A 144179-nucleotide genomic window follows, 5' to 3' on the forward strand; every position below is an offset into this window, starting at 1 on the left:
CTCAGTAATAGCGCCACCACTCTCCTCAGCCCACGCACTATTCCCCTTCTCAGCACGCACGCAGACTGATGGGATGGCGCGCAGCCCGATGTGACATCATGCAGCCTGATGGGACGGTGTGCAGCATGTTGGACGCGGCGCTAGTGATGAGGGAGATGGTGAGCAGACTGAGTAGAGTGATGGTGACACTAGTTTTGAGGAGATGGCACACATGCCCACTGGGAGGGCTCTGTGTGCCCCTTATGGCACACGTGCCATAGGTTCGCCACCACTGATATAGAGTAATACAGATACTGTGAATTATACACAGTATACCAGGACAGGAGAAGTGGTACTGTGCAGTGTATATACACAGAATAATACAGGTCCTGAGGATTAAACCCTGTATACAGGACAGGAGAAGTGGTACTGTACAGTGTATATACACAGAATAATACTGATACTGGGGATTACACCCTGTATATAGGACAGGAGAAGTGCTACTGTACAGTGTTTATATATAGAATATAATAGAGACGCTGCTGTAATGCAGTTGCCTGGGTGCAACGCACAGAGTTCTCAAGGCGGAAACAGTCAGGGGTTGTTATATTGGTATTTTTATACAGCAATAACTTCTAAACAATTAGGGTTAGTAGATATGCAATTTAGCAATATATGGGATCACAACAGGTTGCAAACAAGCTAGAAAGTCTCTCAGTACTTAACATTAGTGGTGTGCCCAGTATTGGGAGTCACCACATGAGTTACTTATCACTTTTAGCTTTGGCCCTAGCGGGGTCACTGGGTTTTCCCGCAGGAAGCCGGCTACTGTGCCCGCTATTAAGATCAATAAATATTCACTGCTCTCCACTCCTATAGTCCCGGCGTGGGGAGCAGTGAGTATTCTGGCAGCTGTGCTCTTCTTGTGGGCAGCGCATGATGTCACTGCCATGTGCTGCTTGCAAGCATAAATCAGCAGCTGGCATCAGAACAAGACACTGCAAGGAAGCGCAGGGAAGATAAATAGAATTTTTTTTAATGTTTTTCTGATAGGGGCCATGCATACCAGGATGGGGATGGGTTCCATGGATACCAGGATGGGAATGAGGGGACCACGCATACCAGGAAAAGGATGAGGGGGCCATGCATGTCAAGATAGAGATGAGGAGACCATGCACACCAGGATAGGGATGAGGGGGCCATGTGTACCAGGATAGGGATGAGACAATGCATACCAGGATGAGGATGGTCGCCATGAATACAAGGATAGGGATGGAGATGAGTGCCATGCATACTAGGATGGAGATGAGGGGGCCATGATTACCAGGATAGGGATGAGGAGGCCATGCTTACCAGGATAGGGATGAGGAGGCCATGCTTACCAGGATAGGGATGAGGAGGCCATGCTTACCAGGATAGGGATGAGGAGGCCATGCATACCAGGATAGGGATGAGGAGCCATGCAGACCAGGATAAAGATGAGGGTGCCACGCATACCAGGATAGGGATGAGGGGGCCATGCATACCAGGACAGGGATGGGGCAATGCATGCTAAGATAGGGATGAGGAGGCCATGCATACCACAATAGGGATAAGGGGGCAATACATACTAGGATAGGGATGAGGAGACCATGCATACCAGAAAAAAAGAATGCTATCACTAACAATGTCACTTTGTCCTTCAAAGAATGCAGCCCCCCAAATTCATTTTTTTTTATATGTGGCCCATATACCCAGCCAAGTGTAAGACCCCTGCTCAAGATCCATTTGCACCCTTCAAAGTTTAGTCTATTGACTTTCGACTCATCTCTCCAAATCAGCCGTTTTCAATCTTTTACTGTTCATTTTTTGAACTTTTCTGCAAACTCGAGTCAACGCTTCTTATGACGATATTGAAGTCAAAGCCATTCCAGACTTGTGTAACGTGCTTGCATGGACATCTGTGATCTCACTATTACGAAGCATACAAGCTACCTCCATCATCGTGTTTGTTGCACCAGAACTGATAGATGTTTTGATAAGCGACTTGTTGACTCCGATATTTTGCCTGGACCTCCAACTCTTAGCTTTTAAATGGATGAACGGACTTCTTTTCCTATTCTTCAAACTGTCATGGCATGATGCACTTTGGCAATTTTCTTGGCCAAGAGACCGCTATTGTAGCACCATCATCCTTGCAGGCCACTGCAAGGATGTCAACTTAATCACCATCCCGGCCACGCATCGATGTCTCCTGTCTCTTCTACGGCTCTCCATGGTCTGTGCATGCCTGTCACATCCTCTGCCACGTGCTTAGGGCGCGGATGCTCCTTGTCTCTTAAAAAGACAGCGCGCACGATCTAAGGTGTTCCCAGTCAATAGCTGGGAGACACTTACTACTTAAGGCACCTCCACCTATTGGGAGGTGCCTGAGCAACAATTGTGTTAGTTACTTTACTTGCCTGTTGTTAGGTCCTCTTGTCCGTTTTGTCTGACCTTGATTCAGTGTGGTCTAACCTATATCCTGCTTTCATACCTGACCTGTTTGCTATCCAGTGCCACAAAGTCTGTAGCAGTGCCATTAACCATCCTGTCTGATACTTAGAGCTGCACAGTCTGTATCAGGACCAGTGACCATCCTGTCTGCTGCACAGAGCCGCAACAGTTCGTACCAGTACCCATAGCCTTTTTGTTCTCTATCCAGAGCCGTACAATCTGAATCTGCATCAGTGGCCATCCTATCCTATCTGGGACACTTTATCCAAACCAACTTCTGTAACTCTTGAGGTTGGCTGCTACTGTTCCGGACATTGCACTGGAGTGGTAGCAGTCAGCTACCTGCCCCACAAGCCTGACTTCACCATAAGAGGCTCCAGTGAAAACCAGGTAGCTGCTTAGTTATGCCCCTCCACGGTAAGCCCACCTCGTAGCACAATGGGTCCATGATCCACAAGCCTTCCATCTATCAATGAGCTGGATGATGCTGTTTCTTTTTTCTTGGGAAATCTTCATCATGCCTGCTCCAGGATTCAAAACAGTGACCTTTCGCTTAGGAATCAACCTAATATCTCAACCTTGGTGAGATATCGAGCCTAAGGCTATATGCACACGTGGATTTGACTGTGGAATTTTCTATGCAGATTCTGCATTTCTTGGCAGAAACGCAGGTCAGAATCTGAGCTTTTTTTTGTGGATTTGCTGCAGATTTTGTGCGAATTTCTTCATTTTTTTACCCCTGCGGATTTCTATTATGGAATGGGTGCAGAAATCTGCTGCATTTTCCGTGCAGATTTTTCCGCACAATTAGCACAGCATTTTTTTCCCATTGATTTACATTGTACTGTAAATCACTTGCGGATCTGCAGCGTTTCTGCGTGGAAAAAAACGCTGCAGTTCTGCGGCAAACCTGCAACGTGTGCACATACCCTGAAAGTCAAACGTTCAAAACATTGTTACCCTTTTGCTTGTCAGTGTATTGCAATCTAATGCAACAAATCAAAACACAATTCTTTGGTCTCATGCTCTTTGATTCAGGGAGAATTAATTTCCCTTAAAGAAAATATGTGAGTAGAATTTCACCCCCAAACTATTTATATGCTTATGTAGCACTTTGAAAGACAAGTCCAGAAATACATTTGCATGGTCAGTCTGTTCCTGTGTAACTGAGAAATCTACATTTAACTTGGAATTCAAATGAGGCTCAAGAGCTATTTGTAGATTTGAAGCCTCTGTCACTCCAGCTCTATTACCCTCCCAGCACTGCCTCCTTCTTCTTGACTGACAGCCTATATGCTGTGTGCCTTTAGACACATAAGCTATCAGTCAGGCAGGAGGAGGCAACTCGGGGCAGAGAATAGAGCTGGAGTGACAGAGGCTTCAGATCTAGCACACTTCTTCAGCCTAATTTGCATATAAATTCAAAAGCTGATTTCTCAGTAATGGAGGAATGGACTGGCCATGTAAAGGTATTGCTGGACTTGTCTTTGGAAGATCTATATGTGCAAATAAATAGCTTGGGGTATAAAATCCTGCTGACAGATTCTGTTTAAGGATTAGCATGCAGGGAAACTCTCATTCTACCTGCTGGACTCATAACACTGGGAACCACTTGTTCTAGATCATCTCTTCCAAAGTAGACTTCAACCTCAAGTGCACCACTGTAATCAGGCTCTGGTGCATGGTGCACGGTAATCCATTCACTTTGTAGACTCACGCCAAACTTCATCTCTCTCCTCTAAAATATTGCAGTACACCATATTGGAACGAACACCAGCACTGGGTATTGCAGAGGGCGCCATCCACACAAAAGCTAGCCCAAGCTTTGGTTTTATTTCTCATGTATGACCTACGGTTATGTTGTGTGAATTGAGTATGTTGTAGCTCATTTTAGCAGTTACCTTTGCCACATTAATAAGAGTGTGATCGCAGTGGGATCCAATTTTCTCAGATGAGGAGAGAATGGAAAAAAATTCTCCATCTTCTCCATTCTTTCAGCCCGTAAAAATAGGACTGCACTCAGATGTCATCCAAGTGCAGTCCGATGGTTTCCATAGACTCACTAATTTGCATGGCCAAGTACGATCTGAATTTTGGATGCAAATCATGCACGCTGTGATTTTTTTTTTTCTCTCAGAGAGATTCTGTCTAAGGAAGAAATTGGATGTGCACGGCCCCATAAAAGCGCGATTCGATGTTTTGCCAGATGGAACTTGGACCAAATGATATATATTATAGGTATGCATAGAGTAAAAGAGACCTGTGATAACAAAATCAGTTACAAAAATATGGCAAAAAAAGAAACAAAATCGCGACCAGTATTAGCATATTGTCAGTCGTCGACCGCGGTAAAGTGGATTTTGAAAAGTTTGATCGTCTCCGTCAATCATGCATTAACATTTATCGAGGATCATTACCAATCCCACTTATAGACGTAGAGAAGTATAAACAGTCAATGCTTCTGATTTTTACAACGATCTAAAGGAATTTCCATAGTAAAATGGTTCCCATGGTAGTAAAATATCTGCAACCGCTTTTTGGAACACTTGTCAGATCAAGGTTTTGGAAGGGCGGGGGCATAATCGTTATGTCTTAAAGTGAACTGCAGTCATTTTACCACCAGGCGCAGCCTTTGCCTATACTTCATCCACTTCTTTCCCCTTGTTACTAAATCCTTCCCTGAGTTCCTATGGCCCACAAGAGCCCCCCAGAATCTCCTTAATCAGCATCTAGCTTGGCTGCTGTCACAGCAAGAAAATTGATAGGATCTGCATTGCAGATGAATCACTAGAGCCAGATTAGCTGCTGATGCTGAGGCGTCCGCTCCAGCTCCGCTGCTCTCTGCAATTTCCTTTGTCTTCCACTGTCTGCATCTATGTATAGATAGTCAGACACATTCACAGGCTGGTGCCAGACAGACACAAACCGGTTGACAGACAGGCCCGCTTCTGATACAACAGCGCCATCTAGAGATAAAATACGATTATGACGTGTCACGCCGCTTATTCACGAGTTACCTTTGAGAATAAAATTACGAGAAATATCAAATGAAAAATAACGAGCATTAAAAATAACGGATGGAGATACATTGATGACATCTTTTTTTCACCGCTTGTTCAAGTTAATTTTAAAATAATAATATAATAAGTCCGGGTGTGGAGCTTAAAGCAAGGTCATTTGGTGGTCACACGACAGCTTCCTGCGGAGATAGAGCCCTGAATGAAAGCGACATGGTTATTTAGATACAATTGGGAGATAGTTAACAAATGACCACTGTAGCACAGTGATAGCATTTGGTTTGCAACCAACACACAAAATAGTGACTTTATTCCGGGCTCGTTATTCCTCTCGGGATGTCACACCACTTAGGATACAATAAAGGCAATGTGTCATTGAATGCTCCGTAGAATTCAGAAATTATTCCACCGCCGCTCCCCTATCAATGCCTTGTAGATGGAGATCTATGTTCTAGGCAATAAAATGTGTTCTTGGAGCAAAAGGGATAGAAACAATGCGAATTGGACACTTTGATCTTAATACAATTATCTAAATTCAAGAGGAACTGAGTCAATACAAGGGGAACTGCGACTATCCATCGACAGGAAAACAGAATTCTGACTAGTGAAAATTGGTTTTTTAAGCTTTTGAGTAGTTGGATAATAAAAATTTATACGATTAAGGTAATTTTAAAGTGAATGTTCAAAAACGAATAACAAAACAGCTGACATGTGCTGGGAAAGATATGGGCTCACCGCCGGAGGCCACATCAAAGGGAGACACGACATGGGCAGTACATGTACGGTGCATGTCGTAAAGGGTTAAGTCTGAATTCAACCTACAACTTAACATGTAGAAAGGCAAAAACCCTAGAGGCAGGTTCTAATTGCCTCATATTAGGGGAGAAATTCCTTCCCGACTTTACATACAGTAATCAGACTAATTCACTGAATCATAGCCTCACCACAGAATGTAGAAACAAATAACCGTAGTATTATATGTTTCAAGAAAAGCATACATGATCTCCTTGACCTATTTTAGTAAATTGACCTTTACAACATTGTGTGGCAGAGAATTACATAATCTCACTGCTCTTACAGTAAAAAATCCATAAATATACTGGATATATAAATGTTTAATGGGGTTTGATGTATACTTTGGTGTATTGATAAACAGCAAACTTCATTTTAGTGACCAATGCCAGGCAGCTGCTGCCAAGGTAAATAAAATCATTGGCTGCATTAAAGAGAACCTGTCACCAGAAAAAGCGCTATTAACCTGCAGATATGGGGTTAATCTGCCGGTTAATAGCGTTACCAACCTGCCCGTCACCTGCACTTAACCGAACGCTACAGGGAGAAAATTAATTTTAATTAATATTAATTAATTTTATTCTTTCCGGCAGCGTTCAGTTTAAGTCTCCAAAGTATTTTTCAGACACTGTTTTACCATTATATAATTGTAAGCTTTATTTCCTTGGCCCAAGTGCATGACCTCATATTTGTCTACATTTCTAAGCCCCAATTTCCAACTTACATAGATCCCTTTCTAATATTAAATTTTCCTCCACTGTGTTATTTTCCTTTCAGAGCTTAGTATCATTTGAAAAATATTGAAATTATACTCTGTATGCCTCCTACAAGGTCATTAATACATTTATTGAAAAAAGAGGGCCCAGTACTGACCCTTGCAGTACCCCAATTGTGACTCAGAGTGTATTCCGTTAATAAAGAAGCCCTTCCATGAACTATTTTCCCCCCAAATCTATAATCTATGTGTATGCACTGTAGTGTCAGTGTGTTAATATAATCACCTTCTGTCATCTTCTCCATTATCCAGCTCCATTCCGATTCTCTTTTGAGTGATGTCACCACTCTTCAGACTTTCCAGATTACTATGTGCTCTATGTGTGAGATGGAAATCTCTTTTACAATGTAACCTATGGTGCCTCCCTCTGACACCCCATAGGCTTATGTTGTAAGAGCCACTTCTGAGTCACAGTGTGACCTCAAGAGTATGCAGAGCAGTGTCGTCACTCAGAAGAGGACTGGAGTGGTGCTGGATACCAAAGAAGACAGTGGTAGGTATGTATATTAACACACTGACACTACAGTATATGCAGATGTACACAGGTTTTGGTTGAAAACAAGTTCCTGGGAAGGATTCATTAACCCCTTTCCGACATCGGGCGTACATTTACGCCAATGTTGGACTCCCTCTCTTTGATGTGGGCTCTGGTGGTGAGCCTACATCTTTCCCACGACATGTCAGCTGTTTTGAACAGTTGACATGTGACTTGTGCCCGCAATAGTTAAATGCCACTGTCAAACTCTGACAGTGGCATTTAACATGCGCTTCCGGCAATCGCACCAGAAATCCACCCACCGGTGACCTGCATCACGTGATCGCGGGTCACCGGTGTGTTGGCATAACAACCAAAGGTCTCCTGGAGACCTCTATGGTTGTTAGTGCCGGCTTGCTGAGAGTGCCACCCAGTGGTCGGAATTCATAGCAACTGAGTAATCCTGCTATATAGAGGCGATCTGATCATCGCCTTTATGTAGCAGAGCCAATCGGGTTACGGTAGCTTCTAGTCTCCCATGGAAACTATTGAAGCATGCCAAAAGTAAAAAAAAAATGTTTTTAAAAATATTTAAAAAAAAATAAAAGTTCAAATCACCCCCTTTTCGCCCCATTCAAAATAAAACAATAAAAATATCAAACATGCACATATTTGGTGTCATTGTGTTCAGAATTGCCTGATCTATCAATAAAAAAAGGATTAACCTGATCGCTAAGCGGCGTAGGGAGAAAAAAAGTAAAAACCCCAGAATTACTTTTTTTGGTCGCCACAACATTGCATTAAAATGCAGTAACGGGCGATCAAAAACATCAGCTCGACACGCAAAAAATAAGCACTCATTCAACCCGAGATCATGAAAAATGGAGATGCTACAGGTATAGAAAAATGGCGCAATTTTATTTTTTTTTTACAAAGTTTGAAATTTTTTTCACCACTTAGATAAAAAAGAACCTAGACATGTTTGGTTTCTATGAATCGTGATGACCTGGAGAATCATAATGGCAGGCCAGTTTTAGCATTTAGTGAACCTAGTTAAAAAAAGCAAACAAAAAAACAAATGTGGGATTGCACATTTTTTGCAATTTCACCGCACTTGGAATTTTTTCCCGTTTTTTAGTACATGACATGGCAAAACCAATAGTGCTGTTCAAAGGTAGAACTCATCCCGCAAAAAATAAGCCCTCACATGGCCAAATTGATGGAAAATAAAAAAGTTATGGCTCTGGGAAGAAGGGGAGCGAAAATTGAAAACCCAAAACGGCTCCGGGGGTTAAAGACTCTGTTTCTTATGATTAAATCAGGTTGTAACCAAATTACACAAATTTTCCCCAATCCCATTATTCTTATTTTATGTACCACCCTTTTATGTTGCACTGAATCAAATGGCTTTGAAAAGTCCTGTTATGCAACATCAATGGCCTTACCCTTGTCCAGTCTGGAACTTACCTCCTCAGCTGTGTGTTCGGCCCCATGTTTCTGTGGGTTTACCCTGGGATCTCCCATTTCCTCCCAGACTCCAGAAACATACTGATAGGGAACTCAGATTGTGAGCCCCAATGGGGACAGTGATGATAATGTTGGTAAAGCGCTATGGAATATAATGGCTCTATGTAAGTGACTAAAATAAATGTATACCTAAATAAAATGTTGTAGAGCTTTTCATTTATAGATGTATTAAGGCTGTTTTTTTACACTTGCCGTGGTTTTTTTTTTTCGGCCAATTTATGCTGCCCCAATGCATTTCTATGGGGCCGCAAAAGCGGGCCACAAAAATTAGTAGGAGCGCCGTACGCCATAAGGCTGTGAGAGCCGTATTTATGGCCGTGAAGAAATATCGAGCTTGCTCGATATATTTCACGGCTTAAGGATACGGCCTCCATTGTAAATCAATGGGGCTGCAAAAACGACGGAAGGTTGTTTTTGCGGTGCGCCGTCACTTCCGCTTTTGCGGACCCCTGTTTTTTTCCCAATACTTTTGCTATAGTATTGGGAACCTGGAAAACGGCGATCCGCAAGTTTTTTGATGTCCATTATTGCGGCAGACCTTGAAAATTGCAGTAAAACGGCCCGCAAAAAAGACCCGCAATAAAGGGCCGTAAAAAACACAGTATGTGTAAAAGAAGCCTAAGAGCGTGTAAAACCAAGGAACTTTGTAATTTTCTTCTTATTACAAAACTTCTGCTTTCTCAAAAACAGAGATTTTTAATTCTTCAGTGTCTTTGTCTCATTGCCATGGTTATTGGCCACCTCAGAGGCGGCCATTCTTCTTGGCAAGAAGCACTCTCTTGCAATCTGGTCCACTTCAGTGTCCCTGTGCCTCTCCCATTCCGCAGAGGTAAAGCCTCAAAGATGCACCGGTGTTGAACTTATTATAGGTGTGACTTGGTGAAATCAGGACATTTCAGTATCAACATAAAAAGGGCTAATACTTATTTCAATGTGCACGGATGCCAAGGCAGTTACGGGTTTATAAAATGTATAAAGATATAAGATAGATAATAGATAGATGATAGATAGATAATAGAAAGATAGATCATAGATAGATAGATAGATAGATAGATAGATAGATAGATAGATAGATAGATAGATAGATATTAGGTGGATAGATAGATAGATAGATAGATAGATAGATAGATAGATAGATAGATAGATAGATAGATAGATAGATAGATAGTCCTATGATAGGTTTGATCGTACTTTTCCAATGTCTCTTACCACTGCTACCACGGTAGAGGATCTTCCACACTTTCTCGGTTTTCGCTTCCATTGCTGGAGGCTAACTTCTGCCGCATGAAATAATAAGTGAGCTGTCATTTATTCATAAGACGTTCTATTCTTCAGAGCTGAAACTGTAAAATAAAAAGTGAAGAGATAAAATATCTGATAACTGTTCTTCCACTGTGAGTAAGAGGCAGATAATAAAATAAAAAGAAAAACTGTCTGAGGGGAGAACCTGCAGGTTTGTTGTCCTTCTTTAGATGTATGGTGGCAGGATGGTGACACTGCTGGAGTCCCGGTGAGGATCTGCATGATATTAATTTCTGTTGACTTTATATTGCCAACATATTTTGCAGCGATGTACGTGTAGTCCCTGCCCACAATGAGGTACACACGAGAGACAATTTCATAGGAAGCCAAGTATGTTTTTGGAATATGGGTATAAATGTAGATGTTGGTACTTGGTTTGATTTAAACCAAGGAGCCCAATGCTGCAAAGCAAAAGAGCTCAGCTCTGATTACCTGTATATCCTTCCGATAGCTTGGATGAGAACTGAGGAATGCAGGCCATATTTTGATTGTCGTTCCCCATCATTTATGGTAGTGAAGCGCCCGCTAGGGCCTAGGGGTACTTGGAACCGGGCCAGTTCTTAAGGGGATGTGTCACGGTGGCAGTGACCCGGTCCGTGGCCCTGGGCGTCCAATAAAGGGGAAAAGTATATGGGAAATAAAGTTTAGGGTAGTGTTCGTGACGCCACCTGTGATATTTGGTCAGAGATGACCGATGCGGCTTAAATGGGTCCTCTGGGGTGATGGTTCTGTAGCAGGGATGGTATGACTTCCCCAGGTGAAGCTTTGTCCCAGTGTAATAGGCAAGGATGACAGACGGTGTAGTGCCAGAAAGAATTAGAGGACACAAGGTTGCAGTCTCTTTATCTTTTACTGGTAGTAATCAGCCACAGTCCAGGGTACGGATCACAGGAGATGGTGCGGTCTGGCCAGCATGGAAGCGATTCAGAGATCTCCCTGGGGTTGGAAGCCTTCCTTACTGCGCTGTGTTGTAGTTCCTTGCTGCCTACAGCTTCACACAAGGTCTTCACTTTCTCTGTCCCCTGAGGTAGGACACTACCCGCATGGCACCCAACTCAAGCCTTTTTACAGGTGTCTCTAGGATGACTCTGGGCTCTATGTGCTGCTGTGCCTTCAGGTGTGTTGGTGGACAGGCGACTTGCAATCTGCTGTCCACCGGCTTATGCTGTGGGGCATACAGTTACCCCCACAACCTCGGTCTTCCAGCCATCGGTTTCTTGCGCTTCAGCGTGGAGGAAGCTCAGTCGCAGCTCCCCTCCAGCTCTTCACTTCCCCTTTGCTCCTTCCTCCTTCACACTCTCTACAAACTGTTCTGTTCCTCTCTTTCCTTTCCAGGAGCTGCAGAACCACGGGTCTGCAGGGCCCCAGCTTTCCTCACAGGAGCTGCAGATCCTCACTTCTGCACGGCCCCACTCTTTTCCTGACTGACCTACTAACTGTTCCTCCAGTCAGAATATATAGGGAATCCACCCACAAACTGGATCAGAGCTCCCCCTTCTGGCCTGGAGTCAGAAGAGTGTTGTATGTATGTGTTACCTGTTTAAGGGATCTTTCCTCGCTTCCAGGCAAGGCAATACCACTGTGACAACCGAACTCCTGGGGTGGACTCGTCTTTTTCTCTCTCAAACCGTTATCACTTGGGGATCCCTTTTGCTCCTTTCCTCCTACATTAACATGAAATCCATTTGTCATCTGACCACTGCTGTCAGTCACTGAGTACATTGTTCTTGTGCTGTACTTACAAAGAGACCAGTGATTAGTGGCAGCGGTCAGCTGTCTGTTGGATGATCTAAACCTGCAATTTGGAAGCCTTCTATTTCCACATGACATTTTTTCTAGTAAACTATAAAGAGGTCGTCCCCTACTTTAATAGTTATTCTTAATGTGCTCAGGGTAGAGTAATAAATTAAAAAGCATTTCCTATGTTTGTAGAATGGTCTCGCTGTCACGTCCTCGGTAATGTTTCCCCCGTCTGTCTCCTGGCATCAATATCTGGAATTCTGTGCTGGTGTCCTAGTCATGCAATATGTGAAGACTGCAGTTGATCATTGACTATAGATTGGCTGCAGGGGCAATATTACTATGCCTGCTGGAGGTTGATGCTAAGAGAATGGCAGATGACACAATACAGAAGGAAGAAGAAGGTATCTGGTCCAGGAGTTGAGTATAAGGATTTTTCTTATTTACAGTATATCCCTACCCTAAGCTCATTAAAGTGGTTGTCCAGCTCCTTCTAAACAGCTAAACTGACCATCATAAAATAAACAATAAACTACTTACCACCTAGATTAGCTCTTTTCATGGATCAGAAGAGATCTCTGCAGTGGCATAGCTAGAGTCCAATGGGCCCTGTGCAAAATTTGGACCAGGGCTCCTACCGGCATGTTGGTAAAATGTATGGGTCCCCTTAAGTGTTGTAGAACCTACAAAAACATGCATAATCGCCCACCATATAATAATTTCTCCTGCCATGTCTCCTTCCTGTAAAAATGTCCCCCATCCTAGTCCTTTTCTGTAATAATATCCCCCGTCCTGGCCTCTTCCAGTAATAATGTCTCTCTCCTGACCCTTTCCAAAATTAATGTCCCACGTTCTGGGCCTCTTCCTGTATTAATGCCCACCCATCCTATAATAATGTACCGTCCTGGTATAATGTCACCCATCCTGTGACCTTTCTTGGCAAAATGTCCCCCATACTGGGTTCCTTACTGATATAATGTCTCCCATCCCTGGCCACTTCCTGGTATAAAGTCCTCCTTCCTAGGCCTCTTCCAGTGATAATGTCCACCTCCTGGAACCTTCCAGTATGACCCCTCCTTGAACCTTCCAGTAATAATGTCCCCCACCTGGAAACTTGTAGTAATAATGTCCCCCTCCTGGCTTTTTGTTGCAATTATTCCCCTCTCCATCCTGGGCCCCATCCTATAACAATGCCCCACTTCATGTGCCGCTTCCTGCTACATAGCCCCCTATCATTTATTCTTACCTTCCCCAACCCCCATGATATGCGGTGCAGAGGCCAGCAGCAGACTTTATTGAGCCAGCACAAGCATTGCATGACGCCATTGCCATGTGCCATCCATGACGGGCAGGCTGAGGTCAGCTGCCAGCCTCTGATTAGCTGGCCGAGAGTATTGAGGTGCAGGGATCCAGCGGGTCTCTGCGCTGCAATGCATTTTAGATGAGTGTGCATCCGAGGATGCACATCCAGGTGGAATAGGCGTTGGCATCGGTGGGCCCCCCTTCCACATGGGCCTAGTCACAGTCACACACTCTGCAACCACGATCATTGCCTCCCTGCCTCCCCACCAAATATAATGAAGGCTGCAGCCAATCAGTGGCTACTGACTGGCTGCAGTGGTCATATGATATGTCATTTGAAAGCAGGTAGACACAGCCATGTGATTGGAAGAACAATGCTAGTCCGGAAGGTATGATTTTTTTTTTTTTTAATGGACAGTTTAGCTAATAGCCATTTGTGGACAGCCCCTTTAAGAATCACTTTTAAATCAGGTGATATCTCCTTTAAAGTGAATGTTTGCTTTTAGAATTAATAATTTTTAAACTTTCTTTAACAAAATTCAGAGCCTTGTGGTTTTACTGTATAGTTAAGGTATTTCAGTAATAAGGTTTCTCCATAATTTCAAAATAATCCAACATTGTAAAATCATATAATATTCAACCTAATAAAGAAAAAAAAATGCGCTCCCCAATTTTAGAAGGCAGGTGTGTGCCGGAGCAGATGTCGTATAAATTCAATGATTTTGTGCCTCTCCACCTGTTCAGCTGCACTATGACAAATGGACCATTGATCCAAAACTTTCTGAATCAAGGTCTCATATTTACAAGGTGCTTGTTGGCAATCTGAGCCGGCGAATGACTCTCCGTCCGTATATACGGCATATACTGCCCCTAATATCTTGTAGAAAGTTTTTAGTGACTAGAAATGTATAAATAGTTCTCTTTGGAGAATTTAATCAGATTCATTCATAGCAGGTATTACCATATAATGAGGACTTAAAAGGGCTTTTATAACTAGGTAAAACAAGCTTAACGGGACTGTTCAGGACTTATATATTAATGACCGATTTTACGATAAGTCATCAATATCAGATAAGTGAGGATCCAACACATGGCACCCTCACCAATACAGCAGCTTGAAATACTCTGTGTACAGAGCCGGATCGGCACATCTCTGTACACTGTGTAGTGCCGTTCTTGGTACTGCAGCTCCTATTGAAGTGATTGTGATCTGAGCTAGTACCGGAGACCAGCCATTGCACAGTGTGCGGAGCTGTGCTGTTCCAGCTCTTAACACTTTGTCCATCAGTTTGCAGAAGTAGCTGATTTCTGGGGATTTGAGGTGTCAGACCCCCACTAATCACTGTATAAGTTCTGCACAACTCCTTTATTAAAGGGGACATCTCGTGTTCCTATCATCAGAAGCTGAAGATTTACAGTTCAGGCCAGTGGCATGGATGAGCCGCTTACACGAATTGTGCACTCTAGCATGAAGCAAGCAGAAGCGCTTTTTTCATACATGCAGTTTAAAGAGCTATAAAAAAAAGTTTCTTTTTCAAATATTCAAGTAATTTTTCCATTTTTTTGTCATACAATCATGGCCGAAAGTGTAGGCACCCTTGAAACTGTTCCAGAAAATGAAGTATTTCTCCCAGAAAATTATTGCAATTACACATGTTTTGTTATACATGTTTATTTCCTTTGTGTGTTTTGGAACAACACAAAAAAACAGAGAGGAAAAAAAAGGCAAATTGGACATTATTTCACACACAGCCCCCCAAATGGTCTGGATAAAATTGTTGGTATCTTTCCAAAATTGTGGGAAAAAACTTTGTTTCAAGCATGTGATGCTCGTTCAAACTCACCCCTAGCAAGTAACAGTTGTGGGCAATATGAAAATCACACCTGAATGATAAAAGTGGAGACATTAACTCAATCTTTGCATTGTGCGTTTGTGTGTGCCAAACTAAAAATGGAGAACAGAAGTAGAAGAAAACTGAGGACTTGAGAACCAAAATTATTGAACAATATCAACACCAGACCCAGACCTGCGACACCCATCGGACTGGACCGCACAGGACAGCCACCCCGGATGAGTATAATAAAACGTATTATTCTTCACTTGCAGGTGGGATCGGGGGCTTATCTACAGCATTATAGAATGTTGTAGATAAGCCCTGAAAGGCAGTGGCCGCATCTCATAGTGGCAAAATCTGCTGACAGTTTCCCTTTAACCCATTGTCAAGAGGAAGATGAGAGACACCAGACCCAACAATGCAGACGAGCTGAAAGCTGCTATCAAAGCAGCCTGGGCTTCCATAACCCCTCAGCAGTGCCACAGGCTGATCGTCTCCATGCCACGCTGGGTTGATGCAGTAATTGATGCAAAAGTATCCCCCGACCAAGTATTGAGTGCATTTACTGAACATACATTTCAGTAAGCCAACATTTCGGATTTTAAAATCATTTTTCAAGCTGGTGTTATAAAGTAATATAATTTACTGAGATAATGACTTTGGGGTTTTCATTGGCTGTAAGCCATAATCATCAACATTAACAGAAATAAACACTTGAAAATAGATCACTCTGTGTGTAATGACTCGATAAATGAGTATCACTTTTTGTATTGTAGAACTGAAATAAATTAACTTTTTGATAATATTCTAATTTTGCGAGATGCACCTGTTTCTATCTATCTTGTAAATAAAATATGGCAGCTCTCCAATAATCCGGTGCAAAGAGTAAAGTGCTGAAAGACTGAGCTTGTGCTCTTGACGCAAGTACATAAAAATGCGACATTGTCACTACAGAAATGTACTAGGTTGAGATGTATCACAGACCCCTATTAAAGGAGATGGGCCCTCAATAGACCTTTCTCCATCCCTCCTAACCAAAAGGCCACAGCAAGGGTCAGGAATTGGTGACCTCCCCTCTCCAAATCTTAGTGAGAGATGGTCTTGCTTCCAGCATCCACCTAGGCTCCTACCCCACTGGAACTAATAGCTGAGTTGCCAACCATCCAGAAATTCTTTGACAGTCCATAAGATAGGACACATTTTTCTTTGTCCGTTAAAAAAAAATGTGATGTGTCCGTGATTTTTTTTTAAGCTTTATAGATTTTTGACTGCAGTTATCAGCCTTTTACAGTCCACAGTGAATGCAGCTAATGTCTTCATAAAGTATTTATAGGCTGTAGACATACAGTGCTCAGCCTAAATGAGTACAACCCTTTCAAAAGTCAATTTTAATCAATAACTCACCAAACACACAAACAATTTCAAAAATTTCATAAAACGTTTTTTAACCCATAACAGGAAACTAATTTTAATAATGTAAGTTTCGTTACAAAATCTTCAGTTTTACTCAAATTAGTGCAAAAATTAGTACACCCCACATTAAAAACTACTGCATTTAGTATTTTGTATGATCTCCATGATTTTTAAGGACAGCAGCAAGTCTTCTAGGCATGTAGCTAGCAAGCTGGTGACATATTGCAAGATCTCTCTTTTTTCCATTCTTCAAGGACGACCTCTTTTAGAGTATAGAGTCCCAGTAGTCTTCATATTTTTCAGCATCAGCCCTGGCAAATTTAGGCTGGCTTTTTTGTGCATGCGCTTTAGGAGGGGCTTCTTTCATGGACACCTAAACATTAGTGATGAGCGAACGCGCTCAGTGATACTTGGATATCACATGAGTATTTGGGTGCTCGGCACTCGCCAAGCATTGGCTGATGCTTGGCTTGAACACTTGAATCCCAGCCCTGCATATATGGCACCTATTACACAGCCAATAAACATACGGGGATTTCCTGCCAGTCATTGTAATGCCGTAGCCATCTTGGTAGTGGCATATCTGTGATTGGCTGGTCGCATGACCTCATCAGAGATTATAAAAGGTTTGGCGGCACCACGCTCGGCACACTGACGCTATTGCACAGCTCAGGGACAGTTTTGATTAGAGGGAGAGAGTAGTTGTCCAGACCTGTGTGCAGTTTTAGAAATCATAGTCTTCTAGTGGTGATACTTTGATGAGCAATCATACTAAAAATCCTTCTTAGGGCTAATCTTGTGCTTTGCTGTTTCTATGCGATCAGACCAGGAAGGTGGGCGGACTGCAAAGTATGGCCTACGAGAACTGTTTAAAAGATCTGGGAATGTTTAGCTTACAAAAGAGAAGGCTAAGAGGAGACTTAATAGCGGTCTACAAATATCTGAAAGGATGTCACAGTGTAAAGGGATCGTCATTATTCTCATTTGCACATGGAAACACGAGAAGCAATGGGATGAAACTGAAAGTGAGAAGATACAGATTAGATATGAAAAAAAAAACTATTTGACAGTTAGGGTGATCAATGAGTAGAACAGGCTGCCACGAGAGGTGGTGAGTTCACCTTCAATGGAAGTCTTCAAACAGAGGCTGGACAGACATCCGTCTGAGATGGTTTAGTGAATCCTTCGTTGAGCAGGGGGTTGGACACGATGACCATGGAGGTCCCTTCCAACTCTAATATTTTATGATTCTATTCTGCATTTAGCCTAGGAACAGCTGCTGGCGCAGGTAGAGTGGCCGAATACATCCTCTAGGCAGGGCTTAGGGCTTTCCAGGTGGCCAAAATATATAAATATTAAATATAAATATATAGCTAGTGGGTGAAATAAGTATTTGAGCCCTTGCTGATTTTTTAAGATTGACCACTGACAGACATGAACAGTCTATAAATTTAAGGGTAGGTTAATTTTTAACACTGAGAGATAGAATATCAAAAATAAAATCTAGAAAATCACATTATATAAATTATATACTGTACAGACCAAAAGTGTGGACACACCTTCTCATTTAAAGATTTTTCTGTATTTTCATGACTATGAAAATTGTACATTCACACTGAAGGCATCAAAACTATGAGCTAACACATGTGGAATTATATACTTAACCAAAAAGTGTGAAAACTGAAATTATGTCTTATATTCTAGGTTCTTCAAAGTAGCCACCTTTTGCTTTGATGACTGCTTTGCACACTCTTGGCATTCTTTTGATGAGCTTCAAGAGGTAGTCACCGGGAATGGACTTCCAACAATCTTGAAGGAGTTCCCAGAGATGCTTAGCACTTGTTGGCCCTTTTGCCTTCACTCTGCGGTCCAGCTCACCCCAAACCATCTCAATTGGGTTCAGGTCTGGTGACTGTGGAGGCCAGGTCATCTGGCGTAGCACCCCATCACTCTCCTTCTTGGTCAAATAGCCCTTACACAGCCTGGAGGTGTGTTTGGGGTCATTGTCCTGTTGAAAAATAAATGATGGTCCAACTAAACGCAAACCGGATGGAATAGCATGCCGCTGCAAGATGCTGTGGTAGCCATGCTGGTTCAGTATGCCTTCAATTTTGAATAAATCCCCAACAGTGTCACCAGCAAAGCACCATCACACCTCCTCCTCCATGCTTCATGGTGGAAACCAGGCATGTAGAGTCCATCCGTTCACCTTTTTTGCGTCGCACAAAGACTCGATGGTTGGAACCAAAGATCTCAAATTTGGACTCATCAGACCAAAGCACAGATTTCCACTAGTCTAATGTCCATTCCTTGTGTTCTTTAGCCCAAACAAGTATCTTCTGCTTGTTGCCTGTCCTTAGCAGTGGTTTCCTAGCAGCTATTTTACCATGAAGGCCTGCTGCACAAAGTCTCCTCTTAACAGTTGTAGAGATGTATCTGCTGCTAGAACTCTGTGTGGCATTCACCTGGTCTCTAATCTGAGCTGCTGTTAACCCTAGAACGCATACCTGGGGCCTCGCAGGCCTGCCAGGTTACTTGTTTTCTATTTTCTGTAAAAGTACTTTAGTTAGAATTTTGAAAATCTAGGTAATCCTCAGGTATATAGTTGTTAGTAATTTCCAGTTATTCATATATTTTTATGTTACAGGCATTTCAGTATAACAACCTTTTTCTGGGACTACCCCATATTCACGCACCTGGGGCCTTTTAGGCCTGTACTAGGTTTACATGTGATACTCAGTCTTTTTGTCTGTATTGTTGCTGGGGAAGAACTTTTATGACTCTGCTATTGCTGGGAAGAGTGTGGATTCTGCATGACAACATAAAAATAAGAAAAATAAGAAAAATAAGAAAAAAAAAAGTAAAAATATTACAATGGATAATTACTTTACCAATTTTGAAATGGCCAACTTTTTGCTTCAAAAGCAACTTACACTTGTTGGTACTATGAGGCCAAACCGCCGCAAAATTCCTCCAATCATGAAGCACAATGCACAGCGAACAATCTACGAGAGTGTATTCGGTTTCTGCAATCAAGCAACAATGTGATGTGATGATCCGATGTGGAATACGCTTTCTGGAACATCCAGAGCAAAGAGAAAAAAAAAGAAAGCGCTGCTATATTTGTACAGCAAAGAAGGAAAGAAAATCGGAGCGTTTCTGTTCTACTTGCAGACAAAATGTATGCAAGGAACATTCAGATGAAAAAATAATATGCGAGAATTGTCGGGGGAATATGTAAAGTTACAAATAAATATTCCTGCACCAAGTTTGCTACAACCAAAAAATGTTTTCATAAAAAAATTGCATATAGAATGCCTATATTTGGTGTGCCCATTTACTTACTTTTTTGTTGTTTTATGCACATAATTATGTTTTGAAATATACACATCTTAGGCTGTGTTTCCAGTAGCGCTGGGGTTCGCTTGCTTTAAGCAGGCACTCGGTAAGCCACCTCCCTCCCAGCAGGACCCGGATGCCGTGGCCATTTTGGATCCGGGGCCTGCAGGGATAGGAGGTAAGAGACCCTCGGAGCAACGCGATCACATCGCGTTGCTCCGGGGGTCTCAGGGAAGCACGCAGGGAGCCCCCTCCCTGCGCGATGCTTCCCAGTACCGCCGGCACACCGCGATCATGTTTGATCGCGGTCTGCCGGGGGTTAATGTGACCGCTCCTGGCACATAGTGCCGGATGTCAGCTGCGATAGTCAGCTGACACCCGGCCGCGATCGGCCGCGATCGGCCGCGCTCTCCCCGTGAGCGCGGCCGATCGCGCTGGACGTACTATCCCGTCGGTGGTCATATAGGCCCACCCCTCCTCGACGGGATAGTATGTCCATTGTCAGAAAGGGGTTAATAAACATCCACCTGATGAAGACAGATCCTCCGTTGAAACGCCTTGTGGTTTAACCCCATCTCTCGTCTGTGTCTCTTTCCTGCGCTCCTAAGACCGTTTTTCATTGTCTCATTGCTCCCATCCTCCATTGGAGGTTCTCGGCTGGAGCTGCGGTGGAGACCTGACATCCTGTCCACCCCTGGGCTGCTTCCTAAGCACTCCTATGACCGCTCATCACTGACTGACTCTAATTCTTGCCGTAGGCACTACGTACATTCCCATAATTGCGGCTATTGATGAGGGAGGGAAGCCAAATTTTATTAGTTTCTTGTAGGAATAGCCAGTCCACCCTGTCGAATGCTTTTTCAGCATCTATACTCATTAATGCTAACGGGATATTTCGTAGCTTTGCATATTTCATTAAGTGTAGAATCTTGTAAGTATTATCTTTCCCCTCTCTCCCTTTCACAAATCCAGTGCTAAAGCATGTCAATGTGAAATATATGAATAGCAATATGGCTTTTGAATATTAGGAAAAAATGAATGAGACGCTTTGCACAAAATTTGACCAAATGTCTGCCCATCAACCAAAGTCAAGGTGTTTTTCTTTTTTTCCTATGTTAGCTTACTGACCGTGCACTCCGCCCTTCACCATGTGATTTTAATTTCTACAGGTTCCTATCTACCCATAAATGCAGGCATTACTGAGAGAGGTGTCAACATTCACCCAGGAATTCAGACATCAGCCTAAGGCCAGGGTCATACTTGCAAGTGTAATGCAAGAAACTCACACGAGTCTCTCGCATCAATACCCGGCACTCGAGACCAGAGTGTGCGGCTGCATGTATTTCTATGCAGCTGAATGCTCCGGTCTGAACCGGTGGTGGTAGTGCCATGTACTGTTGCGAGAGACTCGTGCGAGTTTCTCGCAATGCACTCTCAAGTGTAACCCCGGCCTAAGAGGTGTTCATACTGGTTAGGGACCCATTAGTTACCTGAGACCACCTTGATGTTGGTTGATGGGCTGACATTATTTGGCCAAATTTTGTGCAAAAAGTTTCATTCATTTTTTTTTTTTCCTAATTTTAAAAAGCCGTATTGTTATTCATATTTCATTGATTGACAATGAATTTCACATGATGTTATGCAAATGAAATAGACAACAGTTGGAAATTATTGGCAATTATCAAGACACTCTCAATAAAGGAGTGGTTCTGCAGGTGGGGACCACAGACCACATCTCAGTACCAATGCTTTCTGGCTGATGTTTTGGTTACTTTTGAATGTTGGTTGTGCTGTCACACTTGTGGTAGCATGAGACGGACTCTACAACTCGCACAAGTGGCTCAGGTAGTGCTGCTCATCCAGAATGGCACATCAATGGGAGCTGTGGCAAGAAGGTTTGCTGTGTCTGTCAGTGTAGTGGCTAGAATAGCAAAAAACTCAGCACTCAGACTTATCTTAATCAGATAAAGTGTTTAAATGGTGTCCATGGTAAGTAACACCATTAAAACACTTTATCTGATTAAGTTAAGTCTGAGTGCCGAGTTGTTTGCTATTATTCATGGTATTGGAACCTACTCTGGCACCTCTCTAACGGCTGTGCACGCATTTATTCTTATATAGTGTAGTGGCTAGGCCAGGAGACGTGGAGGGGGCCGTAGGAGGGCAACAACCCAGCAGCAGGACCGCTACCTCCGCATTTGTGCAAGGAGGAACAGGAGGAGCACTGCCAGAGCCCTGTAAAATGACCTCCAGCAGGCCCGACATCCACAGATTGGGGTTGTGCTCACAGTCCAACACTGTTCAGGACGTTTGGCATTTGCCACAGAATTCCAGGATTGGCAATTTCTCTACTGGCGCCCCGTGCTCTTCACAGATGAAAGCAGGTTCACACTGAGCACATGTGACAGACGTGACATAGTCCGGAGATGCTGTGGAGAGCGATCTGCTGCCTGCAACATCCTTCAGCATGACCGGTTTGGCAGTGGGTCAGTAATGGTATGGGGTGGCATTTCTTTGGAGGGCCGCACAGCCCTCCATGTGCTCGCCAGAGGTAGCCTGACTGCCATTAGGTACCGAGATGAGATCCTCAGACTCCTTGTGAGACCATATGCCGGTGCGGTTAGCCCTGGGTTCTTCCTGATGCAGGACAATGCCAGACCTCATGTGGCTGGAGTGTGTTAGCAGTTCCTGCAAGATGAAGGCGTTGAAGCTATGGACTGGCCCGCCCGTTCCTCAGACCTGAATCCGATTGAGCACATCTGGAACATCATGTCTTGCTTCATCCCCCAATGTCACGTTGCACCACAGACTTTCCAGGAGTTGGCGGATGCTTTAGTCCAGGTCTGGGAGGCGATCCCTCAGGAGACCATCCGCCTCCTCATCCAGAGCATGCCCAGTAGGCAGGTCATACAGGCACGTGGAGGCCACACACACTACTGAGCATCTTTTCCTTGTCATGAGGCATTTCCACTGAAGTTGGATCAGCCTATAATTTGATTTTCCACTTTGATTTTGAGCATCATTCCAAATTCAGACCTCCATGGGATATTAATTTTGATTTACATAGTTACATAGTTATTAAGGTTGAAGGAAGACTATAAGTCCATCTAGTTCAACCCATAGCCTAACCTAACATGCCCTAACTAGTGTTGAGCATTCCAATACCGCAAGTATCGGGTATCGGCCGATACTTAGCGGTATCGGAATTCCGATACCGAGATCCGATACTTGCCGCGTATCGGATACCGGAATTGGAAGTTCCCAGGATTCAAACTGCACAAATTTGTGCGAAATCAGCCAATGAGAATGATTCCAAGTGTGGGCACATCCTGTTCAGCATGGAGGGCATGAAACTACTGGCAAGGCTGTGATTGGCTGCTGAAATGATGTCATGATGCAGTTTAAAAGTCGCTGGCGCCATTTTGCGCTCACTCTGCTGTGAATTCAGTTAGTGACAGGACGCTGTTTGCTGACTGAGGGCCAGTTTAGAGATAGCGATTTGCTTCTTTGTGCTTTTCAAAGGCTAATTTAGCAACCGCTGTGTTCACCTACTAATCACCTTGCTTTTGCCTTGTAGCGCTGTTTTCACAGCGATCTGCAAGGTCTGTGTGTGTGTGTGTGTGAGTGCAGCCCACTCTCTAGTCTGAGTGCAGCCATAGGCCATCCATAGCTGGTTGTATTCAGTTCAGGGAGGGTGGTTCATTGCCTCATACTGTTCTTTTTTTTTTTTTTTCAAGTAGTGTAGTCTGCTGCTCATTTTTTCAAAAAATTCCTATTAGTGTCTTTCCACCCGTCTCCAGCTAACTTGTGGAAAAACACTACATAGGATAACGTAGAGGAGGGTTTTTGGGCCTTGCAGCGCCGTTTACGGCTGTCTGCACGGTCTCCGTGTGACTGCAGCTTGCCCTGTAGTCTGTGAGCAGCCATAGCCTGGTTGTCTCCAGCTCAGGGTTCTTCACTGCGTCATACCGTAAAATCAATTTTCCTTTTGTTTTAAGTAGTGCAGGCTGCTGCACATTTTTTCAAAAAATTCCTATTAGTGTCTTTCCACCCGTCTCCAGCTAACTTGTGGAAAAACACTACATAGGATAACGTAGAGGAGGGTTTTTTGGCCTTGCAGCGCCATTTACGGCTGTCTGCACGGTCTCCGTGTGACTGCAGCTCGCCCTGTAGTCTGTGAGCAGCCATAGCCTGGTTGTCTCCAGCTCAGGGTTCTTCACTGCGTCATACCGTAAAATCAATTTTCCTTTTGTTTTAAGTAGTGCAGGCTGCTGCACATTTTTTCAAAAAATTCCTATTAGTGTCTTTCCACCCGTCTCCAGCTAACTTGTGGAAAAACACTACATAGGATAACGTAGAGGAGGGTTTTTGGGCCTTGCAGCGCCGTTTACGGCTGTCTGCACGGTCTCCGTGTGACTGCAGCTCTCTCTGTTGTCAGTTCAGCCCCCCAAAAATAAATAAATAATAAAGTTCACCAAACACACCAGTGACACCACTTTACATTTGTGTAGGCCACATTAGCTCATATTAAAGTCTAGTCCACACTTTAGAAAATTAGTGTTTCTTATACCTGTTAGGAGTTGTTCAGGAATAAGCACACAAAGCCGTTAGTACTTTTCTGCTTATCTTTATCAGTCAACCAAGATGAAGAAGGCAGTGAGTAAGGCACGTGGGCATGGGCGCGGAGCAGGGAGAGGACGTGGGGATTCTGTGCCTGCTGCGGGCACCGGTGACTCATCAGCACCCACTTTCACCAGGGAACAGTCCTTCATGCGCAGCTTTGTCGCAGAGCGCCGTACACCGCTGCTGCGTGAAGAATAAATTGAAGCCATTGTCGGATGGATGGCAGCTAATGCATCAACTTCAATTAGTGCCACATCCTCTCAGACACAGAGCACTGGAGAGCAGCCATCTATCTCTTCACCACCTGCCAAATTGCCCAGGCAGACAGAGATCCCAGGACAGGAGCCGTCTCTACTTCTGTTCTCTTAATCTCTTGGCTTGGAAACAGGGGGCCAGCCAAGCAGCATTGGAGAAATGGAAGAAGAGGCAGGGTGCAGTGATGCCCAACCGCTTTTTCTCTCTTCCTCTGTAGAGGCGGGTGGGCCAGTGCCTCCGGTCACCACATCGCAGGACGCATCCACTGATGACACTCAGGTGCCACTTTCTGGTGCGTGCTCTGCTGCTGAGACTACCCAGGAGGAGCAGTTGGGGGCAGAGGGTAGTGTAGATGATGAGGTCCTTGACCCATCTTGGCGTGAGGGACAGGAAGGTGGTGGGAGCAGCTCTGAGGAAGAGATTCCCCGTACGGCCCAAAGAGGGAGAGGGAGGGGGAAGACTGCGGATCCTGCAGCCTCCGCTTTGGCACCCGTTAGGAGCATGTCTCTTCCAAAAGCCAAAAGGGCGCTCCCAAGACTTGCAGTGCCTGGTCCTTTTTTGACACAGTTGCAGATGACATTTGCTATGTCAAATGCAAGGTGTGTCATCACAAAGTCAAAAGAGGTCGAAATGTCAGCAACCTCAATACCTCCAACATGTGGAAACATGTGCGCACCAGGCACGTGGCGGAGTTAGAAAGACACACTGAAGAGCTAGGCCAACCAACAGCGGCAGCTACCACCACTTCAGCTCATGTTGCCTCTTCCTCCAGCTCACACGCAGCTGGTTCGGCTTCCTCCCAGGATCGCCGTGGAAGAACCTCTGGCCCTGTTGTCCAGAGACCCACTGTAATTCCACCCGCAGCACCACTTTCCCAGTCATCCACACACTCCCAGCCCAGTGTACAGCCATCGGTAGTACAGGCATGGGAGAAAAGGTGGCCTTTCTCGTCAAACCACCCACGAGCACAGGCTCTGACTGCAGGCATTGCCAAACTTCTGTCACTGGAAATGCTGTCATTCAGGCTGGTGGAGACTGACAGCTTCCGTGACTTGATGTCATTGGCAGTCCCACAGTACAATGTGCCCAGCCGCTTTTACTTCAGCAGGCAAGCCGTCCCTGCCCTGCACAAGCATGTGGAGGGACACATAAAACACGCGCTACTGAATGCCGTCAGTAGCAAGGTCCACCTCACCACCGATGCGTGGACCAGTCAACATGGACAGGGGCGATACCTTTCCCTCACTGCCCATTGGGTTAATGTCGTTGAGCCGGGTACAGATCATGTGAGTGGCGCAGGACGTGTCCTGCCCACTCCAAGGATTGCAGGAATCCATTCTGTACGCATTGACTCCTCCTCTTACACCAGTTCCTCTGAATCATCGCTGCAGGAGCCGTCACAGTCCACCTCCACATGGACCCGTGATGAACGTTTACCTGTTACGACCGACACGAGCACAGCCGTGGCCAAACGTCAACAGGCCGTCTTGAAATTAATTTCTTTGGGGAATCGAAGCCACACAGCGCAGGAGCTCTGGAATGCCATCAAGCAGGAGAGCGATGTGTGGTTTGTGCCAGCGAATCTCCAGCCAGGCATGGTAGTGTGTGATAATGGCCGAAATCTGGTGGCAGCTCTGGGCCTCGGCAACCTCACTCACATCCCATGTCTGGCACATGTGCTCAATTTGGTCGTGCAGAGTTTTTTGAGGGACTATCCGGATCTTGATGCACTGCTGCACAAGGTCCGCCTGGAGTGTGCTCACTTGCGGCGTTCCAGCACGGCAAAAGCGCGCATTGCGGCTCTGCAGCGCCGACACCGCCTGCCGGAACATCGCATCATATGTGACCTACCTACCAGGTGGAATTCCACGTTACATATGTTGGAGCGGTTGTGTGAGCAGCAGCAAGCTGTAATGGAGTACCAGCTGCATCAGGCGCAAAGAAGTCGCACTCAGCGCCGTTCAGACTTCACAACCACAGAGTGGGCCACTATGAATGACGTCTGCCAGGTTTTGCGTCCCTTCGATTATTCCACGCGGATGGCGAGTGCAGATGATGCACTAGTCAGCATGACTGTCCCCCTTATCTGCCTGCTTGAAAAATCACTGCAAGCGCTAAGGGATGATGTTGTGGAAGAGGTGGAGGATGAGGATTCACCATTTCCATCATCTTCTGGACAGTCAGCGCCACGTGGTTCCTCACAAACGCATAGGCAGGGGACAGTTTGTGAGGAGGATGAGGAGGAGTCAATGGAGGAGGAAGACATCCGTCCAGAGGAGGGAGTTACACAATTGTCCAGTAGTCAGTGTGTACAGCGAGGGTGGGGTGATGACGAGCGGGCAGAGATCACGCCTCCAGCAGGGGATAGCGTTCCTTGGGCAGTTGGCAGTCTGCAGCACATGGTGGATTACATGCTGCAGTGCCTGAGAAACGACTGCCGCATCGCCCACATTCTCAACATGTCTGATTATTGGGTGTTCACCCTCCTCGATCCTCGCTACCGGGACAACGTAGAAAGCCTCATCACACCGTTGAACCGGGAGCGAAAAATGCGGGAGTACCAAGACACACTTGTGAATTCCATCATCTTCTCCATTCCAAGTGAGAGAAGTGCTGCTAGTGCATTACAAAGCTGCTCAGTGCGTCCAGGCAGTGGTGGAGGCTCTGCACAAAGAGGGAGCAGAAGCAGTGCCTCTGCCCAAGGCAAGACCAGTATGGCCCAACTGTGGCACAGTTTTCTGTGCCCGCCACAAAAGTCTACACCATCACAGACGGCTCCAGTCAGCAGGAGGCAACGGTTCCGTCAGATGGTGACAGACTACATGTCTTGCCCTCTTGCTGTACTCCCAGACGGCTCTTCCCCTTTCAAGTTTTGGGTCTCAAAGCTGGATACATGGCCAGAGCTAAGCCAGTATGCATTGGAGGTGCTGTCTTGCCCTGCGGCTAGTGTATTATCGGAACGCGTCTTTAGTGCTGCAGGTGGTGTACTAACTGACCGTCGCATGCGACTATCCTCCGATAACGTTGACCGGCTTACTTTCCTGAAAATGAACAAGGCCTGGATCTCGCAGGAATTTGCCACTCCTCTTCCTGATTAAATAATTAGGTGACTGTCTACGTTATCCAGGTCTCCTGTTGTGTTCATCTTTCTACCACCTGAACTTAAATTCCTGGGCTCCAACACCGCCAGTTGAGGCTCTGAAGTGCCGTCTGCACAGTCAAAACATACGACCCAGTGTTATTGGGTTTCAGTAACGTCAGCTGATCCCCAGCTGTGTAGCCGGCAATGTGTCCTGCGACCGCCACGCTGACACAACAACTGAAATGTAAGGGAACCTGTCCCCCTCCCCCCCAAGGCGTTTGTTACTGAAAGAGCCACCTTGTGCAGCAGTAATGCTGCACAAGGAAAAGGTAGCTATTTTTGTTTAGCTCCTTGCACACGCAGAACTTAACACTTATAAAATGTGTCCACTGATACCGTAAAACCGTCCCGGAGGTGGGACTTTCCTTCGTAATATGACGCAGCACAGCTGTCATTCCTACCCCCTTGGCGCCGTGCCCCGGCTCCTCAGCGTTGTTTGATTATGTCCCGGAGCCTGCGCTGTTATGTTATCCCTTGGCCAGGCACCAGTGGCGTACACACCATGTATGCGACGGGTGCCGCCGCATCCGGGCCCCACGGCCGGGGGGGCCCGGTGCTGCCCGGCCCCATGGTGTGTACGCCACCTATTTTTTTTTTTTTTTTGTGTTAATCTTTTTTTGCTCGGGTCGGGGACCAGTCGTCCCGGGGGGGGGGGGGGGGGCGCGCGCGGCGAGGCGACAGGGCTTTGCTGTCGGGCCCTGTCGGAGATGAGCGTGTGGGGAAGCAGGAAGCTTCCCCACGGTGCTGCGCTGCAGTTGGAGGGGGAAGGTCACATAGGGGGCGCGGTGATCTCATTTCCGAGCGACCGGAAGTGACGTCACCGTGCACCCTTTGCGACCGACGGCTGCTCGCTCCTGGACTCCTCACATACCGTGTTTCCCCGAAAGTAGGACCCCCCCGAAAGTAAGACAGGGTGGGGGTTACGGGGGGGTCCTTCAATGTAAGGCCTCCCCCGAATGTAAGGCAGGGTTGGGGGGCCGCTGTGAAATGTGATGTCTTCACTGGTATCCATGGTAAACATCGGGTTACTAAGCGCAGGGCCGCGCTTAGTAACCCGATATTTACCATGGATACCATGGTAAAAGTAAAAAAAAAAAACACTACATACTCACCGTCTGTTGTCCGTCACGTCCCCTGGAGCTTGCCGTAGTGACTGTCTCAGCGACGTCCGGCCGTAAAGCAGAGTCCAGCGGTGAACCTGCAGTAACAGCGGTTCACCGCTGGGCACCGCTGTTACGGCCGGCCGGCGCTGAGACAGTCAGTGCGGCAAGCGCCGAGGGACATGAAGGACGACAGAAGGTGCGTATGTAGCGTTTTTTTTTTTACATGGAGAGAGCTGTCTGTGCGAGCCCCCGACTCTGCAGCCGGCCCCTCTACAGTGAGAGCCCCCGACACCACAGCCGGCCCATCTACTGTGAGAGACCCTGACTCTGCAGCCGGCCCATCTACTGTGCAAGCCCCCTACACCGCAGCCAGCCCCTCTACCGTGCGAGACCCTGACTCCACATCCGGCCCCTCTAGAGAGCGAGCACCAACAATGTATACAAGGAGGCCTGGAGGTCTTCCCTAATAAATATACCATGATGGGGGAGTGTGGAGCCAGGAAGGAGCGCTTCCCTAATACGGAGCAGCCAGTGTCGCACTAGTGGGGTCTTTACCTCACTGAGGATCAGCATCTTAGGGCGATGGAGACAAGTACGGCCGCTCCATACAGGCCACGTGCACCAGGGGCCACAGCTGTGTGGTGCAGGCACTTTTCCCATGTGGGGCCCCATAGTGCAGCCATGCCAGGAGCAGAGAGAGGGGCACAGTGCACCAATGCCTGCAGACCCATATGGGAGCAGTGATCTCCTGCAGGCAGACTACAAGCCCCAGCACAGCTCAGTGTGTTTTTTCTTCCTCCCCTTTCTTTCCCTTCTCCCCCGTCCTCGTTCCGGTCGGCCCATTTCCTTGGGTCTGGGTATCTCCATGGAGACTTCTTATACTTCCGGCGTCTATTCCTCCCTCTATGCGATCAGCGCGCATTTCCTCACTTCCGCCTCCTGCATGGCGGCAACCCAGCTGTATACACTCCGGATGATGATTGGTCCGTATATATGGTATGTAGGTTCTTACCACCACTACACTCACTTCCCCTGACGAAGCCGCTGCAGTTACCTTCGGCTAATGTAAGACCTCCCCCGAAAGTAAGACAGGGTGGCACTTATTGGGGTAAAATTAATGTAAGACAGGGTCTTACTTTCGGGGAAACACGGTATAATGTACGCTGCTTATACTGGTGTCTACTGGGGTGTCCTCACATATAATGTACGCTGCTTATACTGGTGTATACTGGGGTGTCCTCACATATAATGTACGCTGCTTATACTGGTGTATACTGGGGTGTCCTCACATGTCAAACAGGCACAGCACTTTACATTCACATATAATGTACGCTGCTTATACTGGTGTCTACTGGGGTGTCCTCACATGTACACATATAATGTACACTGCTTATACTGGTGTCTACTGGTGTGTCCTCACATGTACACATATAATGTACGCTGCTTATACTGGTGTCTACTGGTGTGTCCTCACATGTACACATATAATGTACGCTGCTTATACTGGTGTCTACTGGTGTGTCCTCACATGTACACATATAATGTACACTGCTTATACTGGTGTATACTGGTGTGTCCTCACATGTACACATATAATGTACGCTGCTTATTCTGGTGTATCCTCAAATATACACAAATGTATCATACTAAAGTGAATAAATGTTTAGGATCACACTGTATTGGGGATGGCAAATAATAATAGTTTCACTTTTTTAGGTTGAATTCATTTTATCTATTACTGCAATGCAATGCTGCTTTCTCCTGCAATGCTGCTTTCTGGTAAGTCTATTTTTTATTGCCTTCGCCATATAAATTAGTAATTGGGGGGTGTGGCTGTGGAGAGGGTGTGGCTGTGGAGGGGGTGTGGCTGTGGAGGGGGCGTGGCTTAACATGCAAATTTTCGCCGCGCTACGCGCGCCACCTGTTCCCCTCCCTTCTTCGGGGGGGGGGGCCCTTTGCTCAATTTTGCTATGGGGCCCTGTGAAATCTATGTACGCCCCTGCCAGGCACACTTAGCGCTGCCCCTCTTCTGACATCATTTGGTGTCAGGCTGACTGCGCCTGTGCGGCCGCGCTGTCCGAGAGCCCGCCTCGCATTGTCTTCTGATTTAATCCCACTGGGCGCCTGAGATCCATGGACATGCGCAGTGCATATCTGAACCTCCACCTCTCACTCATCTCCCTATGCCTTCTTCAGACTGTGCGGTGTCAGCTGATCCCTAATAGCATGCCACGGCCGTGACACCGCACAGTCTGAAGAAGCCATAGGGAGGGGAGTGAGAGGCGAGGATATGCACTGCTCATGCCCATGGATCACCGGTCCGCAGAGTGATTACATTAGATGACACAGCGAGGCGGGATCTTGGCCAGCGCGGCCGCACAGGCGCAGCCAGCCCGACACCAAATGATGTCAGAAGACGGGCAGCGCAAAATGTGTGCATGGCCAAAAGCTAACATAACAGCGCAGGATCCGGGACAGATTCAAACAACGCTCAGGAGGCGGCGCACGGCGCCAAGGGGGTAAGAATGACGGCTGGGCTGCGTCACATGACAAAGGAAAGTTCCACCAACCGGACGGTTTAACGGTGTGAGGGGACACATTTCAAAAGTGTCAAGTTCAGCGTTTGCAAGGACCATAATTAAAAGAGCTACGTTTACCTTTTCCAGCATTAGTGCTGTACAAGATGGCTCTTTCAGCTACAAACGCCTGGGGGGGGGGTTAAAGGTTCCCTTTCAACTTGCTCCAGTGTAGGCTTCGGCCTACACTCTGCTCCTCCTGCTGACCCTGGGCTCTAACAACGCCAGTTGGGGCCCAGATGTGCTAGCTGCACAGAGACAAAAACCCCAGCCAATGTATCAGTGGGGTTCAGCACCGCCAGCTGTTCCCCTGCTGTGTAGCCGGCATCGTGTCCTGCAACAGCCACGCAGACACAAAGCTGCCACCAGTGCAGGCTTCGGCCTACACTCCGCTCCCTCTACTCCTCCTGCTGACCCTGGGCTCTAACAACGCCAGTTGGGGCCCAGAAGTGCTGGCTGCACAGAGCCAAACACCTCGCCAATGTGTCAGTGGGGTTCAGCACCACCAGCTGTTCCCCTGCTGTGTAGCCGGCAACATGTCCTGCAAACGCCACGCAGACACAAGAACTGAAATTGAAGGGAACCTGTCCCCCTCCCCCCAGGCGTTTGGATGTATAACAGCCACCTTGTACAGCAGTAATGCTGCATTTGTACAAGGTGGCTCATTAAGTTACTCTCCTTGCACACGCCGAACGAAACACGTCTAAAATGTGTCCCCCGAGACCATTAAACCGTCCCTGAGGTGTGACTTTCCTTTGTAATGTCACACTGCAACCCCCTTGGTAGCGCTGCCCGTCTTCTGGCATCATTGTTTGGCTGGCTGCGCCTCTGCTGCCGCCCTGACCCACACAACGCCCCTCGGTGTCTTATTTATTTTGACTGCGAGGGTGTGATTGACGGGCATAAGCAGTGCATATCTTCGCCAGGCTGTCACTCAGCTCCTTCCGCCTTCTTCAGACTGTGCGGCTTCATGGCCGCGGCATGCGATAAGGGATCAGCTGACGCCGCACAGTCTGTAGCAGGTGTAAGGACACGAGCGAGAGGCGAACATATGTACTGCGCCAGGCCATGAATCCCAGCCCCGCAGTGTGAAACACTGTAAAGACACTGCGGGGCTGGGATTCATGGGCATCGCGAACCGCACCAGCCGACATGAAATGATGTCAGAAGACGGGCAGCGCATGGCCAAGGGATAACGCAACAACGCAGACTCCTGTACAGCAAAATGCGATGCTCAGGAGGCCGCGCCAAGCACCAAGGTGGTATTTTTGCCAGCTGTGCTGCGTCTCATTACGAAGGGAACTCCCGCCTCCAAGACAGATTGACTGTATAAGGGCCAAAATGTTGTACGTGTTTCCTTCAGCTTGTGCAAGGAACAAAATTAAAAGAGCAACCTTTGACTTGTGCAGCACTACTGCTGCATAAGGCGTGGCTCTTCTAGTTTGTAACACCTGAGGGGGGGTTAAAGGTTACCTTTAAAATTGGTTCAATTAGGCTTCGGCCTACACTCTGCTCCCCCTGCAGAGCCTGGGCTCTAACACCGCCAGTTGGTGCCCCGAAGTGCTGGCTGCACAGAGAAAAACACCTCGCCAATGTGTCAGTGGGGTTCAGCACTGCAAGCTGTTCCCCTGCTGTGTAGCCGGCAACGTGTCCTGCAACAGCCACGCAGACACAAAGCTGCCGCCAGTGCAGGCTTCGGCCTACACTCTGCTCCCTCTCCTCCTCCTGCTGACCCTGGGCTCTAACACCGCCAGTTGGTGCCCGGTACTGCTAGCTGCACAGAGAAATACACCAGCCAATGTGTCAGTGGGGTTCAGCACCGCCTGCTGTTCCCCTGCTGTGTAGCCGGCATCGTGTCCTGCAACAGCCACGCAGACACAAGAACTGAAATTGAAGGGAACCTGTCCCCCCTCCCCCAGGCGTTTGTATGTTTTACAGCCACCTTGTACAGCGGTAATGCTGCATGTGTGCAAGGTGGCTCATAAACTTATTCTCCTTGCACATGTGGAACTGAACACGTCAAAAATGTGTCCTCTGTGACCATTTAACCGTCCCGGAGGTGTGACTTTCCTTTGTAATGACACGCTGCAACCCCCTTGGTAGCGCTGCCCGTCTTCTGGCATCATTGTTTGGCTGGCTGCGCCTCTGCGGCCACCCTGACCCACACAACGCCCCTCGGTGTCTTATTTGTTTTGACTGCGAGGGTGTGATTGAGGGGCATAAGCAGTGCATATCTTCGCCAGGCTGTCACTCAGCTCCTTCCGCCTTCTTCAGACTGTGCGGCTTCATGGCCGCAGCATGCGATAAGGGATCAGCTGACGCCGCACAGTCTGTAGCAGGTGTAAGGACACGAGCGAGAGGCGAACATATGTACTGCGCCAGGCCATGAATCCCAGCCCTGCAGTGTGAAACACTGTAAAGACACTGCGGGGCTGGGATTCATGGGCATCGCGAACCGCACCAGCCGACATGAAATGATGTCAGAAGACGGGCAGCGCATGGCCAAGGGATAACGCAACAACGCAGACTCCTGTACAGCAAAATGCGATGCTCAGGAGGCCACGCCAAGCACCAAAGTGGTATTTTTGCCAGCTGTGCTGCGTCTCATTACGAAGGGAACTCCCGCCTCCAAGACAGATTGACTGTATAAGGGCCAAAATGTTGTACGTGTTTCCTTCAGCTTGTGCAAGGAACAAAATTAAAAGAGCAACCTTTGACTTGTGCAGCACTACTGCTGCATAAGGCGTGGCTCTTCTAGTTTGTAACACCTGAGGGGGGGTTAAAGGTTACCTTTAAAATTGGTTCAATTAGGCTTCGGCCTACACTCTGCTCCCCCTGCAGAGCCTGGGCTCTAACACCACCAGTTGGTGCCCCTAAGTGCTGGCTGCACAGAGAAAAACACCTCGCCAATGTGTCAGTGGGGTTCAGCACCGCCAGCTGTTCCCCTGCTGTGTAGCCGGCAACGTGTCCTGCAACAGCCACGCAGACACAAAGCTGCCGCCAGTGCAGGCTTCGGCCTACACTCTGCTCCCTCTCCTCCTCCTGCTGACCCTGGGCTCTAACACTGCCAGTTGGTGCCCGGTACTGCTAGCTGCACAGAGAAATACACCAGCCAATGTGTCAGTGGGGTTCAGCACCGCCTGCTGTTCCCCTGCTGTGTAGCCGGCATCGTGTCCTGCAACAGCCACGCAGACACAAAAACTGAAATTGAAGGGAACCTGTCCCCCCTCCCCCAGGCGTTTGTATGTTTTACAGCCACCTTGTACAGCGGTAATGCTGCATGTGTGCAAGGTGGCTCATAAACTTATTCTCCTTGCACATGTGGAACTGAACACGTCAAAAATGTGTCCTCTGTGACCATTTAACCGTCCCAGAGGTGTGACTTTCCCTTGTAATGACACGCTGCAACCCCCTTGGTAGCGCTGCCCGTCTTCTGGCATCATTGTTTGGCTGGCTGCGCCTCTGCGGCCACCCTGACCCACACAACGCCCCTCGGTGTCTTATTTGTTTTGACTGCGAGGGTGTGATTGACGGGCATAAGCAGTGCATATCTTCGCCAGGCTGTCACTCAGCTCCTTCCGCCTTCTTCAGATTGTGCGGCTTCATGGCCGCGGCATGCGATAAGGGATCAGCTGACGCCGCACAGTCTGTAGCAGGTGTAAGGACACGAGCGAGAGGCGAACATATGTACTGCGCCAGGCCATGAATCCCAGCCCCGCAGTGTGAAACACTGTAAAGACACTGCGGGGCTGTGATTCATGGGCATCGCGAACCGCACCAGCCGACATGAAATGATGTCAGAAGACGGGCAGCGCATGGCCAAGGGATAACGCAACAACGCAGACTCCTGTACAGCAAAATGCGATGCTCAGGAGGCCGCGCCAAGCACCAAGGTGGTATTTTTGCCAGCTGTGCTGCGTCTCATTACGAAGGGAACTCCCGCCTCCAAGACAGATTGACTGTATAAGGGCCAAAATGTTATACGTGTTTCCTTCAGCTTGTGCAAGGAACAAAATTAAAAGAGCAACCTTTGACTTGTGCAGCACTACTGCTGCATAAGGCGTGGCTCTTCTAGTTTGTAACACCTGAGGGGGGGGTAAAGGTTACCTTTAAAATTGGTTCAATTAGGCTTCGGCCTACACTCTGCTCCCCCTGCAGAGCCTGGGCTCTAACACCGCCAGTTTGTGCCCGGTACTGCTAGCTGCACAGAGAAAAACACCAGCCAATGTGTCAGTGGGGTTCAGCACCGCCAGCTGGTCCCCTGCTGTGTAGCCGGCATCGTGTCCTGCAACAGCCACGCAGACACAAAGCTGCCGCCAGTGCAGGCTTCGGCCTACACTCTGCTCCCCCTGCTGACCCTTTGCTCCAACACCGCTAGTTGGGGCTCTAGGAAGACAAGCTTGAATAGGTCCCCATCCTGGTTCCAGCACCGTCAGCTGTTTCAGGGCAGAGCCTTTGGCTTAGGTGCCTCCCTCTGGGTATCCGAGTTCCACCAACGTCAGGTGGTCCTTGGTAGTGCTTTCAGGCACGGGTACCTCCTGCTTAGTAACCGGGTTCCAGTAATGTCAGCTGGTCCTCGGTAGTTCCATTGGCTCTTGGACCTTCGGCTACCCATCCGGGTTCCAGTACCGTCAGCTGGTTCTCGGCAGTGTCATTTGCTCTTGTACCTTCTGCTCCCCATCCTGGTTCCAGTACCGTCAGCTGGTTCCGGGCAGAGCCTTTGGCTTAGGTGCCTCCCTCTGGGTATCTGAGTTCCACCAACGTCAGGTGGTCCTTGGTAGTGCTTTCAGGCACGGGTACCTCCTGCTTAGTAACCGGGTTCCAGTAATGTCAGCTGGTCCTCGGTAGTTCCATTGGCTCTTGGACCTTCGGCTACCCATCCGGGTTCCAGTACCGTCAGCTGGTTCTCGGCAGTGTCATTTGCTCTTGTACCTTCTGCTCCCCATCCTGGTTCCAGTACCGTCAGCTGGTTCCGGGCAGAGCCTTTGGCTTAGGTGCCTCCCTCTGGGTATCTGAGTTCCACCAACGTCAGGTGGTCCTTGGTAGTGTTGAGCGATACCGTCCGATACTTGAAAGTATCGGTATCGGAAAGTATCGGCCGATACCGGCAAAGTATCGGATCCAATCCGATACCGATACCCGATACCAATACAAGTCAATGGGACTCAAGTATCGGACGGTATTCCTGATGGTTCCCAGGGTCTGAAGGAGAGGAAACTCTCCTTCAGGCCCTGGGATCCATATAAATGTGTAAAAGAAAGAATTAAAATAAAAAATATCGCTATCCTCACCTCTCCGACGCAGCCTGCACCTCAGCGAGGGAACCGGCAGCGTTGTTTGTTTAAAATTCGCGCTTTTACTTGGTTACGTGAAGTCTCGGCTTGTGATTGGTCAGGGCGGCCATGTTGCCGGGACGCGGACCAATCACAGCAAGCCGTGACGAAATTACGTCACGGCTTGCTGTGATTGGTCCGCGTCCCGGCAACATGGCCGCCATTAACCAATCACAAGCCGGGACGTCACGGGAGGCTGGACACGCGCCCATTTTAAAAAGCGCGCGTGTCCAGCCTCCAGTGACATCCCGGCTTATGATTGGTCACGGCGCCATGTTGCCGGGACGCGGACCAATCACAGCAAGCCGTGACGAAATTACGTCACGGCTTGCTGTGATTGGTCCGCGTCCCGGCAACATGGCCGCCATTAACCAATCACAAGCCGTGACGTCACGGGAGGCTGGACACGCGCGCTTTTTAAAATGGGCGCGTGTCCAGCCTCCCGTGACGTCCCGGCTTGTGATTGGTTGCGCCGCGGTCAACCAATCACAAGCCGGGAGGCTGGACACGCGCGCATTTTAAAATTTTAAAATGGGCGCGTGTCCAGCCTCCCGGCTTGTGATTGGTTGACCGCGGCGCAACCAATCACAAGCCGGGACGTCACGGGAGGCTGGACACGCGCCCATTTTAAAAAGCGCGCGTGTCCAGCCTCCCGTGACGTCACGGCTTGTGATTGGTTAATGGCGGCCATGTTGCCGGGACGCGGACCAATCACAAAGCCGGGACGTAATTTTAAAATCCTTAAGGACCTGAAATTACGTCACGGCTTGCTGTGATTGGTTGCGTCTCCCATGTGACTGCGACGCAACCAATCACAACGCCGGAACGTAATTTTAAAATCCTGAAGGACCTGAAATTACGTCACGGCTTGCTGTGATTGGTTGCGTCCCGGTCACATGGGCGGCACGCAACCAATCACAAGCCGGGACTCACGTAAAGGAAAGAAAAGCGCGAATTTTAAACAAAGAACGCTGCCGCTTCCCTCGGTAAGGTGCAGGCTGCGTCGGAGAGGTGAGTATAGCAATATTTTTTATTTTAATTCTCTCTTTTACACATTTTTACATTAATGTTGTTTCGATACCGATACCCGATATCACAAAAATATCGGATCTCGGTATCGGAATTCCGATACAGCAAGTATCGGCCGATACCCGATACTTGCAGTATCGGAATGCTCAACACTAGTCCTTGGTAGTGCTTTCAGCACGGGTACCTCCTGCTTAGTAACCGGGTTCCAGTAACGTCAGCTGGTCCTCGGTAGTTCCATTGGCTCTTGGACCTTCAGCTACCCATCTGGGTTCCAGTACCCTCAGCTGGTTCTCAGCAGTGTCTTTTGCTCTTGTACCTTCTGCTCCCCATCCTGGTTCCAGTACCGTCAGCTGGTTCTGGGCAGAGCCTTTGGCTTAGGTGCCTCCCTCTGGGTATCTGAGTTCCACCAACTTCAGGTGGTCCTTAGTAGTGCTTTCAGCACGGGTACCTCCTGCTTAGTAACCGGGTTCCAGTAACGTCAGCTGGTCCTCGGTAGTTCCATTGGCTCTTGGACCTTCGGGTAGCCATCCGAGTTCCAGTTCCATCAGCTGTTTCTCGGCATTTTCTCAGCCTACTTGTACCTTCTGCTACATTTCCAAGTTCAAGACCCTAAAGATGACGACCCGGAAGACCACCCCTAAGATGACGACGACACCAGAGACGACAACCACTGAGATGACGACGACCCTGGAGACGATGACCCTGAAGACGACCCCGATGACGACGACCCCGGAGACGACGACCCTGGAGACGACGACGACCTGGAAGACCGAGAAGCAGAAGAACAAGAGGCTGCAGAACAAAGAGCAGAAGAACATTAAGCATAAGACTAAATATCAGAGCAAAAGATATTTTCTAAATTATAAGCAGAAGGAGACTAAGCAGTGTATGGGGGTGAGTCTGTTCCTCCTCGTGGTGCCCCTGGATAAAGCCTGATGCTGCAGGCCAAACTGAACGCGGACAAATGTAACTGTTTTGTGACAGGCAGAACGGAAGGTGTAATCTTCAAACTTTCATAGATAACAACTACGGGAATGCCTGTCACAAATAAGAATATGATGAAGAAGTTGAATATGAAGAAGATAATAGTAAAATAAAAAGAATATGAACAATGTAACAAAAAAAATAATAGGTAGAAGATGAAGAAGAAGATGAATAAGGTGAAGAAGTTGATGTCAAAGAAGCTGATGATGAGGATAATGAAGAAGAAAGTGTGGGAGAAGTAAAAAAGAAGGTGAAGGGCGTGGAAGTAGTGAAACATCAATATCTGACAAAATAAAAAAAAAATTAACATAGTCAAAATCTTTCTAACGCCGAACGTCATAAAAAACAAAACAAAATCCTGCTATTCTATTAGATTGGGCTAAACCTCTGTGCCTTTAATGTCTCCGCCACGTCCCCCAATACATCCTACATTATTCTTAGTTGTTTTCCTTCATGTAGAATGAACCTACAAGTTAAGAAAGGGTTTATTTTAATTCAGATATTTTCGTCCCATTGACTTGCATTGGGATCGGGTATCGGTATCGGATTAGATCCGATACTTTGACGGTATCGGCCGATACTTTCCGATACCGATACTTTCCGATATCGGAAAGTATCGCTCAACACTAGCCCTAACATGTTGATCCAGAGGAAGGCAAAAAAACCCATGTGGTAAGAGTAAGCTCCACCATGGGGATAAAAATTCCTTCCCGACCCCACATACGGCAATCAGACTAGTTCCCTGGATCAACGCCCTATCAAGGAATCTAGTGTATATACCCTGTAACATTATACTTTTCCAGAAAGGCATCCAGTCCCCTCTTAAATTTAAGTAATGAATCACTCATTACAACATCATACGGCAGAGAGTTCCATAGTCTCACTGCTCTTACAGTAAAGAATCCGCGTCTGTTATTATGCTTAAACCTTTTTTCCTCCAGACGTAGAGGATGCCCCCTTGTCCCTGTCACCGGTCTATGATTAAAAAGATCATCAGAAAGGTCTTTGTACTGTCCCCTCATATATTTATACATTAACATAAGATCACCCCTTAGCCTTCGTTTTTCCAAACTAAATAGCCCCAAGTGTAATAACCTATCTTGGTATTGCAGACCCCCCAGTCCTCTAATAACCTTGGTCGCTCTTCTCTGCACCCGCTCTAGTTCAGCTATGTCTTTCTTATACACCGGAGACCAGAACTGTGCACAGTATTCTAAGTGTGGTCGCACTAGTGACTTGTATAGAGGTAAAATTTTGTTCTCCTCATGAGCATCTATGCCTCTTTTAATACATCCCATTATTTTATTTGCCTTTGTAGCAGCTGCCTGACACTGGCCACTGAATATGAGTTTGTAATCCACCCATACACCCAGGTCCTTTTCATTGACAGTTTTACCCAGAGTTTTAGAATTAAGCACATAGTTATACATCTTATTACTTCTACCCAAGTGCATGACTGTTATGATCCTTAGTGGTTGAGGATCACAAATTACTCCAGCTAAGTAACATACATAGGACAAGCTCTAGGGAGGTGGCAAACTGGACTGACCGCAAATCTGAACCTATCCAAACACACTAGAAGTAGCCGGTGAACGTGTCTAAAAATCCTAGATGTCGCAAGCCAGCCTGAGGAACTAACTACCCTTAGAGAGAAAGAAAGACCTCTCTTGCCTCCAGAGAAATAATCCCCAAAGATATAGAAGCCCCCAACATATAATAACGGTGAGGTAAGAGGAAGGCACATACACAGGGGTGAAAACAGATTTAGCAAATGAGGCCCACTAATACTAGATAGCAGAAAATAGTAAAGGGGTCTGTGCGGTCAGTAAAAAACCCTTACAAAATATCCACACTGAGATTTCAAGAACCCCCGCACCAAATAACGGTGTGGGGGGGAGAAACTCAGTCCCCTAGAGCAACCAGCAAGCGAGGAAATCACATTCTAGCGAGCTGGACTAAAAACATAATAAATGCTGATAATCAAAAAATGATCAAACAAAAACTTAGCTTGTCTTGGAGAGACTGGGAGCAAGGTAGTCACAAGGAATCTGAAGAGCACTGAATACATTGAGAGCAGGCAAGGAACTGAGTATCCAGGTGAGCTAAATAAGAAACCAACCAAGGATAACGAACCAGCTGATGCTGCCAACCTGCAGAAAGACAACACTACACAGTACCTCTTGTGACCACTAGAGGGAGCCCAAAAACAGAGTTCACAACAGTACCCCCCCTTGAGGAGGGGTCACCGAACCCTCATCAAGACCCCCAGGGCGATCAGGACGAGCCGCGTGGAAGGCACGAACCAAATCGGCCGCATGAACATCAGAGGCGACAACCCAGGAATTATCCTCCTGACCATAGCCCTTCCACTTCACCAAATACTGAAGCCTCCGTCTAGAGATACGAGAATCCAAAATCTTCTCCACCACGTACTCCAATTCGCCCTCGACCAGCAACGGAGCAGGAGGCTCAACAGAAGGAACCACAGGTACCACATACCTCCGCAACAAAGACTTATGGAACACATTATGAATGGCAAACGATGCTGGGAGATCCAAACGAAAAGACACCGGGTTAAGGATTTCCAAGATCTTATAAGGACCGATGAAGCGAGGCTTGAATTTAGGAGAGGAGACCTTCATAGGAACATACCGAGAAGACAGCCACACCAAATCCCCAACACGAAGTCGGGAACCCACACCGCGGCGGCGGTTGGCAAAGTGCTGAGCCTTCTCGTGACAACCTCAAATTGTCCACCACATGGTTCCAAATCTGCTGCAACCTATCCACCACAGAATCCACCCCAGGACAGTCAGAAGGCTCAACCTGACCCGAGGAAAAACGAGGATGGAAACCAGAATTGCAGAAAAAAGGCGAAACCAAAGTAGCAGAACTAGCCCGATTATTAAGGGCAAACTCGGCCAATGGCAAAAAAGTCACCCAATCATCCTGATCAGCAGAAACAAAACATCTCAAATAAGTTTCCAACGTCTGATTAGTTCGCTCGGTTTGGCCATTAGTCTGAGGATGGAAGGCCGACGAAAAAGACAAATCAATGCCCATCTTAGCACAAAAAGTCCGCCAAAACCTGGACACAAACTGGGATCCTCTATCAGATACAATATTTTCAGGAATGCCGTGCAAGCGAACCACATTCTGAAAAAATAGAGGAACCAAATCGGAGGAAGAAGGCAACTTAGGCAAGGGCACCAAATGAACCATCTTGGAAAAACGTTCACACACCACCCAGATGACAGTCATTATCTGAGATACCGGAAGATCCGAAATAAAATCCATGGAAATGTGCGTCCAAGGCCTTTTCGGAATAGGCAAAGGCAAAAGCAAACCGCTGGCACGAGAACAGCAAGGCTTAGCCCGAGCACAAATCCCACAAGACTGCAAAAAGGAACGCACATCCCGCGACAAGGAAGGCCACCAGAAGGACCTAGCCACCAAATCTCTGGTACCAAAAATCCCAGGATGACCCGCCAACACCAAAGAATGAACCTCGGAAATAACTCTGCTGGTCCATCTATCCGGGACAAACAGTCTCTCTGGTGGACAACGGTCAGGTCTATCCGCCTGAAATTTCTGCAGCACTCGTCGCAAATCTGGGGAAATGGCAGACAAAATCACTCCCTCTCTGAGGATACCAGCCGGCTCAGAAACTCCCGGAGAGTCAGGCACAAAACTCCTAGAAAGTGCATCAGCTTTCACGTTCTTCGAACCAGGCAAATATGAGACCACGAAGTTGAAACGGGAGAAAAACAACGACCAACGAGCCTGTCTAGGATTCAGGCACTTGGCAGATTCAAGGTAAATCAGATTTTTGTGATCAGTCAAGACCACCACACGATGTTTAGCTCCTTCGAGCCAATGTCGCCACTCCTCAAATGCCCACTTCATAGCCAACAACTCCCGATTACCAACATCATAATTCCGCTCGGCAGGCGAAAACTTTCTTGAAAAGAAAGCACATGGTTTCATCACAGAGCCATCAGAGCTTCTCTGCGACAAAACAGCCCCTGCTCCAATCTCAGAAGCATCAACCTCGACCTGGAAGGGGAGAGAGACATCTGGCTGACATAAGATTGGAGCTGAAGAAAACCGGTGCTTCAGCTCCCGAAAGGCCTCCACGGCCGCAGGAGACCAATTAGTCACATCAGAACCCTTCTTGGTCAAATCCGTCAAAGGTTTAACCACGCTAGAAAAATTAGCGATGAAACGACGGTAAAAATTTGCAAAACCCAAGAACTTCTGAAGACTCTTAACAGACGTGGGCTGAGTCCAGTCATGAATAGCCTGGACCTTGACTGGGTCCATCTCCACAGTAGAAGGAGAAAAAATAAAACCCAAAAAGGAGACCTTCTGTACTCCGAAGAGGCATTTTGAGCCCTTCACAAATAAAGCATTAGCACGCAGGACCTGAAACACCATCCTGACCTGCTTCACATGGGACTCCCAATCATCAGAAAAGACCAAAATGTCATCCAGATAAACAATCATAAATTTATCCAGATATTCTCGGAAGATGTCATGCATGAAAGACTGAAACACAGAAGAAGCATTAGAGAGTCCAAAAGGCATCACCAAGTACTCAAAATGGCCTTCAGGCGTATTAAATGCTGTTTTCCATTCATCTCCCTGCTTAATGCGCACAAGGTTATACGCACCACGGAGATCTATCTTGGTGAACCAACTGGCACCCTTAATCCGAGCAAACAAATCAGACAATAGTGGTAAAGGATACTGAAATTTGACTGTGATTTTATTCAGAAGACGATAATCTATACAAGGTCTCAAAGAACTGTCCTTCTTGGCCACAAAAAAAAATCCTGCACCAAGAGGGGAAGAGGATGGGCGAATATGTCCCTTCTCCAAAGACTCCTTTATATAACTCCGCATCGCGGCATGCTCTGGTATAGACAGATTAAAAAGTCGTCCCTTAGGGAATTTACTACCAGAAATTAAATTTATAGCACAGTCACAATCCCTATGAGGAGGCAGGGCACTGGACCTGGGTTCATCAAATACATCCTGGTAGTCAGACAAAAACTCAGGGACCTCAGAAGGAGTGGAAGAAGCAATAGACACCAACGGAGCATCGCCATGAATTCCCTGACAACCCCAACTTGACACAGACATAGCTTTCCAATCTAAAACTGGATTATGAGCCTGCAGCCATGGCAGACCCAAAACGACAACATCATGCAAATTATGCAGAACAAGAAAGCGAATCACCTCCTGATGTATGGGAGTCATGCACATGGTCATTTGCGTCCAATACTGAGGCTTATTCTCAGCCAATGGCGTAGCATCAATTCCCCTCAGAGGAATATCTCTTTGTGAATGTTTTTCCCAGCAATATGCGCTCCTGAAGGATGATGATGGAACTCGATATTCTGATTCAAAGATGATTTTTATTTCAAACTAAAATACAACCGGTTTCGACTTCTTAGAGTCTTCCTCAGGTATAATGTCATGCATACCAATGGTGACAGGTTTAGCGATTTTGTTTAGAGCATGCTGAGATAACATGAGTAGAATCACCACAGTAAAAGCACAACCCATTTTGATGTCTATGACTTTGTCGCTCAATTCTGGTCAGAGTTCGGTCACATTGCATAGACTCAGGTCTCTGTTCAGAAAACACCGCCAAAGGATGAGCAGATTTGCGCTCCCACAAACGCCGATCAACACGAATGGCTAAAGCCATAGAATCACTCAGACTTGTAGGGGTGGGAAACCCCACCATAACATTCTTAACGGCCTCAGAAAGACCTTCTCTGAAATTTGCAGCCAGGGCACACTCATTCCATTGAGTAAGCACCGACCATTTCCGAAATTTTTGACAATACACCTCTGCTTCATCCTGACCTTGAGAGATAGCCAGCAACGCTTTTTCTGCCTGATTCTCAAGATTAGGCTCCTCATAAAGCAATCCAAAAGCCAGAAAAAATGCATCTACATTAAGCAATGCAGGATCTCCTGGCGCCAAAGAGAAAGCCCAATCTTGAGGGTCGCCACGCAACAAGGAGATAACAATTTTAACTTGCTGAGCGGAATCACCAGAGGAACGAGGTCTCAGAGATAGAAATAACTTACAATTATTCTTAAAGTTTAGAAACCTAGATCTATCACCAGAAAACAACTCCGGAATGGGTATCTTTGGTTCTGACATACGGCTATGAATAAGAAAATCCTGAATACTTTGCACCCGTGCAGTCAGATGATCCACACTAGAAGTCAGAGTCTGAACATTCATGTCTGCAGCTGAGATCAAACCCACCCAGAGTTCAAGGGGATGAAAGAAGCTAAACAGACTGCAACAAAGGAAAAGCGGGAGGAAAAAAAAAAAAAAATGAACTCAGGTCTTCTTTTTATCCCACTTCTGCGATGCATTAAACACTTTTGAGGCCTGCTCTACTGTTATGATCCTTAGTGGTTGAGGATCACAAATTACTCCAGCTAAGTAACATACATAGGACAAGCTCTAGGGAGGTGGCAAACTGGACTGACCGCAAATCTGAACCTATCCAAACACACTAGAAGTAGCCGGTGAACGTGTCTAAAAATCCTAGACGTCTCGAGCCAGCCTGAGGAACTAACTACCCCTAGAGAGAAAGAAAGAGAGAAATAATCCCCAAAGATATAGAAGCCCCCAACATATAATAACGGTGAGGTAAGAGGAAGGCACATACACAGGGGTGAAAACAGATTTAGCAAATGAGGCCCACTAATACTAGATAGCAGAAAATAGTAAAGGGGTCTGTGCGGTCAGTAAAAAACCCTTACAAAATATCCACACTGAGATTTCAAGAACCCCCGCACCAACTAACGGTGTGGGGGGGAGAACCTCAGTCCCCTAGAGCAACCAGCAAGCGAGGAAATCACATTTTAGCGAGCTGGACTAAAAACATAATAAATGCTGATAATCAAAAAATGATCAAACAAAAACTTAGCTTGTCTTGGAGAGACTGGGAGCAAGGTAGTCACAAGGAATCTGAAGAGCACTGAATACATTGAGAGCAGGCAAGGAACTGAGTATCCAGGTGAGCTAAATAAGAAACCAACCAAGGATAACGAACCAGCTGATGCTGCCAACCTGCAGAAAGACAACACTACACAGTACCGCTTGTGACCACTAGAGGGAGCCCAAAAACAGAGTTCACAACACATGACCTTACATTTATCCCCATTAAAGCTCATTTGCCATTTATCAGCCCAAGCTTCTAGTTTACATAAATCATCCATAATACAAAATTGTCCTCCTCTGTATTGATTACCCTGCAGAGTTTAGTGTCATCTGCAAATATTGAAATTCTACTCTGAATGCCCACTACAAGGTCATTAATAAATATGTTAAAAAGAAGAGGGCCCAATACTGACCCCTGTGGTACCCCACTACTAACCGCGACCCATTCCGAGTGTGCTCCATTAATAACCACCCTTTGTTTCCTATCCCTGAGCCAGCTCTCAACCCACTTGCACATATTTTCCCCTATCCCCATTATTCTCATTTTATGTATCAACCTTTTGTGTGGCACCGTATCAAAAGCTTTTGAAAAGTCCATATACACTACATCCACTGGGCTCCCTTGATCCAGTCCGGAACTTACCTCTTCATAGAAGCTGATCAAATTAGTCTGACATGAACGGTCCCTAGTAAACCCGTGCTGATACTGGGTCATGAGGTTATTCCTCTTCAGATATTCCAGTATAGCATCCCTTAGAATGCCCTCCAGGATTTTACCCACAGTAGAGGTTAAGCTTACTGGCCTATAATTTCCGAGTTCAGTTTTTGTCCCCTTTTTAAATATTGGCACCACATTTGCTATACGCCAGTCCTGTGGTACAGACCCTGTTATTATGGACTCTTTAAAGATTAAAAATAACGGTCTATCAATGACTGTACTTAGTTCCTGCAGTACTCGGGGGTGTATCCCATCCGGGCCCGGAGATTTGTCAATTTTTGTGATTTTTAGACGCCGCCGTACTTCCTGCTGGGTTAAGCAGGTAACATTTAATTGGGAATTTTTATCACTAGTCATATTGGCTGCCATGGGATTTTCTTTTGTAAATACTGATGAAAAAAAGTAATTTAGCATATTGGCTTTTTCCTCGTCCTCATCCACCATTTCACCCAGACTATTTTTAAGGGGGCCAACACTATCATTTTTTAGTTTCTTACTATTTATGTAGTTAAAGAATATTTTGGGGTTATTTTTGCTCTCTCTGGCAATGAGTCTCTCTGTCTCAATCTTTGCTACCTTGATTTGCTTTTTACAGAATTTATTTAATTTTCTATATTTATTTAATGCCTCCTCACTACCTACTTCCTTTAATTCTCGAAATGCTTTCTTTTTGTCACTTATTGCACCCCTTACAGCTCTATTTAGCCATATTGGTTTCCTCCTATTTCTAGTATGTTTATTCCCATACGGTATATACTGTGCGCAGGTCCTATCCAGGATGCTAATAAACGTCTCCCATTTTCTTTGTGTACTTTTATGTCTCAGGATATAGTACCAGTTAATTGCACCAAGATCCTCTCTCATCCGTTGGAAATTTGCCCTCCTGAAGTTTAGTGTCCTTATCACCCCTCTACTACACATCTTATTAAAGGAGACCTGAAAACTTATTATTTTGTGATCACTATTCCCCAAGTGACCCCCAACCCTTATATTTAATATGCGGTCTGGCCTGTTGGTTAATACTAGGTCTAGCAGTGCCCCCTTCTTGTTGGGTCCTGAACCAGTTGTGAAAGGTAATTGTCTCTCATAGTTGTCAAAAACCGATTACCTTTACTGGAACTGCAGGTTTCTGTTCCCCAATCTATTTCAGGGTAGTTGAAGTCCCCCATAATAATGACTTCTCCTTGAGTCGCAGCTTCATCTATTTGCTTTACGAGGATATTCTCCATTGCTTCCATTATTTTTGGAGATTTATAACAAACCCCTATCAGTAATTTATTATTTTTTTCCCCCTCCCCTTATCTCCACCCACAGGGACTCTACATTTTCATTAGATTCACCTATGTTATCACGCAGGATGGGTTTAAAGGTGGATTTTACATACAGACACACCCCTCCCCCTCGCTTATCTGTACGGTCATTTCTGAAAAGGCTATAGCCCTGCAAGTTAACAGTCCAGTCATGGCTCTCATCCAGCCATGTTTCAGATATCCCCACCATGTCATAATTATGTTCCAACAACATTAGTTCTAATTCGTCCATTTTGTTGGCGAGGCTTCTGGCATTAGTATACATGCACTTGATGTTCCTCTCTGTACCTCTATTCTTTCTTAAATTATTAGCTGTTCTAACGCCACCCCCCATGCCACCGCCACCCCCAACTTCCTTATTTGTGCCCAGGTCTCTATCTGCACTATCTTCACCTCCTATAAAATGAATACCCTCCCCCCCAATCCCTAGTTTAAACACTCCTCCAACCTTCTAGCCATTTTCTCCCCCAGCACAGCTGCACCTTCCCCATTGAGGTGCAGCCCGTCCCTAGCGTAGAGCTTGTAGCCAACTGAGAAGTCGGCCCAGTTCTGCAGGAACCCAAACCCCTCCTTCCTACACCAAATCTTGAACCACTTATTAACCTCCCTAATCTCCCGTTGCCTCTCTGGCGTGGCACGTGGTACAGGCAGTATTTCGGAAAGTACCACGTTGGAGGTCCTTGCTTTGAGCTTGCAGCCTAATTCCCTGAAATCATCTTTAAGGACCTTCCACCTACCTCTAACTTTGTCATTTGTGCCAATGTGCACCATGACCGCTGGGTCCTCACCAGCCCCTCCCAGTAATCTGTCCACCCGATCAGCGATGTGTCGGACTCGAGCGCCAGGTAGGCAGCACACCGTTCGACGATCCCTGTCTTTGTGACAGATTGCCCTATCTGTACTCCTAATAATTGAGTCCCCCACTACCAGCACCTGTCTGGCCTGCCCTGCTCTCCTATTTCCCTCCTTACTGGAGCAGTCACTCCTCCGGCTTTCAGAGGACATGCCTGGCTGCAGCAGTGCTACCCCTGTACTGGCACCCACCTCATCTGCCAACTTAGCAAACTTATTGGGGTGTGCCAGATCAGGACTAGCCTCCCTGGCACTCTTCCCTCTACCCCACTTTCTGACTGTCACCCAGCTAGCTACTTCACTGTCCTGCAGCTCCATCCTACCATCCCCCCCTCATCTATCCCATTGAGCGTCTGCTCAGTGAGCAGAAGACTCCTCTCCATATTGTCTATGGATCTCAGTGTTGCCAGCTGCACATTTAGATCCAGAATCTGGGATTCCAAATGCACAACGTGATCACATCTCGCACAGCAGTATGCACCCTCGACCGGCTGCTCAAGGACTGCATACATGTGGCAAGATGTGCACTGGATGGCATTAACAATAGTGGAGCACATTTCCAAATGGGGATTGCACCACAGAAACGGTATATAAAAAATAAATACAGAGTATTAATTAAAACAGACAGCAATTCCTCCCTTGGAAACTCCCTGAACCCAAAGTCACTGAATCACAAGTCACACTTACCGCCGTTCACACTTACGCTCAGGTCACACTCAGCTCCTCACACTCGCTATGCTGAAGATTTATAGATTTTACATTCCACTATGCAGTGGCGTAACTACAAAGTTATGGGCCCCGGTGCGAACTTCCAAATGGGCCCCCCCCCCGCAGCCCTGCCATACAACTCAAGGTAACCCCCATAGAATGCAACGCAGCCCCCCTCATAGTGCTCCATACCATTGATTATTTCCCCATAGATGCTCCTTATAAAGCTGTGCCATATATAATGCTCTGCACCGTTCATTATGGCCCCATAGATGCTCCATAGAAAGCTGTGCCATATATAATGCTCTGCACCGTTCATTATTGCCCCATAGATACTCCATAGAAAGCTGTGCCATATATAATGCTCTGCACCGTTCATTATTGCCCCATAGATGCTCCATAGAAAGCTGTGCCATGTATTATGCTCTGCACCGGTCATTATGGCCCCATAGATACTCCATATAAAGCTGTGCCATATATAATGCTCTGCACCGTTCATTATGGCCCCATAAGATGCTCCGCACAGTCACTGCCCCTTATAGTGCTGCACAAGTGTTATGGCCCCATAAGATGCTCCGCACAGCCACTGCCCCTTATAGTGCTGGCGCTGCAGAAGTGTTATGGCCCCATAAAATGCTCCGTATAGCCACTGCCCCTTATAGTGCTGCACAAGCGTTATGGCCCCATAAGATGCTCCGCACAGCCACTGCCCCTTATAGTGCTGCACAAGTGTTATGGCCCCATAAGATGCTCCGCACAGCCACTGCCCCTTAAAGTGCTGCACAAGTGTTATGGCCCCATAAGATGCTCCGCACAGCCACTGCCCCTTATAGTGCTGCACAAGCGTTATGGCCCCATAAGATGCTCCGCACAGCCACTGCCCCTTATAGTGCTGCACAAGCGTTATGGCCCCATAAGATGCTCCACACAGCCACTGCCCCTTATAGTGCTGCACAAGCGTTATGGCCCCATAAGATGCTCCGCACAGCCACTGCCCCTTATAGTGCTGCACAATCGTTATGGCCCCATAAGATGCTCCGCACAGCCACTGCCCCTTATAGTGCTGCACAAGCGTTATGGTCCCATAAGATGCTCCGCACAGCCACTGCCCCTTATAGTGCTGCACAAGTGGTATGGCCCCATAAGATGCTCCGCACAGCCACTGCCCCTTATAGTGCTGCACAAGTGTTATGGCCCCATAAAATGCTCCGCACAGTCACTGCCCCATATAGTGCTGCACAATTGTTATGGCCCCATAAGATGCTCCACACAGCCACTGCCCCTTATAGTGCTGCACAAGTGTTATGGCCCCATAAAATGCTCCGTACAGTCACTTGCCCCTTATGCTTTTGCTGCCATAAAAAAAATAAATCACATACTCACCTCACCTCTCTCTCTTCGCTCAGGACCCCGGGCACCTTCAATATTTACCTGGCTGCTCCTCGTGCGGCTCCGTCTTCGGCACTGACGTTCAGCAGAGGGCGCGCACTGACTACGTCACCGCGCCCTCTGACCTGAGCGTCACTGCCAGAGGACGCTGATGACAGAGCTGCGCAGCGCTGTATACTCACCTACTCCCGGCACGGTCCCTGGATGTCCCTGCTTCTTCCAGCGCTGCAGATTCTTCCTGTATTGAGCGGTCACAGTTACCGTTCAATACAGAAATGAATATGCGGCTCCACCCCTATGGGAGGTGGAGCCGCATATTCAGTTCTGTAATGAGCGGGACCATGTGACCGCTCAGTGCAGGAAGAATCTGCAGCGCTGGAAGAAGCAGGGACGTCCAGGGACCGCGCCGGGAGTAGGTAAGTATAATTAGAGAGCGGTGACGGCTCCCTGCTGCGGGTCACTCACAAACAGTGGATCATCATCAATCATGGGTCATTTCATTCTCCTTCACTCCTGTCCATGGGGCCCCTAAGTAGTCTGGGCCCCGTTGCAGCTGCGACCGCTGCGACCGCGGTAGTTACGCCCCTGCCACTATGCAATTAATGAAAATTTGCAACTGGAATATTTCATTCAGAGATATCTAGGATGTGGGATTTTAGTGTTCCCTTTATTTTTTTGAGCAGTGTGTGTGTATGTTTGTGTATGTACAGTACAGACAAAGTTTGGACACACCTTCTCATTTAAAGATTTTTCTGCATTTTCATGACTATGAAAATTGTGCATTCACACTGAAGGCATAAAAACTATGAATTAACACATGTGGAATTATATACTTAACAAAAAAGTGTGAAACAACTGAAATTATGTCTTATATTCTAGGTTCTTCAAAGTAGCCACCTTTTGCTTTGATGACTGCTTTGCACACTCTTGGCATTCTCTTTGAAGAACCTAGAATATAAGACATATTTTCAGTTGTTTCACACTTTTTTGTTAAGTATATAATTCTACATGTGTTAATTCATAGTTTTGATGCCTTCAGTGTGAATGTAAAATTTTCATAGTCCTGAAAATACAGAAAAATCTTTAAATGAGAAGGTGTGTCCAAACTTTTGGCCTGTACTGTGTATATATATATATATATATATATATATATATATATATATATATATATATATATATATATATATATATATATATATATTTTATTTTATTTTTTTAAGCTATCTATTGAAAATGGCGCTCACCATTTTTTTTTAGGTCTGTCAGCTGATACAGGCACACAGTTGAATATTTTTATTTATTTTTTCTTTTAGCAGTGTCGGCGCATCAGATTTCGGTACTCGTGTCATGGAGTTGTTGAGCCCGGACTTGTGACTGGTGGAGGGGCTGGTGTGACCATATTGAGCTGACATTTTGGAGTAGGAGTAGGAACTGCTTTCATGCAGTGACTGTAGGTTTTGGCCAAGGGTCTGGTATCTTGGGCTTGTAGGGTCATGGATCACTGAAGTACTGCTTTGTTTTAATAATCATAGGCTTAGTTGGGCCAAATCTTGCGACCTTGGGCAAAGGTCTGCTTGGATTTCTCTGGATTGTGCTTTTCATGGACAGGGCAAAAAAATGCCCAATTTTCTTTACAGATTGTCTTGGAATTTCTGAGCAGTTGGCAACCCTATTCAACCATATTTTGCAAGGCTATGCTGTCCTCATCGGGCTCTCCCGATATCTGTGGCTTTGGTGTCGGTGCCGAGAATCCTCTACTTGGATTTCTCTGGACTGTGCTTTTCCTTCCTTCGTGCCACTTACGCCATTGAGTCCATTTTCAGTCCATAATGGAGAGCGCACACATTGCAGGACAGTTCGCATTCCACACAAGGTATGTGTCAGATTCCACTTTTAACCCATGACTTCAGGAACTATCACTAAATCTAATCCCAAACTAGAGTATAATCCACCTCCAGTAAAATTACTATGGTTTTCCAGTTCACTCCTGTCTCAGTAAATGTTTCTCTGCTCCAAATTCCAAATGCAACTATAAGGCTAGGTTCACATTGCGTTAACAGCAGCCCGTTCAACACATGCGTTAACGGGCTGCTGTTAACGCAAGTGCCGACTTGTCATACCGCTAGCGCAGATAGAGCGCTAGCAGTGACGGACCCGGAAACGCTGCAGCCCGCGTCCCAGGGTCACTCAATGACGGCACATTGCTAGCGCACGCCCATTGTGTTTGCTAGTGATGCATCCGCCATAGGGCTTAATGGCGGCATTAACGGACTGCGTTATGCCGCGGTGTAACGTAGTCCGTCTAACGGACCACTAAAACGCACTGTGAACCTGGCCTAAAAAGAAAAGACTTTATTTTTTTCCTTTTTTCTTTACCTTTAGAACAGTGATTGTTCACGGTCAAGACCTTGTGAAAACCCAAAATGTGATTACAAAATTAGGGTAACCTAAAACGTTGTGCATGAAGTTAAAAGATTGTTTCTGCGCTTGGAAAACAATAGAATCACTTTTGACGGTAGCTCTTGGGTAAAGTATGGATAATCAAACATTATACCTCTTTTTTTACCTGTGTAGCGCAAAGCGGGGCGGTAGCTGCAGGTGAGGCACTCGTCTCCTTTTACGCCCCTGCATGCAACATGAAAGTGTTGGTCCTGGCTGGGTGTGTGGACTTATGCCGTGAGGACCTTTACACTCATGCCGGCTGCATGTACCCAGTGTCGTGAGCTCGCCAGGGCCAGACATTCTGCTGTATAATGAGAGAGACCACCGGTCCAAATACAACTCTTTACTAAATGGTAACTTAATAAAGGTAACATACAAGGGAGAGTGGGTACAACGTCTTATGGACTTTAATAAGGCCATGTGCACATGATGCAGATTTTGCTGCAGATCCGCAGCGTTTCCGCAGCTGCGGGTCCGCAGCAGTTTCCCATGAGTTTACATTACATGTAAACCTATGGGAAACAAAAAACGCAGTGCACATGCTGCGGAAAAAAACACGCAGAAACGCAGCGGTTTACATTCCCCAGCAAGTCACTTCTTTCTGCGGATTCCGCAGCGGTTTTATAGCTGCTCCTATAGAAAACCGCAGTGAAATCCGCAGAAAAACCGCGGTAAATCCGCGATAAATCTGCAGCAAAAATGCATTATACCATTATATAATAATGCAGATAGCCTAAGATTAACACTAACCCTACCCCTAGTTCCCATTCCCAAAAAATAACTCTACACTTACCTTATTGTCAACTATCTACACCCTTCTTATCTTATTATACTACCTACTCCGAATGTAATGCATAGTGTAGTGAATAGTGTTATCACATCCTACATGATAGATTACAATTCACACTACACAATATTTATAGACACATGACCGAACGCAAACGCAAGTGTGACCCCAGCCTAATGTGTAATGCGAGAAACTCGCGCATCAATACCTGGCACTGCCGCCGGCACTCGGGACTGGAGTATGCAGCTGCAAGTATTTCTATGCAGGTGAACGCTCCGATCCCGAGTGCCGGGTATTGATGTGAGAGACTCGCATTGCACGCGCAAGTGTGACCCCAGCCTTACAATACAACACAACGCGATTGGTGTCTTCAGGGGTAGGAATGCTGTAGAACAGTCCACCATCCTTACATTCCTCCCCGCTTTAATGTTGGTCATCCTCAACCATCCAGACACATAGGAGTCCAAGTTCTTTTAACATGGGTCTACAGGCCAACACAACAGCCTGAAAAGCTCATGGGCACTGTCCATTCTCCTTCAACCCGGCTGGAGTATCAGGTCGACCATCCCATGCAAATGTTGGTCCTCATGACCAGGACACTGTTCTTTTGGTGTCCTATCTGTCCATGGGAGGGGACACAGTCCCTTCAATAGACCCTGCCCTACAAGCTGGGGTCGGGTCTCGGGTTGAGGGTGTAGGCCTGCGGCTGCAGCGTCTCTGCAATCCAGAAGGGGGGTGCAACAACAGCAAGAGAACTGGGAAGGGGTAAAATTAGTTCTTTGCTGTCCGTGGCCATCATCATGGGAGAGTCCCAGATTCTGTGGGTCTCTGAATCCCACTGCCACTCTGGGCCAACGTCACACGTGCTACCGGCACAACTGGGCACACTCAATGCTTGACTTCATCTTTTTCTCAGGTGGCAATGTTCAGACCCCAGTTTTCTTGGGTATATAAACCTAAATTGAAGGAGATAACAAAAGTAAAGAACGCACAAATGCCTATGAACAAACCAACTCAGAAACCCACAAAAATATTTGTTCAAAGAATTAGGCAAAATCAATGAAATTGATTCAAATACACTCAATTTTATTAACACATAATAAACCATAACACTGTAAAAATACAGAAAGGAAGAAAATATTACAAATCTAATAAATTACAATATACAAAATAAAAGGGGGATAGGTGTGCAAAAAATATAGTGTCAAGTCACCATAATTAGCCAAGTGATGCAATATAAGGCATCAGGTATTATTAAATGTATCACTTGGCTAATTATGATGAATTAACACAGTATTTTTTGCACACCTGTCCCCCGTCTTATTTTCTATATTGTAATTATTACATTTTTAATATGTTCTTCCTTTCTCTATATTTTTATGGTGTGTGTTAATAAAATTGAATGTCTTTTAATCAATTGGATTGATTTTTGCCTAATTCTTTGAGCAACATTTTTTTTGTGGGTTTCCAGGTTTTCTTGGCTTTACTCTTCTTACTTACACAGCCAAGCGCGCTCCCTGGTCCACGTCCATCACCACTGGGTTGCTCTACGTCTCCGACAGTCCCAAGGCTCTGCCATCGGAGGAAGCTTCACAATAGTGTGGGTCATTTTTCCCCCACTGTGTTTTCTGACCCTGGCCCTCGAGGGTGTGGCAATCCTGAGCGATTTCTCCGCTTCTCGAGGCTGGATGATTGCCATTTCTCCTTTTTCGCTCAGTCTGGATATAAGAGACCTCGACCGAACCAAGCGGTTAATTCTCTTTCAGGAACTGGACACAATCACACTCCTGAAAAATGGGCCCCCTGAATGGAGCAAGCATTACATATACATATCGTCCAGTTTGTTTTTTAATGACGAAACCAAAGCCCCGTCTGCGGTTGTAATACATCACCGTCCCCTGGGTCATTCACTCAGCAGGACCGCTTCCTCTTTCTTCCACTACTGGTACCCTGTAGCTACCGCTCCAAAACTCTTCACCAGTACCCATCTCTCAGTCCTGCTTAGGCCAGTTGCCTTCTATGTTACCTAACTCGCAGGACGCAGTCATTTGCCCTAACATCAACCCCACCCCCCATGGACTAGTCCCAAACATTAACTTTATACTTACACTATCATCAAAGAAATAATCATTCAAAGTTTGAAAATTGCTATTTTTTTTACATTTTTGTCAAATTTTTGAATTTATATATGTACCACTATCCTAAAGTATAATGTGCCACGAAAAAAAAATCTGCAAACCGTTGGGATATGTTGAAGTGTTCCAGAGTTAGTGCTACATAAATTGACACTAGTCAGATAAAAAAAAAAAAAAAATTGACCTGGTTAAATGAGCATTAACTCTGTTAAAAACACATGAAATAAGTTGTCATTATCACTAATGCAAAAAAATGTTTTAAAAAAGTCACACATCTGCACACTAGAAAGTGTAAATGTGACCGAACCTTTTATACAGGCTCTTACAGTCACAGAGATATGTGTGACTACCCATAGCCCCCTGGGCATTAGCCTCACAATGACAACTTCATCATTCAGCTGGTAATTTTTATCATCCAGCCAACAGTACAGGTGTGGTTTTTTTTGTGTGGGGCGGGATCACTTTAGAATTTAGTCCACCTGACTGTACGCAGCTCAATTTAGAGGCTTCTACTTAAAATACCAAAATTTTGGAAGGTCATATAATATCTAGTTATTGCCTGCAAAGAAAAAATAAAGTTAAAGAAGTTGTCCACTACTATAACCTTTTTTTTTTTTTCATTAGTCTTGCTATTATGTGCCACTGAAAACATCCACTGTGTTTATTTTAGCAATATTACCTTTTATCATGCAGTAGCAGCACATCTTTAGTGCTGGATCCAGCTCTCATGGGGTTAATCGACAACTTCCTTTCTCCTGAGTTACTGTGCTCTAAGGCCATGTGCACACGTTCAGGATTTTTAGCGTTTTTTTCGCGTTTTTTCGCTATAAAAACGTGATAAAAACGCGAAAAAAACGCTAACCTATGCCTCCTATTATTTACAAGGTATTCCGCATTTTTTGTGCAAATGTTGCGATTTTTTCCGCGAAAAAAATCGCATAGCGGAAAAAAAAGCAACATGTTCATTAAAAATGCGGAATTGCAGGGATTCCGCACACCTAGGGGTCCATTGATCTGCTTACTTCCCGCACGGGGCTGTGCACACCATGCAGGAAGTAAGCAGATTATGTGCGGTTGGTACCCAGGGTGGAGGAGAGGAGACTCTCCTCCACGCACTGGGCACCATATAAGTGGTCAAAAAATAAGAAATAAAATAAAAAATAGCGATATACTCACCCTCGATGTCCCGCGCAGTGTTCCCGCCTCCACTGCACGCTGCCGTTCGGTTCCTGTAGCTGATGTGCGGCGAAGGACCTCGCCGATGACGTCACTGTCCTGTGATTGGTCGTGAGCGGTCATGTGACCGCTCACGTGACCGTGACGTCACGGAAGGTCCTGCGCGCACACACCAGCTATAGGAAGACGAACGGATGCCGCTGATGAGATGTCTGGGTGAGTATAAGCATTTTTTTATTTTTTTTATTATTTTTAAACATTCTATCTTTTACTATAGATGCTGCATAAGCTGCATCTATAGTAAAAAGTTGGTCACACTTGTCAAACAGTATGTTTGACAAGTGTGACCAACTTGTCAGTCAGTTTTCCAAGCGATGCTACAGATCGCTTGGAAAACTTTAGCATTCTGCAAGCTAATTACGCTTGCAGAATGCTAAAAAAACGCGAAAAAAACGAAAAAAAAACGCAAAAAAAAAATGCGGATTTCTTGCAGAAAATTTCCGGTTTTCTTCAGGAAATTTCTGCAAGAAATCCTGAACGTGTGCACATACCCTAATACTACAAGTTCCATGATGCATTGCACTCGCCTGTAACTCTGCACCTGGCACACCCACTCCAAAACACACCCCAACCCATCCCTCCTCTCCCCCCTCTATCTTCAAAAAGATTTGTGATGTCATTTCTGTCCAACCTCCTCTTTACATTTGTCCAACCCACACTCCATTACACATAGATAGATAGATAGATAGATAGATAGATAGATAGATAGATAGATAGATAGATAGATAGATAGATAGATATGGGATAGATAGATAACAAATAGATAGATAGATGAATACATACAGATATATCTATATATCTATGTCTATTTCCATAGATATGTCCATATCCATGTTTCTAAACCCCTTCACCCCTGGAGCTTTTTTGTTTTCGTTTATCGCTCCCCTTCTTTGCAGAGCCATAATTTTTCCGTCAATATGGCCATGTGGGGGCTTATCTTCTGCGGGACAAGTTCTACTTTTGAACGACATCATTGGTTTTACCATGTCGTGTAACAGAAAATGTGAAAAAAATTCAAAGTGCAATGAAATTGCAAAAAAAGTGCAATCCCACACTTGTTTTTTGCTTGGCTTTTTTGCTAGGTTCCCTAAATGCTAAGGCTGTGTGCACACATTGCGGATCTGATTGCAGATCTGCAGCGTTTTTTGCCACACTGAATTGCATCAAATCCGCAGTGTAGTGCACAACCAATGTAAGTCTATGGGAGCCGCAGACTTGTTGTGCACATGCTGCGGAAAAAGCCGCACCGAAACACAGCTTTTTTTTCTCGCAGCATGTCACTTCTTTTGTGCGGAACTGCAGCGTTTCTGCACCCATAGACTTTCATTGAGTCGGGCACATCCGCAGCAAAACCGCAGATGTAGAAAAGATCTGCAGTTTAGATGCGGATGTGGGTCCGAGAAACGCTGCAGCTCGGGAGGAGGGAAGTGTGTGGGCGGTGACGGTGTGCGTGTATGTGTGGGCGGGCGGGGTCTGCGGGCTGTTCGGATGTGTGCGGGACTGTTCAGATGTGTACAGCCCTGTGCGGGACTGTTCGTGTGTGTGCGGGACTGTTCAGATGTGTACAGCCCTGTGCGGGACTGTTCGTGTGTGTGTGGGACTCTTCGGGTGTGTGCGGGGCTGTGCGGGGGGTCTTTTGGGGTGTGTGTGCAGGCATCATCCGATGGAACTACAAGTACGCAGCATCCAATCTGCAGCTCATTCGGATGTAGTTGGAGCGCCCCCACCACCGCAGGGCCGAGGGGTACCCGGTACCGGGCCTCCAAGTCTCTGCTCTGGGGTTGTCACGGCGGCTAGGCCCCGGTCCGTGACCCTGCCGTGGGGCGCACAGTGCAATAGGTACAACAGACGATGATGATGGTGACGCTGTGGTGGTGCAGTGCAGTAAATAACGAGGACACCAGGTTGCAGTCTCTTTACCTCTTTACTGAAGATCTCTGAGTCCTCAGTCCGGAACACGGTTCACCAGGCTGCGCAAGTCCGGCCGGTTCAATGGCACCTCCAGAGTTCTCTTCACAGGTGGAAATCGGTGCCTTCCTACTAGCGCTATGTGTTATGGTCCTTCCCTGCTGTGCTTACGGAAAGTCCCCCACAACTGTTGTGTCTGTTTCTTAAGTTCCCTCACAACTCGATTAGATGATGTTCTGCTAATCCTCCGTCCCTCCCTGATGTTCTGGTTGGGACGGCACCCGTTTGACGGGTAGGCTCGGAGCTCTTCCGGGACCCTAGAGTCGCCCCTCTCCACAAGTTGCCCCCCAAGACTGCATAGGTGATATAAGTTGAGACAGCCCGCCTTAGACTGACTGTCCTGCCGCTGTTTGGAGTATTGCTTAAAGCTGAATGTTATGATACTCCCTCGGCGTTCCGGCCACCGGTAGTTCGCCTCAGTAGGATGTTGCTTCGGTCTTACAGCACGACTCCTACTGGTATTTCTCCTTTGCGTGATCTCGTTTCTCACTCAGCACAATCTATCTCGCTTCTAATCCTTTCTTGGGCACCGCCGCTACCCGGAGCAGGCACGGTCCCGTTACGTTCGTTCTTGTTGCCAAGCCTCTGTCAGGATCCCACCCCTGACAGAGACCCTACTGTATCCTCCCCTGCAACACCCTCTGCCACAAGGTGTTGCCTGGTTCCAACCCAGTCAGCTTTCTGATCTAACTTCCTGCCTGACCCCCAGTTTACCCACTATGGTGGGGAGTGGCCTAATGAATAGCACCCTTAGCTCCCCCCGGAGGCCCAGCTGTGAAATGTATTGGTGTCTGTGATACCTGATCAGATGAACTCCTTCAGTGCCATCAGACGCACCATAGCTCCCCATAGTGGCGGAGCCACAGTACTGCAACGACCAGGACTCTGGGGCGCTGCACTCCCCCCTGGTTAAATACAGTACTCCGGGACTGGGAAGAAAACAACAATACAAGTTAGCAAAAAGACATACAGTTTTGTTGAGTGCAATAACAATAAGTATATTTGAACAGGCTTCCCTTTATGGGAGGTAAGGACACTTGAACGTTACAAACATGGTTAACATTATAAATTACAGGCTATAAATAACTCCTGTTACCCAACCGGGTATTCTACTAAGTGCAAAATTGTTGGACAATAATTTAACATCGCCTTTAAGGACATACACTCTAAATCCACTAAAGACCTTCCTATAATCACATTATAAGGTAATTTAACTTTCTCATTCTCCTTCTTTAAATCTGCAGGACCGCCTGTCCTATCGGCACCAGACCTACTGCCTCTCCTTTCGGTTACAGGACCGCCCCGTTCAGCCAGGGCCTACTGCCTTTTCAACTACTATACACAGTATAGAACATAACATTACTTTCAGTTTAAGAGCACTGAGCCATCTCTGCATGACTCCTATGAGGACTCAGGGTTTACCTTCTATCCTAACTATCTATCAACATTATCAAAACATTTTCTATTGAACATTAAGCCTTCTCATTATCTTTCTCTCTATCTTGCATGCTGGACACCACATCTATCCCTACGGGCCCACTGCATCCTTCTTCTATCTTTCACCTTTTTCTTCTCAGAGAACATCATCAGTATTTCTTCACATTTAACTAGTCAAATACATATAACTTACTCATGTAAACATTATCATCACTTTCTTTGGTCAAGACATTATTGCTTCCAATCTTAAAGCAATATCACGGTTTAAGCGCAACAAATAAACATCCCCTTTAAGAGGGGACCAAGTCTCTATGAGGTAGCACGCCTTCTCAAGCCACCAGTCCATACTCAGCAAAGGGTTCCAGTGTGGTATCTTCACAAAGAGTCCTTCTTTAAGTAAAACCAGTAGGGAGCGCCTTTAATAAGGTGCAAACTATGTACAAGAAGTTCGGATCATGCACTGTTCATGATTTCAGCAGTTCTTTTCAACTATAAACTTGTATCAAAACTTAGAAAAATCAACAAAAGCAAAACAATAGGGATCCCAGGTCCACAGAAGGATCCCCTTAATAGTTAACCCTGGACGGGTTCAGCAGCAAAAGTCAGGAAACAATAACTATTTACATACAATGCAGTGTCTTTCTTACTGGAACCACACAGGCGGCAGCACCTGTGGAGGCAACCCCGCAGGATACTGCGCACCACCTGGTACTACATAAGGGGGAGTGTTGTCCCATCTGGGGGTCTGCGTACCCACCGTCTTCCGCTCTGGCACAGCAGGAACACTGGTTACCTGGGGAAGCGCCTCCTTAGCCACCACAGCGGTGGTGGTAGTAATACTGCAGGTCGTGGTCTTCACAAGTGTACAAGCGGGAGCGACCACGGTGGTCTGGGTGGTGGTCGTGGGCCAACCACAAGGCAGCACCTTGGCCACAGGGGACGGCTTTGCTGGCACCCTGGTCGGGGATTCCGTCGGCTTCCTCTTATAAACATTTAAAGCAAACCACCCCTTCTCACCAAGGTGCCTGGTGTAGGTAACGCTGTCCCCCGGGTAGAGGTCCCGGTCAGGGTGGCCCTCTTTAAGATGAGACTCGACATCTCGGCGGTTGACAAAGATCTCCGCGTATAATCCTGGCTCTTTAATGAAGCCCCAGCCTCCACGGAGCTTAAAATCAACTACAATGCCCTGCCTGTGCGGGGCCTGGTGAGTGGTGGGGTCCTTGCGGGCCCGGTCCTTGACCGCCAAGTCTTTTTGATGGTGGGCCTCCCGCCCGGCCTGATGTGTTTTCTCCTCCTCTTTCCACTGTTGTTCTAGCTGGACCCGATATTCCTCCCAGCTTAGGGCCTGTACCATCTCCCCCTCTTGGGTCTCCACCCCGGGGAACCCCATAAGATTGGGTCCGGGGTTCACCCAGCGGCACACTGTGCGCTCCGCGTGGACCTCACACAGCAAGGGAGTAGGGGTGATTGGGGCTCGCATACGGTGTTCCATGCCCGTGGCTTCCTCCCATGGTAGCAGGCGCTGGAGTCTATGGGTTCCCGGGAGAGGTGGTGCTGCTACGGGACCCACCAGCAAACCCTCGGCCAGCGGGACGGGATCGGCGGACTCACCAGCCGATGCAGGTTCCTCCTCCGCGGCGGGTTCTTCCGCCGGTGTCGGCGAGGATCCCAGCGGTTGCTCCGGTAACGGTGCAGGATCCGACGCCTGAGGACCTTCTTCCGGCGCTGCCTGGTGCGGAGCCTGGGCCTTCATGTTCAGTTGGAGGAGTTGGTCGATCAGGCTCTCCATCTCGACCCGCAGAAGTTCAGTGCTGTCCACAGAGAACGGGCTGCTGGGCTCATCCGGGTAGTTGGGGGAGTGTTATGGTTCTCAATGGCAAGAGAACATAGCCCAGCAAACATGAGTACTAGCTCTTGGAAGGATGGAAACTAAACTGACCATGAACTAAACCTGCCGCACAACTAACAGTAGCCGGGTAGCGTTGCCTACGTTTTTATCCCTAGACGCCCAGCGCCGGCCGGAGGACTAACTAATCCTGGCAGAGGAAAATATAGTCCTGGCTCACCTCTAGAGAAATTTCCCCGATAGGCAGACAGAGGCCCCCACATATATTGGCGGTGATTTTAGATGAAATGACAAACGTAGTATGAAAATAGGTTTAGCAAAATTGAGGTCCGCTTACTAGATAGCAGGAAGACAGAAAGGGCACTTTCATGGTCAGCTGAAAACCCTATCAAAATACCATCCTGAAATTACTTTAAGACTCTAGTATTAACTCATAACATCAGAGTGGCAATTTCAGATCACAAGAGCTTTCCAGACACAGAAACGAAACTACAGCTGTGAACTGGAACAAAATGCAAAAACAAACGAGGACAAAAGTCCAACTTAGCTGGGAGTTGTCTAGCAGCAGGAACATGCACAGAAAGGCTTCTGATTACAATGTTGACCGGCATGGAAGTGACAGAGGAGCAAGGTTAAATAGCGACTCCCACATCCTGATGGAAACAGGTGAACAGAGGGGATGATGCACACCAGTTCAATTCCACCAGTGGCCACCGGGGGAGCCCAAAATCCAATTTCACAACAGTACCCCCCCCTCAAGGAGGGGGCACCGAACCCTCACCAGAACCACCAGGGCGATCAGGATGAGCCCTATGAAAGGCACGGACCAGATCGGAGGCATGAACATCAGAGGCAGTCACCCAAGAATTATCCTCCTGACCGTATCCCTTCCATTTGACCAGATACTGGAGTTTCCGTCTGGAAACACGGGAGTCCAAGATTTTTTCCACAACGTACTCCAACTCGCCCTCAACCAACACCGGAGCAGGAGGCTCAACGGAAGGCACAACCGGTACCTCATACCTGCGCAACAATGACCGATGAAAAACATTATGAATAGAAAAAGATGCAGGGAGGTCCAAACGGAAGGACACAGGGTTAAGAATCTCCAATATCTTGTACGGGCCGATGAACCGAGGCTTAAACTTAGGAGAAGAAACCCTCATAGGGACAAAACGAGAAGACAACCACACCAAGTCCCCAACACAAAGCCGAGGACCAACCCGACGCCGGCGGTTGGCAAAAAGCTGAGTCTTCTCCTGGGACAACTTCAAATTGTCCACTACCTGCCCCCAAATCTGATGCAACCTCTCCACCACAGCATCCACTCCAGGACAATCCGAAGATTCCACCTGACCAGAAGAAAATCGAGGATGAAACCCCGAATTACAGAAAAAAGGAGACACCAAGGTGGCAGAGCTGGCCCGATTATTGAGGGCAAACTCCGCTAAAGGCAAAAAAGCAACCCAATCATCCTGATCTGCAGACACAAAACACCTCAAATATGTCTCCAAGGTCTGATTCGTCCGCTCGGTCTGGCCATTTGTCTGAGGATGGAAAGCAGACGAGAAAGACAAATCTATGCCCATCCTAGCACAGAATGCTCACCAAAATCTAGACACGAATTGGGTTCCTCTGTCAGAAACGATATTCTCCGGAATACCATGCAAACGGACCACATTTTGAAAAAACAGAGGAACCAACTCGGAAGAAGAAGGCAACTTAGGCAGGGGAACCAAATGGACCATCTTAGAGAAACGGTCACACACCACCCAGATGACAGACATCTTCTGAGAAACAGGAAGATCCGAAATAAAATCCATCGAGATGTGCGTCCAGGGCCTCTTCGGGATAGGCAAGGGCAACAACAATCCACTAGCCCGAGAACAACAAGGCTTGGCCCGAGCACAAACGTCACAAGACTGCACAAAGCCTCGCACATCTCGAGACAGGGAAGGCCACCAGAAGGACCTTGCCACCAAATCCCTGGTACCAAAGATTCCAGGATGACCTGTCAACGCAGAAGAATGAACCTCAGAAATGACTTTACTGGTCCAATCATCAGGAACAAACAGTCTACCAGGTGGGCAACGATCAGGTCTATCCGCCTGAAACTCCTGCAAGGCCCGCCGCAGGTCTGGAGAAACGGCAGACAATATCACTCCATCCTTAAGGATACCTGTAGGTTCAGAGTTACCAGGGGAGTCAGGCTCAAAACTCCTAGAAAGGGCATCCGCCTTAACATTCTTAGAACCCGGCAGGTAGGACACCACAAAATTAAACCGAGAGAAAAACAACGACCAGCGCGCCTGTCTAGGATTCAGGCGTCTGGCGGACTCAAGATAAATTAGATTTTTGTGGTCAGTCAATACCACCACCTGATGTCTAGCCCCCTCAAGCCAATGACGCCACTCCTCAAAAGCCCACTTCATGGCCAAAAGCTCCCGATTCCCAACATCATAATTCCGCTCGGCGGGCGAAAATTTACGCGAGAAAAAGGCACAAGATCTCATCACGGAACAATCGGAACTTCTCTGCGACAAAACTGCCCCAGCTCCGATTTCAGAAGCGTCGACCTCAACCTGAAAAGGAAGAGCAACATCAGGCTGACGCAACACAGGGGCGGAAGAAAAGCGGCGCTTAAGCTCCCGAAAGGCCTCCACAGCAGCAGGGGACCAATCAGCAACATCAGCACCCTTCTTAGTCAAATCAGTCAATGGTTTAACAACATCAGAAAAACCAGCAATAAATCGACGATAAAAGTTAGCAAAGCCCAAAAATTTCTGAAGACTCTTAAGAGAAGAGGGTTGCGTCCAATCACAAATAGCCTGAACCTTGACAGGATCCATCTCGATGGAAGAGGGGGAAAAAATATATCCCAAAAAGGAAATCTTTTGAACCCCAAAAACGCACTTAGAACCCTTCACACACAAGGAATTAGACCGCAAAACCTGAAAAACCCTCCTGACCTGCTGGACATGAGAGTCCCAGTCATCCGAAAAAATCAAAATATCATCCAGATACACAATCATAAATTTATCCAAATAATCACGGAAAATGTCATGCATAAAGGACTGAAAGACTGAAGGGGCATTTGAAAGACCAAAAGGCATCACCAAATACTCAAAGTGGCCCTCGGGCGTATTAAATGCGGTCTTCCACTCATCCCCCTGCTTAATTCGCACCAAATTATACGCCCCACGGAGATCTATCTTAGAGAACCACTTGGCCCCCTTTATGCGAGCAAACAAATCAGTCAGCAGTGGCAACGGATATTGATATTTAACCGTGATTTTATTCAAAAGCCGATAATCAATACACGGTCTCAAAGAGCCATCTTTCTTAGCCACAAAGAAAAAACCGGCTCCTAAGGGAGATGACGAAGGACGAATATGTCCCTTTTCCAAGGACTCCTTTATATATTCTCGCACAGCAGCATGTTCAGGCACAGACAGATTAAATAAACGACCCTTAGGGTATTTACTACCCGGAATCAAATCTATGGCACAATCGCACTCCCGGTGCGGAGGTAATGAACCAAGCTTAGGTTCTTCAAAAACGTCACGATATTCAGTCAAGAATTCAGGAATCTCAGAGGGAATAGATGATGAAATGGAAACCACAGGTACGTCCCCATGCGTCCCCTTACATCCCCAGCTTAACACAGACATAGCTTTCCAGTCAAGGACTGGGTTATGAGATTGCAGCCATAGCAATCCAAGCACCAACACATCATGTAGGTTATACAGCACAAGAAAGCGAATAATCTCCTGATGATCCGGATTAATCCGCATAGTTACTTGTGTCCAGTATTGTGGTTTATTACTAGCCAATGGGGTGGAGTCAATCCCCTTCAGGGGTATAGGAGTTTCAAGAGGCTCCAAATCATACCCACAGCGTTTGGCAAAGGACCAATCCATAAGACTCAAAGCGGCGCCAGAGTCGACATAGGCATCCGCGGTAATAGATAATAAAGAACAAATCAGGGTCACAGATAGAATAAACCTAGACTGTAAAGTGCCAATTGAAACAGACTTATCAAGCTTCTTAGTACGCTTAGAGCATGCTGATATAACATGAGTTGAATCTCCGCAATAGAAGCACAACCCATTTTTTCGTCTTAAATTCTGCCGTTCACTTCTGGACAGAATTCTATCACATTGCATATTCTCTGGCGTCTTCTCAGTAGACACCGCCAAATGGTGCACAGGTTTGCGCTCCCGCAGACGCCTATCGATCTGGATAGCCATTGTCATGGACTCATTCAGACCCGCAGGCACAGGGAACCCCACCATAACATCCTTAATGGCATCAGAGAGACCCTCTCTGAAATTCGCCGCCAGGGCGCACTCATTCCACTGAGTAAGCACAGCCCATTTACGGAATTTCTGGCAGTATATTTCAGCTTCGTCTTGCCCCTGAGATAGGGACATCAAGGCCTTTTCCGCCTGAAGCTCTAACTGAGGTTCCTCATAAAGCAACCCCAAGGCCAAAAAAAACGCATCCACATTGAGCAACGCAGGATCCCCTGGAGCCAATGCAAAAGCCCAATCCTGAGGGTCGCCCCGGAGCAAGGAAATCACAATCCTGACCTGCTGAGCAGGATCTCCAGCAGAGCGAGATTTCAGGGACAAAAACAACTTGCAATTATTTTTGAAATTTTGAAAGCAAGATCTATTCCCCGAGAAAAATTCAGGCAAAGGAATTCTAGGTTCAGATATAGGAACATGAACAACAAAATCTTGTAAATTTTGAACTTTCGTGGTGAGATTATTCAAACCTGCAGCTAAACTCTGAATATCCATTTTAAACAGGTGAACACAGAGCCATTCCAGGATTAGAAGGAGAGAGAGAGAGAGAAAGGCTGCAATATAGGCAGACTTGCAAGAGATTCAATTACAAGCACACTCAGAACTGAAGGGAAGGGAAAAAAAAAAAAAAAAAAAAATCTTCAGCAGACTTCTCTTATCTCTCCTTTCTCTGTCAATTAATTTAACCCTTTTTTGGCCGGTCAAACTGTTATGGTTCTCAATGGCAAGAGAACATAGCCCAGCAAACATGAGTACTAGCTCTTGGAAGGATGGAAACTAAACTGACCATGAACTAAACCTGCCGCACAACTAACAGTAGCCGGGTAGCGTTGCCTACGTTTTTATCCCTAGACGCCCAGCGCCGGCCGGAGGACTAACTAATCCTGGCAGAGGAAAATATAGTCCTGGCTCACCTCTAGAGAAATTTCCCCGATAGGCAGACAGAGGCCCCCACATATATTGGCGGTGATTTTAGATGAAATGACAAACGTAGTATGAAAATAGGTTTAGCAAAATTGAGGTCCGCTTACTAGATAGCAGGAAGACAGAAAGGGCACTTTCATGGTCAGCTGAAAACCCTATCAAAATACCATCCTGAAATTACTTTAAGACTCTAGTATTAACTCATAACATCAGAGTGGCAATTTCAGATCACAAGAGCTTTCCAGACACAGAAACGAAACTACAGCTGTGAACTGGAACAAAATGCAAAAACAAACGAGGACAAAAGTCCAACTTAGCTGGGAGTTGTCTAGCAGCAGGAACATGCACAGAAAGGCTTCTGATTACAATGTTGACCGGCATGGAAGTGACAGAGGAGCAAGGTTAAATAGCGACTCCCACATCCTGATGGAAACAGGTGAACAGAGGGGATGATGCACACCAGTTCAATTCCACCAGTGGCCACCGGGGGAGCCCAAAATCCAATTTCACAACAGGGGAGACTTCCACTTCAACCCCACTGTCGGGTTCGGAGCTGCTGGCCATAGCGTCCTTCACGTGGGTCACTTCCTGGTCTTTTTCCCGCTCTCTCCTTCGTGGGCTGTGTCGTTTTCTCGGTCTCCGCCCTCCATTGAGGATTAGGAGGCGGATCTCTGCTGCTGACGGACACGTCCTCACGGTGCAGAAATATTTAGACTGGGCGGCCATTATCCTTCGCGCTCACCAGCTTGTCCACGCCCACTCCACGCCCCTCTTCTCTTCCTGCACTGTAATGGCGGCGGATTTTGGCGGCAAATGGCGCAGCACTGTCTTTGCAATAAAGTACAGTCCAAGCACAGTAAATCACAGTTCCAAGGCACACATGACCTGATTCTTCAGGCTTAAGTAGATCCTGTTCGTGACGCCAAGTTGGAGCGCCCCCACCGCCGCAGGGCTGAGGGGTACCCGGTACCGGGCCTCCAAGTCTCTGCTCTGGGGTTGTCACGGCGGCTAGGCCCCGGTCCGTGACCCTGCCGTGGGGCGCACAGTGCAATAGGTACAACAGACGATGATGATGGTGACGCTGTGGTGGTGCAGTGCAGTAAATAACGAGGACACCAGGTTGCAGTCTCTTTACCTCTTTACTGAAGATCTCTGAGTCCTCAGTCCGGAACACGGTTCACCAGGCTGCGCAAGTCCGGCCGGTTCAATGGCACCTCCAGAGTTCTCTTCACAGGTGGAAATCGGTGCCTTCCTACTAGCGCTATGTGTTGTGGTCCTTCCCTGCTGTGCTTACGGAAAGTCCCCCACAACTGTTGTGTCTGTTTCTTAAGTTCCCTCACAACTCGATTAGATGATGTTCTGCTAATCCTCCGTCCCTCCCTGATGTTCTGGTTGGGACGGCACCCGTTTGACGGGTAGGCTCGGAGCTCTTCCGGGACCCTAGAGTCGCCCCTCTCCACAAGTTGCCCCCCAAGACTGCATAGGTGATATAAGTTGAGACAGCCCGCCTTAGACTGACTGTCCTGCCACTGTTTGGAGTATTGCTTGAAGCTGAATGTTATGATACTCCCTCGGCGTTCCGGCCACCGGTAGTGCGCCTCAGTAGGATGTTGCTTCGGTCTTACAGCACGACTCCTACTGGTATTTCTCCTTTGCGTGATCTCGTTTCTCACTCAGCACAATCTATCTCGCTTCTAATCCTTTCTTGGGCACCGCCGCTACCCGGAGCAGGCACGGTCCCGTTACGTTCGTTCTTGTTGCCAAGCCTCTGTCAGGATCCCACCCCTGACAGAGACCCTACTGTATCTTCCCCTGCAACACCTTCTGCCACAAGGTGTTGCCTGGTTCCAACCCAGTCAGCTTTCTGATCTAACTTCCTGCCTGACCCCCAGTTTACCCACTATGGTGGGGAGTGGCCTAATGAATAGCACTCTTAGCTCCCCCCGGAGGCCCAGCTGTGAAATGTATTGGTGTCTGTGATACCTGATCAGATGAACTCCTTCAGTGCCATCAGACGCACCATAGCTCCCCATAGTGGCGGAGCCACAGTACTGCAACGACCAGGACTCTGGGGCGCTGCATAATCCGTACAGTGGACACACACCCTATGCTATCCATACATCTATCAATAGATATATCTATCCAGACACATCTATAGATAGATATATGAATAGATAGATGTATGCATCTATAGATCTATCTACTGTATATGTAGATATGTCTATCCATTTCATCTATCATCTATCTGTCTATCTGTGTGTGTAATGGAGTGTGGGTTGGACAAATGTGAAAGAGGAGGTTGGACAATAATGACATCACAAATCTTTTTTTTTTTTTGTTCAATAATACATCTTTATTTAGCTTTCAAAAACGCACCAAAACGCATAAAAACCGCGCAAGAACCGCACCAAAAGCAAATTAAAAAATGCATCAAAACCGTGCAAAAAACTGCATAAAAACACATCAAAACTGAAAAAAAAAAAACTGCACCAAAAACTGCATCAAAAACGCACCAAAATTGCATAAACACTGCAACAAAACCGCACCAAAAACTGCATCAAAACTGTGCAAAAACCGCACCAAAAACTGCATCAAAACCGCACCAAAAACTCCATCAAAACCGCACCAAAACCGCATCAAAACCGCATCAAAAACGGCATCAAAACCGCACCAAAACTGCACCAGGTTTTGATGCAGTTTTTGGTGCAGTTTTGATGCTCTTGTTGGTGCAATTTATGCGCGGTTTTAATGCCGTTTTTGGAAATAAATAAATAAACTGAAAATGTGCATGATTTGAATGGAAACATGCATGAAAAAACGGATTCCAAGGCCGGATTCATCATTTCACATCTCAGTTTCATACTTTTTTTGCCGGATACGTCGCTGTGCGTTTTTTCGCAAGACAGAAAAAAAGTTCCTCTGTATGTGTTTTCTGTCCGACGGAAACAGGTGATGTTTCTAAGACCTCTTTCACACTAGCGTCGTGCACTGCACGTCGCAATGCGTCGTTGTGGAGAAAAAACGCATCCTGCAAAGTTGCCAGCAGGATGCGTTTTTTCTCCATAGACTTTTATTAGCGATGCAGTGCCACACGTCGCAACCTTCGTGCGGCGGTTGCGCCGTGTTATGGCGCACCGCCGGCACAAAAAAAGTTACATGTCGCCGCATGGTGCATGTCGTCGCATGGTGCATGTCGTCGCATGGTGCCGCATGGTGCATGTCGTCGCATGGTGCATGTCGTCACATGGTGCATGTCATCACATGGTGCATGTCGCATGTCATCGCATGGTGCATGTCGTCGCATGGTGCATGTCTTCGCATGTCGCATGTCGTCGCATGTCGCATGTTGCCGCATTGTGCATGTCGTCGCATGGTGCATGTCGTCGCATGGTGCATGTCGTCACATGGCACATGTCGCATGGTGCATGTCTCATGTCATCGCATGTCTCATGTCACATGGTGTATGTATGTTTGTGCTGTTTTTTTTACATTCAACACATTAGCCGGATGATGGGACTACTACTGTCCCATCATTGGCTAATGTGTCACTTAACGTCACTGTAGCAGGCAGAGCCCGATGGGACTTGTAGTCCCATCGGACGATGCCTGCACACAGAGAGAGACACACACACACAGAGAGACACACACACACACGCAGAGACACACACACAACCACTCCCCCGCCCCGCAGCAGACCCCAGCACCGCCCACACATCCCGGCACGCAGACCCCCGAGGCCCGCACATCCCGGCGCCAGCATGCAGAACCCCGGTGCCGGCACGCAGACCCCCGAGGCCCGCACATCCTGGCGCCGGCACGCAGACCCCCGGCGCCCGCACATCCCGGCGCCAACACGCAGAACCCTGGGGCCGGGAAGCATATCCCCGGTGCCCGCCCCCAGCACTGAGCACAACCCTGCCTAGCCCCGCCCGCCCCAACACATCCCCGCAGGCAGCCCCCAGCGCCGCCCACAGCCCAGTCACTCTTGATGAGTGACTGCTGTCTGTGGGGGCTCGTCACGCCTGCTGTTGATGTCACGTCAATTTCCAGAGTCTGGAAATTGACGTGACGTCAGCGGAAATTAGTGGCGGCTGCAGCCTGGGGGTCACGTGACCCGGACTCAGCCGCCGCCATAGCGCCGCTCACAGGCAGTATCGGCAACGGAAGGTATTTACAGAATTCATCAGGGGCCCCGGGGGGATACATTGGGGGGTTAATTGAAAGTAGTGGACAACCCCTTTAATGACAGCCAATACGTCTTTTAACTGACCTGAGATATAAGAGAATAGCCTCCCCATACAGGTAACAATCCAGCGGCTGTCGGCTGTCCACTATAGCTGACAAGTTTCTGCATCAGCCACGATCAGTGTTTGCGCCATCCAAATCTGTTTAACCCCTTAGATGCTGCTGTAAATAGTGACTACATCATTATAAATGGTTAACAGAGTGTGGGGGCTTCCTCTTTATCCCAATTGGTGCCCTCAGATCATGATTGTGTGGTCCTGATGTTTGCTGTGGCAATTCATGACCAAATAGTGTCCTTAGAATCTAACAGCAGTAGTAATCTGTTCACAAGTTAGAAGCATTCAGGTGGTAAAAATACACATTTTAATTTCTGTCATACCACATTGCATTAATTCCTGTAAAGCACCTGAAGGGTTAATAAACTGCCTGACAGCAGTTTTCGATATGCCACGGGGTGCTGTTTTTAAAATGGTATCGCGTTTGGGGGTTTCCCAATATATGAGACCCCTAAAGTCACTTCAAACATGGATAGGTCACTAAAAAATAAATTTAGTAAATTTCCTTGAAAAAATGAAAAATTGCTGCTACATTTTTAAACTTCCTAAAATGCTAACAAAATAAAATAACATTTTACAAATGATGCTGATGTAAAGCAGACATGTGGGTAATGTTATTTATTAATGGTTTGCTGTGGTATGACTATCTGGATTAAAGGGATAATAATTCAAATTTTTTTCTCAAATTTTTTGATATTTTTTATCAATCACTGGGATTTGTTGAAGCGTTGCAGAGTTATTACCACATAAAGTGACACTGGTCAGATTTCAAAAATTTGGCTCCGTCACTAAGGGGTTAAAGTAAACGTCAACTGTTTACTTCGCCTTTTGAAGAATATTTGTCACCCTTACCCAGGACTGAGGTGCAAAAATTCCTCCAATTTTGCTTTGTATATTCCAATGCATTTTGAGGGGAGTTTTCTTGCTCAGTTGGGTTACATGGCAGAATGAGTCTTCTGCAGATGGCAGAAGCATCAATCTGTCCAGCTATTGCTTTAATTTTCTACAAGTCTCTCCATGTGGGGTTGTAACTGACTAATGTTATACAGCTCATTTACAAATGCATATGGGGTGCTCTGTGGTTTGTAGATCGATGAGAGAAATCCCTTCACTTTCCCAGGTGTCCACGGAACATGTTGGGTGATTCTCCTATCTGACTGACCATTTATGCAAGGCATAGATTGTTCTCTGAAAGGATAGGCAGTGGCCTGAGGTGACAATTGTGTCTCAGTCATCCTTTCTATCACTTTTCTTTTTTTTCCGGGTGATCAGAAGTTCTTCCTTCACACCACAATAAACTAAACTTTCCCTCTCCCAGGAATAGATATTTCTCCCCATATACCTGGGATAGGATGGGAAGAGAAAAATTCAGGGCCTACGGCCTTCATTTTATTTACAAGCAGGGCAGAAAAGTGCCCCATTTTTACGGACTGTCCCGTTATTTCTGAACTGTTGACTGTTTATATAGGGGGACGTGGAGGAAGCCTGTTGCTTAGAGATCACATGGCATCTGGTAGAGAAGAACTTGTGTGGAGGCTTGAGAATTTGCTGTCTGCTTGCACACAAAACTGTCATGGTCATTCTTGGGCCTAATGGTTAGTTTGTGACTGTCCTGAAAGCATATATAAGGTAGATAGGGCTGAATGTGTGTAAATTTGGGTACCATTCATTCCATAGGTTCTGGAGACACAGATGACTGTGGTGAGCGCTGCACTCGAGCTCTCCCACAATCATATTACAGAAGGGAAATATGTTTACTGCAGGCGTGTAAGTGACCCTCTACAGCTGTCTGTAATAGAGGGGGGTCCTGTTTTGGATAAAAAAAAAACCAACATGGTCACAGCCGTTCCAAATTAAAAGAAAATTAGTTTATTACATTAAGAGTTTGTTCACATAACCATATAATATGGCCTAGAACTGTCAAGTGTCTTATCAGATAGCACTAGGCCCAATGTTATACCATGGGGTAGAGCAGATCTGCAATTTTTTTCTCATTCTAATTCGGCATGAGAAAAAAAATCACAGCAACTGGCCACCTCCTGATGGGCACCATCAAGAATGTTCGTGAAGTGACCAGATTAAGTCCATTATCATTCTTCACCTTGGTTCTGCTGGACGGGGCTCTTCTTTAGAACATGATATTCATGAAGGAGTCACAAAAGCAATTTTTTAATAAGCGGGTTTTCTATTTCTTGTTCAAATAGTTTTTATTGAAAATGTTCTAATTATTATACAAAATGGATTTAAACAACATGAGGAAAAGAAACGGAAAAATATGGGGAGACAAGGAAAAATAAAGGAAAACGGGAGACGGAACTATCACAAAGCAATAACAGTTATTCTATCTCTGATACATGTACCAAGAGATATTAAGGTCAAGGGTAAGACAATAGAATTATCATTTCTATCACAGTATCTCACCATAGTTTCATTGTCACATATTATGTAAGCTAGCTAACTATGTTCCTGATCAGGGCTGCCAAAAAGAATTTCAGGACCCCGTAATGGCTCCCTTGAGACTCCGTCCAGGCTTTACCCCAGTTCTGCCTCCACCCAAGCACCGCCTAGACCCCTCAAACTTTCCACTTTCCCACCGCCCACTCTTGGAAAAACTCTTCTGCCTTGTCCTCACCAATCACACAGTAACAGTTCCTATGGAACCATGTCACATAACCATCAGCTTTTGTGTTGACCAACAGATTATTTAAGCCTGCCACCACGACAAGGTAGACTCTTTTGGCAGGGCCCTACTCTACTCTAACATATTAACCATTTCTTAAAATATCCAATAATCTTTTTAGGTATATTTGTATTTACTTTTCTCTAAGGGAATGTGTCTCATACATTTTTTTTAAACTAATTGAAATCAGATTGTTATAATCTTTTGTATATTCTGTATTTCTGATTGCAGATTATTGTATTCTGTTTCCTGTACATTTATGGAAGCTGCTATCTTGCCTGTTTGGAGATATGGACATTGGACATATACATGTGTATATATATCATAAGACATTATAGGGGACTCTATTTCCTTGGGAGATATTTCTATTCATGTTCTCATGTTTAGTGACATGCAGATGTCATTGTACAGCATGGGGGAAGAGGTGGGCTGTGACACTACCTTCTGTGAATGGTGGATTCTATTATCTCTCATTGTAATCCTGCTTATTATGTTAATGAGGTAACTGCTAATAAAGGATCTCTTCTGGGCATGCCAGTCTATTAGAAAAGTCATTTCTGTTTATTTATTATTTTATGTTATAGGGGGTGACATACTTTAAAGTAAATTCTTGCAAAACATTAGACTATGATTAAAAGGATTGGCCATGTTCTGGTTATTGTTGATAAATGTGTTTGAGATGATAGGACTCTTAATAATATGGCCTTTCCTGAATTTCAGCACCAAATATGAAATATGGTAAATGGAAATATAGGCTATGCTGAATTTTTGCACTAACCAGAGAGTTGTCAATGCCCAAAGCAGAACAAGCTTCATAACACTTTCCCACTAAATATTTTGCTAACTAAATCTATTTTCATAAGAGTCATTTAGTTAAATCCATTGGTCAATTACATAAAGTGCAAAATTACAGTGCTCATAACAAAAGAGAAAACAAACAAAGAAAACAGACAAAAAAAGACAGCACATAAAACCAATCAACACAATGAAAATAAGGTTATTTTGTGAGATCAGAGAAACATAATATAAAAACAGCTGGATGTTATATTCTGTCTTTATGTTAATGATTTCTTCCAGGGTCTGGGGCGTTCGTTCCCTGGAAGAAATCCCTGCCCTCTGTCCTCATTACAGTACTACCCTGCTCCCATCAGCGTCAGTTATGGCCTCGAAATCCTGCGCCTGTGCCCTGCACCTTATCGGCGAGGATTTCTTCCAGGCAAGCACACGCCCTGGAGCCTGAAAGAAATCTAACAAAAAGACAGAATATAACATCTCTCCACAACAAAACCATTAATATGAGGCATACAGGTAGGACTAGCTTCACATTTCTATTACCTGTATGCCCATATTGATAGGTCATATACATCTGGGGGGATAAAAGATTCACTATAAAGCATAAACACACATATTTTAATTCTTATCTATGTAATAGGATGACGACAGCTGTCCAGACATGCATCCCACCACAAGAAACACTCTGAAGTAATCCCGGGAAAGAGTGCTGCACAAACAGTTGGGGTGCAGCTGTGGGACCCTATTTTCAGAGATGATGTCCTCCACCCAAGTCTCAAAAAGCTGAAAGGGTCTTCAGGAGAAGTGGGTAGTCGAGCTAGGCTATCAGACGGTCACCTCTGTAGCTGTAATGTCATCTTTCCTATGGTTCTATTTAAGGGGGGACAGGGGCGTAAATGTTATTGGTGCAACTTGTGTAACTGCACATTGGCCAAGAGGTAAGGGGACATATTTCCACTTTCAAAGCAGATGAAATTGTGTGTTATGATTGAGTTATTGGGCTGATCATTAGGATAAAGACAGATTATAACATTTCTCCACAACAAAACCATTAATATGAGGCATACAGGTTGGACTAGCTTATCATTTCTATTACATGTGTGCCCATATTAATAGGTCATATATGTCTAGAGGGATAAAAGATTCCCTATAAAGCAGAAACACACATATATTAATTCTTATCTATCTAATAGGAAGACGACAGCTGTCCAGACCTGCATCCCACCAAAAGAAACACTATGAATTAATCCCGGGAAAGAGTGCTGCTCAAACTGTTGGGGTGCATTTGTGGGACCCTATTTCAGGGATGATGTCCTCCACCCAAGTCTCAAAAAGCTGAAAGGGTCTTCAGGAGAAGTGGGTAGTCGAGCGAGGCTATCAGACGGTCACCTCTGTAGCTGTAGTGTCATCTTTCCTATGGTTACATTCAGGGGTGGACAGGGGCAGACATGTTATTGGTGCAACTTGTGCAACTGCACATTGGCCAAGAGGTAAGGGGATATAGGTCATACACGTCTAGGGGGATAAAAGATTCCCTATAAAGCATAAACACACATATATTAATTCTTATCTATCTAATAGGATGAAATTGTGCATTGTGATGAGTTATTGGGCTGCAAAGGGTCCATATATTGTTCATGCACAGTGTCCCTCTCCTGTCTGGGTTTTCCAGTGGCTCCAATGTATAATTAATTTCCTGTAATGAGAATCACATCACATTAATAATTTCCAGGCAATCAAGCTCAATGCAATCAATCCTATCACTACCACTATGGGCTTTTGAAAAGTTGAGAGTAAATTGTTTAATCCAACTATGATAGACCCCATCCAGAAAAAGGGATTCCATCCTTCTTTGGATATATCTCTAGCTTTTTGCTGCAGCTCCTTTACTTTATCCATCTATTGAATCATGTGCATCTTCTATCTAGGAGCAGCATTCCTCACCTATAACAGCAGTAGTGCCCCTTCAATTGCTAGCAGGCAGTCAAGAGCCATTCTCTTCTGAGGGGCTACCATCCTCATTCAGTGACATCACAAGTAGAAGCTAATGGGGGTGAAACCAACAACCAAAACATTTGGTCACATAAGAAGTTGTAGCTTATGGGGGCAAAACTAACAACCAAAACATTCTGTGAAATTACAAATAAGAGCTAATGTGGGCGGAGCCAAGAACCATAGCATTCCGTGGCATCATATTATCCATCTAATGGGGGCGGAATAAACTATCCCGTCATTCTAAGACATAACAAGGAGCAGCTAATGTGGGCGGAGCCAACAACCACCACATTCCGTGACATCACATGTAGCAGCTAATGTGGGCGGAGCCAACAACCACCACATTCCGTGACATCACAAGTAGCAGCTAATGTGGGCGGAGCCAACAGCCAGCACATTCCGTGACATCACATGTAGCAGCTAATGGGTGCGGATCCAACAACCTCACTTCCATTGAAGTACATTGCCCAATAATATACTAGAGATCAAACAATATGAACCCTACCAATGTGGGGAATATTTGAATAGCTTTACTACATATGGAGCTAATATGTAAATACATCGGTGTTGTACAAGGATTTCCTAATATTGGTTGGATTTATATTTTTGATCTGAACTGTATATTACTATATGTCTCAATAACATCCGACAATTACATAATTATCTTCATGTTACATGTGTTCCCTTTACAGGATATATCTTTAATCTCCCGATTTGGATGATTCTATAACAATTTATGGCCTAAAAATCGAGAAGTCGTCATGTTCCACTTGTGGCTGAGGGGATTTTCTCAATTATAACTAATCTATGGACCTGATGAGCAAGAAAGTCAGAAACTAATAAAATGTGATGGATAATCGGTAAATCATTGTCTTTTCTGTACTTGAAGGTAAAACCCGTCACATTCTATAGATCTCTTTACTATTGGAAGAAATGCTGTAAAATGTGCACATCTCCTAATATGAGGGGTCACTAATTATTTTGGGCCTGCTTATATTATACAGAATAAAGACTCCTTAATGAATAAAAAATAAATGAGAAATAGATGATAGAAGAGAATGAAGGACACAGCAAGAGACGACATAGAGCCGACTTACCTCTCTCTCCACCGTCTGCAACTGTCACATGGAATGTTGGCTCTGCAGCTCCTTACACAATGTGCGTGATGTCATAATGCAAGGGGGCGGAGCCAGAAACCACAACATTCCGTGACATCATCAGCAGGAGCAGCAGTTGTTATTTAAAGAGACCAGAGCAGGCCATACAACCAATTCATTACCATATAAATGAAGTGGACTCTAATTATCCACTTTGACCTCTTAAAACTTTTATAAAATGCCACAATGTCATTATTACCATACAATGTATTTCCGGAGTAGTTTCTACTGATCTAAACAGTGATAAATCAACAATAATAACCTACTGTATATATCCCAGTATTACAGAAGATTAGATTATATGGATGGTTGGATTTAGAGGTGGACATGCTACTGTAGGATAGATGGCCAGTAAATAGAAGAGGACACTATAGCCAATGTTACTATATATACTAGGGTTGGGTAATTAGTTCTCCCAAGGGGCGACATGAGAGACCGTAACATATTAATTACAATTATTATTTTATATTAATAATTGTATAACTTAATATTGAGCAGAATTAAGTATGCTGACACCCCCTACACACCATATGAGCCCATATACAGCTCCCCTCTATACCTCTATATACTGTAAGAGCTCACACCTAGCTTCCTACATACAGTATGAGTCCTCACATAACCCATCTATATACATTGTAAGAATCCACATAGCCTCTCTATATAGAGTATGAGCCCCTACCTAGCCTCTCTGTGGTCAATATGAGTCCTCACATAGCCCTTTGTATATAGTATGAGACCACACATAGCCCATTATATACAGTATGAGCCAGAGGTGCATCTAGAAGTGATGAGCAAGCTTGCTTGCCACTGCTCGATACTCGATCAAGCATCGTGGTGCCTTGTTACACTTATTACTCGATTGGGTATCGCAGGTGCTCAAGCGCCATTCTCAAGTAGTTTTGGATTAGAGACATATAGGCAGAGTTTATTCCATAGGTATACTGCTGCTGTAAGCTAAAAACAAAAGTACTTCTCAAGACTACATATTTTCTTTCCCCTATTAATACCAGAAAATTTGCAAGCATATATTATATACCTAATTTAAAAAAGCACAAGGTGTGGGGTAAGGGACAGGAAAGTTTACGTGCTGCTGATGGTGCACGCAGGGGCCGAGGACGTGGAGCTGGTGAAACTATGCATGCTGCGGGAACACAGCAAACATGCTGATCCATGAGACCTAGCTTCCTGTTCCACTTTGCAGGGGGTTGCAGGACAACACTCTTAAATCCAGAACATTGTAAAGAGAGTGTAGGCGGTTGTCACGGGGTTACCGAAATGGAGCGGAGTCAGAAGACTGCAGCATCTGGTTGCTCCTACTACCCTGAGAAGAAGCACTTCTCCAGTGTATTAAACGTGTTTGTTTCTTCCGGCAGAACAGGGGTTAATCGTCAATATTTGAAAGCTAATACATTCAGCTGTACTCGGTTAGCCACTCCTTTCCTTGTAGAATGTAAGCCCATAAGGGCCGGGTCCTCGCTCCTCTGTATCAGTCTGTCATTGTTAGTTTGTTTACTGTAAGTGATATCTGTATTTTGATGTAACCCCTTCTCATGTACAGCACCATGGAATTAATGGTGCTATAGAAATAACATAATAATAATAATAATAATAATAATAATTATAATAATAAAATCTGGGCTCAATTACCAAGTCATCGTCAGAGTTAGCAATACCTACATTGATCTTGGAGTGGGAGAAGCTGATGTTGTGAAGCAGAGCTGGAGGAGTTTTCTAGTGAGTGTTGCCTGGTTTGTATGCTTGGAAATTCCTTATCCTTTTCCGTTTTAATTTCTTCAGTCTTGAGGTGGCGGATTTGTGCACAATGGTTCTACAGCACCCTATTACATCTGGTGTGGGGATATTGCTCTCCAGGCAAACCTTTGTGGAGCCCAAGGTCACGTTACCAGACAGGTTCTCTGGAGGGTGTGACAAGTTGGTTGTGTTCAGTGAGGCCTGCAAACTTTATTTCAGGTTGCGTCCAGTATCCTCTGGTACAGAGGAGCAACAGCTGGGGATTGTAATTTCGCTCCTCCAGGGGGACCCACATGTTTGGGCGTTTTCACTCCCGTTTGACTCACAGTCACTTCTGATGGTAGAGGGATTTTTTCAGGCTCTGGGGCTGGTGTATGATGACCCTGATTGCGTCACCCTGGCTGAGTCCTCTCTGCACCAAATCCAGCAAGGAGACCTCCTGGCAGAGAAATATTGCTCCGACCTTCGGAGGTGGGCCAGGGACACTAGGTGGAATGACCCGGCCCTCAGTAGTCAGTTCATCGAGGGCATCTCAGGTAGAGTAAGAGATGCTTTAGCTCTCTATGAGACTCCTGACTCCCTTGAGGCAGCCATGTCTCTGGCGATCCGGGTTGATCGCCGTCTTCACCAGAGACATAGGGAGTCACCTCTGAGGGTGGGAAGTCCAGGGTTGAGAGTGGTCTGTACTAAGCTAACTGTGGAACCCATGCAGGTGGGTGTGGCATCTCAACCTGGCAAATTGATGGTTGTCCGGTGTAGGGGAGGTGTATGATTCTGTTGTGGCAAAAAGGGTCATTTTGTTATCACATGTTCTTCTCGACTTCAGTTTAAGCAACCGCTGGAAAACTAGTGAGCCCGGGTTGTGGGGAGGTTTAATAAGGTGGACGGTTCCGCCTTCCTGGACACTGGGGCGGGGTTTAATTTGGTGAACACAATGTTTTTCCGGTACCAAGGCCTAGACCCACATACATTGTCCAGAGTTCTCCCAATTATTGCTATAGACTCCACCCCCTCTAAAAGAAATGCACTAGTGATGAGTGAGCACTAAAATGCTCGAGTGCTCGTTGCTCGGATCGAGCAAATTTGAATACTCGGGTACTCGACCCGAGCAACAAGCCCAATGTAAGTCTATGGGAATACCAAGTATTTTTACCGCGATCCCCCCGGGGATCCTTTTAAGGTCTAAAAACACAGCTGTAGGTCACAGCTGTAAGCAATGTTGTCAGAGTTTCACACCATTTTTACAAGTGCACCAACAAACATACAATAGCGTAACCAAAATGGATTTTGCTGGGAAATATGTTAAGGTACATCCATTCCAGGCTAATGACTTGTATATAAGGCAAAATAATATACCCCAGACCAAAATGTTCCTCCCCCACTTGGGCTATGTTCACATGCAGTGTTTTTCAACTTTAACAATGCTTTCAACCAATACAAATGCATTCACTGGGAAATGTCATTGTAACATTTAACACCCCTAGCTGGCCATGTGGTGTGTAACACATAAGCAGACCCATCTTGTTTAATTTATGAAGGAGGGATTCTTAACCCCTTTCTGTCATTAGACGTACTATTCCGTCCATGTGGGGTGGGCCCTACTTCCCAAGGACGGAATAGTACGTCATACGCGATCGGCCGCGCTCACGGGGGGAGCGCGGCCGATCGCGGCCGGGTGTCGGCTGCATATCGCAGCTGACATCCGGCACTATGTGCCAGGAGCGGTCACGGACCGCCCCCGGCACATTAACCCCCGGCACACCGCGATCAAACATGATCGCGATGTGCCGGCGGTGCAGGGAAGCATCGCGCAGGGAGGGGGCTCCTTGCGGGCTTCCCTGAGCCCCCCGCAGCAACGCGATGTGATCGCGTTGCTGCGAGGGTCTTACCTCCCTCCCTGCCTGCTCCAGACCCGGATCCAAGATGGCCGCGGATCCGGGTCCTGCAGGGAGGGAGGTGGCTTCACAGAAGCCTGCTCAGAGCAGGCACTGTGAAGCAGCCTGCACTTCTCGCAGATCGGTGATCTGTCAGAGTGCTATGCAAACTGACAGATCACCGATCTGTATTGTCCCCCCCTGGGGCAAAGTAAAAAAGTAAAAAAAAAAATTTCCAAATGTGTAAAAAAAAATAAAAAAAAATATTCCAAAATAATGAAAAAAAAAAAAAAATATTATTCCCATAAATACATTTCTTTATCTAAATAAAAAAAAAAAAACAATAAAAGTACACATATTTAGTATCGCCGCGTCCGTAACGACCCGACCTATAAAACTGGCCCACTAGTTAACCCCTTCAGTAAACACCGTAAGAAAAAAAAAAAAAAAACGAGGCAAAAAACAACGCTTTATTATCATACCGCCGAACAAAAAGTGGAATAACACGCGATCAAAAAGACTGATATAAATAACCATGGTACCGCTGAAAACGTCATCTTGTCCCGCAAAAAACGAGCTGCCACACAGCATCATCAGCAAAAAAATAAAAAAGTTATAGTCCTGAGAATAAAGCGATACCAAAATAATTATTTTTTCTATAAAATAGTTTTTATCGTATAAAAGCGCCAAAACATAAAAAAATGATAGAAATGAGATATCGCTGTAATCGTACTGACCCGACGAATAAAACTGCTTTATCAATTTTACCAAACGCGGAACGGTATAAACGCCTCCCCAAAAAGATATTCATGAATAGCTGGTTTTTGATCACTCTGCCTCACAAAAATCGGAATAAAAAGCGATCAAAAAATGTCACGTGTCCGAAAATGTTACCAATAAAAACGTCAACGCATCCCGCAAAAAACAAGATCTCACATGACTCTGTGGACTCAAATATGGAAAAATTACAGCTCTCAAAATGTGGTAACGCAAAAAATATTTTTTGCAATGAAAAGCGTCTTTCAGTGTGTGACGGCTGCCAATCATAAAAATCCGCTAAAAAACCCGCTATAAAAGTAAATCAAACCCCCCTTCATCACCCCCTTAGTTAGGGAAAAACAAAAAAAATTAAAAAATGTATTTATTTCCATTTTCCCATTAGGGTTAGGGTTAGGGCTAGAGTTAGGACTAGAGTTAGGGCTAGGGTTATTGCTAGGGTTAGGGCTAGGGTTGGGGCTAGGATTGGGGCTACAGTTAGGGTTGGGGCTAAAGATAGGGTTAGGGTTTGGATTACATTTACGGTTGGGAATAGGGTTGGGTGTGTCTGGGTTAGAGGAGTGGTTAGGGTTACTGTTGGGATTAGGGTAAGGGGTGTGTTTGGATTAGGGTTTCAGTTATAATTGGGGGGTTTCCACTGTTCGGGCACATCAGGGGCTTTCCAAACGGGATATGGCATCCGATCTGAATTCCAGCCAATTCTGCGTTGAAAAAGGAAAACCGTGCTCCTTCCCTTCCGAGCTCTCCCGTGTGCCCAAACAGGGGTTTACCCCAACATATGGGGTATCAGCGTACTCAGGACAAATTGGACATCATCTTTTGGGGTCCAATTTCTCCTGCTACCCTTAGGAAAATACAAAACTGGGGGCCAAAAAATAAGTTTTGTGGGAAAAAAAGGATTTTTTATTTTCACGGCTCTGCGTTGTAAACTGTAGTGAAACACTTGGGGGTTCAAAGTTCTCACAACACATCTAGATAAGTTCCTTGGGGGGTCTAATTTCCGATATGGGGTCACTTGTGGGGGGTTTGTACTGTTTGCGTACATCAGGGGCTCTGCAAATGCAACGTGACGCCTGCAGACCAATCCATTTAAGTCTGCATTCCAAATGGCGCTCCTTCCCTTCCGAGCTCTGTCATGCGCCCAAACAGTGGTTCCCCCCCACATATGGGGTATCAGCATACTCAGGACAAATTAGACAACAACTGTTTGGGTTCAATTTATCCTGATACCCTTGTGAAAATACAAAACTGGGGGCTAAAAAAATCATTTTTGTGAAAAAAAAAAAGAATTTTTATTTTCACGGCTCTGCGTTATAAACTGTAGTGAAACACTTGGGGGTTCAAAGTTCTCACAACACATCTAGATAAGTTCCTTGGGGGGTCTAGTTTCCAATATGGGGTCACTTGTGGGGGTTTTGTACTGTTTGGGTACATCAGGGGCTCTGCAAATGCAACGTGACGCCTGCAGACCAATCCATTTAAGTCTGCATTCCAAATGGCGCTCCTTCCCTTCCGAGCTCTGTCATGCGCCCAAACAGTGGTTCCCCCCCACATATCGGGTATCAGCATACTCAGGACAAATTGGACAACAAATTTTGAGGTCCAATTTATCCTGTTACCCTTGTGAAAATACAAAACTGGGGGCTAAAAAATCATTTTTGTGAAAAAAAAAAAAAAGAATTTATTTTCACGGCTCTGCGTTATAAACTGTAGTGAAACACTTGGGGGTTCAAAGTTCTCACAACACATCTAGATAAGTTCCTTGGGGGGTCTAGTTTCCAATATGGGGTCACTTGTGGGGGGTTTGTACTGTTTGGGTACATCAGGGGCTCTGCAAATGCAACGTGACGCCTGCAGACCAATCCATTTAAGTCTGCATTCCAAATGGCGCTCCTTCCCTTCCAAGCTCTGTCATGCGCCCAAACAGTGGTTCCCCCCCACATATCGGGTATCAGCATACTCAGGACAAATTGGACAAGAAATTTTGGGGTCCAATTTATCCTGTTACCCTTGTGAAAATACAAAACTGGGGGCTAAAAAATCATTTTTGTGAAAAAAAAAAAAGAATTTTTTTTCACGGCTCTGCGTTATAAACTGTAGTGAAACACTTGGGGGTTCAAAGCTCTCAAAACACATCTAGATAAGTTCCTTAGGGGGTCTACTTTCCAAAATGGTGTCACTTGTGGGGTTTTTTAATGTTTAGGCACATCAGGGGCTCTGCAAACGCAACATGGCATCCCATCTTAATTCCAGTCAATTTTGCATTGAAAAGTAAAATAGCGCTCCTTCCCTTCCGAGCTCTGCTATGCGCCCAAACAGTGGTTTACCCCCACATATGGGGTATCGTCGTACTCAGGACAAATTGCACAACAACTTTTGTGCTCTAATTTCTTCTCTTACCCTTGGGGAAATAAAAAAATGGGGGCGAAAAGATCATTTTTGTGAAAAAATATGATTTTTTATTTTTACGGCTCTGCATTATAAACTTCTGTGAAGCACTTGTTGGGTCAAAGTGCTCACCACACATCTAGATAAGTTCCTTAGGGGGTCTACTTTCCAAAATGGTGTCACTTGTGGGGGGTTTCAATGTTTAGGCACATCAGGGGCTCTCCAAATGCAACATGGCGTCCCATCTCAATTCCAGTCAATTTTGCATTGAAAAGTCAAATGGCGCTCCTTCCCTTCCGAGCTCTGCCCTGCGCCCAAACAATGGTTTACACCCACATATGGGGTATCAGCGTACTCAGGACAAATTGCACAACAATTTTTGGGGTCCAATTTCTTCTCTTACCCTTGGGAAAATAAAAAATTGGGGGTGAAAATATCATTTTTGTGAAAAAATATGATTTTTTATTTTTACCGCTCTGCATTATAAACTTCTGTGAAGCACTTGTTGGGTCAAAGTGCTCACCACACATCTAGATAAGTTCCTTAGGGGGTCTACTTTCCAAAATGGTGTCACTTGTGGGGGGTTTCAATGTTTAGGCACATCAGGGGCTCTCCAAATGCAACATGGCGTCCCATCTCAATTCCAGTCAATTTTGCATTGAAAAGTCAAATGGCGCTCCTTTCCTTCCGAGCTCTGCCATGCGCCCAAACAGTGGATTACCCCCACATATGGGGTATCAGCATACTCAGGACAAATTGTACAACAAATTTTGGGGTCTATTTTCTCCTGTTACCCTTGGTAAAATAAAACAAAAATGGATCTGAAATAAATTTTGTGTGAAAAAAAGTTAAATGTTCATTTTTATTTAAACATTCCAAAAATTCCTGTGAAACACCTGAAGGGTTAATAAACTTCTTGAAAGTGGTTTTGAGTACCTTGAGGGGTGCAGTTTTTAGAATGGTGTCACACTTGGGTATTTTCTATCATATAGACCCCTCAAAATGACTTCAAATGAGATGTGGTCCCTAAAAAAAAATGGTGTTGTAAAAATGAGAAATTGCTGGTCAACTTTTAACCCTTATAACTCCGTCACAAAAAAAAATTTTGGTTCCAAAATTGTGCTGATGTAAAGTAGACATGTGGGAAATGTTACTTATTAAGTATTTTGCGTGACATATGTCTGTGATTTAAGGGCATAAAAATTAAAAGTTGGAAAATTGCGAAATTTTCAAAATTTTCGCCAAATATTCGTTTTTTTCACAAATAAACGCAACTTATATCGAAGAAATTTTACCACTATCATGAAGTACAATATGTCACGAGAAAACAATGTCAGAATCGCCAAGATCCGTTGAAGCGTTCCAGAGTTATAACCTCATAAAGGGACAGTGGTCAGAATTGTAAAAATTGGCCCGGTCATTAACGTGCAAACCACCCTTGGGGGTGAAGGGGTTAAAGTCACAGAGCCTACTTTTAGAGGGGCATCAGACGGCCTTAATATTCTTAAAGGGCCATTATTAAACAGTGGGTCTCCTATGCTGTTATTGCCTATGCAGTCAGTGGCTGAGCTGACAAAAATTATGACGTACCCCAATACCCCTTTCACGAGAGGTACAGGAAGGCTTCCTGAAAAAATGTTGCATTGAATGCAAGGCCTCCCCTGCTATCAAGTCATATGCACCCCAAGAATCCTTTGAACCCAAGTACTGGATGGCCACAGGAAAACCCACTTCACATTATTCATTTTGTACTCCCATACTGTTTTCTTACGTATTGACTGCAAGCCCTGCCCTGCTACCCAGTCATATGCACCCCAATAAGCCTTTGAACCCAGGTACTGGATGGCCACAGGAAAACCCACTTCACATTGAATGCAAGGGCCGCCTTGACGCAAATTTGCACGCACCCCAATCACCTTTTGGAAGAAACATGAAAGAGGGCCTCATAAAAAAACTGTCCCATTACATAGGAGCGGGTCTCCTAGATTCATAATGCCCATAAACTAAGAGCGTGGGCTGACAAACATTTCCCCATGGGGGGTAAATTTTTACAAAATATTTAATGGGGATCATAGATACCCTTGCCAAAAAATTGACTGTCTGTAGCAGCACGGAACTATTGAAACCTGGTGATCTAGTGGTGGAAAATGATGATAGATGGAGGAAGGCTTCATTAAAAACTAGGCCCAATTTAAAGGAGCAGGTCTCCCAGACTTGTATTGCCCATACACTAAGTATATGAGCTGACAAAGATTTCCCCATGGGTGGTAAATTTAAAAAAAATATTTAATAGGTATCATAGACACCCTTTGCCAAAAAATGGACTGTCTATAGCGGCACAGCACATGTTCAGCGTAGTGATCTAGTTGTGGAAAATGAGGAGACATTGCTGAAGGCCTCATTAAAAACTAGATCCAATTTAAGGGAGCTAGTCTCCTAGACTTGTAATGCCCATGCACTAAGTGTATGGGCTGACAAACATTTCCCCATGGGGGATAAATTTAAAAAAAATATTTAATTAGCATCATAGACACCCTTGCCAAAAATTGGACTTCCTATAGCAGCACAGAACACGTTCAGCGTAGTGATCTAGTGATGGAGAATGAAGAGACATTGCTGAAGGCCTCATTAAAAACTGGGCCCAATGTAAAGGGGTGTGTCTCCTAGACTTGTAATGCCCATACACGCAGTGCATGGGATGACAAACATTTTTCCAAGGGAGATACTTTTTAAAAAAATTTACTATGGGCATCATAGACACCATTGCCAAAAAATGGACTGCCTATAGCAGCGCAGAACACATTCAGCGTGGTGATCTAGTGGTGGAGAATGATGAGTAGTGTTGAGCATTCCGATACCGCAAGTATCGGGTATCGGCCGATACTTGCGGGTATCGGAATTCCGATACCGAGATCCGATACTTTTGTGGTATCGGGTATCGGTATCGAAACAACATTAATGTAAAAATGTGTAAAAGAGAGAATTAAAATAAAAAATATTGCTATACTCACCTCTCCGACGCAGCCTGCACCTTACCGAGGGAAGCGGCAGCGTTCTTTGTTTAAAATTCGCGCTTTTCTTTCCTTTACGTGAAGTCCCGGCTTGTGATTGGTTGCGTCGCAGTCACATGGGCGACGCAACCAATCACAAGCCGTGACATCACGGGAGGCTGGACACGCGCGCATTTTAAAATGCGCGCTTGTCCAGCCTCCCGTGACGTCCCGGCTTGTGATTGGTTGACCGCGACGCAACCAATCACAAGCCGGGAGGCTGGACACGCGCGCATTTTAAAATGCGCGCTTGTCCAGCCTCCCGTGACGTCCCGGCTTGTGATTGGTTGCGTCGCGGTCAACCAATCACAAGCCAGGAGGCTGGACAAGCGCGCATTTTAAAATGCGCGCGTGTCCAGCCTCCCGGCTTGTGATTGGTTGACCGCGACGCAACCAATCACAAGCCGGGACGTCACGGGAGGCTGGACAAGCGTGCATTTTAAAATGCGCGCGTGTCCAGCCTCCCGGCTTGTGATTGGTTGACCGCGACGCAACCAATCACAAGCCGGGACGTCACGGGAGGCTGGACAAGCGTGCATTTTAAAATGCGCGCGTGTCCAGCCTCCCGGCTTGTGATTGGTTGACCGCGACGCAACCAATCACAAGCCGGGACGTCACGGGAGGCTGGACAAGCGCGCATTTAAAAATGCGCGCGTGTCCAGCCTCCCGTGACGTCACGGCTTGTGATTGGTTGCGTCGCCCATGTGACTGCGACGCAACCAATCACAAAGCCGGGACGTAATTTTAAAATCCTTAAGGACCTGAAATTACGTCACGGCTTGCTGTGATTGGTTGCGTCGCCCATGTGACTGCGACGCAACCAATCACAAAGCCGGGACTTCACGTAAGGAAAGAAAAGGGCGAATTTTAAGCAAACAACGCTGCCGGTTCACTCGGAGAGGTGAGTATAGCAATATTTTTTATTTTAATTCTTTCTTTTACACATTAATATGGTTCCCAGGGCCTGAAGGAGAGTTTCCTCTCCTTCAGACCCTGGGAACCATCAGGAATACCGTCCGATACTTGAGTCCCATTGACTTGTATTGGTATCGGGTATCGGTATCGGATTGGATCCGATACTTTGCCGGTATCGGCCGATACTTTCCGATACCGATACTTTCAAGTATCGGACGGTATCGCTCAACACTAATGATGAGACATTGCTGAAGGCCTCATTAAAAACTAGGCCCAATGTAAAGGAGTGGGTCTCCTAGACTCGTAATGCCCATACACGCAGTGCATGGGCTGACAAACATTTCCCCAAGGGGGATACATTTAAAAAAAATATACTATGGGCATCATAGACACCCTTGCCAAAAAATGGACTGCGTATAGTGTGACGCCCCAGGGTCCTGGTTGTCACAGTGGCATTGTTTTCCTCAAGGGGAGAGTGATGTCACGTTTGGAAGCGATGGAAGATCTTTATCAGGTAACCACAAGCATACAACATATTCAAACTCCAGGCCAGAAGAGGGAGCCCTGATTCAGTTTATGGATGGTTTCCCTATATATACATTCTGCTTTGGAAGGAAAGCCAGTCAGTCTGTCAGGAGGACAGAGGAGAGAGCAGTCAGACAGTGAGTGTCAGAAGGACTAAAGGGGCCGTGCAGCCAAGAGCTGCTGCCGCTCCTGGATAGAGATACACAGAAGGAAGAACAGATTTGTAGTGAGCCTGCAGGAGAGCGAAGCACAGGCGAGTGACAACAGGGGAGGACAGCTTCAACTGAGCTATCTCCCCGCATAGCACAGACATCGGTAGCCAGAAGACCGAGGTTGTGTCGGACTCTAAGAGGCACAGCAGAAACCGGCAGGACAGTTGGATTACACATCACCTGTCCGCCCTAATACCCAGGAGACACAGTGGTGCATAAAGCCAGGGTCGTGATAGAGACCCTGTAAAAAGGCTAGAGCCAACTGTCATACGGGTTTGTGTTTCACCTTGCCAGAAGCCATAGGCAGTAAGGGACTACAACACCACAGCGCTAGTAGGAAGGCTTTCATCTCCACCTTGTAATGGACACTCTGAATTCGCTTCCAAGCCGGCTGGACCCTGCCTATACCTTTGATCTGGACTGTGGCTGCCTGAAGTCTTCAGTAAACAAGGTAAAGAGACTGCAAACCTGTGTCCTCAGTTCTTTACCGCACCACTCACCATCTTCATTTTTATGAGTCAGCCTGTCAGCATTTTTACTTGACAGGCGGATGCGCTTATCTGTTATAATTCCACCAGCGGCACTAAAAACCCGCTCACACAGAACTCTAGCAGCAGGGCAGGCCAGGACCTCCAAGGCATAGAGAGCCAGTTCATGCCACGTGTCCAGCTTGGATACCCAATAATTAAAAGGCACAGATGTCATGATCTCAATGGCAAGAGATCATAGCATCAGCATATATAGGAACTAGCTCTTGGAAGATGGAAACTGAGCTGACCATGAACTAAACCTAACGCACAACTAGCAGTGGCCGGGTAGCATGCCTACGTTGATTCTAGATGCCCAGCACCAGCCGGAGGACTAAATAAAACTAGCAGAGGAAAATATTAGTCCTAGCTCACCTCTAGAGAAATACCCCGAAAGGAGACAGAGGCCCCCCACATGTATTGGCGGTGAATCAAGATGAAATAACAAACGTAGTATGAAAATAGGTTTAGCAAATATGAGGTCCACTTACTACATAGCAGAAGACAGAAAGGACACTTTCATGGTCAGCTAAAAACCCTATCAAAACACCATCCAGAAATTACTTTAAAACTCTGGCATTAACTCATAACACCAGAGTGGCAATTCCTGTTCACAAGAGCTTTCCAGACACAGTAACGAAACTACAGCTGTGAACTGGAACAAAAATGCAAAAACAAACATGGACAAGAGTCCAACTTATCTAGTAGTTGTCTAGGAGCAGGAACAAGCACAGAGAGGCTTCTGATAACATTGTTGACCGGCAAGCAACTAACAGAGCAGCAAGGTTATATAGCGACTCCCACATCTTGATGGGAACAGGTGAACAGAGAAGATGAAGACACCAGTTCAATTCCACCAGTAGCCACCGGGGGAGCCCAGAATCCAAATTCACAACAGTACCCCCCCCTCAAGGAGGGGGCACCGAACCCTCACCAGAACCACCAGGGCGATCAGGATGGGCCCTATGAAAGGCACGAACCAGATCAGAGGCATGAACATCAGATGCATTCACCCAAGAATTATCCTCCTGGCCGTATCCCTTCCACTTGACCAGATACTGGAGTCTCCGTCTGGAAACACGAGAGTCTAAGATTTTCTCCACAACGTACTCCAACTCACCCTCAACCAACACCGGAGCAGGAGGCTCAACGGAAGGCACAACCGGTACCTCATACCTGCGCAATAATGACCGATGAAAAACGTTATGAATAGAAAAGGATGCAGGGAGGTCCAAACGGAAGGAAACAGGGTTAAGAATCTCCAATATCTTATACGGGCCGATGAACCGAGGCTTAAACTTAGGAGAAGAGACCCTCATAGGGACAAAACGAGAAGACAACCACACCAAGTCCCCAACACGAAGACGAGGACCAACACGACGACGGCGGTTAGCAAAAAGCTGAGTCTTCTCCTGGGACAACCTCAAATTGTCCACCACCTGCCCCCAGATCTGATGCAATCTCTCCACCACAGCATCCACTCCAGGACAATCCGAAGATTCCACCTGACCAGAGGAAAATCGAGGATGAAACCCCGAATTACAGAAAAACGGGGACACCAAAGTGGCAGAGCTGGCCCGATTATTGAGAGCGAACTCCGCCAATGGCAAAAAAGCAACCCAATCATCCTGGTCAGCAGACACAAAACACCTCAGATATGTCTCCAGGGTCTGATTAATCCGCTCAGTCTGGCCATTCGTCTGAGGATGGAAAGCGGACGAAAAAGATAAATCTATGCCCATCCTAGCACAGAATGCCCGCCAAAATCTAGACACGAATTGGGTCCCTCTGTCAGAAACGATATTCTCAGGAATACCATGCAAACGAACAACATTTTGAAAAAACAGAGGAACCAACTCGGAAGAAGAAGGCAACTTGGGCAGAGGAACCAAATGGACCATCTTAGAGAAACGGTCACACACCACCCAGATGACAGACATCTTCTGAGAAACAGGCAGATCTGAAATAAAATCCATCGAGATGTGCGTCCAAGGCCTCTTAGGAATAGGCAAGGGCAACAACAATCCACTAGCCCGAGAACAACAAGGCTTGGCCCGAGCACAAACGTCACAAGACTGCACAAAGCCTCGCACATCTCGTGACAGGGAAGGCCACCAGAAGGACCTTGCCACCAAATCCCTGGTACCAAAAATGCCAGGATGACCTGCCAACGCAGAAGAATGAACCTCAGAGATGACTCTACTGGTCCAATCATCAGGAACAAACAGTTTATCAGGTGGGCAACGATCAGGTCTATCCGCCTGAAACTCCTGCAAGGCCCGCCGCAGGTCTGGAGAAACGGCTGACAATACCACTCCATCCTTAAGGATACCTGTGGGCTCAGAGTTACCAGGCGAGTCAGGCTCAAAACTCCTAGAAAGGGCATCCGCCTTAACATTCTTAGAACCCGGTAGGTATGACACCACAAAATTAAACCGAGAGAAAAATAATGACCAGCGCGCCTGTCTAGGATTCAGGCGCCTGGCGGTCTCAAGATAAACCAAATTTTTGTGGTCAGTCAATACCACCACCTGATGTCTGGCCCCCTCAAGCCAATGGCGCCACTCCTCAAAAGCCCACTTCATGGCCAAAAGCTCCCGATTCCCAACATCATAATTCCGCTCAGCGGGCGAAAATTTACGGGAAAAGAAGGCACAAGGCCTCATCACGGAGCAGTCAGAACTTTTCTGCGACAACACTGCCCCAGCTCCGATCTCAGAAGCGTCGACCTCAACCTGAAAAGGTAGAGCAACATCAGGCTGACGCAACACAGGGGCAGAGGAAAAACGGCGCTTAAGCTCCCGAAAGGCCTCCACAGCATCAGGGGACCAATCAGCAACATCAGCACCCTTCTTAGTCAAATCGGTCAATGGCTTGGCAATATCCGAAAAACCAGCAATAAATCGACGATAAAAGTTAGCAAAGCCCAAAAATTTCTGAAGACTCTTAAGAGAAGAGGGCTGCGTCCAATCACAAATAGCTTGAACCTTGACAGGATCCATTTCAATGGAAGAGGGGGAAAAAATATATCCCAAAAAGGAAATCCTCTGTACCCCAAAAACACACTTAGAACCCTTCACACACAAAGAATTAGACCGCAAAACCTGAAAAACCCTCCTGACTTGCTGGACATGAGAGTCCCAGTCATCCGAAAAAATCAGAATATCATCCAGATACACAATCATAAATTTATCCAAATAATCGCGAAAAATATCATGCATAAAGGACTGGAAAACTGACGGAGCATTTGAAAGACCAAAAGGCATCACTAAATACTCAAAGTGGCCCTCGGGCGTATTAAATGCGGTTTTCCACTCATCCCCCTGCCTGATTCGCACCAAATTATACGCCCCACGAAGGTCAATCTTAGAGAACCACTTGGCCCCCTTTATGCGAGCAAACAAATCAGTCAGCAGTGGCAACGGATATTGATATTTAACAGTGATTTTATTCAAAAGCCGATAATCAATACATGGTCTCAAAGAGCCGTCTTTTTTTGACACAAAGAAAAAACCGGCTCCTAAGGGAGATGACGATGGACGAATATGTCCCTTTTCCAAGGACTCCTTTATATATTCACGCATAGCAGCATGTTCAGGCACAGACAGATTAAATAAACGACCCTTTGGGTATTTACTACCCGGGATTAAATCTATGGCACAATCGCACTCTCGGTGCGGAGGTAACGAACCAAGCTTGGATTCTTCAAAGACGTCACGATAGTCAGACAGGAACTCAGGAATTTCAGAGGGAATAGATGATGAAATGGAAACCACAGGTACATCCCCATGAGCCCCCTTACATCCCCAGCTCAACACAGACATAGCTTTCCAGTCGAGGACTGGGTTGTGAGATTGCAGCCAAGGCAATCCTAGCACCAAATCATCATGTAGATTATACAGCACCAGAAAGCGAATAATCTCCTGGTGATCCGGATTAATACGCATAGTTACTTGTGTCCAGTATTGTGGTTTATTATTAGCCAATGGGGTGGAGTCAATCCCCTTCAGAGGAATAGGAGTCTCCAAAGGCTCTAAATCATACCCACAGCGTTTGGCAAAGGACCAATCCATAAGACTCAAAGCGGCGCCAGAGTCGACATAGGCGTCCGTGGTAATAGATGACAAAGAGCAAATCAGGGTCACAGATAGAATAAACTTAGACGGTAAGGTGCAAATGGAAACAGATTTACCAAGCTTTTTAGTGCGCTTAGAGCATGCTGATATAACATGAGTAGAATCACCACAATAGAAACACAACCCATTTTTCCGTCTAAAATTCTGCCGCTCGCTTCGGGACAGAATTCTATCACACTGCATACTCTCTGGCGATTTCTCAGTGGACACCGCCAGATGGTGCACTGGTTTGCGCTCCCGCAAACGCCTATCGATCTGAATAGCCATTGTCATGGACTCATTCAGACCCGCAGGCACAGGGAACCCCACCATAACATCCTTAATGGCATCAGAGAGACCCTCTCTGAAAGTCGCCGCCAGGGCGCACTCATTCCACTGAGTAAGCACAGACCATTTACGGAATCTTTGGCAGTAAATTTCCGCTTCATCTTGCCCCTGAGATAGGGACATCAAAGTTTTTTCTGCCTGAAGCTCCGAATGAGGTTCGTCATAAAGCAACCCCAAGGCCAGAAAAAACGCATCCACATTGAGCAACGCAGGATCCCCTGGTGTCAATGAAAAAGCCCAGTCTTGAGGGTCGCCCCGGAGCAAGGAAATCACAATCCTGACCTGCTGTGCAGGATCTCCGGCAGAGCGAGATTTCAGGGACAAAAATAATTTGCAATTATTTCGAAAATTCTGAAACCCAGATCTATTCCCCGAGAAAAATTCCGGCAAAGGAATTCTCGGCTCAGATACAGGTGCATGACAAACAAAATCTTGCAAATTTTGTACCTTCGTGGCGAGATTATTCAAACCTGCAGTTACACTCTGAAGATCCATTGCAAACAGGTGAACACAGAGCCATTCAAAGGAGAGAAAAAAAAAAAAAAAAAAAAAAAATTTCAGCAGACTACTTATTTCTCTCCTTTCTCAGCCAAGGATTTTAACCCTTTAGTGGGCCGGTCAAACTGTCATGATCTCAATGGCAAGAGATCATAGCATCAGCATATATAGGAACTAGCTCTTGGAAGATGGAAACTGAGCTGACCATGAACTAAACCTAACGCACAACTAGCAGTGGCCGGGTAGCATGCCTACGTTGATTCTAGATGCCCAGCACCAGCCGGAGGACTAAATAAAACTAGCAGAGGAAAATATTAGTCCTAGCTCACCTCTAGAGAAATACCCCGAAAGGAGACAGAGGCCCCCCACATGTATTGGCGGTGAATCAAGATGAAATAACAAACGTAGTATGAAAATAGGTTTAGCAAATATGAGGTCCACTTACTACATAGCAGAAGACAGAAAGGACACTTTCATGGTCAGCTAAAAACCCTATCAAAACACCATCCAGAAATTACTTTAAAACTCTGGCATTAACTCATAACACCAGAGTGGCAATTCCTGTTCACAAGAGCTTTCCAGACACAGTAACGAAACTACAGCTGTGAACTGGAACAAAAATGCAAAAACAAACATGGACAAGAGTCCAACTTATCTAGTAGTTGTCTAGGAGCAGGAACAAGCACAGAGAGGCTTCTGATAACATTGTTGACCGGCAAGCAACTAACAGAGCAGCAAGGTTATATAGCGACTCCCACATCTTGATGGGAACAGGTGAACAGAGAAGATGAAGACACCAGTTCAATTCCACCAGTAGCCACCGGGGGAGCCCAGAATCCAAATTCACAACACACAGAGGAATCACGGAGGACATTTGTTCAATCTGCAAGGTACTCCCTCAGCATCTTCCCATTGCACTTCTTGTGACAGCACACTTTGCCTCTGTGCCGGCACGATGGGAGGGTCTGAGAAAACTGTCCCAGAACTTTGCCATTGTTCCCCTGCCTGAGCTGGATTGTACTTCTGTCTCTCTTGCTTGGACTCCTTGGTTGTACAACAAACTCTGGCGTCTGCTGCCAGCGTTCTCACATGGGAATTTTCTAAGTAATTCCACTACAAGGACCCTCTGGAACTGCAACATTTTAGTACACCTCTCTGCCGCTGGCAGATGAGATTGAAAGTTCTCCTTGTAGCGTGGGTGTCACCAACCAGTACTGAGTGTCACAAAAAAATTTTACACTGCGAGGGTTACGTGAAACTCAGTGCAACATAAAGCACTGCCATGCGTGCAAAATTGCTAACAGGCAAACTTCCGTGTCCTCACCAACAGGATGACTGACCATGCTGTCCTCCTCATCTTCCTCCTCCCTGTCCTCAGGCCATCCCTGCTGAACAGACGGTATGACAGCTGTGCTAGTAGTACCGTCTATAGCGCATGAAAGTAGCTCCTGTTCTTCCTCCTCCTCCTCCTCATTGCCTATCAATCCACGTTGGGAACACATGAGGCTGGGCTGAGTGTAATCCCCCTGTATGGTTCTTTGATCCATGTCCTAGTGCTATGCCTGCAATGCAGCCTGCAATGCATCCTCTTTAATTGTGGGCAGAGAGGTTTTCAGAATGCTGAGAAGCGGGATGGTGACACTAATTATTGTGTCATCGCCGCTCACCATCTTGGTGCAGTCCTCAAAGTTTTGTAGGATGGTACATATGTCTGACATCCATGTCCACTCCTGAGGTCTTATGGGTGGAGTGTGAATTGAATATCGACGGCCTTGTTGATGTTTGTAGTCAACAACTTACCTCTTCTGCTCACAAATCATTCCAACACATGCAGTGTAGAGTTCCAATGGTGAGCTGGATGCTGCAAATGCTGCTGAAGCACAGCAAGGGTGGCTGAAGCTGTAACTGACTTTCTAAAATGGGCAGACAGACGGCGTACTTTCACTAGCAAATCCGGCAGCTCCAGGTAGTTTTTCAGAAAACGTTGAACCAAGAGGTTAGGCACATGGGCCAGGCAAGGTACATGTGTGAGCTCACCTTGCCATAGAGCCACCACCAGGTTCTGGCCATTGTCACACAGGACCATGCCTGGCTGTAGATTCAGCGGTATCATCTAAATATATGACTGCTCTTTCAACGCTGTCCACAACTCTTCTGCATTGTGCGGTTTGTCACCTATGCAGATTAGCATCAGCACAGCCTGTTGCCGCTTGGCTGAGGCAGTGCTGCAGTGCTTCCAGCTGCTGACTGATGTGTTGGTTTCAGAGATGGAGGCTGAAGAGGAGGAGGACGTGCAGGAGTTGTAGATTGATTGACGTAGGGCCCACAATCCTCAGCATGGGGAGGATGTGTTCATCCCAAGGTCCGACTGGGTCTCTGCTTCCACTATGTTAGCCCAGTGTGCCATCAGTGAGATGTACCATCCCTGGCCACAAAGACTTGTCCACGTGTCTGTGGATAAGGTGGACTTTCCCAGTAACAGCATTGTTGAGGGCACGGGTAATGTTGTGTGACACATGCTGGTGTAATGCCGGTATGGCACACCAGGAAAAATAGTGGCGACTGGGGACCGAGTACCTTGGGACGGCCGTCGCCATCAGGTTGCGGTAAGCTTCTGTCTCAAAGAGAACATTTTGAGCACAAGCAGAAGAGAAATGTTAGAATTTAGTAATGTGGCCTGTGGGGCGTTGGCGGGTTATTTCCGCTTGCATTCCAATGACTGGCGTGTAGACAATTGAAGGCTGTGCTGGGACAAGGACGTGGACGGGCTTGATGATGGTGCTGCTTTACTGTGGGCAAGAACAGGTGCAGGGCTAGAGGCATCTTCACATGCACGGTGGACTGGGGATTGGCTTTTACGCAAAACAGTGGAAGAAGCAGTAGTGTCACCTGCAGACAGTGTTCCTGGAGCCTGGGGTTTGGCCCACAAAGTCGGGTGCTTTGCTGCAATGTGCCTGATCATGCTGGTGGTGGTCAGGCTGGTAGTTTTGCTACCCCTGCTGATGCAAGCATGACAGGTGCTGCAAGTGGCCTGTTTGGGGTTATCGGCAGAGTCTTTAAAAAATAACCAGACTTGGGAAGATCTAACAGTTGGAATGGCAACTTCCCTCATGTTGGTGTTACGGGGAATGGGTGCACGCCTTATGTCTGTGGCCACCACACTGCTTCTTCCTTCCTTTTGGGGTGATATGCCTCCTTCCCTATGTGTGCTGCTGTCCTCGGTCTGCATGTCCTCCTGCCAGGTTGGGTCAGTCACTATGTCATCCACCACCTTGTTTTCCACATCCGAAACCTGCTCCTCCTCTTGACTTTCTGGCAATTGTGTCTCATCATGGTCCACCTCTTGGGACACTTTCCCACCATCGCCTTCGTGTGACCGTGGCTGGTCAAAGCTTTGGGCATCGCTACATGTGATCTCATCTGGCTCCACTTCAAGTTGACTGGCCAAGAGTCCGGAATCTTGAAAGGGAAAACTGAACATCTCTTCGGAGTGTCCAAGTGTGGGATCAGTTGTCTATATGTATTTAAAATAAATAAAAAGAATTTCTTGTTTCAAATAATTAATAAATAAATAATAATATCAGCTGAATCAAGTAATGGCGCACGTTTTTTAAAAACGTATATGATATTGAGCCCCTAATATGGAAAACCCTAATATGGAAACCCCTCATTTTGGAAATTACATCCCTTAAAGAATTCAACTAAGGCAGTGTTTACCAAACTCCAGTCCTCAACAGGTCATATTCTCAGGATTTCCTTAATATTGCAGAGGTGATTGAAGTATCATCAAGGCATCAGTAGTGCACTGGCGGACAAAGACAGAAAAGGGCCCCTGTGCAAGAACAATATATGGGCCCTTTATAGCCCAAGAGCTCCCAAAAATGCAAAATTTAACCTGCTTTGGAGGTAGAAATGGGCCCCTTCACCTCTTGGGCCCCTCTGCAGCCGCACAGGTTGCACCAATGATATGTCCGCCACTGCATCAGTGTCAAGGGTGTCATGTCCTAATGTGACCCCGGGGGGATCTGGGTTCAGAAGGTCACAACACTTAATTGACCTCGCGTTCTCCTTGTAGCCCCTTTGACTATTACCTTAAACTGGAATGGATTTACTATCATTCGGTGCTGAAGAGGGTGAGGGCCCTTTCCCTTCTGGCTGTGAACTTGTAGCTTTAGAACTTAGGTGTGGCACCTTGTGACCACTCCTTTCCACTATGTGTGGGTCGGTCTCCACCGAGCTGGGGCGTAATGGCGCCCAACGTTCACGGTGGTGTCGCTGGTCGGTGTGCCGTCCTCAGAATAAAAAGGGGAAAGATGTCAGGGATGCAGGATCAGCCGGTCTCAGTAAGTAACAGTCCAGATCTCAGATGCAACAGTAAAATAATGGCTTTTACTGGAGCAGTTGATGATGATGATGATGATGATGATGATGATTACAGCTCTCCACAGTTGTGGAGTACACTGAGCCAAGAGCCCCTTATGGTGTGATGGACCCAGCTCTTTTCTGGCAATGTGTAGCAGCTCTCCTCACTCCCATTGCATATAGCACTATATGTGCACTAAAACTTCTCCTCTCAGCCTGGACCCTCAGGCTCAGGGTATGTTTCCACGGTCAGTAAACGCTGCTTGTTTGACGCTGCAGCGTCAAACAAGCAGCGTCCAGATGTTCCAGCATAGTGGAGGGGATTTTATGAAATCCCGTCTCCACTATGCGTGGAAACCCGCACGCGGCGGCCCTGCGACTCCGGACATGCTGCGCGTCTTTTCAGAACGCAACATGTCCGTACACCTTGCGGGGACGCAGCGTCCCCGCAAGGCATATCACAGGGCCCTATGGCGAGGGGTGCGATGATCCCGGATGTGTACTGTACACATCCGGCATCATCGCATCCCAGAAAGGGGGCGGGGCTTAGCGCCGAGCGGCTTCGCCGCTGCGGCGATAACGCTGCCCCTCCGGACCGTGGAGCCATACCCTAACAGGAAAGGACCTCAGCCTCAGCTCTCTTCCCATTGCTGGCAACTAAGGATCCCTAACTGATGTCATCTAGCAGGTGGGCTCTTCTTGAACCGAACAGGACACCATGTCGCACGTGACTGCACAGATATATAGATCTTCTATACTAACCACTTTGAAGGAGCCAACTCGAACAAGGACTTCCACAGAATTTTGCGTTGCTGTTCAGGTTCAAGCTTGTTGAAAGACTGCAGCTGCTTGGCGCAGGTCATCAGCAATGATGTGTAATAACTTGCTTACTGACATCACCGCTCGTTGCAGCAGCCGGATTCATGTGCTACTGTTAATGCATTCCGGCTGCCATGCTGAGCGGTCACAATACTGATGTCACGTCTCAGCACTGCATTCGAATGTAGCAAAGTCGGGGATCGAAGTGGGATGGATTTACGGAGAACCCTTTTGGATTTTTTTTTATTTTTGAAAGGTAATAAATTGGTAAAAGAGGGTCAGTGAGTGTTTTATACAATTAAAAGGACTTTTCTGTGTGTGTGTTTATTACTTTTGACTAAGGGGTTAGTAATGAAGAGGTTAGACGCCTCTTCAATATTATCCCTTGGGCTTGAGGTCAGCAGACATTTAACAGCTGACATCATCCCCAAACCTATTACCCTGCTTGCCAACGCACAAAAGCAAGCGAGAAGAGCGGAGGCTAAGCGCCAAAATTGGCACAACTAATGGATGCGCCATTTCTGGGGAGGCTGAGGTTATTAGTCTGGGAGGGGGCCAATATCCATGGTCGATTCCCAGCCTATTAATATAAGCCGGCAGCATTCTGCTTAGCCTTTGCTCGTTATTTAAAATTTGGGGAACCCCACACCATTTCTTGAAGAAAGCAATCCCTGCTTTGAAGTTTCACGTGGCAGAGACGATGAGTATCTCCTTGGAATTGATGTTGTCCTGTGCGTTTGGACAAAGTAACGCATGCTCGCCGCACAGCACACACATCGTCAGTTTTGATCCTGCAACCGTCTGAACTTGGTAGTGCTCATAGCCGGGAGAGTGTGTGGGCACTTCGACCATTCTAACATAGCGAAGAGCGGCCTCCAGGATTTGCCGCGACAGAGCGAGATGACTCCTGCCCGACTTGCAGCATGATAGACCATTGATCTGCACACACTGTGTGCAGAATTATTAGGCAAGTTGTATTTTAGAGGATTATTTTTATTATTGATCAACAACTATGTTCTCAATCAATCCAAAAGACTCAAATATCAAAGCTTAATATTTTTGGAAGATGGAGTGTTTTTTTTTTAGATTTTTCTATCTTAGGAGGATATCTGTTTGTGCAGGTAACTATTACTGTGTAGAATTATTAGGCAACTTAAAAAAAACCAAATATATTCCAATCTCACTTGTTTATTTTCACCAGGTAAACCAATATAATTGCACAAAATTTTGAAATAAACATTTCTGACATGCAAAAACAAAACCCCCAAAAATTAGTGATCAATATAGCCCCCTTTCTTTATGATGACACTCAACAGCCTTCCATCCATAGATTCTGTCAGTTGCTTGATCTGTTTACGATGAACATTGCGTGTAGCAGCCACCACAGCCTCCAGACACTGTTCCGAGAGGTGGACTGTTTTCCCTCCCTATAGATCTCACATTTTATGAGGGACCACAGGTTCTCTATGGGGTTCAGATCAGGTGAACAAGGGGGCCAAGTCTTTATTTTTTCTTCTTTGAGACCTTTACTGGCCAGCCACGCTGTGGAGTAGTTGGTGGCATGTGATGGAGCATTGTCCTGCATGAAAATCATGTTTTTCTTGAACGATACCGACTTCTTCCTGTGCCACTGCTTGAAGAAGTTGTCTTCCAGAAACTGGCAGTAGGTCTGGGAGTTGAGCTTCACTCCATCGTCAACCCGAAAAGGTCCCACAAGTCCATCTTTGATGATACCAGCCCATACCAGTTCCCCACCTCCACCTTGCTGGTGTCTGAGTCAGAGTGGAGCTCTCTGCCTGTTACTGATCCAGCCTCTGGCCCATCCATCTGGCTCATCAAGAGTCACTCTCATTTCACCACTCCATAAAACCTTTGATAAGTCAGTCTTAAGATATTTCTTGGCCCAGTCTTGACTTTTTATCTTATGTTTCTTGTTCAAAGGTGGTCGTTTTTCTTCTTTCCTTACCTTGGCCATGTCCCTGAGTATCGCACACCTTGTGCTTTTTGTTACTCCAGTAACGTTGCAGCTCTGAAATATGGAAAAACTGGTGGTAAATGGCATCTTGGCAGCTTCACGCTTGATTTTCCTCAATTCATGGGTAGTTATTTTGCGCCTTTTTTGTCCAACAAGCTTCTTGCGACCCTGTTGGCTTTTTGCCATGAAACGCTTGCTTGTTCGGTGATCACGCTTCAAAAGTTTAGCAATTTCAAGACTGCTGCATCCCTCTGCAAGACATCTCACAATTTTGGACTTTTCAGAGCCCGTCAAATCGCTCTTCTGACCCATTTTGCCAAAGGAAAGGAAGTTGCCTAATAATTAAGCACACCTTATATAGGGTTTTAATGTCATTAGACAACACCCCTCCTCATTACAGAAATGCACATCACCTAATTTACTTAATTAGCAGTTGGATCTCAAGCCTGAACAGCTTGGAGTAGGACAACATGTATAAAAAGTATCATGTGATCCAAATACAACTTGCCTAATAATTCTGCACACAGTGTATATTGCAGCACCTGTACAAGCAATGTAAGGCTGTGGGGTGCCTAATGATATCATGCAGCAGACTGGAGCTTGTGCTACCTTAATATACACTATTGGCAAGCGAGAAAGGGCACTTACCACTTATTAATGCCCTTTTAAAGGGGCACAAATTTTGTTAGCAAGGAAGGACAACTATGCTACTACCAGGGTCATTTCCCTCTCAATTATATTGGAAAAATGCTGACACGGATGCAACAAGGCAAGGAGGAAGAAGAGCAACTGTTTTCAGCACCTGAGCAGGGTTGAAAACATTTTTTAACAAAACTTCATGGGCTTTCATATCTAAAATTGTATATAGCATCACCATCATTTTAGCATCAACTGGGGTTTTCCCTGGAGAACAGTGCACAGAAGGTAAAATAAAAATGTTCAAGTATTTTTAGTACATACTGTACAAGTTTTTGGGTGGCTACTGGGGTGAAATACTCCAGGTTGTTCCCCTGCATACAGAGAAGTCCAAAAGGTAAACATTTTTGCATAGCAAAGGTTCATGAGTAGTGTTGAGCATTCCGATACTGCAAGTATCGGGTATCGGCCGATACTTGCTGTATCGGAATTTCCGATACCGAGATCCGATACTTTTGTGGTATCGGGTATCGGGTATCGCAACAACATTAATGTATTAATGTGTAAAAAAGAGAATTAAAATAAAAAATATCGCTATACTCACCTGTCCGACGCAGCCGGGACCTCAGCGAGGGAACCGGCAGCGTTGTTTGTTTAAATTTTGCGCTTTTACTTGGTTACGTGAAGTCCCGGCTTGTGATTGGTCAGGGCGGCCATGTTGCCGGGACGCGGACCAATCACAGCAAGCCGTGACGAAATTACGTCACGGCTTGCTGTGATTGGTCCGCGTCCCGGCAACATGGCCGCCATTAACCAATCACAAGCCGTGACGTCACGGGAGGCTGGACATGCGTGTATTTTGAAAAGCGCGCGTGTCCAGCCTCCAGTGACGTCCCGGCAACATGGCCGCCATTAACCAATCACAAGCCGTGACGTCACGGGAGGCTGGACATGCGCGTATTTTGAAAAGCGCGCGTGTCCAGCCTCCAGTGACGTCCCGGCAACATGGCCGCCATTAACCAATCACAAGCCGTGACGTCACGGGAGGCTGGACATGCGCGTATTTTGAAAAGCGCGCGTGTCCAGCCTCCAGTGACGTCCCGGCAACATGGCCGCCATTAACCAATCACAAGCCGGGACGTCACGGGAGGCTGGACACGCGCGTATTTTGAAAAGCGCGCGTGTCCAGCCTCCCGTGACGTCACGGCTTGTGATTGGTTAATGGCGGCCATGTTGCCGGGACGCGGACCAATCACAGCAAGCCGTGACGTAATTTCGTCACGGCTTGCTGTGATTGGTCCGCGTCCCGGCAACATGGCCGCCCTGACCAATCACAAGCCGGGACCTCACGTAACCAAGTAAAAGCGCGAATTTTAAACAAACAACGCTGCCGGTTCCCTCGCTGAGGTCCCGGCTGCGTCGGACAGGTGAGTATAGCGATATTTTTTATTTTAATTCTTTCTTTTACACATTAATATGGTTCCCAGGGCCTGAAGGAGAGTTTCCTCTCCTTCAGACCCTGGGAACCATCAGGAATACCGTCCGATACCTGAGTCCCATTGACTTGTATTGGTATCGGGTATCGGTATCGGATTGGATCCGATACTTTGCCGGTATCGGCCGATACTTTCCGATACCGATACTTTCAAGTATCGGACGGTATCGCTCAACACTATTCATGAGCATTTAGAGTCTAAGTGGAGAATCCAAAAAGTCCCATCAGAGCTAAAACATTATTTGCCAGTTCCCCCACAAGTTGGATATTTTACTTTTTCTACCCCCAAAAAAGAAAAATGTGATAAATCTCCTTTATGTACTACGGTAAAATATTTTACGGCTCCTGAATAAGTGCTATTTATATTTGCTGTATGTTCTTCAATCCGTTTTTTTATTTTCTTATTGTACAACCAATATATTTGATGTTGCAGGCACGGATTTCGATACAACAATGTGATCAGAGTCGGAATTAATAAATGAGTTGAAAGTATGTGCGGTGCCTTGAGGGAGGAAAAACCGGATTACTTACCGGTAATGCTCTTTTATAGAGTCCAAGACAGCACCCACTGAGAGAGGGGATCAGCCCCTAGGAACAGGAAACCTACAGAGAGATAAAAGGGGCGGACCCCTTCGCTCCCTCAGTTGGATTACAGAGAATGAGAGGAACCGTTACACAAGCATTAGTTAATTGCTTCGCAAGTCATTTAAAGTATGAATCTATTTACATCCCTAGATATGTACAACTGTATATTCTTTTCTATATACAACTAATCCGTCACCAATCGGAGAAACCCATGTGTAACTACAAACTAAGGGAGGAAAGTGAGTGAGTGCTGTCGTGAACTCTATAAAAGAGCATTACCGGTAAGTAATCCGCTTTTTTCTCTTCGCCACCACAGAACCCACTGAGAGATTTTCAGATACAATCACCTGGGAGGGACCACCGTGTCAAGAATTGATCTACCAAAGGCTAAGTCCGTAGAGGAAGACAAGTCAAGCCTGTAGTGACTGTAGAAGGTAGAAGGTGAAGACCAAGTTGCGGCCTTACATATAAGGTCAATCGGGACATCTGCTCTTTTAGCTCAGGAGGATGCTACAGCTCGTGCAGAATGTGCTTTCATGCCCTGCAGCAGGTTTTCCCCTTTTGCCGAGTATGCCAGACCAATCGTGTCTCTGATCCATCTAGATAGCATGCCTTTCGTGGTTCCAGATCCCTTTCTGTGGCCCTGAAAGGACAAAGAGAACCCTGCTCAGCCTCTAGGATCTAGTCCTATCTAAATAGGCTAAGACAGCTCTCTTCACATCTAATGTGTGAAATCTTTCCTCTTCCGGAGTTGTTGGGTTATCATAAAAGGAGGGAAGATAAATCTACTGAGATCTATGGAATTTAGTAGACATCTTAGGAAGGTAGGAAGGGTCTGTTTTTAACACTATCCTATTGTGAAAAACTGATAGAAAGAGGGAATCTATTGACAGGGCCTGGATGCCACTCAGTCTTCTTGCTGATACTAAGGCCACTAATAAGACCGTCTTTAATGAAACGTACTTTGTTGAGGCTGAGTGTAATGGTTCAAATGGGGCCCCTGTCAAAGCATCTAAAACTAGGTTGAGATCCCAAGGTGGCATCTGAGTAATATGTACTGGGTCAGCTCGCCGAAACAAACCGAGCCACCCATCTGTCCCCAGCAACATTGTAACTATACAAGCCTCCCAGAGCCGATATTTGGATCTTCAAGGTATTTACTGATAGTCCTAACTCACGACCTCTCTGCAGGAAATCTAAGACAGCAGGGATGGGTGCCTCATTAGAAAGGGTCGCCGAATGGAAACTAAGAAATTTTCTCCACACTTTTGTGTAAATTCTAGTTGTGGTCTCTTTCCTACTGTGCAGGAGGGTATCAACTAAATTCTCAGAGAATCCTATTAGTCTCAGTAACTGCCTCTCAAATTCCATGCCGTCAGGCGTAGACCCTTCACATGAGGATAATAGACAGGCCCTTGAGAGAGCAGGTCCCGATCCCAAGGGACGATCCATCGGTCAGAGACTGACATGGCCCTGAGCCATGAAAACCACGGCCTTTTGAGCCAAAACGGGGCTATCAGGATCACTTTTGCTCCTTTTATTTTCCTGATGACTAACGGCAGAATTACCATAGGGGGAAAGGCATGAGCCTGTTGGAAGGCCCATGGGTCTTGAAGGAAGTCGAGTATATCCGGGTGGTCCACTCTGTATAGCGAAGCGAACCTTTCGACCTGCCTGTTGTTCCTTGTAGGTCTATTTCTGGCATGCCACACATGTCTGTTATCTTCTTGAAAATGCACTGGCTGAGCATCCATTCCCCTTGATGTAGGGTATGGCGACTAAGGAAGTCTGCTCTGGAGTTGTCTACTCCCATGACGTGCAGAGCTGAAAGGGACAAAAGATGTTTTTCATCCATTCTTAGAATTCTGTCTGCGGTAGACATCAGAGTTCTTGATCTTCTTCCTTCTTGATGACTTAGACATGCTACCGCTGTGTTGTTGTCCGATAGAACTCTTGTACGAGTTCCTCGCAGCTGTGGAAGAAATTGACGTATGGCGTGGTAAATAGCTTTTAGCTCCCTCAAATTTGATGAGTCCTCTGATTCAACTATGGAACACTGTCCCTGAACTATGTCTTCCCCTAAATGCGCTCCCCACCCGAAGGGACTAGTGTTATGACCCCAATGGCAGAGGGTCTCAAAAGTACATACCAAGTCTGCAAACATAAAAAACCAGCTCATAGGGCAGTGGTAACTGGGCTAACCGTATATCTAATCCTAGCACCACAAATAGCAGCAGCCGGGGAACGTGCCTACGTTGGTTCTAGACGTCTCGCGCCAGCCGGAGAACTAACTAACCCTAGAAGGGAAAAGATAGACCTTTCTTGCCTCCAGAGAAAAGACCCCAAAAGTTGGATACAAGCCCCCACAAATAATAACGGTGAGGTAAGGAGAAAAGACAAACGTAAGAATGAACTAGATATTTAGCAAAGAGAGGCCCACTGACTAATAGCAGAATATAGTAAGATGACTTATACGGTCAGCAAAAACCCTATCAAAATTTCCACGCTGGATATTCAAGAACCCCCGAACCGTCTAACGGCCCGGGGGGAGAATACCAGCCCCCTAGAGCTTCCAGCAAAATCAGGAATCACATTTAGTACAAGCTGGACAGAAAATAAGAGCAATACAGATAACCAAAAAACAAGGAAGCAGGACTTAGCTTAATTTTGCAAGAAACAGGACCAGCAGACAGGAGCAAACAGAAAGGATCTGATTACAACGATGCCAGGCACTGGACTGAGGATCCAGGAAGTTTATATAGCAACACCCCTGGACTAACGACCCAGGTGGGTGCCAAACTGAGGAAAGACAATCCCAGAGTCATATCACTAGTGACCACAAGAGGGAGCCAAAAAAGTTTAATTCACAACAGTACCCCCCCTTTAAGGAGGGGTCACCGAACGCTCACCAGGACCACCAGGGCAATCAGGATGAGCAGCGTGAAAGGCACGAACTAAATCGGCCGCATGCACATCAGAGGCAACCACCCAGGAATTATCCTCCTGGCCATAGCCCTTCCACTTGACCAGATACTGAAGCCTCCGTCTGGAGAGACGAGAATCCAAGATCTTCTCCACCACGTACTCCAACTCGCCCTCAACCAACACCCGAGCAGGAGGCTCAACAGAAGGAACCACAGGCACAACGTACCGCCGCAACAAAGACCTATGGAACACGTTGTGAATGGCAAACGACACCGGAAGATCCAAGCGAAAGGACACAGGATTAAGGATTTCCAATATCTTGTAAGGACCGATGAAGCGAGGCTTAAATTTAGGAGAGGAGACCTTCATAGGAACAAATCGAGGAGACAGCCATACCAAATCCCCAACACGAAGTCGGTGACCCACACCGCGGCGGCGGTTGGCAAAACGCTGAGCCTTCTCCTGTGACAACTTTAAGTTGTCCACCACATGATTCCAGATCTGCTGCAACCTATCTACCACGGAATCTACCCCAGGACAGTCAGAAGGCTCCACATGTCCCGAGGAAAAACGAGGATGGAAACCAGAGTTGCAAAAAAAAGGCGAAACCAAAGTAGCGGAACTAGCCCGATTATTAAGGGCAAACTCAGCCAACGGCAAGAAGGTCACCCAATCATCCTGATCTGCAGAAACAAAACACCTCAAATAAGCCTCCAGAGTCTGATTAGTTCGCTCCGTTTGTCCATTAGTCTGAGGATGAAAGGCAGACGAAAACGACAAATCAATGCCCATCTTAGCACAAAAGGATCGCCAGAACCTGGAAACAAACTGGGATCCTCTGTCAGACACAATATTCTCAGGAATGCCGTGTAAACGAACCACATTCTGAAAGAACAAAGGAACCAGATCGGAAGAGGAAGGCAGCTTAGGCAAAGATACCAAATGGACCATCTTGGAAAAGCGATCACATACCACCCAGATGACAGACATGCCCTGAGACACCGGAAGATCTGAAATGAAATCCATGGAAATGTGTGTCCAAGGCCTCTTCGGGACAGGCAAGGGCAAGAGCAACCCGCTGGCACGAGAACAGCAAGGCTTAGCTCGAGCACAAGTCCCACAGGACTGCACAAATGACTGCACATCCTGTGACAAGGAAGGCCACCAAAAGGACCTAGCCACCAGATCTCTGGTGCCAAAAATTCCCGGATGCCCTGCCAACACCGAGGAATGAACCTCGGAAATGACTCTGCTGGTCCACTTATCAGGAACAAACAGTCTGTCAGGTGGACAAGAGTCAGGTCTACCAGCCTGAAATCTCTGCAACACACGTCGCAAATCCGGAGAAATGGCTGACAAGATAACTCCCTCTTTAAGAATACCAACTGGTTCTACGACTCCAGGAGAGTCAGGCACAAAGCTCCTTGATAGAGCATCAGCCTTCACATTCTTTGAACCTGGTAAATACGAGACCACAAAGTCAAAACGGGAGAAAAACAATGACCAGCGGGCCTGTCTAGGATTCAGGCGTTTAGCAGACTCGTGATACATCAGATTTTTGTGATCAGTCAAGACCACCACACGATGCTTAGCACCCTCGAGCCAATGACGCCACTCCTCAAATGCCCACTTCATGGCCAACAACTCCCGATTGCCAACATCATAATTCCGCTCAGCGGGCGAAAACTTCCTAGAGAAAAAGGCACATGGTCTCATTACAGAGCAACCAGGGCCTCTCTGCGACAAAACGGCCCCTGCCCCAATCTCAGAAGCATCCACTTCAACCTGAAAGGGCAGTGAGACATCAGGCTGGCACAAAACAGACGCCGAAGTAAACCGGCGCTTCAACTCTTGGAAAGCTTCCACGGCTGCAGGAGCCCAGTTAGCAACATCAGAACCTTTCTTGGTCATATCCGTCAAAGGTTTAACAACGCTAGAAAAATTAGCGATAAAACGACGGTAGAAGTTAGCAAAACCCAAGAACTTCTGAAGACTTTTAACTGACGTGGGCTGAGTCCAATCATGAATAGCTCGGACCTTGACTGGGTCCATCTCCACCGCAGAAGGGGAAAAAATAAAACCCAAAAAGGGAACCTTCTGTACTCCAAAGAGACACTTTGAGCCCTTAACAAACAAAGCATGCTCACGCAAAACCTGAAACACCATCCTGACCTGCTCTACATGCGAGTCCCAATCATCAGAAAAAAACAGAATATCATCCAGATAAACAATCATAAATTTATCCAGACACTTCCGGAAAATATCATGCATAAAGGACTGAAACACTGAAGGAGCATTAGAGAGCCCAAAAGGCATCACCAAGTACTCAAAATGACCTTCGGGCGTATTAAATGCAGTTTTCCATTCATCTCCTTGCTTAATGCGCACAAGGTTGTACGCACCACGAAGATCTATCTTGGTGAACCACTTGGCACCTTTAATCCGGGCAAACAAGTCCGACAACAGAGGCAAAGGATACTGAAATTTAACAGTGATTTTATTCAGAAGCTGATAGTCAATACAAGGTCTCAAAGATCCGTCCTTCTTGGCCACAAAAAAGAATCCCGCACCAAGAGGGGAAGAGGATGGACGGATATGCCCCTTCTCCAGAGACTCCTTGATATACGAACGCATTGCGGTATGCTCAGGTACAGACAGATTAAATAGTCTTCCCTTAGGAAATTGACTACCTGGAATCAAATCTATGGCGCAGTCACAGTCCCTATGAGGAGGCAGAGCACTGGACCTGGACTCGCTGAATACATCCTGATAATCAGACAAATACTCAGGAACCTCCGAAGGAGTAGAGGAAGCAATAGACACCGGCGGGGAATCACCATGAATTCCCTGACAGCCCCAACTTGACACAGACATTGCCTTCCAATCCAAGACTGGATTATGGGTCTGTAACCATGGCAGACCCAAAACGACCAAATCATGCATTTTATGCAGAACAAGAAAACGAATCACCTCCCGATGTTCAGGAGTCATGCACATGGTTACCTGTGTCCAAAACTGCGGTTTATTTTCCGCCAATGGCGTAGCATCAATACCTCTAAGAGGGATAGGATTTACCAAAGGCTCAAGAACAAAACCACAGCGCTTGGCAAATGACAGATCCATAAGACTCAGGGCAGCACTTGAATCCACAAACGCCATAACAGGGTAGGAAGACAATGAGCAAATTAAAGTCACAGACAAAATAAATTTAGGTTGCAAATTACCAATGGCGACAGGGCTAACAACCCTTGTTAGGCGTTTAGAGCATGCTGATATAACATGTGTAGAATCACCACAGTAAAAACACAACCCATTCTGACGTCTATGATTTTTCCGTTCATTTCTAGTCTGAATTCTATCACATTGCATTAAATCAGGTGTTTGTTCAGACAACACCACCAGAGGATTAGCAGTTTTGCGCTCCCGCAAACGCCGGTCAATTTGAATAGCCAGCGCCATGGAATCATTCAGACTTGTAGGAATGGAGAAACCCACCATCACATTCTTAATGGCTTCAGAAAGGCCATTTCTGAAATTTGCGGCCAGAGCACACTCATTCCACTGAGTAAGCACGGACCATTTCCGAAATTTTTGGCAATACACTTCAGCTTCATCCTGGCCCTGAGAAATAGCCAGCAAGGCTTTTTCTGCCTGAATTTCAAGATTGGGTTCCTCGTAAAGCAATCCGAGCGCCAGAAAAAACGCATCAATATTTGCCAATGCCGGATCTCCTGGCGCTAGCGAGAAGGCCCAATCCTGAGGGTCGCCCCGTAAGAAAGAGATAACAATTTTAACTTGCTGAGCTGAGTCTCCAGATGAACGGGGTCTCAGAGATAGAAACAATTTACAATTATTCCTGAAATTCCTAAACTTGAATCGGTCTCCAGAGAACAGTTCAGGAATAGGTATTTTAGGTTCAGACATTGGACTACTGGTAACAAAATCTTGTATGCCCTGCTCACGAGCAGCAAGCTGATCCACACTTGTAATCAAGGTCTGGACATTCATGTCTGCAGCAAGCACAAGCCACTCAGAGGTAAAGGGGAGGAACAAAGAGAGGAAAAAAAAAAAAAAACTCAGAATTTCCTTTCTTATTATCCCACTTCTGCAATGCATTAAACATTCAACTTTGGTCCTGGCATACTGTTATGACCCCAATGGCAGAGGGTCTCAAAAGTACATACCAAGTCTGCAAACATAAAAAACCAGCTCATAGGGCAGTGGTAACTGGGCTAACCGTATATCTAATCCTAGCACCACAAATAGCAGCAGCCGGGGAACGTGCCTACGTTGGTTCTAGACGTCTCGCGCCAGCCGGAGAACTAACTAACCCTAGAAGGGAAAAGATAGACCTTTCTTGCCTCCAGAGAAAAGACCCCAAAAGTTGGATACAAGCCCCCACAAATAATAACGGTGAGGTAAGGAGAAAAGACAAACGTAAGAATGAACTAGATATTTAGCAAAGAGAGGCCCACTGACTAATAGCAGAATATAGTAAGATGACTTATACGTCAGCAAAAACCCTATCAAAATTTCCACGCTGGATATTCAAGAACCCCCGAACCGTCTAACGGCCCGGGGGGAGAATACCAGCCCCCTAGAGCTTCCAGCAAAATCAGGAATCACATTTAGTACAAGCTGGACAGAAAATAAGAGCAATACAGATAACCAAAAAACAAGGAAGCAGGACTTAGCTTAATTTTGCAAGAAACAGGACCAGCAGACAGGAGCAAACAGAAAGGATCTGATTACAACGATGCCAGGCACTGGACTGAGGATCCAGGAAGTTTATATAGCAACACCCCTGGACTAACGACCCAGGTGGGTGCCAAACTGAGGAAAGACAATCCCAGAGTCATATCACTAGTGACCACAAGAGGGAGCCAAAAAAGTTTAATTCACAACAGTACCCCCCCTTTAAGGAGGGGTCACCGAACCCTCACCAGGACCACCAGGGCGATCAGGATGAGCAGCGTGAAAGGCACAAACTAAATCGGCCGCATGCACATCAGAGGCAACCACCCAGGAATTATCCTCCTGGCCATAGCCCTTCCACTTGACCAGATACTGAAGCCTCCGTCTGGAGAGACGAGAATCCAAGATCTTCTCCACCACGTACTCCAACTCGCCCTCAACCAACACCCGAGCAGGAGGCTCAAGAAAGGATCTGATTACAACGATGCCAGGCACTGGACTGAGGATCCAGGAAGTTTATATAGCAACACCCCTGGACTAACGACCCAGGTGGGTGCCAAACTGAGGAAAGACAATCCCAGAGTCATATCACTAGTGACCACAAGAGGGAGCCAAAAAAGTCTAATTCACAACAGACTAGCGTCTGTAGAACTTATCCTTTAGGGTCCTACTATCCGCAAAACTCCCCCCAAGAGGTGTTTTGGATCTACAGTAGCTACCATGCCAGGGATTTAACCCCTTCCTGACATCTGATGTACTATCCCGTCGAGGTGGGGTGGGCCCGTATGACCACCGACGGGATAGTACGTCATACGCGATCGGCCGCGCTCACGGAGGGAGCGCGGCCGATCGCGGCCGGGTGTCAGCTGCATATCGCAGCTGACATCCGGCACTATGTGCCAGGAGCGGTCACGGACCGCCCCCGGCACATTAACCCCCGGCACACCGCGATCAAACATGATCGCGGTGTACCGGCGGTATAGGGAAGCATCGCGCAGGGAGGGGGCTCCCTGCGGGCTTCCCTGAGACCCCCGGAGCAACGCGATGTGATCACGTTGCTCCGAGGGTCTCCTACCTCCCTCCTCGCCGCAGGTCCCGGATCCAAGATGGCCGCAGCATCCGGGTCCTGCAGGGAGGGAGGTGGCTTACCGAGTGTCTGCTCAGAGAAGACACTTGGTAAGCCTGCAGCCCTGCACAGCAGATCGCAGATCTGGCAGAGTGCTGTGCACACTGCCAGATCAATGATCTGTGATGTCCCCCCCGGGACAAAGTAAAAAAGTAAAAAAAAAATTCCCCACATGTGTAAAAAAATAAATAAAAAAAATATCCTAAATAAAGAAAAAAATATATATATATTATTCCCATAAATACATTTATTTTGCTAAATAAAATAAAAAAAACAATAGAAGTACACATATTTAGTATCACCGCGTCCATAACGACCCAACCTATAAAACTGCCCCACTAGTTAACCCCTTCAGTAAACACCGTAAGAAAAAAAAAAAAAAAAACGAGGCAAAAAACAACGCTTTATTATCATACTGCCGAACAAAAAGTGGAATAACACGCGATCAAAAAGACTGATATAAATAACCATGGTACCGCTGAAAACGTCATCTTGTCTCGCAAAAAACGAGCTGCCATACAGCATCATCAGCAAAAAAATAAAAAAGTTATAGTCCTGAGAATAAAGCGATACCAAAATAATTATTTTTTCTATAAAATAGTTTTTATCGTATAAAAGCGCCAAAACATAAAAAAATGATATAAATGAGATATCGCTGTAATCGTACTGACCCGACGAATAAAACTGCTTTATCAATTTTACCAAACGTGGAACGGTATAAACGCCTCCCCCAAAAGAAATTCATGAATAGCTGGTTTTTGATCACTCTGCCTCACAAAAATCGGAATAAAAAGCGATCAAAAAATGTCACGTGTCCGAAAATGTTACCAATAAAAACGTCAACTCGTCCCACAAAAAACAAGATCTCACATGACTCTGTGGACTCAAATATGGAAAAATTACAGCTCTCAAAATGTGGTAACGCAAAAAATATTTTTTGCAATGAAAAGCGTCTTTCAGTGTGTGACGGCTGCCAATCATAAAAATCCGCTAAAAAACCACTATAAAAGTAAATCAAACCCCCCTTCATCACCCCCTTAGTTAGGGAAAAATTAAAAAATGTATTTATTTCCATTTTCCCATTAGGGTTAGGGTTAGGGCTAGAGTTAGGACTAGAGTTAGGACTAGAGTTAGGGTTAGGGTTAGGGCAAGGGTTAGGGCTAGGGTTAGGGTTGGGGCTAGGGTTGGGGCTAGGGTTGGGGCTAGGGTTAGGGTTAGGGTTAGGGCTAGGGTTGGGGCTAGGGTTAGGGCTAGGGTTAGGGCTAGGGTTGGGGCTAGGGTTAGGGCTAGGGTTAGGGCTAGTGTTACGGCTAGTGTTAGGGCTAGTGATAGGGCTAGGGTTATTGCTAGGGTTAGGGCTAGGGTTAGGGCTAGGGTTGGGGCTAGGGTTGGGGCTAGGGTTGGGGCTACAGTTAGAGTTGGGGCTAAAGATAGGGTTAGGGTTTGGATTACATTTACGGTTGGGAATAGGGTTGGGTGTGTCTGGGTTAGAGGAGTGGTTAGGGTTACTGTTGGGATTAGGGTAAGGGGTGTGTTTGGATTAGGGTTTCAGTTATAATTGGGGGGTTTCCACTGTTTAGGCACATCAGGGGCTCTCCAAACGGGACATGGCATCCGATCTGAATTCCAGCCAATTCTGCGTTGAAAAAGGAAAACAGTGCTCCTTCCCTTCAGAGCTCTCCCGTGTGCCCAAACAGGGGTTTACCTCAACATATGAGGTATCAGCGTACTCAGGACAAATTGTACATCATCTTTTGGTGTCCAAGTTCCCCTGCTACCCTTGGGAAAATACAAAACTGGGGGCCAAAAAATAAGTTTTGTGGGAAAAAAAAGATTTTTTATTTTCACGGCTCTGCGTTGTAAACTGTAGTGAAACACTTGGGGGTTCAAAGTTCTCACAACACATCTAGATAAGTTCCTTGGGGGGTCTAGTTTCCGATATGGGGTCACTTGTGGGGGGTTTGTACTGTTTGGGTACATCAGGGGCTCTGCAAATGCAACGAGACACCTGCAGACCAATCCATTTAAGTCTGCATTCCAAATGGCGCTCCTTCCCTTCCGAGCTCTGTCATGCGCCCAAACAGTGGTTCCCCCCCACATATGGGGTATCAGCGTACTCAGGACAAATTGGACAACAACTTTTGGGGTCCAATTTATCCTGATACCCTTGTGAAAATACAAAACTGGGGGCTAAAAATCATTTTTGTGAAAAAAAAAATAATTTTTATTTTCACGGCTCTGCGTTATAAACTGTAGTGAAACACTTGGGGGTTCAAAGTTCTCACAACACATCTAGATAAGTTCCTTGGGGGGTCTAGTTTCCAATATGGGGTCACTTGTGGGGGGTTTGTACTGTTTGGGTACATCAAGGGCTCTGCAAATGCAACGTGACGCCTGCAGACCAATCCATTTAAGTCTGCATTCCAAATGGCGCTCCTTCCCTTCCGAGCTCTGTCATGCGCCCAAACAGTGGTTCCCCCCCACATATGGGGTATCAGCGTACTCAGGACAAACTGGACAACAACTTTTGTGGTCCAATTTATCCTGATACCCTTGTAAAAATACAAAACTGGGGGCTAAAAATCATTTTTGTGAAAAAAAAAAGAATTTTTATTTTCACGGCTCTGCGTTATAAACTGTAGTGAAACACTTGGGGGTTCAAAGCTCTCAAAACACATCTAGATAAGTTCCTTAGGGGGTCTACTTTCCAAAATGGTGTCACTTGTGGGGGTTTTTAATGTTTAGGCACATCAGGGGCTCTCCAAACGCAACATGGCATCCCATCTTAATTCCAGTCAATTTTGCATTGAAAAGTAAAATAGCGCTCCTTCCCTTCTGAGCTCTGCTATGCGCCCAAACAGTGGTTTACCCCCACATATGGGGTATCGTCGTACTGAGGACAAATTGCACAACAAATTTTGTGGTCTAATTTCTTCTCTTACCCTTGGGGAAATAAAAAAATTCGGGCGAAAAGATCATTTTTGTGAAAAAATATGATTTTTTATTTTTACGGCTCTGCATTATAAACTTCTGTGAAGCACTTGTTGGGTCAAAGTGCTCAACACACATCTAGATAAGTTCCTTAAGGGGTCTACTTTCCAAAATGGTGTCACTTGTACAGGGTTTCAATGTTTAGGCACATTAGGGGCTCTCCAAACGCAACATGGCATCCCATCTCAATTCCAGTCAATTTTGCATTGAAAAGTCAAATGGCGCTCCTTCCCTTCCGAGCTCTGCCCTGCGCCCAAACAATGGTTTACACCCACATATGGGGTATCAGCGTACTCAGGACAAATTGCACAACAATTTTTCGGGTCCAATTTCTTCTCTTACCCTTGGGAAAATAAAAAATTGGGGGCGAAAAGATCATTTTTGTAAAAAATATGATTTTTTATTTTTACGGCTCTGCATTATAAACTTCTGTGAAGCACTTGTTGGGTCAAAGTGCTCACCACACATCTAGATAAGATCCTTAGTGGGTCTAATTTCCAAAATGGTGTCACTTGTGGGGGGTTTCAATGTTTAGGCACATCAGGGGCTCTCCAAATGCAACATGGCGTCCCATCTCAATTCCAGTCAATTTTGCATTGAAAAGTCAAATGGCGCTCCTTTCCTTCCGAGCTCTGCCATGCGCCCAAACAGTGGTTTACCCCCACATATGGGGTATCAGCGTACTCAGGACAAATTGTACAACAAATTTTGGGGTCTATTTTCTCCTGTTACCCTTGGTAAAATAAAACAAATTGGAGCTGAAATAAATTTTGTGTGAAAAAAAGTTAAATGTTTATTTTTATTTAAACATTCCAAAAATTGCTGTGAAACACCTGAAGGGTTAATAAACTTTTTGAAAGTGGTTTTGAGTACCGTGAGGGGTGCAGTTTTTAGAATGGTGTCACACTTGGGTATTTTCTATCATATAGACCCCTCAAAATGACTTCAAATGAGATGTGGTCCCTAAAAAAAAATGGTGTTGTAAAAATGAGAAATTGCTGGTCAACTTTTAACCCTTATAACTCCGTCACAAAAAAAAATTTTGATTCCAAAATTGTGCTAATGTAAAGTAGACATGTGGGAAATGTTACTTATTAAGTATTTTGCGTGACATATGTCTGTGATTTAAGGGCATAAAAATTAAAAGTTGGAAAATTGCGAAATTTTCGCCAAATATTCGTTTTTTTCACAAATAAACGCAAGTTATATCGAAGAAATTTTACCACTATCATGAAGTACAATATGTCACGAGAAAACAATGTCTGAATCGCCAAGATCCGTTGAAGCGTTCCAGAGTTATAACCTCATAAAGGGACAGTGGTCAGAATTGTAAAAATTGGCCCGGTCATTAACGTGCAAACCACCCTTGGGGGTGAAGGGGTTAATTACCTCAGTCGATAGGGATATTCCTTCCTGCAGCCTTTCCTCCTCCTGTAAGATGGCCTGAGGTAACTTTCTAGTATGGAACTGGGCCCACTGTACTGCAGTGCAGCGCCCCAGAGGCTGGTCGTTGCAGTAATGTCGCTCTGCCACTAAGGGGGGTGATGTTATGTCTGATTGCTCTAAAGGAGTTTCCCTGACCAGGTATCACACACATTACACTTCACACTCCGGCCACCAGGGGGGGGGGGGTTCTATCTATTAGGCCACTCCTCACACTCTGGTAAAACTGGGGGTAGGACAGAAAGTTAGGAAGAAGGTAGCAGGGACGAGCTCGAGAGAGGACCTGTCAGGGGTGGGATCCTGGCAGAGCCCTGGAAAAGGACAGATCATTACGGAGTTGTGCCAGTGCCTTACAGCGGCAAACTCCTAAGGAAGGACAAGAAGCGAGGTGTAGTGTGGAGAAGTGAGAAACGGACATACGGTGTAAAGGAGATAGAACCAGAAGGAGTTGTGCTTCAAGATCAGCAACATCCTTCTGAGGCGCATAGTCGGTGGCCGGAACTCCGAGAAAGTAAGAGACTTTAAGCATTACTTCAAACAGCGGCAGGACAGTTAATTATAGGTTGGCTGTCTCACCTAAATCACCTAAGCAGACAACGGAGGCAATTGTGGGAGAGGGGCATCCCTAGGGTCCCGGAAGAACTCCAGGCCTACCCGTCATACGGGTGCGTCCTAGCCAAATCATCTAGGGGACGGAGAAGAACATCAGAATAGAAACGAGAGTTGTGAGAAATAACATCAGAAACAGACACAGCAGTTGTGAGGACTATCCCGTGGTGCTCAGCAGGGAAGTACTACAACTCACAGGCGCTAGAAGGTAGGCACTGATTTCCACCTGTGAAGGGAACTCTGGATGTGCCTTCGGACCGGCCGGTCTCAGCCAGCCCTGTTAGCAGTGCTCTGGATTGCGGATCCTGAAACCTACAGTAAAGAGGTAAAGAGACTGCAACCCTGTGTCCTCGTTATTTCATCGCACCACCACCTTTAATTGGACGCCCCTTAGCAGGGTCACGGACCGGGTCAGGCCACCGTGACAACCCCAGGACCGAGACAGAGTGGCCCGGTACCGAGTACCCTGCGGCCCTGTGTCTGGGGGCGCTCGAAACTTGGCGTCACGAACAGGATCTACTTAAGCCTGAAGAAGCAGGTCATTTGTGCCTTGGAACTGTGATTGAACTGTGCTTAAACCGTGAGTTATTGTAAAGGCTGTGCGTTGCCATTGCCGCCAAAAAAATAAAAAATTCCCGCCCAAAATCCTCCATTGCCGCGCTGAGTGGAGCACGGGGGGATTACCTATAGTTTTGTGGGCGGAGCCGGCCGAAAAGAGCGCGGAGCGAGAAAACCGCGGGGAAGTGCTGACTCCGGAAGAGGAACCCCGACCCCGGCAGGTTAGCAGGGGGAAGGAACAGCCATGTCGGACCCCGGAGGGGCGGAAGCGGTAGTTGCAGCCGCAGACACGGGGCCACCTCCAGACCCCATAGTGGCTGCAACCGCGGGCCTTGTACCACCGCCAGATGCCGCGGGTCAGCCGGACACTGCCGCAGCTACAACAGCCATAATGCCCTTCTCTATGCCGTACCTACCCGGAGCCGCTTGGCTCCCATGATACTCTGGAGAATCCCATACGTTAACTGACTTTAAAGAGGGGATTTGCAGCCTGCTCGAGTTCTATCCCTTGACAGAACCTCAGAAAGTTCATATGATAATGAACCAACTCTTTGGAGCGGCCTTGAGAGAAGTGAAGTCCTGGCCCGCCGCGGATAAGAAGACTGCACAACAGGTCTTTGCAAAGCTTAAAACCACCTTTGACACCCGCACCGCTACAGAAATTAAATTGACATTTTATGGATGCAAGCAAAGGCCGCAGGATAGCCTACGGGACTATGCCCTTAATCTGCAGGAGGCACTGAGGGCCATTAAGCAGAGTGATCCAAGCGGTATGCAAGATGAAGATAAACTCCTAAAAGAGCGGTTCATTGAGGGGCTCCTGTGCAGTCACCAAAGGGCCCAGCTACACTTCCTAGCCATGCAGAATCCCAACCTGAGTTTTGCGCAATTCAAAGATAAAGCCATCCAAGCGCTACCAGAGCGACAGCCCAGCCGTGCTGCACTTCCCCGGCGTCAAGCCCTCACGTATCACCAGGAGGTGGCGCCGGAAGCACCCGTCTCCGCCGAGGCCGATGCCCAGACCCTGGAAGACGACTCCCCTGCGGGACTACGCCTCCAGATGCAGGAGCTGACCAAGAGGGTTGCAGCCCTAGCCCGGACCGTCCAGTCCCTCCAGGAGGCCCCCAGGGGGAAGATCCAGCTGGCTTCCGGACCGGAAGATGTCCCCTGGCAGCGACAGCGGAGGGTTCCGTCGACCAGAGGCAGAGACGACGATCGCTTTCATCGGGATGGACGACCTATCTGCCGCCGCTGCCACCAGGTGGGCCATCTTGCAAGGTACTGTCCTTTAAACGAGCAAACCCTGGGGCAAAGGGCCAACCCCCAGGAGAAGGACGATCAGGCCCACAGCATTGGAGAGCCAAATACATTGGAGGGCGACCAGTTCTTCCTATTGTGATCGACGGTATCCCCATGAACACTTTGCTGGACACCGGTTCTCAGGTGACAACTATGCCTTACATGCTTTATAAGCGTTATTGGGAGGACACCGACATCACTCGTGGTCCCGATGATGATTTCACCATAATAGCCAGTAATGGTCAGCCACTGCCACAAGTGGGGTATAAAGAGGTCACCATCAAAGTGGGGCGGGTGGAATTGAAGGCCCAAGGGATCGTGATTGTTGATATTGACCGTCGCGAATGTAACCCCATGATGACCATCGGTACTAATGTTATAGAAAATTGTCTTGCAGAAGTTATTGTCTTGTTACAGCAGGTAGCAGAAACAGCTGGCTACAGTGAGCAACGCGCCCTGCAAAAAGAAATCAGGGCTCTGATGCAGAGACAGCAGGTGGAGCTGACTGGTGGTGAAATTGGTCGTGTCACAGTGAGTGATTCAAACCCCATTGCAATACCCCCTAGGAGTGAAATATTAATATGGTGTAGGGCAGCCATAGGCCTCAGGGGTAAAGACTATCAGGCCCTGGTAGAACCCATGTATTCAGCTAATAGGCCTACTCTCCTGACAGCCAGAGGGGTGGTCGACGTCCGCAAGGGGAGGGTGCCTGTACGTGTCCTTAATTGTGGGGAGGAAGAAGTCAACCTACCCAAATATGCCACACTTGCCATACTGTTTACTGTCAATAATAGTGTGATACAGACACCCGGACCCTTGGTCCCGTCCAATCCGGCAGGGGACAACGGTTCGGCGGGGCACTCGAAAGACTGATGCCGGGAATTGCACGTGGGCACTGACGCTACCCCATTCCACCAGAAACAGGGGGCCTACAGGGTGGTTCATGAGTACGAGCGAGTATTTAGTAAACACCCCTCAGACTTTGGGCAGGTAAAAGGGATCCAACATCATATCCCCACGGGAGACCATCGACCCATAAAAGAGAGATACCGTCCTGTACCCCCAGCTCATTATCAGTGTGCCAAAGACATGTTGCGAGAGATGAAGGAGGCTGGGGTAGTGAGGGACAGTTGTAGCCCCTGGGCAGCTCCATTAGTCCTCGTTAAGCAGAAAGATGGCACAATGAGGATGTGTGTTGATTATAGGCAGTTAAATCGCATTACACATAAGGACGCATACCCACTGCCCAGGATAGAGGAGTCCCTAGCTGCCTTAAAATCTGCTAACTACTTCTTCACCTTAGATCTCACCAGTGGGTACTGGCAGGTTCCCGTGGCAGAGGCGGACAAGGAGAAGACGGCTTTCACGACGCCGATGGGTCTCTGCGAGTTCAACTACATGCCCTTCGGATTGTGTAACGCCCCGGGGACGTTTCAGAGGATGATGGAGTGCTGTCTGGGGCACAAGAACTTTGAAACCATGCTGCTTTATCTGGATGATGTCATTGTTTTCTCTAAGACCTATGAAGACCATTTGAAGCACCTGGCCGAGGTGTTTGAAGCTCTGTCCAACTTTGGCTTAAAAGGTGAAACCGTCCAAATGCCATCTACTAAAACCCAAAGTGCAGTACCTGGGCCATGTGGTGAGTGCCGAAGGAGTGGTCCCAGACCCCGACAAGGTCACGGTGATCAAGGACTGGCCGAAGCCCAGTAACCTCCATGAAGTTCGGCAGTTCCTCGGGTTGGTGGGCTACTACTGGAGGTTCATCAAGGACTTCACCAAGAAGGCCGCACCATTGCAAGACCTGTTGGTGGGCCAATCCAAGAAACCCAAGGGTAAGAATACCCCATTTGATTGGAACGATGGACTGGAAGGATCGTTCACCTGCTTAAAATCGGCGCTGACGGGAGAAGAGGTACTGGCCTACCCTGAATATGACCAACCATTTGTATTGTATACGGATGCCAGCAACGTGGGGCTGGGAGCCGTGCTGTCCCAGATCCAGAAAGGCAAGGAAAGAGTAATTGCTTACGCCAGCAGGAAACTTCGCCCCACTGAAAGGAACCCTGACAACTATAGTTCTTTTAAGCTAGAGTTCCTCGCCGTTGTTTGGGCCGTGATGGAGAGGTTCAAGCACTACCTGGCCTCAGCAAAATTCACCGTCTTCACGGATAATAACCCACTAACGCACTTGGACACAGCAAAACTTGGCGCCTTGGAGCAGCGGTGGATGGCCCGGTTGTCCAATTACGACTTCACCATCAAGTACCGGGCGGGGCACAAGAATGCGAATGCCGATGCATTGTCCCGAATGCCTCACTTGCCGGAGACAGAGGAAGATGCTGAAGCGTACGAAGAAGTAGAGCTGCCCGCTTTCCATCGCTCCAAGGCCACTCAGTGTTCCCATCAGGTGGAGGCCAGGCGCAGGAGTAAACAAGGTGCCCCGTTGAATCCCCTGCCCCACCACGGGTGGACAGAGAATCAGGATGGCGACCCTGCGGTCCGTCGGGTGAAGGAGCTCCTGACGCAGGCAGGCTTGCATCCCGGCCCGGAAGATCAACCGGAGGCATTACAGTTGTGGAAGGAGAGGGGCAGACTGTTTATTCACGACGGAAAGCTGTGCCGGAGGAGCATTGACCCACGCACCCACGAATTGGTATGGCAGATCGTGGTCCCAAGACAAGATGTGCCAATGGTCCTGGGAGCGTACCATGATGGGACAGGACACTTCGGATGGAGGAAGCTGGAGAGGCTGCTCTGAGGAAGGTTCTACTGGGTTGGCATGAAGAAAGCCATCGAGAAGTGGTGCCGAGAGTGTGGCCCATGCAGCCTACGCCGGAAGGATCGTGACAGCCAGCGGGCTCCCTTGCAGCCCATCATCACCAAACGGCCGCTCGAGCTGGTCGCGCTGGATCACGTGAAGCTAACGCCTAGCCGGTCAGGCTATACCTATGCTCTTACCATTGTGGATCACTACTCCAGGTTCCTGGTAGTCGTGCCGGTCAAAGACCTAACAGCTAGAACGGCCGCCAAAACCTTCCAGCAGTACTTCTGTCGTCCTCATGGGTACCTGGAGAAGGTACTGACTGATCAGGGACCAGAATTTGAAGCGGAAGTGTTCCAGGAGTTCTGTAATCTGTATGGATGTAAGAAGATCAGAACCACGCCATACCATCCACAAACCAACAGGATGTGTGAGAAGATGAACCAGGTGGTGATCGACTTACTGAAGACTTTACCTGTAGAGGAACGGAACTTGTGGCCCACAAAGTTACCAGACTTGGTGGATATGTACAACCACATCCCAGTAAACTCCACCAACTGCACTCCAGCGTACCTGATGCGAGGAAGGTCTAGCAAGTTGCCTGTTGACCTGGACATGTGGGTCCTGACCCCCGAAGATATGTTGCCAGAAGCTGACTGGGATACAGAGAGGCAACAAAGGTACCGCAAAGTACAAGAATGTGTGGAAAGAAGTCTCACCCAAGCCTGACAAAAACAAGAGAGGGATTATAACCAGCATGCTCCTGCGGCTCCCTTGCCACCCGGGGAGCAGGTACTCAAACGGAAGCGAAGACTACACAAGCTTGATGATCAATGGGAAGCGGAACCATATACCATCCTGCCATCTGATTTCGATAATACAAAGGTCTGTCTCATCAGTAAAGATGGGGGGGACACCTCAACGGCAGTATCCAGAGACCACCTTAAGATATGCCCTGACCAGCTGAGAGATGGGGAGACAGACCTCGGGACGTTTCCGCCCATGGAAAAAGAGAAGATGATGCACACTGTTCTCGGTGATTTTCCCCAGTCTTGGACTCAAATAAACCAGGCCATTGTGGTACCCGTCCTAACGTTTCGCCAACTAATACCGCCAGAACTAAATGAGGAGCTGGGACATCCAGACCAGCCACCACAGCGATTCCTACCGGAGGATGCCATGCCAACTGCTGAACCGGCAAGCCCCCCCTCTGCTATCGGTGAATCTGCCGTACCCATCGGTAGTAGCAGTAGCCCTGAGAGCTCCAGCCTGCCAGTGCTACCCAGACTCACTAGAAGTGTACCTAGAAGACAGTGCACTACACCCGCAGTAGCAAGTATAGCGGGTCCTGTTAGGTCAATAGCAACCCCTGCACTGCGGAGGTCTACACGCAGCACTAAGAATCAAACTCCACATCGCTACAAAACGTGGAGATACTAACGATAGCTGCTATTTGATTGAAAATGTTTGCGTAAATCTCTTTGTTACAGGTTTAAAAATGGACAATGGAGTGATGGACAGTGAATTGCTCCAAAACTTTCACAGGGACCCCTTTGTTTACCTGGGGTCCCTGCTGTTTCAAGGTTGCACCTACTGAACTGGGAGTCATGAACTGTGCATGACCAAACTTTTGCAACGTTCAAGCGTCCTCACCTCCCATAAAGGGAAGCACTGTTAAATATTTACTTGTTCATAGTATTTCAAAAGTTTGTGTGTGTTTTCTATTATCATGTATTGTTGTTTTTCTTTTCCCAGTCCGGGAGTACTGGATTTAACCGGGGGGGAGTGCAGCGCCCCAGAGGCTGGTCATTGCAGTAATGTCGCTCTGCCACTAAGGGGGGTGATGTTATGTCTGATTGCTCTAAAGAAGTTTACCTGACCAGGTATCACACACATTACACTTCACACTCCGGCCACCAGGGGGGGTGGTTCTATCTATTAGGCCACTCCTCACACTCTGGTAAAACTGGGGGTAGGACAGAAAGTTAGGAAGAAGGTAGCAGGGACGAGCTCGAGAGAGGACCTATCAGGGGTGGGATCCTGGCAGAGCCCTGGAAAAGGACAGATTGTTACGGAGTTGTGCCAGTGCCTTACAGCGGCAGACTCCTAAGGAAGGACAAGAAGCGAGGTGTAGTGTGGAGAAGTGAGAAACGGACATGCGGTGTAAAGGAGATAGAACCAGAAGGAGTCGTGCTTCAAGATCAGCAACATCCTTCTGAGGCGCATAGTTGGTGGCCGGAACGCCAAGAAAGTAAGAGACTTTAAGCATTACTTCAAACAGCGGCAGGACAGTTAATTATAGGTTGGCTGTCTCACCTAAATCACCTAAGCAGACAACGGAGGCAATTGTGGGAGAGGGGCATCCCTAGGGTCCCGGAAGAAATCCAGGCCTACCCGTCATACGGGTGCATCCTAGCCAAATCATCTGGGGGACGGAGAAGAACATCAGAATAGAAACGAGAGTTGTGAGAAATAACATCAGAAACAGACACAACAGTTGTGAGGACTATCCCGTGGTGCTCAGCAGGGAAGTACTACAACACACAGGTGCTAGAAGGTAGGCACTGATTTCCACCTGTGAAGGGAACTCTGGATGTGCCTTCAGACCGGCCGGTCTCAGCCAGCCCTGTTAGCAGTGCTCTGGATTGTGGATCCTGAAACCTACAGTAAAGAGGTAAAGAGACTGCAACCCTGTGTCCTCGTTATTTCATCGCACCACCACCTTTAATTGGACGCCCCTTAGCAGGGTCACGGACCGGGTCAGGTCACCGTGACAACCCCAGGACCGAGACAGAGAGGCCCGGTACCGAGTACCCCGCGGCCCTGCGTCTGGGGGCGCTCCAGCAGGAATACATGACGTAAGGGAGCCAAGCAGAGACATACCCTGCCTTAGGGACATTCTAGGGTTGTTAATTGCTGAACGCACTTTTTTAACTATTAATAATCTCTTCGCTTTTCGAAGGAGGCATTCCTGACTTACAGAGTCCAGATGAAGGCCCAGGAACGTCTGGCAGGTTACCGGGAGCAACCTGGATTTGTTCCAGTTGATCAGCCAACCCAAAGCCTGCAAATAGGAAAGTACATCAACCAGCCGCTGCTCACATTGGAAGGCGGAGTTTCCTACCACCAGAAGATCGTCTAGGTATGGAACTATTAGAGTGTCCTTTAACCATAAGTACAGCATTAATTTGGTGAAGACCCGGGGCGCCATGGATAACCCGAAGGGCATTGCCGTGAACTGAAGATGATGGACCTTCTAACTTGACCGCCACCCAGAGTTATTGTTGATGCAAAACATTAGTATTGGGAGATGATAATATGCATGCTTGAGATCCAGGACTGCCATGAAGCACCTGGGAAATAAGTTTTATGGCTGATCAAATGGACTCCATCTTGAAGGTCCAAGATCTTAGAAAGGTATTGAGTCTCCTCAAATTAATTATGGTCCTATAAGAGCCATCTGGCTTAGAGACCAGAAATAAGAGAGAGTAAAACCCCTTCTCCCTTTGATCTTCCGGAACCTCTACTAAAACATGTTTGTATAACAGAGCCTTAATTTCTGACTCCAAAGCCTCTTGCTGAGCCTGAGATTTTAGAGAAGTCAATAGGAAGGCGTCCGGAGGGACCCGGACAAACTCTAATCTTAAGCCAGATGTCACGAGGCTAATGGCCCAGGAGTTAGCTGATATTGCCTTCCATTGCTGGCAGAAGAGTAATAGCCTGCCACCCACTGGCAGGTTGGAGCTACCGGCACTTATCTCCACTCTTGAAGGGACATCTGCCAAACAGGGTGCCTCTTTGCTTGGCTTCTTTGTTGCCCCAGCGGTCTTGGTTCCTATAGTCTCTCTGCCGAATGACTGCTTTATGAAAGCTCTCCTATAGGATGGAATATATGCATTAGGGAACCCCTTCTTTCTTTCACCTGCTTTGGTAAGAATTTCATCCAAAACCGTACCAAACAGGTACTCACCCTGGCATGGTATAGAGCAGAGTTTTGATTTGGTCTGGGCGTCACCTCTCCAGCCTTTTAACCATAAGGCCCGACAGGCTGCATTGGTTAGTCCTGCCGATTTGGCCGCTACGCGCAGGGAGCCAGCCGAGGCGCCTGCCAAGAAGCCTGCTGCGCCTTTGATTAGAGGGATGGAGGAACGTAATGTCTCTGGATATGCTGCTTTTCATATTCTCTTCTAATTCATCTAACCAAACCAGCATGGATCTTGTGGTACACGTGGCTGATATTGCTGGCTTGAAAGCCCCCGTGCATGACTGCCAGGACCTCCTCTTAAGTAGCGTACGATCCAGGGGGTCGGATAGCATTCCTGAGTCCTCCACAGGTAAGGAAGAACGACGCAAGGTAGAGGCTATGGCTGCATCAACTTTGGAGCTTTCGCCCAAGAAGCTAGATCTTCATCATCAAAGGGATATCGCCGCTTAGATGTTGAGGGAAGGAAACCTCTCTGCCCCTACTTCTCCCATTATTTTTTCACCAGTTCCTTTACTGCTGGTATTAACAGGAATGCTCGCCTCTTCTTTTGAGAGAGACCTGCAAACATAATTTCTTGAGGAGTTTTGGGGTCTTTGGTATCTGTCAACCCCATAGTCTTCCAAACCGATCTGACAAGGTTATTAATGCTGTTGGTCAGAAAACAAGTATGCTGCTCCTCCTCTGAAAACATTGACTCCCTGTAGGGATCTGAGTCAAGCTCAGGGCCGGCGTTAAGCACAGGCAGACCAGGCAGCTGCCTGGGGCCCCCGCTCCTCCAAGGGCCCCCTGCTGGTTCCATGACCACAATGGAGCTTGCTTACAATTAAAATAGCACAAGGCAGTGCTTTGCTTTGCAGAAGAGGCAGACATAAGTGCATCTGTCTCTTATCTGTTCTGCAATTGTGAGTGTTTCCTGGCGGGCGGCGGCGCTGCACTGCCTTGTCTGTGTTATCTATGTCGGCTCAGCGGCTGCAATCCCTGAGGCAGAAGCAGTCAGGCGTGTTATACTGACCTGACCTGCGCTCTGCATGTTCTCCTGTTCTTCCGCTGTGGCCGTCCACCCTCACTGTGCAGCAGGCTTCAGGTTATAATTTATACTGTGTCCTGGGCTGGCAGCTGCTGTTCAGCGGCAGGACCTTCCTATGTGACACGGTCACCTGACCACTGACGTTGTCCTGACGCTGCACAGCATTCAGCAGCCCCTGTCAGGGACACAAAAATGCAGGAGCTGTGCTGCCACCCAGAAGACAAGTGTTCCCATATCATATAGAAGACACTTCACTGCTTACTGGTGAGTTTTTTTCAACTGTCTGCACTACCACACCAGTCACACACTGCAGTCTGCGCAGTCAGCAACGCAACCAAAACTACAATGTACATAAAGGAACATCAGCCGTGTATAAAAAAGAATGGCGACTCAACCATAAATATTGCACAAATCGGAGAACCATGAGTCAAAGAATAGCCAAAAACAGTTATAACAAACCCATGTGGGATGAAGTAGAGGTCCCGTCCGGATCCCCCTGAGGAAGCGGTAACGTTCAAACGCGAAACGCGCGTTGGGGTATGTGACTGGAATCCGGACGGGACCTCTACTTCATCCCACATGGGTAACTGATCTCTCTATTTGTATTGTGTGCATTTTGGCTCTTGGCTACCATTGTAACACTGATGCATATTTTTACATTTACTTAGCCGGGCTGCCAGTGTTTGGCGGATAGCCTTAAGTGCATTCTGTTGACAGCATATTTATTGCATGTTCACAAATCAATGATTGTATTGTCCCGTACTGGTGCTCTCAAGTCACTATTGTAACCACGGATTTAGTCACTTTATTACTTTGGTGTAATTTGGTAATATTTTACCTATGGCAGTGATGTGCCTTCAATACATTTTTGTATATTTTGTTATAACTGTTTTTGGCTATTCTTTGACTCATGGTTCTCCGATTTGTGCAAAACTACAATGTAATTAACGTAAAAAAGAAATGAAAAAAAAAAAGGTGATATTAAAAAAATGAATGATACCTACTGTCACTTGTCAGCATCCTGCACAGGCCGCTCTGCAGTGTGCGCTGGCACCAGGAGTGATGATGTCACTGATCGCTAGCCACGGGACCACTTTGTTCTGTGAGGCTATATGTGCACACTTTGCGGATTCCATTGCGGATTTTTTCACGTGGATTCTGAAGAATCAGCAGGTAAAACCCCTGCGTTTTATCTGCAGATTCAACGCGGATTATCTGCGGATTTTATGCAGATTTTGTTCGGATTCCACCTGCGTTTTTACACCTTTGTATTCCTATTATGGAATACGTGTAAAACGCTGCTGAATCCGCACAAAGAATTGACACGCTGCGGAAAATAAACTGCAGCGTTTACGTGTGGAATTTTCCACAGCATGGGCACAGCGGATTTGGTTTTCCATAGGTTTACATAGTACTGTACATCACATGGAAAACTGCTGCGAATCCGCAGGGCCAAGTCCGCTGCAGATCCGCAGCCAAATCCACAACGTGTGCATATATCCTTATAGGGGTCGCTCACACTAGTGTATATTCTCTCATGCAAGATAATTGCGATGATTATCCTAATGACACCACATTGGGTCCCATCTCTTCTGCTCCCGGCCCCAGTGGCAGGTTTCTGCCTGTGCAGTAACTGAACCCGCCTCTGAGACGCAGGTTCAGTTACTCTATCGCTGTGCGGGCCCGCACCATGTTTTACTCCTTGGACAGAAATTTTGTCTTTGTTATTTAGTGGCTTCTTGGGGGTTAAAGATGTTGCTACTAGTTAAAAACTCACTTCAATGCACTGAATTGACTGTAGTGTGGTTGTTAGTGCAATGTTTCAGAATTTGGGGCCCCACTTTGAATTTTGCCTAGGGCCCCACTTTGTCTAAAACCGGCCCTGGTCAAGCTCGCCACTGTCCGAAGATGATCTGGATCAAGGGGAGGTATATTCCCTGCTGGGTCTATGCTCCTGCCGGAACCCCCCCAGGCCTGTAGATCTTCCCTGATCATGAGCCTAATATCCTCCGCTCTCACTGAGGACTCCTCCTGTAGGGTATGCCCAATGTAGATCTGACACAGCCTTTTGGGATAACTGTCCAGAAGGGGCTGGGAACACAGGGTGCACTCTTTATGCTTAGATTTTCCGGTCTTTTAGCCTGAAAGGTATATAGAAAGAAGGGGCTATCACCTTAATAGGTGCGATTAGTAACACTCACCCAGTGAAGCTTCTCAATATGGTAGTGGTTGCTGAGGTGGAGGCACAGGCTGAGATATGGAGTGACCTTGTCTTTTCCACTCTTATTCGTGGAACTGCTCTGTCTGGAGCGTCCACTGTCGCTTTTTCTGCTGCTGTGCGTAGACACCACTACCTCTTCAAGTGGTGCATAGCGGGGTAATTTAGGGACGACATCGCTGCACACCAGTAAGCGTCAAGCCGGTGCTTTTATGCAGCTTTCCCCCAATAGTCGGAATTCTTCATATTTTTTTATTAAACTTCAAAGCACTTGGTAGCACTTCCGGAGTCTGCATCCCCACTCTGTGCGCCTCTAGCCGATTTGTATAGGCACCCAGACTCGCCAGCCTCCCCGATACCCCCGGAAGCTAAAGCAAGGACTTCTGGGGGAGAGCGCTCTCTTGGGCTTCTGGGCATGGACGCCGGCTCTGTCCCGCCGCTGGAGGACCGGAACCAGACCGGCCAAGCGCCTCACCATCAGAAATTTTCCGGAAAAGCCGGGCAGCTGATGCCCGCACCCTGCTCCCTCGCAATCCCATCCTGCCGTACCGCGCTCTCCACGTGAGCCAGGGCGGCCTTCCCAGGATCCTGGCCTCATGGTGTCCTTCCAGCTGAGGGGGGAGCTGAACCCAGGAGTCCCCCGACGCTGCATCTGGCGCTGGAGCCCCTGCAGTTCCCGCAGAGACCGCACAGGCGGCATCACAGCCAAGGTATACTCTTGCGATCTTCTCTACAAAGGTTCCTTAGGAACAGGAAACCAACTGAGTGAGCCCCTTTTATCTCTCTGTAGGTTTCCTGTTCCTAGGGGCGGATCCCCTCTCTCAGTGGGTGCTGTCGTGGCGAAGAGAAAAAAATTTTTTTTTCCTTATTGACAGCAAATTCACACACGTAACACTGGTCTTCACCACACTTGAAGAAACTTTTGTTGGAGAGTCATGTAAGAGAAAGTTGTGGATCTGAGCATGCTAGGAGACATCGTGTTACCAACTCACGTGCCTCTTTTGACTACGCATATGCAGCCATTGTTGAGAATCTGACGCAGGGTTTTGTCCTGATTGACTAGGGGTAGATATTTCAGGATAATTTTTTTAATGTAATTGAATTGTCTATGGCGTTAGAATTGCACTCAAAATTATTTGTATTCTCTATATTGTTATGTAGTAAATTACTGCAGGTTTTTTGATTAATATTGGATCTTTTATAACCCCTGTCTGAAATCTTGTGTATATTATGACTCCTTCAGAGAGGAAGGCTATGTGCACACGGTGCGGATTTGCCTGCGGATCCACAGCGGATTGGCCGCTGCAGATTCGCAGCAGTTTTCCATCAGGTTTACAGTACCATGTAAACCTATGGAAAACCAAAACCGCTGTGCCCATGGTGCGGAAAATACCGCACGGAAACGCTGAGTTGTATTTTCGTCAGCATCTCAATTCTTTGTGCGGATTCCGCAGCGCTTTACACCTGCTCAGTAGGAATCCGCAGGTTGTAAAACCGCAGATGAAATCCGCACAAAAAACGCAGGAAATCCGGTGCGGAAAAATCTGCACACGTATCCACAAAGTGGCCACATAGCCGAAAGCTTCTTCACTAGAGCGTATCGGATGTCATGGGTGTGAACTGGACGATAGTAAAGTAACGTTCCCTGCATTCTCTTTTCTATGTAATGTGGTGTCAACTCTGTGTGGCCCTAAATTAACGGATAATTTAATATCCAAAAAATGTATTCTGTTAGAGTGAATCGTAGGTTATGATTATTGGTATTTATGTATTTGAGAAATTGTGGCACTTGATCAACATCCCTTTCCATACGAGAAGGTCGTCTACATATTGACCGTACCACATCATCTTTGAAAAAAAAATGGATTATCATCAGTGAATAAGAAAATTTCCTCCCATCAGGCCATGAAGACAATTGACAGGGTGGGTGAAAATTTTTATCCCATGGGAGCACCCAGTGTCTGTAAATAAACACTGTCAAACATAAAAAAAAAAAATTGTACTTCAACAGATAATCAAGGGACAACAAAATAAATGTCTTGAGATTTATAAAGTAACCACTGTTTTTAATAGAATTATGTGTCCAAATCCAATCATTCATGTTCATGATTCATCCTATGCTAAGGGCGCCTTTTCCGCTGAAATACATCAAGTGTTTTTTAATGTATTTGTTTTAATGGATCACAAATTAAAAATAAATTTTTTTTGTATTCCCTGGACAGTTGTGCTGGATCACCACACTCCTCTCCTTCCTCACATCTCCATTTGGCTGCAATCACCGGCAGTATCTTCACCCTCCAGAGAACTTTAACCGGGATCTCCCATTACAACGGCGTAGTGAGCTGGATTACTACATGTCAATACCAATCATTTTGAGTGCAACTCTTCAAATCACTATTTCAACAACGTACAGTAGACAATTCAATGACAAAAAAAATAATTCTAAACCATCTACCCCTAGTCAATCAGGACAATACCCTGCATAAAAAAACCTTTTCTCCTCCCTCCCGAAATTTGCTTTTATAGCAAGGGTCTAAAAGCATGGCTATACAATAGTCAATCTGTTTGCTTGATGCCAGTGAAACGCCTGTCAATCCACATGCCAAAGAGCAGTCAGCTTGTCATCAAAACGGAGGTCCCTGCTGGTTCACTTCCCAACCCTCTACTGCAAAGGTAGATCTTCACAGCCAGTTCTTATCAATTTCACACCGACTGGCGGCCTCTGCTCCTGTCTGTGATAACTGTGTTCTCCTCCGCTTCCTGCTGCTGGAACATTGCCCTAGAGCAGACCTGGGCAAAGTCCGGCCCTCGGGCCACATCCGGCCCTCTGGCTGTCTCAGTCCGGCCCACAGACCGAGACAGCTGTGGGGCTGGAAATCAGAGGTCCACGGGCCGCACGATGCCCACTCACCCGCCTGCTGTTTCCATGTGTGCCACGGCTCTGCACGGCGCCGCTGACTCATTTGGTGGAGAAGGGGCCTCCGGCCACTCCCTCCACCAATCAGCATCAGCTGTGTACTCCAGAGAGTCCATGCACCGGAGGCAAGGAGAGAAGCAGAGCGCCAGGGAACGGGACCAATATGGGGTGGTCTTTTTTCCTTATGTGTGTGTAGGCTATTTGGGTAGGCATGGGGGTGACAACATGGTGCAGAACATTGGTGGTTACAGTGCAGGACATAGGGAGGTGACATGCTGCACATGGGGAGGCTATGGGGGCAACATGCAGTGTATATAGGGAGGCTGTGTGGGGCTCATGCTGTATATGGGGAGGCTGTGCGGGGCTCATGCTGTATATATATAGGGAGGCTGTGTGGGGCTCATGCAGTATATAGGGAGGCTGTGTGGGGCTCATGCTGTATATGGGGAGGCTGTGTGGGGCTCATGCTGTATATATATAGGGAGGCTGTGTGGGGCTCATGCTGTATATGGGGAGGCTGTGCGGGGCTCATGCTGTATATATATAGGGAGGCTGTGTGGGGCTCATGCAGTATATAGGGAGGCTGTGTGGGGCTCATGCTGTATATGGGGAGGCTGTGTGGGGCTCATGCTGTATATATATAGGGAGGCTGTGTGGGGCTCATGCTCTATATATAGGGAGGCTGTGTGGGGCTCATGCAGTATATAGGGAGGCTGTGTGGGGCTCATGCTGTATATGGGGAGACTGTGCGGGGCTCATGCTGTATATATATAGGGAGGCTGTGTGGGGCTCATGCAGTATATAGGGAGGCTGTGTGGGGCTCATGCTGTATATGGGGAGGCTGTGTGGGGCTCATGCTGTATATATATAGGGAGGCTGTGTGGGGCTCATGCTCTATATATAGGGAGGCTGTGTGGGGCTCATGCAGTATATAGGGAGGCTGTGTGGGGCTCATGCTGTATATATAGGGAGGCTGTGTGGGGCTCATGCTGTATATAGGGAGGCTGTGTGGGGCTCATGCTGTATATATAGGGAGGCTGTGTGGGGCTCATGCTGTATATATAGGGAGGCTGTGTGGGGCTCATGCTGTATATATAGGGAGGCTGTGTGGGGCTCATGCAGTATATAGGGAGGCTGTGTGGGGCTCATGCAGTATATAGGGAGGCTGTGTGGGGCTCATGCAGTATATAGGGAGGCTGTGTGGGGCTCATGCTGTATTATAGGGAGGCTGTGTGGGGCTCATGCAGTATATAGGGAGGCTGTGTGGGGCTCATGCAGTGTATAGGGAGGCTGTGTGGGGCTCATGCAGTATATAGGGAGGCTGTGTGGGGCTCATGCAGTGTATAGGGAGGCTGTGTGGGGCTCATGCAGTATAAACAGGGAGGCTGTGTGGGGCTCATGCAGTATATAGGGAGGCTGTGTGGGGCTCATGCTGTATATGGGGAGGCTGTGTGGGGCTCATGCTGTATATATATAGGGAGGCTGTGTGGGGCTCATGCTCTATATATAGGGAGGCTGTGTGGGGCTCATGCAGTATATAGGGAGGCTGTGTGGGGCTCATGCTGTATATATAGGGAGGCTGTGTGGGGCTCATGCTGTATATATAGGGAGGCTGTGTGGGGCTCATGCTGTATATATAGGGAGGCTGTGTGGGGCTCATGCAGTATATAGGGAGGCTGTGTGGGGCTCATGCAGTATATAGGGAGGCTGTGTGGGGCTCATGCAGTATATAGGGAGGCTGTGTGGGGCTCATGCTGTATTATAGGGAGGCTGTGTGGGGCTCATGCAGTATATAGGGAGGCTGTGTGGGGCTCATGCAGTGTATAGGGAGGCTGTGTGGGGCTCATGCAGTATATAGGGAGGCTGTGTGGGGCTCATGCAGTGTATAGGGAGGCTGTGTGGGGCTCATGCAGTATAAACAGGGAGGCTGTGTGGGGCTCATGCAGTATATAGGGAGGCTGTGTGAGGCTCATGCTGTATTATAAGGAGGCTGTGTGGGGCTCATGCAGTATATAGGGAGGCTGTGTGGGGCTCATGCAGTATATAGGGAGGCTGTGTGGGGCTCATGCAGTATATAGGGAGGCTGTGTGGGGCTCATGCAGTATATAGGGAGGCTGTGTGGGGCTCATGCAGTATATAGGGAGGCTGTGTGGGGCTCATGCAGTATATAGGGAGGCTGTGTGGGGCTCATGCAGTATATAGGGAGGCTGTGTGGGGCTCATGCAGTATATAGGGAGGCTGTGTGAGGCTCATGCTGTATATAGGGAGGCTGTGTGGGGCTCATGCAGTATATAGGGAGGCTGTGTGGGGCTCATGCAGTATATAGGGAGGCTGTGTGGGGCTCATGCAGTATATAGGGAGGCTGTGTGGGGCTCATGCAGTATATAGGGAGGCTGTGTGAGGCTCATGCTGTATATAGGGAGGCTGTGTGGGGCTCATGCAGTATATAGGGAGGCTGTGTGGGACTCATGCAGTGTATATGGAGGCTGTGTGGGGCTCATGCAGTATATGGGGAGGCTGTGTGGGGCTCATGCAGTATATATAGGGAGGCTGTGGGGCTCATGCAGTGTATATAGGGAGGCTGTGTGGGGCTCATGCAGTATATAGGGAGGCTGTGCGGGGCTCATGCAGTATATAGGGAGGCTGTGTGGGGCTCATGCTGTGTATATAGGGAGGCTGTGTGGGGCTCATGCTGTATATAGGGAGGCTGTGTGGGGCTCATGCAGTATATAGGGAGGCTGTGTGGGGCTCATGCAGTATATAGGGAGGCTATGTGGGGCTCATGCAGTATATAGGGAGGCTGTGCGGGGCTCATGCTGTATATAGGGAGGCTGTGTGGGGCTCATGCTGTATATATAGGGAGGCTGTGTGGGGCTCATGCTGTATATAGGGAGGCTGTGTGGGGCTCATGCTGTGTATATAGGGAGGCTGTGTGGGGCTCATGCTGTGTATATAGGGAGGCTGTGTGGGGCTCATGCTGTGTATATAGGGAGGCTGTGTGGGGCTCATGCTGTGTATATAGGGAGGCTGTGTGGGGCTCATGCTGTATATATAGGGAGGTTATGGGACTGATGCCGCATATAAGGGGCTGTTGGGGGGCTTATATGATATACAGAAGGGGCTGTGCTTCGGTTCAAACGATATATAGGGGGATGTCAGCATACTTAATTCTGCTCAATATACAATTCTGATACCATGAATATGAATACAAATAATATAATAATTATAATATATATATATTAATATTGAGCAGAATTAATTTCGGCCTATAAGTTCGACCCTCCACAACAGTCACGGTCTCTCATGTGGCCCCTCGGGAAAATTAATTGCCCACCCTTGCTCTAGAGGGTTCCCAACAGCCTCAGGGCAACAAGGACCATGTACAAGTTGCTGTCGTCACTCCATTCCTTGTCTCTTTTCAATACAAATATGAGAGGGAAGACATAACTGATACGACAGCTCTTCATAGTGACAAACTTAATAAGGTCTTCGGAGGATCTCACTGGGTGACTTGCATCACTCATTAGCTGATAACCCCGGCTCATCCCTTCGCTTGATGCTAGAGCCGCTACAATTCACCCCCCACTCCTAAAAATGAATGGCGCCGTAAATCAACTTCAATTAATAATTTTATTTAATAAAAATGAGAACACATTGTATAACAATGTCACGATATGGTCAAGTAAAAAAGGCAGCACACTGCAGCGCTAAAACATGCAAACATGAAACATGAAAACTGAACTGAAATACTGCACTAGAAATATGAAAAATGAGAGCGTTTAGCGCATAAAAATGGCCAATTTTATGTGTACCTGATAGTCCCTTTACGGCATCTCTCGTATATCAGGTCCTACGCTTGCCTACCTCGCTGAGAATAAACGTCTCCATGTGAATGGGTACCTGTGAAAACCTCTTCCTAGACTCATATTCTCTCTCTCTGTGGAGGGGTACCGGACCTGCTGCGATTAAAACACCTGGGCTAGGAGGCGGAGTGCTCAAATGTCACGATACGACCATTCCCGACGTGGCCTCCTGCGAGTGCGGAGCCGATGCCGCGGCAGCACAATTGGCTCTGCCGACCGGTACATGTAATGACGCTTACCGGCCCAATCTTTTAGCCCTGTGTCTTTTTAATCCAGTAGATGAAAAAGTTTTAACAAATGGAGATTTTCAGAATCGTTGATGACCATCGTCTTTGTCCACATTTTAACCATAAAACTTTCAATTAATTGGAGGCCGGTGAGAGAGATCCTCTGAGCTGCTAATTTCAAGGAAACCAAGAACACCAACCAAAAATATAGTCCACTGTCCAGTTTTCAACCCCTTATAAAAGTGACGTTGATGGTCGTTAAGGATCTTCAGACGGATGTCCACGGTCCTTGTTAAAGGCGTATCCTGAGAATGAAGGAGGTCACAGCACCTCCGGCCACGAGTCAGAGAAACCAGTGCGGTGGGCACCATCATTGCCAGGATCACTGGGATCCCCCACCAACCATAATGGGATGACAGATATTAGCAATATGCATCATTATATAAAATGGGAATACCTTTTTAAGCAAATATTACCCAAGCATAGACTTTAGACCATCTATACCAGAGTCTTTCCAGCTGTAGGGAACCTACTAGTCCTAGGCGTGCTGGGAGTTGTAGTTTTCTACCAGCTCACGTATCGTATTGGTCAGAACAAGGAGGGCTGTTCCCGACACAGTCTCTTCAAACGGTGCCCCTTACACTGTTTTTAATTGCATCTGATCCGTCATAACCCTTCATATTCCAGTCCATATCCACTCTGGCCTGGCCACCGTATTGATCAGTGACCTCCTATTCTACATCCCAGAGCGAAGTCCCAGACTTACCGACGGGTCATCCCACCACGGAAAATACTGTACATATTGGTCGATGGAAAAGCCCTAGAGAAATGATTTTGGAGAATGCCCTTACCCCGAGATAGCATCCCCCAAGTACTATGACCTGTCCCGTAGTCCTGAGACATGAGGGGGCACGTTACTAATCACTAACGTATGGAGGGCTGCATTGATGGAAGGCCTCTGGTCCTAGAGGTGGGGTCACTGTCCTGTGTGCACCTCCTCCGAGGCCTGGACCGAGCTCAGGTACTGCCAGCTCAGGGCGGCCAGCAGCATCGCACATGACAGATAAATGGGAGAGAGGCCGTGGCGGGACACCAAGGGGCAGCTGGGCAGGCTCAGTTTCTGGACGGTGGACACTATGTTCTCCAGAGGAGGGGTCTGTCAGCGGGATCTTCTGGTAGATCTGAGAAGACAACCAAACATGAGATAATAAAAGGAGAGCAGATCTCGGAGCAAATCATTTAAAACTCACTCAGATTTCAAAATATACTGTAAATAAAAATGTCTTAGACCTGATGAGGCTGATGTACTGACTATGATAATGTAAGAACAGCTGTACGATCTGGATATTATACGAGTTCAGCTGTAGAGCGAGAGCCCCATACATCCAAGTATATTCTGTGTCTGACAGATGCAGCTTATACTGAGCAGTGTGAGATCTCAGTAGTGGCAGAAGGGAGGAGGGACACTGAGGAGCTGAATATCTAGCTAGGTGGGCAGAGACTGAAATTAAACTTAAAAAAAAAAAAAAAAGTATACAGCCAATGTGATATGGATTGCACAGGAAACCCTCCAGCCTCATCAGGTCCAAGTAGTGAATGCAGCCTGTATGGGGATCCATAATGGATCTGACCTCCTGGTAACTCCAGCTAAGGCTGCCGGAATGGCGGTATTCCGCCAGCCTTAGCTGGGGTCAACAGGAGGTCAGATCCATTACGGATCCCCTCCTGGCGGACCCCAGCGCTAGTTGGAATGCATCCTTACCTTGCAATTGTAAAATTAATTTTGAAAAGTATTTTTATTTGAGTTATTCCGTGTTATTTGCACACAGGCCTAAAAGGCCCCAGGTGCGTGAATATGGGGTAGTCCCAAAAAAAGGTTGTTATACCAAAATGCCTATAACATAAAAATATATGAACAACTGGAAATTACTAACAACTATTTACCTGAGGAATACCTAGAGTTTCAAAATTCTAACTAAAGTCATTTTACAGAAAATAGAAAACAAGTAACCTGGCAGGCCTGCGAGGCCCCAGGTATGCGTCCGCCAGCCTTAGCTGGGGTCACCAGGAGGTCAGATCCATTACGGAATCCCGTCCTGGTGGACCCCTGCGCTAGTGGGAATGCATCCTTACTTTGCAATAAACTTTGAAAAGTATTTTTATTTGAGTTATTCCATGATAATTGTAAACAGGCTTAAAAGGCCCCAGGTGCGTGAATGTGTAGATTTCTATGGGTATGCGTTCTAGGGTTAACCTGCGATTTCTGAGGCTGGTGACTCGGATAAACTTATCCTCAGTAGCAGAGGTGACTCTTGGTCTTCCTTTCCTGGGGCGGTCCTCATGTGAGCCAGTTTCTTTGTAGTGCTTGATAGTTTTTGCCACTGCACTTGGGGACACTTTCAAAGTTTTCCCAATTTTTCGTACTGACTGACCTTCATTTCTTAAAGTAATGATGGCCACTCATTTTTCTTTACTTTGATGCTTTTTTCTTGCCATAATACAAATTCTAACAGTCTATTCAGTAGGACTATCAGCTGTGTATCCACCAGACTTCTGCACAACACAACTGATGGTCCCAACCCCATTTATAAGGCAAGAAATCCCACTTATTAAACCTGACAGGGCACACCTGTGAAGTGAAAACCATTCCCGGAGATTACCTCTTGAAGTTCATCAAGAGAATGGCAAGAGTGCGCAAAGCAGTCATCAAAGCAAAAGGTGGCTACTTTGAAGAACCCAGAATATAAGACATATTATCAGTTGTTTCACACTTTTTTGCAAAGTATATAATTCCACATGTGTTAATTCATAGTTTTGATGCCTTCAGTGTGAATGTACAATTTTCATAGTCATGAAAATACAGAAAAATCTTTAAATGAGAATGTGTGTCCAAACTTTTGGTCTGTACTGTAAATTTATTTGCATTTTGCAGTGAGAAATAAGTATTTGATTCCTCTGGCAAACAAGCCTTAATACTTGGTGGCAAAACCCTTGTTGGCAAGCACAGCAGTCAGACGTTTTTTGTAGTTGACGATGAGGTTTGCGCACATGTCAGGAGGAATTTTGGTCCACTCCTCTTTGCAGATCATCTCTAAATTATTAAGATTTTGAAGCTGTCGCTTGACAACTCGGAACTTCATCTCCCTCCATAAGTTTTCTATGGGATTAAGGTCTGGAGACTGGCTAGGCCACTCCATGACCTTAATGTGCTTCTTTTTGAGTCACTCCTTTGTTGCCTTGGCTGTATGAATTGAGTCATTGTCTTGCTGGAAAACCCACACACAACCCATTTTAATGTCCAGATGGAGGGAAGGAGGTTGTCACTCAGGATTTTATGGTACATGTCTCCATCTCTTGATGCGGTGAAGTAGTCCTGTGCCCTCAGCAGAGAAACACCCCCAAAACATAATGTTTCCACCTCCATGCTTGACAGTGGGGACGGTATTTTTTGGGTCATAGGCAGCATTTCTCTTCCTCCAAACATGGCGAGTTGAGTTAATGCCAAAGAGCTAATTTTTTGTTTCATCTGACCACAGCACCTTCTCTGTTGTGAATTCTGTTCTCGAACTCCCTCCGGTGGTTATGAATGGTACTTCGGCGAGTTCTGTCCATGGACTCCCTCTGGTGGCTGTGAGTGGAGCTGCTGGTTCTGAGGTTCTGTCCTCAGCTGACCTCGTTTAGTCCTTGGCTGGCTGCTCTATTTAACTCCACTTAGATCGTTACCTGATGCCAGCTGTCAATGTCCTAGTACTGGTTCAGTTTGCTCTTGGATCTTTCAGATGACCTGTCTACTCCAGCAAAAGCTAAGTCCCTGCTAGCTTATTTGTTACCATTGTTTTTTGTCCAGCTTGCTATCATGATTCTGCCTGGCTAGCTGGAAGCTCTGGGATGCAGAGTGGCACCTCCACGCCGTGAGTCGGTGTGGGGTCTCTTTTGCACACTCTGCGTGGTTTTTTGGTAGTTTTTTATGCTGACCGCAAAGATACCTCTTCTATCCTCAAATCTGTTTAGTTAAGTCTGGCCTCCTTTGCTGAAACCTATTTCATTCCTGTGTTTGTGACTTCCATCTTAACTCACAGTCAATACGTGTGGGGGGCTGCCTATTTCTTTGGGGAATTTCTCTGAGGCAAGTTAGGCCTTATTTTCTATCTTTAGGGGTAGTTAGCTCTTAGGCTGTGAAGAGGCGTCTAGGCAGAGTCAGGTACGCTCCACGGCTATTTCTAGTTGTTGTGATAGGTTTAGGGGTTGCGGTCAGCAAAGCTCCCACTCCCCAGAGCTTGTCCTGTATTACTAGTTTGCTCATCAGGTCATTCCTAGTGCTCCTAACCACCAGGTCATCATAACAGTACAGCTGGCCCGTAAAGTGTTAATGCATCTCAATAGAGGGATAAAGGAAGTTCTGAGACCATTTTTTTTTTCCTCTGCAGCGTGTTTTGTTTTTCTTTTCCCCTAAATCTCTGGGTGGTTCAGGACACAGGTGTAGATATGGACATTCAAGGTCTGTCCTCTTGTGTGGATCAACTCACTGCAAGGGTACAAAACATTCAAGATTATGTAGTTCAGAACCCGATGTTAGAACCCAGAATTCCAATTCCTGATTTGTTTTCTGGGGATAGATCTAAGTTCTTGAATTTCAAAAATAATTGTAGACTGTTTTTTGCTTTGAAACCCCGCTCCTCTGGTGACCCCATTCAGCAAGTAAAAATCATTATTTCTTTGCTACGTGGCAACCCTCAAGACTAGGCATTCTCCCTTGCGCCAGGAGATCCTGCATTGCGTAATGTAGATGCCTTTTTTCTGGCGCTTGGGTTGCTTTATGATGAACCAGATTCAGTGGATCAGGCAGAGAAAATCTTGCTGGCTTTGTGTCAGGGTCAGGATGAAGCGGAGGTATATTGTCAGAAGTTTAGAAAGTGGTCTGTGCTTACTCAGTGGAATGAGTGTGCCCTGGTGGCAATTTTCAGAAAGGGTCTTTCTGAAGCCCTTAAGGATGTTATGGTGGGATTTCCCACGCCTGCTGGTCTGAATGAGTCTATGTCCTTGGCCATTCAGATCGATCGACGCTTACGTGAGCGCAAAACTGTGCACCATTTGGCGGTATCTTCTGAGCAGAGGCTTGAGCCTATGCAATGTGATAGGACCTTGACCAGAGCTGAACGGCAAGAATACAGACGTCAGAATGGGCTGTGTTTTTACTGTGGTGACTCCACTCATGCTATCTCTGATTGTCCTAAACGCACTAAGCGGTTCGCTAGGTCTGCCACCATTGGTACGGTACAGCCAAAATTTCTTTTGTCCGTTACTCTGATTTGCTCTTTGTCGTCCTATTCAGTTATGGCATTTGTGGATTCAGGCGCTGCCCTGAATTTGATGGACTTGGAGTTTGCCAGGCGCTGTGGTTTTTTCTTGGTGCCCTTACAGTATCCTATTCCATTGAGAGGAATTGATGCTACGCCTTTGGCCAAGAATAAGCCTCAGTACTGGACTCAATTGACCATGTGCATGGCTCCTGCACATCAGGAGGATATTCGCTTTTTGGTGTTGCATAATCTGCATGATGTGGTCGTTTTGGGTTTGCCATGGCTACAGGTCCATAATCCAGTATTGGATTGGAAATCAATGTCTGTATCTAGTTGGGGTTGTCAAGGGGTACATGGGGATGTCCCATTGTTGTCAATTTCGTCTTCTCATCCTTCTGAA

This window comes from Ranitomeya variabilis, chromosome 2 (assembly GCF_051348905.1).
Source record: "Ranitomeya variabilis isolate aRanVar5 chromosome 2, aRanVar5.hap1, whole genome shotgun sequence".
NCBI lineage: Eukaryota > Metazoa > Chordata > Amphibia > Anura > Dendrobatidae > Ranitomeya > Ranitomeya variabilis.